This window comes from Siphateles boraxobius, unplaced genomic scaffold (genome assembly GCF_051911475.1).
Source record: "Siphateles boraxobius isolate OS27281-9 unplaced genomic scaffold, OSU_SipBor_1 119, whole genome shotgun sequence".
In the NCBI taxonomy this organism is placed as follows: Eukaryota; Metazoa; Chordata; class Actinopteri; order Cypriniformes; family Leuciscidae; genus Siphateles; species Siphateles boraxobius.
Window position 1 is genome coordinate 1,747,203 of NW_027508721.1, and position 144,179 is coordinate 1,891,381.

At 38.0% G+C, this 144,179-nt stretch overlaps 9 protein-coding genes across 26 annotated transcripts; 7 read left to right on the forward strand and 2 right to left on the reverse strand.

Annotated features, from left to right (window-relative positions):
- Positions 1-1,461: 1,461 nt before the first annotated feature.
- Positions 1,462-17,270, reverse strand: gtf2e2 (general transcription factor IIE, polypeptide 2, beta). The gene is made up of 8 exons (XM_077203912.1): positions 17,064-17,270; positions 16,063-16,223; positions 5,840-5,931; positions 4,424-4,531; positions 2,595-2,777; positions 2,199-2,292; positions 1,957-2,072; positions 1,462-1,822 (listed from the first exon to the last, which is right to left on the reverse strand). The coding sequence occupies exons 2-8, from the start codon at positions 16,220-16,222 to the stop codon at positions 1,703-1,705; spliced, it is 873 nt and encodes a 290-aa protein (XP_077060027.1). The 5' UTR covers position 16,223; positions 17,064-17,270; the 3' UTR covers positions 1,462-1,702.
- Positions 10,813-14,867, forward strand: smim18 (small integral membrane protein 18). The gene is made up of 2 exons (XM_077203924.1): positions 10,813-10,922; positions 14,003-14,867. Exon 2 carries the CDS (start codon positions 14,016-14,018, stop codon positions 14,226-14,228), a length of 213 nt encoding a protein of 70 aa, XP_077060039.1. The 5' UTR covers positions 10,813-10,922; positions 14,003-14,015; the 3' UTR covers positions 14,229-14,867.
- Positions 17,271-17,512: 242 nt separating the features above from the next.
- On the forward strand, positions 17,513-24,705 carry qdprb.1 (quinoid dihydropteridine reductase b, tandem duplicate 1). The gene is made up of 7 exons (XM_077203678.1): positions 17,513-17,663; positions 17,895-17,987; positions 20,123-20,219; positions 21,087-21,227; positions 23,988-24,096; positions 24,182-24,265; positions 24,384-24,705. Exons 1-7 carry the CDS (start codon positions 17,571-17,573, stop codon positions 24,484-24,486), a joined length of 720 nt encoding a protein of 239 aa, XP_077059793.1. The 5' UTR covers positions 17,513-17,570; the 3' UTR covers positions 24,487-24,705.
- Positions 24,706-38,190: 13,485 nt separating this feature from the next.
- On the forward strand, positions 38,191-50,871 carry ldb2b (LIM domain binding 2b). Of its 5 annotated transcripts, none has more exons than XM_077203709.1 (10): positions 38,191-38,465; positions 40,052-40,154; positions 42,032-42,204; positions 43,290-43,412; positions 45,329-45,412; positions 45,521-45,644; positions 47,204-47,257; positions 48,080-48,204; positions 49,527-49,586; positions 50,061-50,871. In XM_077203709.1, exons 1-9 carry the CDS (start codon positions 38,334-38,336, stop codon positions 49,584-49,586), a joined length of 978 nt encoding a protein of 325 aa, XP_077059824.1. In that variant the 5' UTR covers positions 38,191-38,333; the 3' UTR covers positions 50,061-50,871. The 5 variants fall into 5 exon arrangements, 3 of the variants coding, with proteins under 3 accessions (XP_077059824.1, XP_077059816.1, XP_077059806.1); XM_077203701.1 differs by having other exon boundaries at positions 49,527-49,582; XM_077203691.1 differs by lacking the exon at positions 49,527-49,586.
- An 806-nt stretch (positions 50,872-51,677) lies between these two features.
- Positions 51,678-69,793, forward strand: tapt1b (transmembrane anterior posterior transformation 1b). 2 transcript variants are annotated; one of them, XM_077203878.1, is made up of 15 exons: positions 51,678-51,923; positions 57,811-57,941; positions 59,017-59,135; positions 59,330-59,362; positions 61,615-61,777; positions 61,857-61,992; positions 62,676-62,773; positions 62,926-62,995; positions 63,076-63,156; positions 63,241-63,350; positions 65,317-65,376; positions 65,670-65,738; positions 66,037-66,113; positions 67,082-67,248; positions 67,333-69,793. In XM_077203878.1, exons 1-15 carry the CDS (start codon positions 51,734-51,736, stop codon positions 67,563-67,565), a joined length of 1,737 nt encoding a protein of 578 aa, XP_077059993.1. In that variant the 5' UTR covers positions 51,678-51,733; the 3' UTR covers positions 67,566-69,793. The 2 variants fall into 2 exon arrangements, with proteins under 2 accessions (XP_077059993.1, XP_077060003.1); XM_077203888.1 differs by lacking the exon at positions 59,330-59,362.
- A 3,199-nt stretch (positions 69,794-72,992) lies between these two features.
- On the forward strand, positions 72,993-118,497 carry prom1b (prominin 1 b). 11 transcript variants are annotated; one of them, XM_077203733.1, is made up of 29 exons: positions 72,993-73,569; positions 83,040-83,101; positions 83,293-83,319; positions 85,260-85,465; positions 98,439-98,559; positions 98,806-98,869; positions 99,494-99,583; positions 100,488-100,511; positions 100,840-101,057; positions 102,136-102,210; positions 102,308-102,371; positions 102,860-103,019; positions 105,372-105,524; positions 105,634-105,757; positions 106,835-106,938; positions 107,405-107,489; positions 107,595-107,741; positions 107,815-107,886; positions 110,164-110,256; positions 110,857-110,874; positions 111,210-111,263; positions 111,456-111,536; positions 112,029-112,097; positions 112,210-112,299; positions 114,239-114,354; positions 114,825-114,896; positions 116,022-116,152; positions 116,691-116,727; positions 116,838-118,497. In XM_077203733.1, the coding sequence occupies exons 1-27, from the start codon at positions 73,323-73,325 to the stop codon at positions 116,089-116,091; spliced, it is 2,706 nt and encodes a 901-aa protein (XP_077059848.1). In that variant the 5' UTR covers positions 72,993-73,322; the 3' UTR covers positions 116,092-116,152; positions 116,691-116,727; positions 116,838-118,497. The 11 variants fall into 11 exon arrangements, with proteins under 11 accessions (XP_077059848.1, XP_077059884.1, XP_077059859.1 ...); XM_077203769.1 differs by lacking the exon at positions 114,825-114,896 and having other exon boundaries at positions 72,994-73,569; XM_077203744.1 differs by lacking the exon at positions 110,857-110,874 and having other exon boundaries at positions 72,994-73,569.
- zmynd10 (zinc finger, MYND-type containing 10) lies at positions 116,884-128,296 on the reverse strand. 2 transcript variants are annotated; one of them, XM_077203839.1, is made up of 14 exons: positions 128,177-128,296; positions 127,272-127,377; positions 127,085-127,193; positions 126,176-126,292; positions 126,012-126,065; positions 125,731-125,883; positions 125,177-125,265; positions 124,916-125,007; positions 123,755-123,927; positions 123,347-123,472; positions 122,651-122,772; positions 119,185-119,310; positions 118,892-118,982; positions 116,884-118,855 (listed from the first exon to the last, which is right to left on the reverse strand). In XM_077203839.1, exons 2-14 carry the CDS (start codon positions 127,355-127,357, stop codon positions 118,820-118,822), a joined length of 1,374 nt encoding a protein of 457 aa, XP_077059954.1. In that variant the 5' UTR covers positions 127,358-127,377; positions 128,177-128,296; the 3' UTR covers positions 116,884-118,819. The 2 variants fall into 2 exon arrangements, with proteins under 2 accessions (XP_077059954.1, XP_077059946.1); XM_077203831.1 differs by lacking the exon at positions 128,177-128,296 and having other exon boundaries at positions 127,272-127,471.
- A 497-nt stretch (positions 128,297-128,793) lies between these two features.
- On the forward strand, positions 128,794-130,323 carry fgfbp2b (fibroblast growth factor binding protein 2b). The gene is made up of 2 exons (XM_077203039.1): positions 128,794-129,737; positions 130,074-130,323. Exon 1 carries the CDS (start codon positions 128,942-128,944, stop codon positions 129,719-129,721), a length of 780 nt encoding a protein of 259 aa, XP_077059154.1. The 5' UTR covers positions 128,794-128,941; the 3' UTR covers positions 129,722-129,737; positions 130,074-130,323.
- Positions 130,324-132,824: 2,501 nt separating this feature from the next.
- On the forward strand, positions 132,825-134,344 carry fgfbp1b (fibroblast growth factor binding protein 1b). 2 transcript variants are annotated; one of them, XM_077203053.1, is made up of 2 exons: positions 132,825-132,940; positions 133,069-134,344. In XM_077203053.1, exon 2 carries the CDS (start codon positions 133,079-133,081, stop codon positions 133,703-133,705), a length of 627 nt encoding a protein of 208 aa, XP_077059168.1. In that variant the 5' UTR covers positions 132,825-132,940; positions 133,069-133,078; the 3' UTR covers positions 133,706-134,344. The 2 variants fall into 2 exon arrangements, with proteins under 2 accessions (XP_077059168.1, XP_077059179.1); XM_077203064.1 differs by having other exon boundaries at positions 132,864-132,940; positions 133,056-134,344.
- The last annotated feature ends 9,835 nt before the right edge of the window (positions 134,345-144,179 follow it).

Below are 144,179 nucleotides of genomic sequence, written 5' to 3' on the forward strand. Positions count from 1 at the left end.
AGACCGCATCTCTCTGTAGGCAAGGGTATGGTGAGCTGGTGCCTGCTTACGTCACGCAGTACCACAACATCCAATAGGAAAACTCACCTGCAGAGTAGCCACAGTTCAACCTGAAGAGGGCAGCACTCAGACGTTTTTAAACCACACATATTGTAGAATTAAAACAATTTATACCCAAATGTCCAAAAATTTACTTGAATCAATGAACATCTTTAAAGCCACAGTCCTACAGATAATTAACTAAAAAAAGTTGTCAGAGTTTAGTTACCCTTTAAAGAGTTTGTTTAGCACAAATTTACAAAGTTTTACACATGGACAAATCCTCTCATTATAACAAACAAAGGGAAGACACAATGTAAATAAAAGATTCAATGTGAAGTTTAGTCGTATTCATTAATCAAAAAGGTATTTTTGCACTCAAAACAGTTTTGCAAAACATGTGGAAAAAAAAAACTGTTAGGAAGAGGAAATGGCTAATCAGCCAATAAGTACTCATCTACTGATCTGTGGTAATTTCATGTATTTATTTTAAAATAAATGCAGACATCCCAACCTGCAAGAAGTAATTTCAAGGAGGTATGTGTGTGTGGTACGGGGGGGGTTTGGAATGTATTCCTACACGGTTTGGAGCTCGCAAGCTCTAGATTCCGGGAGATTTTAACTAATTAGCGGGCATCAGGGAGCCGCTATCAATATGCGGGAGACTCCCGGAACTTCCGGGAGACTTGGGATGTCTGTAAATGTGCTTGTATTTCACCATGTGTTCATTTTCCTACATTGTGAAACTTTCAGTTTTACAAATTCAGACAATCTTTGAAGGATGAACAACATTTTTTTTTTTTGGTCATCACATTAAAAATAACATTTAAATGGAATAATATTCAGACTTTTGAGCTTTGAAGTGCTGTAAAAAGTTGTGTGAAGTACTTGAAAGTCCTTAAATCTTATAACAGCGGTCTATAACTGTATAATTTGCTGAGTTCAAATCATAGACTGTAAAAAAAAAATAATATAGTGTCCGTGACGTCACCCGTAGGTTTCTGAAGAGCATTTTTGAAGCCAAAAGTGGGCGGAGAAAAATACAGTAAAAACACTAATATTGTGAAATATAATTTGTGCTTAAGATACATTTCTTATTGTTATTGCACAGTTGTGTTGATTAATATATTTCTGGGAAACCACTAGATATCTTTTTCAGGATTCTAGAATTAAAAAAAAAAACATTGATATGAAATAGAAATCTGTTGATATATTAAAAATGTCTTTGCTATATTTTTTTGACCAATTTCATCTGCTGAATAAATTTGATTTCATGAAAAAAAAAAATATTACAAGGCCCCAACCTTTTGAATGGTAGTATACATTATATACACACACGCTACATTTCAAGACACTTTGTATGTGCATATATAAAGGCATTTTTAAATATGATGAAACTTTGAAAGAAAACAATAGATGTGGTTTGATTGCTCTTGTTTAATCATTAAATCTAAAAAAAAGAAGAGCTTAATAGTCATTGCTTAAAGCACTAGCAAAAAGTAAAACAAAATATTTACAGTCCGTTCACATTTGTGTCACTCAGTACAGTTCTAAAGTGTGTGTGTGTCTGCATGTCTTTATGGTTTTGGCAATAAGACGTTAGATCAGATATACAAACATCACACAGATATCATTCTTGTCTTTTCAGCTGTGTGTGTGTGTGTCACTTCTTGGAGGGAACTCCCTCAGAGTAGTCCTCCAGTACTCCATTCAGATGATCATTATGAGTCTTAAACCGTCTCTTTCTCTGTGTTCCAGGTTTCTTCCTCTTCTGAATGGGTGTCTGTAACAGCCAATCACACATCACATCAACCGTTCACTTCCACACAAATATGCATGAACCAGCCAATCTGGAGAGTTTGTGTTTGTATCTCTGTGTGTAAATGTTTATCTGTATATGTGAGAGATAGAACGTACCATTTTCTTTGGTCCTGTCTCCTGCATGGACGATATGCCCTGTTTCTTCAGATACTCTTCAATCTTTTCCTCATCTATGGAATCAACGGGAACGCTCCGCCACAGCTTTTGGAACTCTGGAGAACGAATGATACTGACGTCACGATAGATAAGCACCACCCACATCACCAGAACTCTTCTAACGGACAATTCTGGATTAGGTCAATATTAATCACTCTTTAATTATGATGAACATCACACACCTTCATCAACAACAAACTGGCAGTGTTTGTCATTGTAGAAAAGAATCTTCTTCTTATCTGGCCTGGTCACAAATATAATCTGATCTCCAAGTGCCTGAAAAAAAAAGATAGTAATAATAATAATATTTCAAATCTTTAAAAAAGTCATCTGCTGCTTTCTAAACAAAAACTACAGATTAAATACACAATGTTGGCAAGCAGATTAATTATTTCCAAATAAACATTATATCCAAATTAAGTGCTAAATCAAAAGGAGTATTTGAAAATAATAATCACAGTGTGTTTGTTCAATGATGTCCCGATACATTTTGAAGTTTCTGTGCAACTGGTTATTTAAATGTATGGTCTAGAATATTATCCAACTATTTTCTCTAAGGATTGACATTAGTGCGTTACTTTAATCGCCTTGGCAGAGTTGGGAAGACCCTCTTCAACGTCATCCAGTAACACTCCGCCTAGTCCCAGCTGATCGTGTTTGTCCAGTAGTCTTAGCAGAGCTTTCTTATCCTTCAGATGATACTTGGGTTTAAAGGCATATTTCCCTTCCCGCACATCAATTTTAGGATTACTTGATAATGCCTGGAGGGGGGGAGAGGTTAGATTTACTATTTTGGTTTGAATGTGTCTCTTGCCCTCTTGTCTTGTCTCTTGTCATTACATGGCTCTATGGAACATATGATTTTGATTGGTCAATTATGGTATTATGTGATTTTCAAAAAAAATTGTAATGCATATATTTGTAATGAAAAAGAAGTAAAAAAAGAAAAAGAAAATTCAAATAAGAAATTTTCCCACCACCCAAGCAGTTAAAGTGCAACCAAATTACAAAGCATATTTTTGTAAATTCTGCAATCAGTGCACGTCCAGCTGCTACTTCAGGGAACATACATGGATACCGCACTACAAGGCAAAAAAATTAAAATAAAATTCTGTCCATATTTGTTTACATCAGACAGACTGACAGTTTGATTGTATTACAGACTTCCCTGGACTTCAGGACAGTGAAGTGTTAAGGCCCCATTCACACCAAGGATGATAACTATAAAAAATAATGATAAAGATATAGTTCTAAAAATCATTCTCCATATTAAAGAGTAGCAGAGTTCACACCACAGCTGTAACGATAACTGCACAGAGAAATGATATCGCTGGAATCACAAAACGATTTTACCCAGTTGATGAACGATAAAAACAGACACCCAATCAGAATCCATACTGGTGTAACGAGCTCAAGCATTTAAAGTGACTGACACACGCTTAGAATAAACAGAGGGATATTTTCCGCTGGTGTGCACGCTAATAGAGTTATCTTTATAGTTATGGTTCTTGGTGTAAACGGGCCTTTATGCTTTAAAGATGTTTCGTTTATTCAATGCTTCATTCAACTGCCACAGCGATGTCATTGGATTATCTTTCTCTGCTTCCTTTTCTCGGCAAACGTGATATGTGTGACTAATTGTGATTAGCATATCATGCAATCATTTTAATTATTACAATTGATTAAAATCGATAATTTCATATATAAATAGATGGCTAAACCATATAATTGAATGTTGTCCCATGCAAATGATTTCTTACAAAACTGTTAGTTTAATCTTTACAGTCTCTTCTCACATCATGAAATAAACCTGGCAGGGTGTTCAGAAATGAATTTGATTCAAGTTGAAATTTAATGATAATGATAGGTTGACTGTACATTATCTCTTATTTTCAAGCTAATATCTATGGATATATGTATGGCTATAATAAAAACATGACCGATATATTCAAACATAATATTGACGAACAGGTTAAGCAAAAATAAAATGAATATGCAATATAGTGCTATATTTTTTAGCTGACTAACGAGTTTAAGGAAATTTAATTACTTTTCTAAGGTAAATGTAATGTTACGTGACATTGTTAACAGTTGAAACACTGATTAAGCGATTACATGAGACAGGATACATTTCAGTAAATCGTTCTATATCTTTCAACATACCTTGAATTTATTTTATGCAAATTACTAACCTTGGACATGCAGTCACTCATTTACAATACTCCAAAATTCAAAGTTAAGAACAACTTTGTGTGCATGTACACGTGTTGTGAAATATATATTTCACACGTGTTGTGAAATATATATCTATATATATAGAGAGAAGTTCTTCTGTGCATATAAATAGGAATAATCTACGCAATAATTAGTGAATGAGACCCAATGTCTTCCTCTTATGCACACACACCTCGCTCATAAGCCACTGTTTTTGCTTCATGCCAATGTCCAGCAGCTTGGTCTCATCCAGAATTTCATCTAGGCTCAGATGATAAGTATCTCCTTTCTGGTGTCTCGTCTGAAAAAGAAAGAGGGAGAAAGACAAAGAGATGCACAAAGAGTTTTAATGTGTCACAGCTACATCTACATCTGTGGATTACAGGCTGACAGCCTTCAATTACTGTCTTGTTAGAGAGTACATCATTTCACTGTGGGGAACTGCCAAGCCTGACACAAACAACAAAAAAAGACTGCTTATGATAATATGAAACAACTATAAAATTACTCTGACAATGTGTATTATGGCGCTTTTCCACTGCATGGTACGGTACGGCACGCTTTGGCGCTTTTCCACTGCATGGTACAGTACGGCTCACTTGTGGCGCTTTTCCACTGCATGGTACGGTACAGCTTGCTTCGGCTCGCTTTAAATGGTACCAGCTCTGTTGAGGTTCCAAGCGTACCGTACCGATACTAAAATGTGACGTGGAAACACTGTAGATCACTGATTGGTCAGACAGACAGAATCGTCACTAGCGTCATTGTATTTGCGAGACATCAAACTCGCTAGATTTAAATAGCCAGTAACAGCCACCGCTGTAGCACCTGTTTTAAAACTACTTGCTTGAAGAAAAAAAACTTCCAAAAAAGGAATGGCTGAATCGTGGTCAGTGGATGAGAAGTGCAGAGCGGATAAACTATAACGATCAGTCATAATCCCACCCACTTTGAAGCGGTACTAACTGCAGTGGAAAAGCAACCGAGCTAAAGCGAACCGTACTGAGCCGTGCCGCGCCGAGTCGTACCACGCAGTGGAAAAGCGAAGCGAGCCGAACCGTGTCGTGCCGAGCCGAACCGTACTGAGCTGTACCATGCAGTGGAAATGCGCCATTAGTCTTGTTAGTGTGAAATTTCACACAATGTTTATTTACGTCAGATGGAGATTCAGTTGTTAGGAGAGCAAAGGACTGTTTTTTTTTTCAAGCACACAACATGAAAACCTTCACAAATGAACAGAAGAAACCATTATAGATCACAATATTGGTACGAATACAAGACTGGCAATAGATGCGCTGAGTTTGGAAGACATTTCCCTTGGCATTTGATGGTGTTTAATGACAGTGTGGATTGCTCAGCTCAGGATAATTTCATTCCCCATGTGTCATTCTCAAGGTATTCTGAATTGCAGAAATCTCCTGAGTTAAAAGAAACCTTTTCACTCAAAAATTTTTTTTTTTAATCAGTGTCTAATGCAAGAAGAAAATGATCATAAAGAAGCAAGAAAATGACAGGTGACAGACACTGCAGTTTTTTCACTGCAAATTTCTGTTTGTTGAACTAGATTGGACTGTGGAAGTGTTAGAAAATTTGCATATCTTTGAATTACCTTCATGTAGTTGACAATTCTGGCCAAAACTCCAAATCTGTATCCAGAACTCCCAGAAAGTGCTTTAAGATTGAAGGAACCATTGCTAGGATCTGAAAGATGAAAGGAGGACAAGGAGGATAAGAAGAGATAACAGACTATAATAAGTAGTAGTAGCATAATAAATGTAGCAACTACTAGGCTATTAACGTAGAACTACTATAACCAACCCTCTCAAAAGACAACAGATAATAATAACACACGTTGTGTTCAAACACAGAGTTAGTTTCTGGCTGTTATATTCCACACCATTTACAATTCTCTCTGCTGCCAGCAGACATTTCTTCCTAAAGAGACGAAAGAAACCAAGAGTAAAATGAAAAGAGCAGGGGAAAAAAACCTGACAAAAAAGGTCTATTTTGACCAAGTGCAAAGTGAAAAAGCACTCTGGCCAGTCAGATGCCTTAACTCATTCCTTTGATATATATAATCCATTTGAAAGCACTTTCTCTAATGCAAAATAAACCTCTGATAAAAACAGATTTTATCTGCATGATGCAAAACAGCCTACAATTCACCAGACAACACACCTGTTCTAAAAGGGGCAATCAAATTATAAAAATATATAAAGTAATAGTGTGAAATAGGAATTTATAACAGTATAATGCCAATAACAGAAATAAATAATAGTAAATAAAAAAATATCAGCATCTGCTTGCTATGTGAAATATTCCAGTTATTTATGCATTCTTAATAGTCGTAAACCAATGTAAATTGGAATATATCTGGGCAGGGTCGTTGTCAGAACATATAGAATGGGTGGATATTTGGTTTTCGGGGGGGGGCAGACATTCTTATGATCTGAGAAAGACATTCACCGAAGCAATAACATCCTGCATTTATTATACCTGATATTGAAAAAGTTCTGTATTAAAACAACACAAGATAGTCATCCTACAACTAGACCAAAACACACTTCAAACATGAGTCACAAAAGCTCTTCAGTTCCACCAAGGCAAGACCACAATAATAATAAAAACAATAGATACAAAATAGCAATACAAATATATGTCTGTAGCATATTAAAGTGCATCAAAGACTTGAGTGTATTCACAATTAAAATAGGCCAGTTGAAGGCGGCAGGTCTCCGAGTGATAGTCAATTAGTCATTTATAAATATAACCATGGTTCTACCTCCGTTTTGTGTAATAACGCGTAAAATATGAATTCTCTTAACATAGGCAAGAGGGTGAGCAGACTCCAGGGTAAGGAGATGCACTTAAAAAACAAACAAATTTAAACAGATTTCCTTGAAATAGTTTCAAGTTACATGTCACTGTCCAAAATACACATCCCAGCATAAATGCTCAGGATAAATTATTTTTATCAAAATGTCTACATTCATAAACCACGTATTTTTATCAGGAAAGCAAGCATACTGTATGCGGGATTGTGCATGGAAGAAAGCACGCATAGAGTGCTTTAATCACTCATCTTATTCACCGCAATCTCAAAAAAGTTCTGTTATAATCAGTAAAGCTGACTGCACAATGAATCTCTTATTTACATAACTGTTTGTTATAATGAGAGGATTTGCTGCGAGCTAGCAGAACTCAGAATCCACTCAACACTCCAGAGTTTTTGTTCAGTGCTAACTTAAATGTCTCTGATTGGCCACTGCATTCAAGACACCAACAGATATGTTTGTGATTGGCTACACTGCTCAACGCTGCAAAAAAAAAACCTTAATAAAACCCTTTGCTGTTTTCCAGAGCGCAAACATATGCACACTGGATTGTTTGCCAAATAGGTTTCGCCAATATACTATTATAGAGAAAACTGTCCGTACGCCTGTTTCACACTGAACACATAAGCAGAGCGTAAGCAGAGCGTAAGCAGCGTAGAAGCAGAGTGTGAGTAGTACGCACCCATTTTGCTTTCACACTGGCAGCGTTTGCGCAGGTCAAACGCACAGATGAACTGTGGCTTGTGCACTGCAAATACAGACGAGTATCGTTCATTTTGCCTCCTTGTTCAGGTGTTCTCCATCGACCACTGTCTGTTACATGATTTGATTTATGCTGTCAGCATACTCTGCTGCTCTGTGAATGTGTTCCCTACTGTCCCACAATATGCAAAACATGCTGAATAAGTGAATATATGTAGTTTACGTGATAAAAGTAATCTTAAATCCCCATGTGGTGGAAATCAAGGTTTTAATATAGTTTATATATCCATGTGCTGTTTTTAAGATGCCAGAAAAACCATGGGTAAATTCATAAGTCAGCACTATTGCTGAGTATTTTCTCCTTAAAACTGCAGTGAAACAAAGACAGTTTTAAAAACGTGGTTTGAAATTGCTGGTGTTTCTGACGTCACAAACTACTTTGAACCAAACATGTCAATTTGTGATCCTCAACGAGTGGATCACTGAGCTGTTGTGAGTGGAGATGGGGCTAATTTGCATATTCATAAAAACCGCATATAGTAAATGAGGCAAGGTTGTAGAGTTACATTTAAGCTATTTTAAGGCATGAAGACATTCTTTTTAAGGAAAAAAATGCTTAAATATATCATTTTGGAGATCAAAGATGAGTTTTAAGGGATAAAATGATTGACTAGAGGGGGGGACTTCAAAGTTAAGATATAGGCTACCTCTAGTTTTAATCATTTAAACAGACATGAAAACTGGCAATGATGCGTTTTCATGTAAATTATTAGTTTTTTTTCACAGCGCTGAATGTCAAATGGTGACTGAAACACGGAACACCTCCCCTATATGATTTTATGGTAAAGTCTGTTCAAAGGTCTGTTTAAATTATTAAAACGAGGTATATCTTAACTTTAAGATTACTTTTATCATGTATACTGCATGTTATATGAGTGGGACAGTAGGAGAGGAAAACGGTCACATCGCAGTGGAGTATGCTGCCCAATCAAAGCATGTGACAGACGGTGGTCGGAGGAAAATACTGTCAAAAGGTGACAGAATGGATGATTATCGTTTGTATTTTCGTACACAAGCTGCAGTTCAGCTGCATGTGACAAACACTGAACAGTGTGAAAGCAAAATGGGTGCATACTGCTCCCGTTCTGCATATGCACAGCTTCTGCGCTGCATCCGCTCTGCTTCACGCGTCAAGTGTGAAACATGCATTTGGCTACGCCTAATTACTGTTCAAATTACGATTGTAGAGATCAGTGTTCCTGTGAGTTAAATGCTACTGAAGACGTTTCATTATGGAATATGTGAATGGTCAAATCCACAGAAATACGCTTTTTTGCTCTCAATCGTAAGAACGCTGAATTAAAATGCACATACACACAGTGATGATCCAAAACATTATGATCAGTCACAGGTGAAGCAAAGATCGTTGATCATCTCCTAAATGGGTAAGTTAGATGGTAAGCAAACAATCAATTCTTGTAATCAACGTGTTGGATGCAGGAGAAATGGGCAGGGATAAAGATTTGAGCAACTTTGACAAGGGCCAAATTGTTATGGCAAGGCGACTGAGTCAGAGTATCTCTAAAACGGCAAGCCTTGTAAGCCCAGTTAGCAGTGGTGAGAATTTACCAACAGTGGTCAGAGGAGGGATATACCACAAACCGGTGACAGGGTGTTGGGCACCCAAGGCTCAACGATGCACGAGGGCAACAAAGGACATCCTGTCTGGTCCGTGCCAAAAGAAGGTCTACTGTGGCACAAGTCCCACAAAATTTTAATGATGGTTATGGCAGGAATGTGTCAAGTCATAGTGCATCGCAATCTGCTGCGTATCGGGCTGTGTAGATGCAGTCCAAATGATGACCCCTGTCCACCATCGAAAGGCCATTCATGTGGACAAAATTTGTGCCACCAAACCTAAAAATTGTTGCTGACCAATGGTGTTCCCTGGTGGAAGTGTCCACTTTCAGCAGGATGATGCACCCTGCCACACTGCACACATTCACATTGTTCAGTAATGGTTTGAGGAACATTACCAGATACCACAGGACACATTCAGGTGTCTTGTAGAGTGCATTAATTGGCGGGCCAGCACTGTTTTGGCAGCATACAGAGGAACAGCAGCATATTAAGCAGGTGGTCATCATGTTTTGGCTCATCTGTGTATATGAACATTTTTTGATTTGATGCTTATGTGGTTATACATTTACTTAATAAAGGTTTACCTTGCCTTATTAACCAAAAGTGTTTATGTTAAAAAAGGACCAGTATTTCACAAAGACTTTTCTTCCCCTGTGTAAATAAGCCAGTAAAAATAGTGTGCTGACGCGTGTTAACACTAGACAGAAGGAGATTTACATCACCATATGGAAAGAAGCATAAATGGATGGAGAAGCATAGGTTACTGTAAAGCTATGTCTTAGTTGGTGCTTATCTTGACAAAAGCCGAGTACAAATCAGCATGAAGTTTTAACATCTACTCTCGTGTAATGGAAATCATTCAGATGGGAAAACCTTTGGTTTATTTAAAAGAGGCTGAGAAAATAAATATTGTCTGTTTTGTTCTAATCCATCATGTACAGGTATGCATTTACAGAAATATGGTTTTAAAAAAACCTGTACCCTGAATCTAATGCATAACTGGGCCATAACGGAACAATGATGTCATATTTCTCATATTTTCTTTTTGATTGCTTGTCGTTGCTCATCATATTTCCAAACTAATTTTCACCATCTCAAGCTCCTTGTAACTGGTAAAAGGAATAGTTTCCTCTGTAGCATGTAGCTCTAGCATCACATCCTCTTCCTCCTCCACACCCTGCTCAAAAACCCCTGGCAACGGGAGCACAGCCAGTCTCAGCTGCATCTTGGCATTGACTCATGAATGATTCATCGTGTGGGCGGGACCTAATGCTGAGAGCAGATGCATTATAGTAGGTTGGATGGCTGATGCTTAGAAAGACAGGACAACCAGCCAATGGCGTCAAAGCAGAGACTCAGAACAGCCAGTGCAATATACGGTTACAGATTAAGGTGGGGCAGGGAGAGAGAGAGAGAGAGAGAGAGAGAGAGAACAAGCGTGAACGGCAAGAAAGACAACACAGAGAGAAGCAAGAGGCTGCTCCATCACCCTGCATCCCAGACACTAACACCCAGGTATGTCCTGCTTTTATATCGAACAACACAATGCATCTAATACTAAAATACTACACAGACTAAAATATGTGCACAGACTGAAATAAGAATTGTTGACTGTGCAATTCTAAATCATTACACTGACAGCATCAAACTGACTGCGTACTGAATATTTAACAAGAAAAACTCATCCATTAGCTAAAAAGAGGACAAACACTGGAAAAGAGCTTGAAAGAAACGATAGCACAGTACTAAGGGATGCTTGGGGTGGGGGTCTCTGGAGGCCAGGACAACCAGAAGCCATCTGTCTGTTTCAGACAAGACTGTGCGTGTGTGTGTGTGTGTGTGTGTCTGTGTGGGAGTCTACAAAACCAGGTCTCCGAAATGAAGCTTTATAACAATAAAATAAATCCTGTGAAACATTGGTCACAAATGAACATGAAAAGAAGTTTAAATCTCTTTTGGAGATATGGGATTCTACTGAGTCATCATGGGTGAGTTGAAAGTGAAGCTGTATTCCTGCAGCGCATGTGCACAATCAGACACGCGTGAGAAATACTTTCACATGGCTCACGCTACGGTTAACACAATTACATAATTACATTCCTTACATGTACAGATCTTGCTTTGGTGATGTATGCACTACAGGTTCAGAAACAACTCTGAAAATTCATAAGATTGAACTTTTAACACCATATATGTAAATCAAATTGTCTTTGAAATGTTGTAATTGAAATCCAAAAGCGTAATTGAATGTATCATTTTTCAGCTTCCACTCTGCTTTAAACCTACACAACAAAATGACCACTCAACCAAACTAGGTCAGCTGATTCATCTCAATTCATGCCTCTAGTATGGCTCCATCCCATTTTGCATGCTATTTGTCCTACATAATATACAAGATTAGGATTAGTCCACCCCAAACCAAGGTACATAGAAAATAGTATGCTACAGCTGCCTGGATGCTATACTATACTTCCAATGGATTTTCAAAGCATGTATTTGTACATGCTTTATGGGCTGATATCTTTAAGTGTTCTACCAAAGTACACTACTAGGGCTGCACGACATATCGTTTTAGCATCGATATTGTGATGTACACATCCACGATAGTCACATTGCAGGATATGTAATTTCAAGCATCACAGAGCGAGAGTTTATCATTTGCACGTGTTTTATTTCCTGTCAGTTTAAACATTCAAGTGATTTTAAACCATTTGAGTGCAAGAATATGCAAAAGAGAACTCAACTTGGAACTTGTGGACTTTTTTCTGTGCGCGCAGACAGCACGCGAACATAGCATTTAATTTTCTTTCACATCTGTTTGTACTTGAACAGACATACACACAAAACTATGTCAAAGTGCCCATCTTGGCTGGTATCTTCTTAAACACAGTCGCTTATAGTTTACGTGAACGTAAACAATTGAAAAAGAAAACGGATGCATATTATATTGGATCTGTGCATTCAGTCTTAGTGACAGCAGCCTAATATTCCTACTGCTTTGTGTCTGTGTCATTTATATTAATCAAACAAAATACAAAGAGAAATCACTTTTGTAGCTGTAACAAAGAGTATTTATATTTAATTTATACAGTTCAGACTATACAGTATTTTACATCTGATTTTTCCATACTTAAAATAAAGCACTGTTTATTTAATTTACATCTTTGTTCTATTGCAATGGTTCTCAACTCCAGTCCTCGGGACCCGCTGCTCTGCACATTTTGTATGTCTCTCTTATCTGACACACTCAGTTCAGATCAAGGAGTCTCTCCTAACGAGCTGGTAATCTGAATCAGGTGTGTTAAATAAGGAGACATAAAAAATGTGCAGAGCAGTGGGTCCCGAGGACTGGAGTTGAGAACCACTGTTCTAATGTATTTATATATGCATATGCAATTCTTTTCAAATAGAGATATTAAAGTCATCTAATGACTTTTTTTTCCATATCACAATATATATTGCAGCAAAACAAAATATCGCAATGTCAGTTATTTCCAATATCGTGCAGCCCTATGAACTACCGTTCAAAAGTTTGGAGTCAGTAAGATTTTTAAAAAAAAAAGAAAGAAATGAATACTTTTATTCAGCAAGAGTGCATAAAATTGATCCTAATTAACAAAAGACGTTTACATTGTTACAAAAACAAAATATTTCTTACAACTAAATGCTGCTCTTTTTAACTTTCTATTCATAAAAGAATCTTTAAAAAAAATGCATCATGGTTTCCACAAACACATTAAGCAGCACAACAGCGTTCAACAGTGATTATGATAAGTGTTACTTGAGCAACAAATCAGCATATTAAAATGATTTCTGAAGGATCATGTGACACTGAAGACTGAAGTAATGATGCTGAAAATTTTGCTTTGCCGTATTTTTTTTTTTAATACTATATAAAAAACAAACAGCTATTATGGATTGTAATATTTCTTGATATTACTGTTTTTACTGTATAGCTTATCAAATAAATGCATTCTTAGTGAGCGTAAGAGTAAATGTATGAGCCTAAAAGTAACTAATACTGAACTAAAATAATAATAAATAATAATTCAATATTTTAGCAAGAACACAAGGCGTACTTAATGTCTTTCTACTTTTTGGGCAAATCTACATGTTTTTCCAAGGCGACTAATTGGTAAACAACTAGTCAACTAATCAATTCCTGATCAACAATTATGATTTTGGGTTAACCTAATCCCAATAAGATGTGTTTCTTTGGAGTAGTAAGCTAAATCTCAAATGCAGGTGTAGTAATTTAAAATTTAATTTAATTTTAATTTAAATTTAAATTTAGTGAAAACCCTACACATGCTGCAAGATACTCAAAAACAATGAGATGCAAAGCAACGACTAAAGATGCCTAACTGACAGCTATAGTACAGTATGAAAAAAACACTGTGCCTTTGAGGATGCTCTAATATATGTCCTTTTCTCATCAAAACTGAAAAATACAGTACATATAAATTTGCATGTAGAAAGTGCCATTCAAATCTGTCAATCACTCTGCCTCTAGCTGATTCTGATCACTATTTGTACCCAGGCTAATTATTCTACTCTTGCTCATCCTTCCCTTTAATAACTGACTGTATTTCTAGGTCTCTCTGCAGTATGAACATGTCCAGCAGTTCTGCTCTGATCCAGCAGATCTATCCCTTCCACGATGGCTGGAATGTTGCCTGCTTCATCATTCTCCTCCTCTTCATTCTCACCATCCTCTCCCTCGCCACACTGGCATTCCTCTATGAGCTGCTGGACTGCGGATGCTTCACCAAGACCAAAACCGTTCGTGATCTGCGCCGCCAGCACGAAGAGGTGGTTTAGTTGTAACCATGGTGACAGCGGACACGGTCTCCAAAGGAACCACAACAGTAGATCGGTGGAAAAGGCTGCAAATTCGGACAGAGCTCTTCGCCAGAATGGAGTCCTTTAAAAACACGCCCAACATGTACAGAGACAGAAGCACTCAACTCCCACTTGCTCCAACAGCAATACACAGCACAGGCATCTCGATGGCTTAAAATATTAAATGAGATTTACACCAGAAAGAAAGGAAAAATTTGCTTGTGTGTGCACGTCATTGTTTCGTTTGCATAGTCAGTGTTCCAGTACTATTGTTTAATGAGTCGACTATAAAACTGTTGAATATTCTGAGATGTGTTTACATGAATCTTTCCCTTTGTGCGGGATGACCAAATTTACATATCAGCATTGTGGAATTCATAAGCTAAATACAGTATTAATTGACTACCTAAAGCAAACTTTCACTACAGTTGGAGTAAAGGGAATGATATATGTGTACATGTTTAAATTCCCTGTTCGGTGACTTTTAAAATGTGAATAATTGTTATGTATAATAATAGTTCTACATCAAAAAGCACACTAAAGGCCAATTATTGCATCTTTGAAATGCCTTAAAATTGTGTATTTAAAATTATATAATAAAAATCATATAAGCACAAACAATGTGTGGTTCACATTAGGGTCACAGAAGATATCATCAGCTGCTGCTAAAAGTACATTAATGACTTAAATAAATGTCTAGAACAAGTCCTCATAAGAGCTTGAGATGATTTGATTGTTTTGTTTTTTTACTGATATTCACAATTTTCAACGTATTATATTATTTATTGGTTCTTTAATATCAGGTGTACTGAAAAATGCAACCTTTTGGTAGGTCATTAAAGAAAGTATATTTGCAAGTATAATTACTTATTAAATATATTGTTTGGATAATTGCTCAACTTTTAAAATAACTTATATGTAACACTGAATGCAAGGCCTAGAACAAACATTGCAAGATATTCAGATTGCAAGAACACTTAAACAAAAAAAATCAATCAAAGTGTACATGCCAGTCTATATTACTCTATGGATCTTCATATTTAGTTGTAGGACTCAATTTTCATAACTACCAACTTGGGTAACTCTCACAAAGCAAGGTTGACCAGACATCATCCGAGAGGCCCGTGATGAAGGTTTTATAACTCAAAAATTGCTTTTAGATGTTAGGCTCACTGACATAAAATTAAGAATCCTCAGTGCTATTTTAAATACTGTCACTGGTATTAAACTAAACAGCAAGAGAAGGTTGCTGTTTCTTTGCCACTGCAAGCTGATGCAGATATTTTAATTCTAGAAAGATATTTAATAAATTCAGATTGAAATGATTCATGCTAATGTTGGTTTTGAGCATTTCCCAAAACATACATTTATAATGCTTTAGATATGCCAAGGCCATTTGAATACAGATAAAATGTCAATACAATTGATTTAATATCTTAATTTGATAAAAGAGGACAACATACACTACTGTTCAAAAAATTGGGTAGGTAATGTTTTTGAAAGAAGTCTCTTATGCTCACAAATGCTGCATTTATTTAAAATTACAGTAAAAAGAGTAATGTTGCAAAATATTATTACAATTTAAAATAACTTTTATATTTTAATATATATTTTTCAGCAGCCATTCCAGTCAGAAGACGTTTATAAAAGTTGAAAACCATTGTTTTATATTTTTGTGAAAACCATAATAATATTTTTTTCCCCAAACTTTTGAACAATAGCAAGTTAATGACGTACAGCCAGAGAGTTATTGCGACTTAGTGAGGAGTGAGTCAATTCCAAAGATTACATAAATACACATGTACTTTCTGACCTGTGTTGCTTTTGGAGGATGATGTATCTTTGTCTGGTTTGCTCTTTTTCTTCTTGGAGGATCCGGAGGCCTCAGAGGTTGCTGGTCTCTTCTCAACTGCAGGATTAGATAGAGCTCTCTTTTTAAAGAGCTCTCGCTCTTTCAGCAGAGCTGGATCCATCCTACACAAATTACAACACATACAATACAGTTAATAATTCGACTGGCTGAGTGGTTATAAATGTATATAAATAATTTTGACCAATTAGATTATAAACGAGGCTGGAAATTTAATAATAATAAAATATTTAAGGCTCTACATAACTACACAAATTCTATAGCAGGTTTGGCTTGTTTGACTGGTATGGTGTTAGTCAAAACTATGAATCAGCGCACCAACAACTGAAAACAATACAAAATACAACTATAAATCAATGCACTATTAAACTATAATTTATTAACCGAACATATATCTTCGTTGTGGTTATACGTTACCAGTCAAACGTTTGGACGCTCTTATTCCTTATTATTATTATTTACACTTAAGAATAAGAACGCAAGAATAATCATAATCAGCCAGTTCGCATGTAACGTTAAATATGTTGGCTGCTTTTCATTCAGCATCTGGTCCAATTAATTTAAAAACAAACACTTTCTTTGGTGTGTCAAGAAATTGGTTGTTTATTAGTTCTATACACATAGTGGTTAATACACAAAAAACAATTTAATCTCTCATCTAACGTTAGAGATGTAGAGACGAGAGACAATCTAATGTAACGTTACATTATTCTGGTAGAAATAGGCCAGATGGAAGTTTAGCTATATCTAACATACTGAAATAAATTACAAATTTACAGCCAGCGTAACAGTAAATATCTAACACGTTTATTTCACAAGATATTTAATATAACAACAAAATACCATAATAACCACAACTAATAAATTAACCATAAACACCTTACATCACATAAAACATGCAGCTAATCATCCACAAATTAATGAAGAAGTAACTCCGAGATTACCTGAATGTTTCACTGCCCTCTCTCAAAGAGAGAAACAGTTCAGATAGAGATTAATTATTATTTGAAGCGATCATATGCTGTCAACGTAGTGTTAAAGCTAAATGAGAAGCTTGTCAAAGAATGCTAGCGACGCAACACGACTAACGTACATGAATTTCCTGCAGGAAAAGGCGACGTTCTTCTTCTTCTTCTTCTTCGTTTTAAATTGTTGTTCACAAATACGTCGTCTGCCACCTGCTGGTCAAACCGAATATTACATTTGTTGCGCTGTTCAAATTTGACATATATTAGTCTTAGTAAAATGTTTTCAAGCATTCAATTGGGGAAAAAATAATAGATTAAAAATGGATGATAAATTCATACAAACATATTAAAGTGATAGAACAACCAACTCTAGTAAAATTCTGGTTGCTCCTCTCATCTTTTCCAGTAGGGGGCACGTGTTAATTTTTATTTTTTGCATAACACGGCCTCTTATGTGTGCTTCTGAAGAAAGAAACAAACAGCATGGCTGCTACAGAAGTCCATAAAGTGATTGTTTACGGAGGAAAAGGAGCTCTGGGCTCTGCTTGTGTGCAATACTTCAGAGCTAAAAACTGGGTAAGTTGTCTCAACCCAAAAGACAGCTCACGTAATTGAAAATTAATGTCTTTTTCATTGTGCCATCAGACATGCTACATGTGTTTAAGTGATAATGGTGTTAATTATTAATTAATTTATCACAGCTACCAGTATCATGCAGTTCTTATTAAATAAACCTATACGTTGCATTTCTTGTTGCCTGTCATATGTCAATAATGTAATTACAGGTCTTTGTTTTGTAATTTACAGTGGGTTGCCTCTATAGATCTCAATGCCAATGAAGAAGCCAATGCCAATGTTACAGTTAAGATGACTGAATCCTTCACTGACCAAGCCAGCCAGGTACAAAAAGATATTTAATGTGTGACAGCTGTGAAGCACAGCGCTAGCAACATCAAGATAAAATAACTTGATAAAGACATTTATATATATATATATATATACACAGTGCCTTGCAAAAGTATTCAAACCCTATGATTCAAACCCAAAATTTTCCTTCACATTCTATGTTGCTGCCTTATGTTAAAATACTTTAAATGACTTTTTTCCCCCACATGAATCTACACTCCATACACCATAATGACAAAGCAAAAAGCAGACTTGTGACAACTTAGCAAATTTATTAAAAAGGAAAGACTGAAATAAGTACATTGCATAAGTATTCAAACCCTTACAGAGCATATTGCAGGTAAAAAAATAATAATATATATATATAACATAACCTTGTATGAAAATACCATATGAAAAGTTATTGCAGGATTTAAAATGTTTTAAAACGACATTAGGGCACCAATTTAGTAGATAAAGTGAGCTTTTCTTTGACTGCTCGTAAAAATCGTTTTTTTTTCAACATCGCATCATTTTACGTCACGAAAGGGAGTCTCAGCAGCGCAGAATAGGTTCAGAAAGAGCGGTCGTGAGTCTGTGTTTTCGGTAGTTTTTGTATTTTAATTTATCATCGTCATGGTAAATTATTGTGTTTGTCGAGGTTGCAAAAACTCCGGCCTATCAGGACATCGAGTCCACAGGTTTCCTAACAAGAAAAAGGACGGTGCTATCTTTCGTGCCTGGGTGCGGTTTGTGCAGGTGAAGAGACGGGATTTCTCTTCCGCATCGGCTTCGAAAAACGCGGTCGTGTGTAGCGTTCACTTCAGATTGAAGGATTATCATCCCGGCCATATGGAGTTCAAATGGGATGTGATGGGGGTGACATTTTCCACCAAGGCCCAGTATGCATCCACCTCCCTGCAGCACTGACTTTCCTCAGCTGTGAACATTCATTGCCTCGCATTTCCCACAAAAGCACCTAAAAACGTGTAACTTATCAGGAATAAAAATATCTCTGTCTCTCGATGAGAAACTGCTAAGTTATATCACGTAATGTTAGTCTGGACGGATATTAATGAGCATGACATACGCCTGATCAAAGCTTATTTCTGTTATTGGTAAGTTAAGTTCCAATACTCCTAACTTAGATGACCAATAATAGCATTGCTATTAACTGATGTACAATATTGTGAGCACAGTGTATATCATTAGCGAACGTGTATCTATTAGCTAACACTGGTTTCTCACCAAGACACCTGTCCTGTTCTCCACTGGTTCTCCTCACACCACAACTCAATTTGTCTCCTCTGACCGTTGTTCTGTCAGAGGAGTTTTTCCTGTCGTAATTCCTGGCCTGTCCCCGCTCTCTTGGCAGCATAGCAGGCTCATAATTGTATGGCTGTGGTCCGTCATACGAGTAAGTATGAACAATTTCCCCAACGTCCGAAATGTCATTGCGATCCATTGTTTTCCTGTTGTTTGAATCGACCGCTCTCCCGCCCGTTACGTCACGCCCATTTTCAGATGCGGAAGTAACATTTTCTCACAAAAACGACTCCAGAAGCCAATGTAGCGTATTTATAAGTATATTTGAAAGAAAATCTAGTTCCTACATTATTTTTCTATACATTGACTAGTTGGGTCCTCTAACCTGCATGCCCTTTAACTCAGTACTTAAAGCACATTGACAGCCTCAAGTCTTTTTTGGGTATGATGTGACAAGTTTTGCACATCTTCATTGGCGATTTTTCTGCCATTCTTCTCCTCGGATCTTCTCAAGCTCTGTCAAGTTGGATAGGGACTGTCGATGGACAGACATCTTCAGGTTTTTGTACCGTAGTTTAACATAAGGCATAAACATAACAAAATTTTAAAAAAATATCTATATATATATACACACACATACTGTATATAATGTGAATGTGTGTGTGCGCAGGTCACTCAACAAGCCTTTAAGATTTTGTTGCTACCATTTCTTTTAATTGACTTAATGGGCGTGATTATCGACCGGTGCTGATATTCATGTGATTCCCAAATTGCCTGAATTATTTGCCTGTCTGTATTCAAAGATCAACATACTTTTGATTTGTAATGTTGTGTGTTATATTCAAACATGTTACATCTCTGTCTTTCTTTTTTATTTTTGTTAGGTGACAGCTGATGTCAGTGAGCTGTTAGGTGAAGATAAAGTTGATGCCATCTTGTGTGTGGCTGGAGGTTGGGCAGGGGGCAGCGCCAAGGCCAAAAGTTAGTACATACTTATTAGTACAACACAGAGGCCATACAAAATCTATAGCAGAAGTTTTCAGACTTTTTGATTCAAACACAATATTAAAAGTCTATCTATCTATCTATCTATCTATCTATCTATCTATCTATCTATCTATCTATCTATCTATCTATCTATCTATCTATCTATCTATCTATCTATCTATCTATCAGTTTGTCACATCATTTAAAAAAACAGGATGTTCTTTGAAAAATGTGTAGGGGTAACCTTGGCATCCTGGCAAAATTTGCCCGTTGGTCTCTGTCCATCATCATCACCTCCTAATCATCCCCATATATACACTAATTGGTTTCATCACATTCTCCTCTCAACCAATAAGCTGGTGGGTGTTCTGGCACAGTATGGCTGCTGTCACATCATCCAGGTGGATCCTGCACATTGGTGGTGGTAGAGAAGATTTTTCCTTCCATGTAAAGCACTTTGAGTGAGGACAAAAGCACTATATAAATGTTATATATTTATATATTATTATTATCCATCTATCTATCTATCATTTTAAATCAGTCTGCGGCCCCCTTGGAAGTTTTCTGAGGTTTGCTATTGTGCCCCTGCCCCCTGGTTGAGAACAGCTGATTTATTGCACAGTAAATCTTGAGTCAAAACTTTGTCACAGAAGCCCAAAACACTCTTCACAATTGCATAGACATTCTACCTGCTATGCAAAATTAATCTTTTGTTATTGCTTTCTGAAATGTTTTGCATTCTCAGTATTGTCACAAGGGGGCTCCTTAAGTCTAATTCTATCCTAGAACTGAACATTTTCTGGTATATACCGGTAAGTATATCAGTTTATACTTCATATGAATGTATTCTATATGCCTCAGCTCTGTATAAGAATGCTGATCTGATGTGGAAGCAGAGTGTGTGGACCTCCACAATTTGCAGTCACTTAGCAACCAAACACCTGAGAGAGGGGGGGTTGCTCACACTGGCGGGGGCTAAAGCAGCACTGGGTCCAACAGCAGGTATGTATGGTTTTTATGGTTTTTTTATGGTTATGGTATTTACTCCCTGACCTTTAGATTAGCTCATAAAAAATGAATATATATATATATATATATATATATATATAAAAATACTGTTCTCATGACCAGTGTCATTAATTTTTTAACATAATATATATGATATTTCCTCACATACATACTTGTCTCTCAGCATGATAAAAAGTTCATGTTCACAGCACAAAGCAAGTTGGCTTAACAATCGTCATTAAACTGTGTGAAACTTGATGAACATACAGTACCATTTCTGAAACACAAAGCTTTTAAATAAAATTCCCTCCGCACACACGTAGATTTTTTTTTGACAGCGAAGGGTGTTCCCCCATTTATATGTGTGTATTTATATATTTATATATAAATATATATATGATACACACAGTACTGGCAAGTTAGAATTTTCACCAAAAAAAAGGTTTTGCGCCAGTTATTTATATCTTTTGCTGTAGTATGTCAGTAGGAAATATCAGTTTACATTTCCAAACATTCCATTTGCCATTATTTGTAATAATCTAGTGAGATATTATGCACAAGGAGTCTGACAACAGCCGGTATGATCCACACGGAGATCTGATCCCACATCATCGAATCCATCTGGGATGACATGAAGAAACAACTGAGACAGACTAAATGCAGAAGAACTGTGGCAATGTCTCCAAGACGCTTTAAGAAACCCATACCTGCAAAGCTACGGTACTGTGAAGAGTTTTAGACACTTGTGTAAAAATCCTGTAAAGTGAGGATGCTTTCAAAAATAATGTCAAAACGTCTGTTAAATAAGTTAAATCAATATTTGGTGTGACCACCCTTTGCGTTTAAAACAGCTTTGGTCCAGGTACACTTGCACATAGATTTTCAGGTAGCTTTGCAGGTAGGTTTCTTCAAGTGTCTTTGATACTTTGCCGCAGTTCCTCTGGATATAGTTTGTCTCAGTTTTTTCCTTTTCTTCATGTAATCCCAGATGGACTCAGAATTCGGATCAGATCTCCATGTGGAGCATACCACAATATTTTGTAAAATGCAATAAAATCAAGAATCCGTCATTTGTTAATTCTCTTAAAACCTTTGTTTAACGGACAAAGGTACAAAGAAAATATTTTCAAAGCTTTCACAACTTAATTGTATTTTGTAAATATAAACAGATTTTGATGGCTGTAATACACTTCAAAAAAGTTGGGACAGAGGCATGTTTACCACTGTCACATCAACTTTCCTTTTAATGACACTTTTTAAATGTTTGCCCTGGATCAACGTCCGATGAACCCTCAGGGCCAATAGCACAGCCAGCAACTCTAGGCAGTTGATGTGCCAATGCAGATGGGGTCCTGTCCAGGAGCCCGAAACTGCATGCCCATTGCACACGGCAAGATTAATGGCAACTTATCTTGGAGGTGTCTGTTGTGGCAATTTATTGTATTAGTATTAATAATTGTTAAATAATAATACAATAGGATAATAATTGTTGATGTTTTGCAAGTGAAATGTTTGCCCAATCTCACCTAATACGAGACATCTGCTCAACAGTCTGTGGTCATTGTTGTCTGATTCTCCTTTTCATGATTGCCCATACATTTATAATAAGAGACAGTTCTGGACTGCAGTCAGGCGCATCCACTGTATGGTGTAGAGTGTCAAAAAACAACTCTGTTTTAGTATGAGGCCTGTCATTGTCTAGCTAACTTACCAGGAAAGATGTTATGTTGATGGCAGTTTATGTCTCTGTACAATCCCAATATATGCATCCACGTCAATGATACATTCACACATACAGTATGCAAGTCACCCATACCGTTTGCACTGATGCACCCTCATACCATGACAGGTGTTTGCTTTTGCAACCGTCACTAATGAAAGTATGGATGGTCCTTTTTTCTTTGGGACTGAGAACATGGATTCATCTGACCACAACACACATTTCCACTGTCTTCTGTCATCTGAGATGCATTGAACAGATGTATAGCTTTCTCCCTGCGTAACAGAGATACAAGTTGCATTTCTTGATGCAGCGTCAGACTGTGTTCAGTGACAATGGTTTTCCAAAGTACTCCAGAGCCCATGTGGCCATATTTAATACAATAGCATGACGGTTTCTCATGCAATGCCTTCTGAGGGCTCAGAGGTCACGCACATTCAGTCTCCTGCCTTGCCCTACATGTACTGAGATTTCTCTGGATTCCCTACATTTTTTCACATTATGTATGGTAGTTGGTGGAAAAACCTAAATATTAGCAATCTTGCATTGAGATTTTTCATGTGATTTTTGAATTGTTTGACAATTCTCTTGTGAAATTTGGCACAAAGTGGTGAGCCATGATCCATCTTTGCTTGCAAAGACCGAGTCTTTAGTGGATGCTGCTGCTTTTATGCCCAAGCACGATGCCCTTACCTATTACCAGTTCACCTGCTAATTGTGGACTATTTAAAAACAGTCTGACTTAGATATTCTTTACTCTTTTTATTTTTATTTTGTTTTGTTTTTATTTTGGAGTGTGTTGCAGCTATCAAAATCAAAATGTGTTTACATTTACCAAATACAATTAGTTTGGCCAGTGAAAACATTGGAAATGTTTTATTTGTACTTTTGTCAGTTATATTAAGGTTAAAGAGAATTAACAAATCACAGAATCTTGATTTTATTACATTTTACAAAATGTCCCAACTTTTCTGGATTTGGATTTTACATGTATATTGCAGTATCAGCACAATTCTATCTCGTTGTCATTGTAGGATGCATTGGTTATGGTATGGCTAAGGCAGCAGTACATCAGTTGTGCAAAAGTCTGAGTGGGCCAAATAGTGGTCTTCCTCCAGGATCTTCTGCAGTAGCAATTCTCCCGTAAGGAACAACAAAATGCCAAGCATCTAATTTATGTCCGTGCAAATTTCTGTTTTTAAAGACGACTATTAATTACTCCTTTTAGAGTGACTTTGGATACACCCATGAATAGAAAGTTCATGCCAGATGGTGATGTCAGTTCCTGGACATCACTAGAGTACATAACGGAGTAAGTATATATTGAATACTTGGGAGCTGTATCTTCTGTATTTTTGGCGTGTGTGTGTGTGTGTGTGTTTTTTTTTTGTGTGTGTGGATAAAGCCATGATGCATTTCCTACATTCTAGGCTGTTCTATAAGTGGACTACAGGAGAGAACAGACCCCCTTCAGGTACTCTGATGCAGCTCATTACTGCAGATGGAAAAACAGAAACTACGCCGATGTTATGATCGATATGATTTATGGTAATCAAAACCCTTCAAACCAAGCCAATAACTCACCGCAGTCTCTGCATTAGTGATACTTTGTATCTTACTGCCTTTGCGTTTACATGTAAACATCAAATTACTGTAAATAAATCCTAGGTCTTAAAAATAGGATCATTGCATTTTAAATGTGAAAAATATTTTGTAAATGTGATGGCAAATGAAACTGTTTGATTCTGATGAGTTTTGTTTGTCTTTTTTTTTGTCTCTATCAAATATTCTTTGACAGTCACAGTCTGTTTCTCACCATTGGGTGGCGCTGATGATTAATTTAATTACAGGTTCCCCTTTGAGTCCATACAAAGAGGGATTATGATCAGACTAGAAAAGTGAGTCAGCATTGAAAAAATTTGCATTTAAGTTATGAAACTTGGATATTAATTTAGAGGTAGTGAAGGAGGTGCCTTATCTTAATAAAGTGGGCTTAACAAGTACAACAATAAATGTATCCTGAAATGAGCCTTTAATTTTCGGTAATTATGATAAAATGGAAATATGAAAATGGGATCCTGACCTACTTGAAAAAAGATAAACCTGATGATTAAAAACAAACAAAGAGAAGGGTAATTTGAAATCAATTCCTGATTGTTAGACCCAGAAAAGATGTTCTTTCAATTACCCATTACACTCTTAATGAGTTCATATTGCATGGAAACAGTATATTTATTTGCTTGTAAAAAAAATTGCAAAATCTGTTTATGATTTAAAAAAATGCAAAGACTTGTCAACGCATTTTCTACTGTCTATGGTTTCAAAACGACATATTAAAAGTCCCCAAGAAATCAAAATTAAAGTTCCCTTTCTGACGGTCACTTCGATGTGTGTCAAAACTGACATATGGGGTTTGCTCTTGGGAGCCCCAATCACCTCTGAAAATATCAGAAAAGGCCAATAGAATTGGCGTGCAGAATTTTCATGCCAGACCATGCCCCGTACATACAGGTATATAAGCCAGCCGGCGTACAAGTGCACTCTAGCTTTGTTCTTCGTAGCCGAACCAGTGCGTCTCGTCTGGGAACAGTGAGACGTTAAATGGCACTAAATGGCAGTGCTTTTCGCCGGGTAAAGTTCCTTGATGAGTTTGACGCTGCATTACTCTAAGTTGCATCACTGGGTGTATGCGTCATCTCATTCGGGACTCGCAGAGATGATAAGTTGTAGCTTGCAGCATCGAAGGGCGGGCCTATGCTTTCAGGCGCTGAAGTGTCAGCTGGGCTTCCTCTTTCGCGTGTGTTTTCTCAGTCTGTGTCTGGTGCTGAGTTGCCAGGAGCACTGGCCTTGAGTATGTTCCACCTCCCTTCCGTCCAAGGCGTGTAAGTTTACCTCGTCTCTGATGGTGTGGGCTTACACTGTTGCTGCCCAGGCCACCTCCACCCTCCACGCTATGGCTATCTTGCAAGTATAACAAGCCAAAGCGTTGAAAGATCTGGAAAAGGGTAATTCTGACTCAGAGTTCAGACTATGGCTCACTTTCTTGACGCCCCAGTCTCCCAAGGCAGCCTATTCGGCGACACTGTTGAGGGCTTTGCTCAACAGTGTCCTGCTTTGAAGAAACAGACGAAAGCTATTAAGCACATCCTGCCTCTCCGTCACTCTGCTCCCAGGGAAGCTAGGGCCCCAAGGCCTCAGGAACCGCCTGGTCATCATCTAGGTTGGCCTCAGCCGGGGCCGGAAGCTAGACCCCAGCGGCCTTTTAATACCAATACCAATTTTACACATTGACAAAAAGAGCAGTTTCCTCTTTACCTGGGTCATACACTCACTCACGGTGTTCATTGCTCTTGTTCTCTCGTCGGTCACAAAACCGGTACATGGCACCAGACCCCCTGGCCGTTTTTACAGCCCTTACTTCATTGGACCGAAGAAGAGTGGTGATTTGAGGAGTACTGAATTAGACTCTGCACAAGCTCTCATTCAAGATGCTCACAGTCAAACATATGCTCACATGTCAGACATCGGGGTTGGTTTGCAAAGATAGACCTGAAGGACGCATACTTTCTTTTCTCGATCCTTTCCCGACACAAACCGCTTCTTCGGTTTGCCTTCGAAGGATGTGCATACCAGTACAAGATCTTCCCTTTTGAGCTGTCCCTGTCTCCTCTCATCTTCACAAAGGTCTTGGAAGCCTTGACGACTGGCTTATTTTATCTCAGTCCCAGGAGTTGGTCTGCGAACACGGGGACTAGGTCCTTCAGCACCTAGCCCGTCTGGGTCAAGTGTCCAGGCGTGTAGTTGTCACAACAGACACCACCGAGATAGGCTGTCGTGTGCAACGGGCATGCAGTTTCGGGCTCCTGGACTGGACCCCATCTGCATTGGCACATCAACTGCCTAGAGTTGCTGGCTGTGCTATTGGCCCTGAGGGTTCATCGGACGTTGATCCAGGGCAAGCACCTGTTGGTCCGGATGGACAACACCGGGACAGTGGTGTATATAAATGCCAGGACAGGAGTCACAACTCGGCCGCCATCTCCTTCTTTGGAGTCAGCAATGACTGAAGTCACTGCGTGCCATTCATATTCCTGGCAACCTTATTCTCGCAGTCGATGCGCTCTCACAACAGGTCACGCAGTGGGAAAAATGGAGACTCCCCAGTCGGTCCAGCTGACATGGAGTCAATTCGGTGAGGCACAGGTGGACCTGTTTACCTCCCAGAAATCCTCCCATTGCACTCTGTGGTATTCCCTGTCCAAGGCCCCCTCGGCACGGATCCACAGCTGGCCCCGGGAACTGCACAAGTATGCGTTTCCCCAAGTGAGCCTCATCCCACAGACACTGTGCAAGGTCAGGGAGGATGAGAAATAAGTTCTAATAGTTGCCCATTATTGGCCCAACCAGAACCTGGCGAATCCCCCTGAGGAAGGACCTTCTTTCTCAGGGGCAGGCCAGAATCTGGCACCCAGGCCCAGATCTCTGGAACATCCACGTCTGGTCTCTGGATGGGGCGAGAAACTCTGGGGACTCACACCAGAGGTGATAGATACAATCTCTCAGGCTAGACCCTGCATTATCTCGTGACACGGTACAGTTGTTGTGGCGTTTAGTATAGGGACCCCATATGCCGGTTTCGAAAGTGACCGGCAATGACATGTGTCCTTCATGCAACAACTCTGTTCTGACCGCTGAAGTGGCCGCGATGCTTCCTCGGCTCCTCAGAACAAAACTGGAGTACACTTGCATGCCTTCCAGCTTATATACCTCTATGTAAGGGGCGTGGCCTGGTATACAAATTCTGTATGCCAATTTCATTGGCCTTATCTGATAATCCCAGAGGTGATTGGGGCTCCCAAGAGCGAACCCGATATCTCAGTGTTTTGGCTTTTAGTATGAATATGTTTTGTACTGTTATCTATAAGCTTGTGTGCTCCAAAACAGTAACAAAACTCACATTTAGAATATATAAGCATTCAAAACTTAGTCTCTCACGTTTTGATTTGATTTTGATGACATAATTTATTTTGCCCTTCAGCTTCTCATATTTTCTGTCCAATCAAATGCTCTCTAGAATCTCAAGCGTCCCGCTCCCTACATTATAAATAGACGCTGAAGCTGCGGCTTAAATCGGTCACTCTTCACAAATTTACTGTTTTCAACACAGTGCACTATATAGGGGATAGGAAATGATTCAGACAAGTGTAAATATGCTTTACATTGGGCCAAATGAAATTAGTGTCATGCGAACACAGTCTGCTCCAGTCCAGAGACACTATAGCACAGAGCGGATCATATGCGCAAGTCTGCGCATACCAGAAAACACATTGGACCCATTTGAATTATGCACAGAATGCTATATTTACTTTAAAGCGATATGGCAGAGATTAGGAGGAGAAACAGTTAGAGATTAGGCTTTACCTAGCCAGGCCTGGCGCCACAAGGGAGCAAAAGGGGGCATTGCCCCCTCAGATCTGATTTGTGCCCCCTCAGTTTAACCTTTTGAGCGGTACGGTCCGGTCCCACATATGGGATTTAGAATGTTCAGTGATGTGACATAACTGCCAGATTCAAACTGTGCTTTCGTGTGTTGGTTGGCGCTGAGCCAGAGACGGACGAGCTCAGCGCTGTCATATATTACAACTATGCAGTGTTTTCAACCTCATAATGTTTATTTTAGGTTTCAACACACACTGAAAATACACACTGATATCTGTGAAAGCAGCAATAACAATCTATTCAAATATAATTTGCCGACGTGTGTTATTCATATCAGACGAACATAGTGGAAGTAACTATAAAGTTTACTTTATTCTTCTCACAGTCCACCGGTCACTTTCTTACATGTATTTCAGGAGAAACTGTTGACTGACAGGACTCTCTGAACTGCGGCGTAAAGAAACATGGTGGCGCCCATCTCACGTTATAGATCAAAATCAAAATTATTTATAAAGGTTTTAAACGACCAAACACACTCACTTACACATTTTTGAGAATCGTAATATCAGATAGAAATATATACTTGATATAATACTTCATCATTTGTGAATATTTTTAATAAAAAAGGAAAAACTAAATAAAAGCTATAGACCCCTTTTCAGTTGGTAAACATGGTGACGTTTTTCTGTGGGCGGAGCTTAGGTGGTTGCAGAACGATCCCTCTGGCCGCTTCCCTAACGTTAGTTTGCAAGTTTTGCTAGCTTGTTTTTTAACAATGACTGGAGAAAATCCGATTTTATCTTAATGTGCAAGGTCAGTCACTGTCCAGGACCGCGATTGTTATTTGCAAAAGTTAATTTTAACAGACGGAACCAGATTGGCTGACCCGTACACGCTCAGGCAATGGATGGACGATCTGACAGGATTAACGTTAACGCTAGGCTCAGTCCTACACCTATCCGATAGAGAAACCGAGCGTAAAGACATACTGGGGTCATATAAATCTTTAGATGCCTGTAACTATGTGATGAATGGTCATGTACAAGACTTGTGTGGTACGATCTGCAGTTCTGCCTAGCCAGCGCCAAGAAGACGTCAATTTAAAGAATGACATTACGGTGCAATTTTAATGATGTGAATATTTTCTAGAAATAAAAATTCCAGATACAGCATATTCATTTTTCATTGATTCTTGCATCCAACAACACAACAAGATGACATTTAATAATGATAATAGTAATTTAAGCTCCTTATTATGTAGCCGAATCTGTGCTGGTTTGTATTGGCCGCCTGCAGTTTTCCCTTTGTTTTGCCTCCAGCTAGCGCCGTGACGTAATTGTGACGTCGGCTCGAAATTGGTCTATACACCTGTCACGTGTTATTGTGGCTGCGGTGTGTCACATGACAAATATGACTCGTTGCCATGGAAACATTAAGGGGGAACGTTCTAAAAAACTCACTCTGGGGAGTCAGTTAGAATATTTTTAACTTAAGCTCAAAGGGTTAACATGCATAATAAATGATGCTGGCTTATGTTTTCATTACTTGTGCAGTTGCATATGGAGTGTTTTAGGGTGCGCTGCATTTAAAAATCTGCCGTTCCAAAGCGAGGTGTGTATTGATTGTTCATTGATGGTAGAAAGTTAAGCCCCCTTAACAATTTCACATGCTCCCTCAGTCATTTCATTCTGCAGCCGGGCCTGTACCTAGCTCAACGGGCTGAGCTATGATATAAACAAAGTGCCATTGGCTATTTAAAAAAAGTGAGGAGCTGTTTGATCTATCCCGCCCTGTCCTTTTTCAATGGAAATTGTGAACGCATTGAATAGTGGTGCGTTTTTCAAAGCACTTCAGAGGGTCTTTAACATAACACTCACAAAATCACTATAAAACCATGACAAACTAGAACAGAGATGTATTTTCCTGTTGCCTTGGATAATGTATAGCCTAATGTCACTTCAGAATGATATTCCAGGAAAGAATATATTGTGGTTTTTGAATTTAGTGTACCTTTCTCTTTAAATCTATACTACACATCCAGATTGATCCAGAGTGTTGGAGTTCAGAAAAATCAAGACATGCCCTAATTTTTGTCCTAAATTAAAAAATTCTGTAATTTACTCTTTCATGTTGTCTCAAACCGCTGTCTTGTGTGAAACACAAAAGGAACTTTAAAAAAATATTCATACTGCTCTTTTCTATAACATTTTAACTTGTGATCTGTGGCTGATAAAGCCCTAAAAAGGACAAAAAAAGCACAAAATTACCATGAAAATGAAAAAAATAATAATGAAAAATTACCACAAAAAAACAAACAAAAATGTTTTATTCATAAATAAAAAAATTAATATTAAGAATGAAAGTAGTGAATGTGAATTACTCTATACTTCAAGCCATATTTTAGGTATGTGAAGGAAAGACTCAAATTTACTGGAAATGCCCTCATTTTATTCATGCGATTTGAATATGCACATATTCATATTTAGTGTCACAACTAGAGGCACCAGAACAAGAATGCTAGTGAAGAGCAATTAACACACTTTTTGCATAAAAAAAACTCATATTTTTTTAAATCTTTTAACTAGGAGCATTTTTAAAACATTATAGTAACATAATACATTAATTTATTATGTATTAATAATGTGTGTAAAATAACTAACAATGAATCATACCTTTATAGCATGTATTAATCTAGGTTAATTTTATTTCTGCATATATTATAAAACATAACATATTAATTTGTATAAATTAACATTGTTTAATGTATAATGAATGAATATGAATTCACATTGATCTATAGTATATTTATTAAAATACATTATCATAGATAGATAGATAAATGCTAAAAGATTCCCAGTGAGGTTTATAGTTTTTGCACCTGTTTTTTCTTTTCCAATGAATAAGCAAAAAGCCAATAGACTTTAGTCCGGTAGCACCATATTTGACAAACGAAAGCGAGGCTATATGGATAGCAGTACAGTGTGTTTAAGGGATTGTACAATAGTTTAACAACATGTCAAATGTTCGGCTGATGAAACATCTTTCGAAAACAATTACAGTAGACAAAAACACTGTAAACGAGCTGTGAAAGTGGTTTTGAAAATGTAATGCAATCTATGAGCTTTGTTCACTGCATGCTATTGTTAAAATCTATCTATATATAATAAACTAAACTATATTTGTAGACTTGTCAAGAGTCTAGACCTATATTATCTAAATCATATTCGAAGATACATGAACACAAAGAAATTGTGTGGCTTATTTTGTTTTTATAATGGTCATCTTTAGAGCTTGAAAGCCCCTTAACACCATTAAATGGAATAAAGCAGCATAAACATTCTGCCTAACATCTCTTTTAAGTTTTCTGCAACATAAATGTTGATCGGTTTTTCACTTTCATCTTTGTAAATGTAAATTAAATAACTGGTGCATAATGATACAATGTAAAATGTTACACGATTGCACCAGTGAATGTTTCTGGAGGTTTATTAATATAATGAGATTCCGCATGATGCAACAACTAAGAACCCTTTCGAAACATTCATGAGCAGGTTTGTTTGCTGCTGGATTTTGTGCACCTTCTGTAGGCCTTCAAAAAAACTTCCATTCTACCACATTCAGTCCTTCAGTCATTAAGATCTTAGGACACTGCAATGCATGTCATATGATGTCAGATGATGTTTGCTTTTGGATCTGTTGAGACTGTGCATCTGAGTGCACTCAGGCTTTGGCCATACATGGTTGTACACGTTCTGAAACAGTATTCAAATTTCGCTGGAGTTGGTATTAAGGGGTTGATTGAGGTCCAAGAAAACATTCACCACAAGCCTGAGCTGAATCCGTTGATCAGCCTGTTTTTGATCATAACAGAATATATTCCTTCTTGCCTTAAATCACACAATTTTGTTGTGGATGTGTCTGCTGAATCCATGCTATTAGCTAAATTAAAGTTACCATAAAATCAAAATTGACCATTCTTGTTTTTTAATTTATGTGCTCTCGTAATCTCTTATCAAAGTAACATCGTCCTTTTTCTGTTACATCTCTAATGACGTGTTTATTGGCGTGAGGGCAGGACAGCTTGTCAGTCACATGAGACCACCACAATAGCAACCATCCAATCAATTCCCCATTGACAAAATCAAGCCCCGTCCTAAATTTTAATTGTTCCAGAAGCCCTTCCACTCAGATATACATCACAAAAGGGAAGAAAAAAACTATCGCAAATTTTGTTTCATGCCAAGTTTCAGTGGAAACTGAAACTTGATTGAAATTGAAATGATTATTTCATAATTTCAGAAATTACAGTATGTCATCGTATTGCAGCAAAGGCAAGATAAACTAGGGGAAAATGCTCTCTCTCTTTCTCTGTGCCTGTTATCAGCCCGGGCAGCCCATAATTCTAGAGCTGAAAGAACGAGGTCACTGAGTTGAGGTTGCTATGGCAACGTCACATCTAAAGAATAGTGAATGGTAGGAGCAACCAGCAAGCGAAGCTGAAGTTGTGTTTGTGTTACTCCTGAGTTGATGAAATCCTGCCATTATTTGTTCTTTCTTTACCACGGTTTACTCTTAAATAACCTGACTTTGGCTTGTTAGAATCGTGGCTGCTAATTAGATGTGAATAACTCTCAATGATAATTGATATGTGATAATTGATAAAAGTCTGTGTATGCTTGCAATGTCCCCATTTTATATTGTAATATAAAAATGCATAAAATTGTCTGTTAGGGTTGCGTTTAGGGGTAGTGGATACAGTTTGTACATGTCTATAGATAGTCGTCATGAAACATGGAAACCCAACGTGTGTGTGTGTGTGTGTGTGTGTGTGTGTATATATATATATATATATATATATATATATATATATATATATATATATATATGTATATGTGTGTGTATGTAAAGAGACAGTGAGCTTAAAAGACGATATACAATATTGGGTTCACAAGATGATATTTAAGACATTTGTTAGAAAACTTTACATGGACAATGATGAAATACATGACTGGAAAAATATACTTTTATTTAACTGAAAGTCACAAAATGCTAAACAATGCAGGTGTATAATGCATGTTTTAACTAGTCATTTTGTAATGACTGTCACTTCAGTTCTAACTTCCGAGTATTATTCATCATACAGTAACAGACAGAACAAGATAATGCAATCACTTGAAAAGGCTTTGCCACAAACTCAATGCTGATATCATAAGATAGCTTTTCACCGCTACAAGAAATATTGTCATGCTTTAATATCGTGACATCTTGCTGCACGATATATATACACACACACACATATATATATATATATATATATATATATATATATATATATATATATGTTGAGTTATTGCTTTGCTAGTTTGTTTATGGTTACTCATTGGTTAATTGATTATGTTCACCGTTCACCTGTGTGTTGTTTGGTTCCTTATTTAGCTGTGTATTTAAGTTCTCAGTTTAGTTCTTACCTTTGTTCTGTATTGTCTTTACATGTGTGATGCTGTTATGTTGATTCTTCCCCTAGTGGACTGCCTTCTTTGTTTTGTACATTTAAAAAAAATACTGCTGCAATACAGATCCTCTGCTATTGGTCGCTTTCCTGCACTCTGACAGAATACAGGACCAAACATTGATCTTGGAGCTGCCTTCATTGCCCTCACCTGAGAAGGTCTTCCTTTGTTGGAATACTCTGCCAGAGTCTGTGAGTTGGCCCAGCGATCCTACTGTACATAGTGCCACATTAAAATACATTTTTTGGGTTGGGAGCTAAATATTATGGCCCACTGGATTTACCGGATATAGGGAATCTTACGTGGCAAGAAGCCATTCTTCTTTGGTTATAATGTGCTTACCCATCAATTGTTGATGCTTTTCCACCATTGGGCCAAGCCTTCTCATTGCTTAACCATTCCATTCCGTGCCGATCTGGCCCAGCCATTATGGATATAGTTGAATTTTCTACTGTGGTGCTGAAGGTGTCAGTTGTTTCTGTGGTGTCAGTTGTTGCCTTGGTAACACAAGACTTTACAGACTGTATGAGATGTAAAGAGGGGGGGGGGGGGGGGGGGGTATGGGGGGGGGGGTGTTTGAATCGAGATTGAGATCTTTTAAAGATTAATCCTGCAGCTCCACTGTTTTATATTCTCTCTCTGCGTTGATATCTAACGCAAAGCATATATGAGTAGCGCGAGGGCTTTTCAGTGCATTCATTACTATTTTAATATTCATGAAGTGAGACATCGCTATTAAAGGATAAGCTACCAGCACTTCGTCCACACGTTGCACCAGAACCATTTTCGGAACCGAAACTTAGGAATTTCGCACGGTTCCGGTATTTTTCAAAAAAACACTACCGGTTCTGGATAAGAACTGATTCTCGGTTCCCAACCCTACTCTTAACCCTGAAATCTATTCCTTTCTGTGTAAGCACCTGGATTCCCTGATCCCCTCCTACTTTCAATCCCTGTCTCCGCCACTGGTCCCCAAATCTCCAAAGCACTCCTTCTCAGCCTGGCTCCACCTATGGCTTTCCGGATACCAGCTCGGCTAAGGTGTAAGGATATCCTGGCTTCCGGGCCTCTGGCTATGCCACGTCTCTCCACCCCTTCGACTCCACCAGGCTCCTCCTTCCCTCAGGCTCCACCTTTGTCCTCACTTCCACCGGCTCTGCCCTGATCTGCCAAGCCCCGTCTTTATCTCGGTCCAGCAAGACTGCACTTCCACCTTGGCTCTCCATTCTATCGGTGTCACCCTGGGTCTTCGTCCCCTTGGCTCCACCTGGGTCTCCACCTCTCCTGGCTCCACTTCAGCCACTTCACTTCAGATTCCTGGCTCCACCCTGGCTTCTCCATCCATTGGTTCCACCATGGGCCTTCGTCCTAATGACTCTGCTCTGGGTGACTCCCTGGCTTCTCCCTTCATTGGCTCCACCTTAGTGTCACCCTCTGACTGGTGCTCCACTGTATTGCTGTCTATTACTCCTGGCCCACCTCTAAAAACCCCATCCTCTCTCTGCTGTTAGGCTAGTTCTGGTGCAAGGACGTGCCTTCCATGAGGGGGAGGTTGGGTATTGGTTATGATCAGTTTGTGTTTCCTTTGGTACTCATGTTTCCTGCTACAATTTAGATTCTCTGCTCCTCTTACCTTGCCTGCACCATTACATAGTTTGGCATCTGCAAAAAAAGAAAGAATGAAATCTAGGGGAAATCTGAGGGTTGATTTCCGTATAAAAAACAAACTGCCATGCAGTGGAACACAACAAAATACATTTTTATTTTTAAAATGTGTCCTATAAAGTCTTCATATGTTGTAAAGATTGTTTCTCTGGTAAAACCATCATGTTTTAAAAATGTATTTGTACTGTAAAGCAAGACAAATAAATTGATAAAGAATATGATTTTTGCAGCGGGTTGAGTGGACTGCTTCAGTATTAGTTTGAGAAAAATTGCAGTTTGTGGAGTGTCTTGGTGTGTAAGATGGGGAGAAACAGTTCGAGCTATTATGATTATGAGTTGCTCCACTAGATCCTATGTGTGCATATATTCCCTCCTATATATTGCAGTGTCTGTGGATTCTTTTTTAGAGAATCTGAGGTTGCATTAATATTTAATCAAAGGATTCAACAATAAAATCCATGAGGATCTCTCTCACTTTCTGACTCAGTCTTTCTCCATTTTTATTTTTATTTATGCATACAGACAGACAGTATTGATGCATACTGTATATGTGTTTGTTGAGTGGTAGGCATGCAGTAATTGCACAAGAAAATACACTCACACATGCTACTTAGTGGAATTGCTTGTGCAGGGTCAGAGAGCGCATGTCTACTCTAAACGATGAGCAGCATCTTTTGACATTCATTATGATCTTCATCGCACTGGATTTTACCTATATTATGTTTCTCTTTTATTGTTTTTTTTTCTTAATGAGGACCCCACATTGAACATAATTAATTTCAACCATTTGTGTTTACCACTTTGTTTTTTTCCCTTTTTTAAATTAAACCTATTATAACTCAAAATCCTGACTTTCTTGGCATTTCGTATATAAAAAATCTAGTATGGGGTTGGTTTCCGTATTTTAAAAATCTGGTATTGGAACAAGAAAATAAAATTTTAATACGATGCTCAGCACTCATAGCAAGCAGCACTCAAGCTGCATGAATTCATACAAATCCTAATGATCATGTTGTCCAGCATGATTTTAGAATCTCTCAAAGAGTGTTTTGTGTGGAAGGAAATGAAACAATCGATAGAGAAATTGTGTGGAGCCCCTTAAATATTTTGAATTAATTTTACATCATAACATTTTAATCTTAAAACATTCTGTTTATTCATTTCTGTTTATCTCTTATTTTTAATGTGGCCTCAGGCGTTTGAATCCCACTTTAAAATAAATAAATAAATAATTAATACGTGTGCTCTCCTGTTCAAGAAACAGTCCTTGGCCTTCCCAATAGTTCTGCTACTCTCAATCCTTCTGCCGTTTACTATTAACTAAAGAGAAATCAGAGAGTGACATCTTGTGGTCATCTTTGATCAAGTCGCCATAGAGATGGGAGCAAAATTGATAAACACAAAGACATGGATAGAGAGCCCTCTCATTATCCTGTTGTCTCTCTCTCTCTCTCTCTCTCTCTCTCTCTCTCTCTCTCTCTCTCTCTCTCTCTCTCTCTCTCTCTCTCTCTCTCTCCATTTATACTGCAGTGGAGTGGGTAAATTTCATTCCTTTAGACCCCCTTCTCCCTCCTCGCCTTTCCCCATGAGACACAACGCACACAAAGAGCCCAGCAACCACTCTTATTAACTGACCTGAAGGGGGAGGGGTGTGTGCGTGTGTGCGTGTGTGTGTGTGTGTGTGTGTGTGTGTGTGTGTGTGTGTGTGTGTGTGTGTGTGTGAGAGAGAGAGAGAGAGAGAGAGAGAGAGAGAGAGAGAGAGAGAGAGAGAGAGAGAACCTCATATCCTCTAGGCTACTAGTATACCTACGGTTTGCATTGTGAAGCCACATAAGCATTGATCTATCAATCACACATGCACAAAATGAAGCAACAGGCAGTGTGTATATGTGTGCATGTGTGTTTCTCTACACTCTACACACTAGGAATGAGAAAGAGGGACAGAGAGGAAAAAAGAAAGTAAAGTAAAGGAGGTGAACTTTTGGGGCCCTGCTTCCCCCCTAAAACAAGAGAGTAATAGAATCCACATGGACTCACTCTCTCTCTCTACATGTCTCTCCTATCTGTCTCTCTTTCTCTCATTTTTTTTTTGAAAATGAGTGGGACATGTAAAGAAGAGTAAATTATCTTTTTAAAAAAAATGTGTATATGTCCAAACATTGGGAGAGAGTGAGAGACAGGGAAAAATCAGAGAATGTGTGTGTCTGTATGTATGTGGGAGAGCAAGTCTCTTGTGTGAGTCATAAAGAAAGCGAGATGGAAAAATACAAGTTGCTAGAAAAGCGAGCGCGCGCGCGCACACACACTAACTGTAGTTGCAGTTCTGCATTAATATGTGATATGCTGTGCGCGGTTTATTAGCAAACTATACTCTACAATAATCTACAGTAGCACAGACTACAGTATATATTGATGACATGTATTGGGGATTTTATCAAAGCAAACAGTGATTGCATTCCATTGAATTTTGCTCTAATTGGCCAACTTGTCAGGCTGTACAGTAAGGAAAGACCCTCCAATTACAGAAGCGTAGGTCCTTTCCTCCACCCCTCCCTCGTACCCCCCCTTCCTTTCGCGAAGTCCTCCCTCCCCCTCTCCTTCGCTCCTGCTCTCCTCTCCTCTCACAGCAGAGCGCGCGTGTGATTTGACAGTCGCATCTCTCCTTGTGTCCGCGAGCGCGCGTGTGTGTGTGTGTATGTTTACGATCGTCGTGCTCCACGTGCGGCGTGTGGATGCGCTCCTCGCGCGCTGTCGGTAATAGAAACCATGACCGGCGCGCCGCGCGACCCCTTCTACTCCTCTCCGTTCGGTCCGTTTTACCGGAGACACGCGCCCTACCCGGTGCAGCCGGAGTACCGGATGCACGAGCTCAACAAACGGCTCCAGTCCCGGCCTGAGGTGAGTGATCATAATCACCAAACATAAAACAATAGATCAGAACTTTGGATTTATCAATTTTATATACGTTCTTCATAAAGTATAATACAATCACTAAACATTAATTTTAGACAAGCTGATAGATTCTAACTTTTCTGTCCACTAAGAGGATCTTAAATGTGAAAAAAAAAATCCCTTCAAAATTACTTTTGTGATAGAATGATGAAAAAGTGTTAAAATCGGAATTTCTAATATGCACTTTTCCCAAAAATGACTTAAAATCAATTCATGCATTTTTATGTATAATGTCGTAACACTCTGTTCCAAATACTGCTGTCGTTTCCATTACGTTTAAGAGAACAATTTTCAAAAAATGTTAATAATTGCATATGATAGAAATAAGAAGTGAACAGTGAAGCACATCTCTGCCAGGATAGCAGGTAGCAGAAGATCAGACTTTTAATCAATTTTAATGTTTTTTTTAATTTATTTTTTATGTCACGGCTATTCAAATGAATAGATAAATGAATAGACTACTACTTATCTCTAAAAACTGAAATATCACATACCAAAGTGCACTTAAAGGTTCCCAAAGCCATGATCAGATCTTTATCATCCGACATGTTCCACACACACACACACACGCACGTCTTTAAAATAGATGACACATAATTTCAATAAGTTTAATTTTTTAATATTTCAAGGTCCAATAATGGAATACATTTCCTAAAAATCAATTTATTCCTTTTGCGTCCCACTTTTATGTTACAAACTGATCTTATTCCATGACTTAATACTAAATGCACTATGGATTATGTGGTGTTTTTTTTTCTTCAGGAACACAAACAGCAAGTTGATGTTCTGTGATGTTTATGTAGCAGTGTGATTTATTATAGAAGTCGCTATAAGAGAACGGACAAACAGTACAATGTGACCAGTATTGCTGTACCATGTGTATGACACACTGTATAAAAAAAAGAACATAAATCTTCTCATCACTAGGTCCCAATTTAAACTGCAGTGCAAGCTGTGCTGCTTCTGATGCCGTATGTACAAAAATAATCCATAATAAATTGTACTTTTAGAATATTGCCTCTACTCAGAAAAAGGAATGCGAATAAATGGGGGAAAATAAAATGTATCAGCAGGGGTAAAATGCTCAGCACACCTGGACATAATAATTTGACGGTTAGCGCTAAGAGTAGAGAGACTGAACTATTGGAATAATTAATGACCTACAGAAACACCCATTTCTCACAGTCTAATAATTCTCTTTCACACGTTTGTAACACACAAAGACTGAAGTGCAAGAGCTGTCACAATACAGTTTATTGTGGCTTTATGGGTTGGTATAATCATGTCCAATATAATCAAGTGAATCTCAATAGCAGGCCAGCGGTAGTTGGCTGGATTTGTGGTGTAAATTGCTGCCCTTAATGGGGCGAGTCAACTTGGGTGTGTGTTTATAATAAACAGGAAGCTTTGAAATGATAATCACTGTGCCAGGCCTAATTATGGACATTTTGGGTCATTCAGGGGCCAAGTACTTCTGTGCCTCTCCTCTGTCTCACTCAGTGTTAAATGTGTGTTAATGTGTGATCCCACAGGACTGTGATATTCTGTGGTGGGATGCATTCTGCACTGAGTTCTTTGAAGAAGATGCCACGCTGACTCTCTCATTTTGCCTGGAGGAGGGACCCAAGACATACAGTAAGTGTGTGCAGAGCCATAACCGCCATAGACTGGGAACCCCCACCCTGAACACCACCACAATATTCATATCATAAATGGTAAATTTCAATGGTAGATCATTTAACTTTTGGTCCCCCTAAATATTTAACATTTGGTTGGGTCGGCGATGCTTGTTTTTTGTCTCTTTTGTATTTATTAATTTTTTAAAAATACATTAAAATGTAGTTCATACATTCAGTGACTATGGTTTTTCATTTTTTATTTAAAATAAATTTTATTGCACGAAATAAAAAAATGACATACGACTGTCCTAATATAATAATAAAGAAAAAAATTTAATTTTGTTCTTTAGCATATTCTTGTATTATTTTTCCTTGGGAAAATATTTGAACAAAACTGCTGACCTGCTTATTAATATTTGTGGTGCAAACAACACATTCATAAGACCTCTGCAGACCTTCATGATTTTGTGTCAAGGTCAGTAAGTCAGCTAGTTTGACATTTTTATGACATGCAAGATTGCAAAATGTAAAAAAAAAAAAACATTCTGCTATTTATACAAAAATACCTTTACCTTGTGAAATATATTTTAAAATGTAAAAAAAATAATGATTAAAATGTGTACATGTGTTGTAACATTTTAGTTGACATTTCTAAATGTTTTAATTTTAAATTAATTAATTAAAACTTTTCTTGAAAACGGTATAAAAGACAAAACCACTATAAATACACTGAGTATTCATGGCCAAGTAAGAACTTGACACATATGTTGGTTACACTTTATTTTAAGGAGTCGTTGTTACAGTGTAACTTTACATTTAAGTACTGAGTAATATTAACTGCATGTACTTATTGCAGTGTAGGTTTATGTTTAGGTTTAAGTTTGGTTTAGGGTTAGTTGCATGTAATTATGCATAATTTATAGTTATTATAGTAACTACATGTAACATGTGTAACAAGGACACTAAGTTACCCATACGTTTTAAACAAGCTTTTTAAGGACATTGAGCCAGTCATGCCCTTGAGTTTTTGTCTGTACATTTTGTAAACATCAAAATATTATGAAGTCATGGTGTACATATGAATTATTAATAATCAAATAAATGAGAATAAGATATGTGAGCATATTTGTGTTTGAGCGTATTACTCATAAAACTGTTTTATATATATATATATAATTGTAAAATATATATATAAAAGAAATTGTAGCCTGTAGATTCTTTTAATATATATATATATATATATATATATATATATATATAGATATATATATATATATATATAGATATATTAAATTATATATATATAGATATTAAAAGAATCTACAGGCTACAATTTCTTTTTATCTCTCTTCTTTTTACATCTGCCTGTCTCTCGTTCTCTTTCCATGGTAGAGTTTGAATTTAGATTAATTTCAGCTTGTTCAGATTTAGACTGGGACACAGTTGTCCACAGTTGGATTTCACTTATTCTCATTCATTCCTTATTCACTGTGTATGTTGTGAGATTTGATTGACAGGTCTGGGGTGTATAATAAATATGGGCCTGCAGACTTCAAACACTTCTACTGCAGTGATTGACAGCTCCAGAGCACTAACTGTTCAGTGCGCTCGCACAGCCTGCTGGACTTAATGCCTGCGGCATTCAGTTGCCTGTTTGTTTCTAACTCTTAGGGGACCACACACAGAGACACACACACATTTATGGTTTCCAGTTCAGGTGTTCGACCAGTGTGCCGCCTAACTTTGAGTCTCTTTCATCATATGGCCATAAATAAATAAATGCTTGGGCACGGAGTCCACACCATTCTTTTCCTTCCGTTCTGTAATCAGCGAATGCAACTGGAATTTTCCTCTCCACATATGTTTCTCTCACTCTCATTCCTTCTTCCCCAGCCATCGGGCGCACCCTGATCCCTCGTTACTTCAGTTCTCTGTTCGAAGGAGGAGTCTATGAGTTGTTTTTTGAGCTGAAACAAACAAAGGAGTCATTCAACAACTCAACTATTACTGTCGACTCTCATCACTGTACAATGACAACACAACATGGCAAACCTACATTCACTAAGGTACTGCACGCACAAGTCTGGCTCGGTGAGACTTTGCTTCCTCATTTTCAGCACTAATGTATTCCTCATTGTGAATTCTGGGCTGTAACTGCACAAAACAAAAAAGGAAAATATAACCCCCACTCTTTCCCTCTCTCCCTCCCGCTCCTGCTCTTTCTCGGCTTCTTCCTCACTCTCTCTCACCCTCCCTCCCTCGTACTGCCTCTCTCAAAAAAGCTTATCTTTTTTCCCCTATCATATAGGTTTATGTTTTAAAATTATATGATCTTAATAGAAAAGTCTGCTAAGTACACTATTTTGAGTCCTCTTATATATTACAATAATGTTTATAAAATGCTCTTGCCTCTATAATTTGTGTCAGATGACATAAATACTTTGTTCCCAAAAGCTGTCATGTTAATAAGACCAGTGCAACGTGTGATATCCTGAGTGTCCTATGCAATATTCATATGGTACACCACTATAGGACCCAGAATCTCTCAGTTGTCAATTAGAGAGAGAGAGAGTTTTGTCCAACTTTGCTTTTTAGTGAATGAACATTTGTGAATTAAATATTGATTTGGAAGACTGTATGTTGTAGCTAAGTTATACAGATATAGTTCCCAAATGTGTGTGTGTGTGTGTGTGTGTGTGTGTGTGTGTGTACTGGAGGCATTGATCAGAGCTTGTCTGCTGGGATTACATCCCTCCCGTTGCTATGCCAACCTCGCAGCTACCCTCCGTTCCCCCGGCAACAGAATGTTGGGGTTCAGAGTTCCACACAGAATTCTGCTTGTGCTGAAAAATACTGCTTTAATGAGAGAACCGTGTAATTTGATTTGCTTTAAATTAATGAAAAACAAAAAGTCATTAGATGTAATTCTCTCGCATGTTTTTCTCCGGTCAAGTCGGTGTTATGATTTCGAAATTCACGTTAATTGTAACAATGACTTTAAGATTATGTCTATGTTCTTGTGTGTTATCCGTCCTATTACATCCTGAAAGTAAAAAAAAAAACAAAGTTATTTGAATGTTAAGCAAACCGAATGGTGTAAGGGGACAGTCGGACAACACAGACCTGATTCTCTTTCTGCTTTTTTTCACAGGTCTGTACAGAAGGTCGTCTGATTCTTGTGTTCACTTTTGATGACCTCATGAGAATCAAAACATGGCACTTCACTATCACACACTACAGTGAGCTTATTCCCCGCAGTGTCTTGGCTGTTAATGTGAGTTCAATTAATCAATTAATCGTCCTAAATATTTCTCATTCAAGATGACTTGGATGACCATCTACATTGGCCGAAATTTGCAGCTTTTAACAGAGCACACTATTCTGCTTGATCCTATAATTGCGATGTGCTAGACTTGACCTTTGATTTCCTTTGCTGCAAATGAAGCAGAAGTAATAGCAACAACACTTTTAACAGCTTGATTATTAAAATGAAATAAAATTACATTTAAAATGTAATTGTTTTGCCAAAAGGAAGCTTTAGTCCAAAAACACATTTTTACACCAGACTTGTTTTCGAGATGATAAAGGGACACCACTCTGATTGTTAATAAGAATGAAACATAAACATCCACTACAATGTAGCATACTAATATTTAAAATATGTATCGTTTCATAATGCATTCTGTCACGTACACTACTGTTCAAAAGTTTGGGGTCGGTAAGATTTTTTATGTTTTTTGGAAGAAGTCTCTTCTGCTCAGCAAGGCTACATTATTTGATCACAGATACATTGAAAACAGTAATATTTTAAAATATTATTACAATTTCTAAAAATTGTTTTCTATTATAATACATTTAAAAATGCGATTTATACCTGTGATGGCAAAGCTGATTTTGTTCCATGCTTGTGACTTTTGATTTGATTAGACATCCAAAGGAAATATTTACTAAACTAGATTAAAAATGTAAATTTAATTATTATTTTGTTTTCAACGATAACTGGCCTCCTTTCAATGATGTAAATGTGAGGTCTTTTGGCAGCAAGCAACAATTTGAAATGTTTATTGTTGCATGCTGCACATTGTTTCACATCCTATTTTTTTTTAAAAATATGCAGTATACCGTTTTCATGGTTGTAACTCAAACTGCAACATTAAATAATCAAGTCACCTTTATTTACATAGAGCTTTATACAATACAGAGTATCAAAGCATTTACAGTTGATGCAAAACAGATTTCAATTCTGCTGTAAAGAAAATAGTATTTATTTATTATTCAGTTGAAGCATTTCAGTGTTGATTCATTTTTAGTTCAATATCTGTGTAAAGTACATCAATTATGAAATGAGTTGAATTCAGCTATAAAGCAGCTCTGCAGAAAACCGTGATGTCGTCATCCAGCTAAGTTGAGTTATCCTATAGTTTTAGTGCATTCAAATCAGTAATATTGCTGAATATTAAGTGGAGAAGCAGTAACTCAAACAGTAGAGCATGATGCTAGCAACTACAATCTCATGGGTTTGATTCCCAGGGTATATGTTAATAATTCATTTTAGATCTTGAGTACAATGTATGTCTCTTTAGATAAAAGTGTCTTTGCTAAATGTAAAAGTCAAATACTTCTACTTTTTAACTTTTTAATTTGGTGCCCTTCTCTTTGCATTAGTAATTAATGTGGCTCATACTCTCAGTCATTGTTAACATGCGTAAAACACTGTTCTTACTATTTCTGACACTGTATGTTAAATATTATTCTCACAAGTCAGTTTCTCTTTACATGAGCCACTTATTTGAGTGCAGTGTTGTTGTGCAAGCTTTTAGCTAAATGTTTAAATGTAAATAACATTTTACATATAACATTCAGAACACTACATCACTTTCATTCAAGCATAATCAAAAACTAATTAGTTGTATTCTAAATAATCCAGTTTCCTTTCATTTTATGTTCACCCTGCATTTGTCTGACATGTTAGCAAACGTTCACAGGTAGCAGTTTACGGTATAACAAAATGTATTTCAGCCCTTTTTTATCAATCAAGGTGAAAGCATCCAAACCTTTTAGCTAAGCTGTCAGGATGTTGCTATGGAAACATATCTTGTAATGAATTAGAGCTCTATCTGGATGGAGCACAAAATAAGAGAGAGAATAAATGGACTTGTGTGTTCATGTGTGCGTCTGTGTCTTTATCAGGCACAAGACCCTGGAGCTCTGGAACAACTGTCCAAAAACATCAGTCGAGTGGGACTTACCAACCTCACACTGAACTACCTCAGAGTATGTTACAATCACATATAAACACATTTAAATGCACTCACTCTCTTACGAATGGCCATTACATTGTGTTAAACAACTGAGTGAAAAGATTATTTTGTTGGTGTGCAGTTGTGTGTGATTCTAGAGCCAATGCAGGAGCTCATGTCTAGGCATAAGACGTATGGACTGAGTCCCAGAGACTGTCTGAAGACCTGCCTTTTTCACCAGTGGCAGAGGATGACAACGCCACCAGGTCACGCACGCATGCACGCGCACACACACACACACACACACACACACACACACACACACACACACACACACACACACACACACACACACACACACACACACACACACACACACACACACACACACACACACACACACACACACCCATGTAGTGTTTCCATTTTTTATGGGGACTTTCCATAGACATAATGATTTTTATACTGTACAAACTATATATTCTATTCCCTTACACTAACCCTACCCCTAAACCTACCCATCACAGAAAACTTTCTGCATTTTTACATTTTCAAAAAACATCACTTAGTATGATTTATAAGCTGTTTTCCTCATGGGGACCAAAAAATGTCCCCACACGAACAAGGATTTCAGAAATTGCCATCCTTATGGGGACATTTTGTCCCCATAAGGTAGGGTTTACCAGGCCACACACACACACACACACACACACACACACCTTGTGGTCTCACCAGTGTTATTTTAGTTATTACTATTACTACTAATTTACTATTATCATTTTTATTAATATTTTGAATTTGTTCTTATTTGTATATTTTCCATATGTACATCTTGATTTGTGTAATTTTGTGTAATTTTTCTTAGTTAATTTTTTTTTAAGTTTTAGTTTAGTACATCAAGTTAAACTAAATGAAAAATTAGAAATCGTGAGCTTAGAATTATATGGTTCTATCTCCACTTTTGGTCGAAATTAAGTTTTTGACATAATCTTGTCCATTAGGTGTTTATTAATGCCTGTGTGGTGTTAATAGTTAATAATAAAATAAAAAGGTTCCATCTCACAAAACAGCAGAGATTTAAAAACTTTGATGCTCAATATCTCAGAACTACCCTAAACGGAGATAGAACTGTATAATTCTAAGCTCACGAAATGTTGCCTTTTCAGTAACGTTTATTTTATTTCAAGTTACAAAAATCGTTTTTAGGATTTAGTTTTAGTTAAATATAGTTATAGTTAGATATAGTTAACTATATCAACCATGTCTCCAACATTCTTCATTAGTTCTCGTTTCATGGCTCCTCTTAGCTTTTTTTCTCTTTTAAATATAGTCTGTCATGAAAGATTAATACAGTAACACCAGCATTGTTTAGCTACTTTTTCCCCTCCAGCATTTAATTTCTTTTTGTTGTTCTCTTCTTTAAGAGCTACAGAATGTCATTAAATTTACAGTAGTTTGTTTCATTCATTGTAAACATATTTCATATTCCTTATTAACATTTCAAAGTACTGAGCACAGGCTGTTAAGGGTTTTGTGATCTGCAGTAATTAATGAAGACTTTGACCTTGCGTTGTTATTTATATATTATTTTACTGCTCTTTTAAAAAAATAACTACCTCCTGCTGTTCTTTGACAATAATTCCTTCACTTTGCCTGAATCTTAATGTTATTTTCAGGCAACTCTCTCTGTTTCTATGTTCCTCAATTTTTCTTCTTTAATGTTTTGCATCCTCATTATTATTTACTGAAATTTTATGATAATGTTTGTTTCTGTATAATGCTATGGTGGTGTCATTTGACTTGTTATTCATTTCTTTCATTTCAGTTGGACCCTCACCAAACTTCAAGACAGAAATATTTCCCACTAATTCCAAAAAATGTATGTATGTCTGTTATCACCTTAACATTCTAGTTAGGGTGTGTTCTAAACTCATAACTCTAAATATTAAATATATATTTTTTGTATATATATATATATATATATTTTTTTTTACTACTCTTCAGAAATGTCCTATTGATACTGCTAGAATGTTCTAATGTTCAAAATGGTACCAACAGAAATGATGTAATATTTACATACTATATTGTGATTGGTCTTCGTTCTTACATCTGTTTGTGTACTGAATTGTGATTGATCTTACAGTTCTTGCATACATTTAACTGTAAAGCCATATTTTCACTGTGCAATACACTGCACTATGGCTGAATTCAAATAACATACCATACTACTCTTAGTATTAGTAAGAGTACTATGCTAGTATGCTATTCCTAATTCAGCCTGTGTGTTGATTCCTGTGTGCAGCTGACTGGAAAATAAAATGCATACTCAGTGTCTTGAGTTTCATTTACTCAAAGCCGAAGCCTAAAATATAAAATGAACACTATTCTTATGTTACTGTTGCAAGCACTGGCATTTCCTCCACGGATTGTAAATATATTTTTTCTGTTCTCCATAAATCATAAAGAATATCATTAGAATATCATCTTAGCTTTTGCTTATTCCTTCACCACCACTCTTGTTGATTTCATTTGCAGTACTGATTAGTATTTTAAAGCAGAGATACAGTATGCTGTGTATTCACACCTGACTAACCACTCATTTTTAATCAGGTTCACTCTGTTTTCAGAACTTTTTACAAAATTCATGGAAAGCAATGTTGATACCATTTGCATTATGCTGCTTTTATGTTTTGATTGACAGCAGAGCCAGCCAAACCAGCAGCAAAGAGAAGGAGGAGGAGGAACTCAGCTGGTAGCGCGTCTAATAACAGCACAGGAAACAGCAAGAAGCGCAGCCCAGCCAATAACTTCAGCCTACCCTCACAGGTACATCACATACACACATATGCTAATTCGAAGCCTATGTTCGCAATGTATATATAGCACACTACTATACTACCCTTACAATTGTTGCAGTATATAGTATTTATATTGTGGACAGTTTGCTAATTTACTAAATAAATATATAAAATGTTCATATATATATAGATGCAATTAATTGTGTGTGTGTGTGTGTGTGTGTGTGTGTGTGTGTGTGTGTGTATATATATATATATATATATATATATATATATATATATATATATATATTAGTGTTGTCAAATCTAACAAAAGTTTGTTTATATAATATATATGTGTGTGTGTATATATATTAGAATTATATGTGTGTGTGCAAGTCTGTGTATATAGTATACATATACACAAATATATATGTATGAATATATGTGTATGTGTATATACAGTATATACACACACAGAATATATATATATATATAGTGCTGTCAAATCGATTAATTGCGCATCTAACATAAAAGTTTGTTTATATAATATATGTGTGCATAAAGTTTGTAAATATGCATATATATGTGTATAATATGTGTTTGTATACACAAACACATATTATATATTTACAAACTTTTATGTTAGATGAATACATTGAAATAAACTAATTTCTAATATTTAAATGCCGCAATACTTGGAGCAACTTTAATTGAATTACACATTAAGAGTTTAAGTGACAATTGTAGTGTCTGTTTAAAACATTTATTACTCCTCTCGCTTCACTTACTATTTTTAAAATTAAGTATATAATGAACAGTATCCGTACGTATTAAGCAAGTATTCTATTCTGAACAGTCAAATGCACACTTGCAGAGAAGCATATATATGGATATATATAATATGGATATATATAAAAATATATGGAGAGTGTGTGTGTGTGTGTGTGTGTGTGTGTGTGTGTGTGTGTGTGTGTGTGTGTGTGTGTGTGTGTGTGTGTGTGTGTGTGTGTGTGTGTGTGTGTGTGTGTGTGTGTGAAGAAATAACAAAGAATAAGCCTTATAGAAAGGGAAGGACAGAGAGAGCAGCTTAATAATTTAACCCATCTTATTTTTTTTCCATATTGTAATATTTCATGCAATGTATTATTTATTCCAACATTTATATTACAAATCAAGACCTGAATTATATTGTTTGTATTGTTTGTAAATAAGTTTAATCAGTTTCCAGTGTGCTTGTAATTTGTAATGTTAGAGTAATTTTTTGAATATATAGTCATTTGTCTATTCTGGTTCATTTGTTTGTAATTGAGACTAATTAGCCAGAAATTGATTTGATGATAATTAGTATTGTCCGTCTCTGGTCCCCAGCCTAAACGTGTCGCCGGGGAAACGAGGGGTGGCGGGTGGCTGGAGGCGGAGCTTAGGTAGGTGAGTGACACATGCAGACAGTTAACACGCAGCATGTGCTGTCTTAACGAGCTACTTAGCAATGCAAATTTGCTTAATTAGCACATATGTTGTTATTTAGGTGTTCTCCTTCTGAAAAAAAAAAAATCTAATTAAAGACCAAAGAGCTAGTGTCTGGAGACGAGTTTGTGTGCATATATGTGTGTGTATGTGTATGACTGCGTATTTAACCAAGCGTGTGTACACCACATTCTTCTATGTATGTATAAAGTACATATATACATTATCATACACATTTTTTTTTGGTAGTTGTGCACCTTTTTACTGTATGCTTGCATTAGCCCTATTGCAAGAATAAAAGCCATAAATGATTCTGCTTCTCTCTCTTTCTACACCCCCGTCATTCTCTCTCTCCCCCTCTCTCTCTCGACCCCCTGTGTCTCTGTTTACGTCAACTCTCTCTCTCTCTCTCTTTCTCTCTCTCTCTCGCTGTAGGATGTAATGTTGGTAGGGGAGCCCTCTCTAATGGGAGGGGAGTTGGGTGACGTGGACGAGCGTTTGATCACACGCCTAGAGAATGAACAATTCGACCCCGTCAACGGTCTCCATGATGACGGTCTCCATGACTTCGCCAACTCACCAACACTTGGAAACGGCAGCTCCTGGAATGGCCAGCACCCTAGCAACCAGGACAGTAAGCCTGATACCATGGCAACGCAGCAGTTGGAGTAATGTGATCTGACAGTGGGTAGCTATGGCAACGGTGCTGTCAAGGGATGGGGGTATTTTCAACTGTAAAGGAGACATTGCTGGAGAGAAGGTGTGTGTGTGTGTGTGTGTGTGTGTGTGTGTGTGTGTGTGTGTGTGTGTGTGTGTGTGTGTGTGTGTGTGTGTGTGTGTGTGTGTGTGTGTGTGTTTGCATGCTTGCGTTTATGTTACAGTGTTCCATACTTGAGACATACAGCTTCAACCATTTAGTTTATGTATTTAAAACAAAAACAAAACATTGCAAGCCTTGTAAATATACAGATATTAATTCATTTCATATCAACATTTTTCAACCCTTTTTTTAAAGCTCAGTGGATGTGTTGGCTTCATTCTGTACCACAATGGTTTGGTTTCTCTACAACAACTTGATGAAAAAAGTCCCATTGTGAACGCTATAGCATTTTCAGCCTAAACGCAGATATCTTTATTGCTCTAAAGTTTAATGCATATTGTAAAAAACATTCATATTTGTGCTGTAGTTGTGTATTTTATGTATGGTTTGCAATCATTTGCATTAATAAAATGTGTTTGGTTATGATACCAGATTCTGTGTGTCTGGTTATTGATATTAATTTTAAAAAGAGAGAGAGAGATGTTCATTGTAATAATTCAAAAAGTTACAAAGAAAGAGAATAGTAATTATATTATGCTTATACGAAGTAATCTCTAAATCTATTGCCCCCTCTAGTGGTTAAAAAAATGTGGTACATGCACAGCGTATGCTGTCATTAATTACTAACCCTCATTTAGTTCCAAACCTCTATGTTCCAAACCCATAAGACTTTCGTTCATTTTCGGAACACGCGGAACATTTTCTGTTCAGCCATTGACAGTTGCAAAACTTTTACGCTTCAAACAGTTCAAGAGATCGTAAAACTAAGCCAAATGAATTGAGCGGTTTAGTCCACATTTTCTGAAGAGACCCTTTATATGATGAACAGATTGAATTTAAGCTTTTATTCACATATAAACATCGATGTGCTGTCTTAATGAGCTACTTAGCAATGCAAATTTGCTTTAACATCCCTTTAACATTTGTGATATATTATATTATATTGACAATATTTATCATATATTGATTCTGCTCCTGCAATTTCGTTCAGCTGAGCTCGAGGAAAGAGTGTGCACGAGCATTCTGTTCATTTTTTGTGTTTTTCACATAATCTGAGTCATATGGAACTGGACCTCTGAACACATACTAATCCAAATTTTAGACTTAGAGCCTAAGAACTGTTATAACTGATTTAAGAAGAATAAAGTAATTAAAACATATTTTTGGGGGATTTGCTTGTGTGTGTATATGAATCCTATGATATGAATCAGTCCGGCGGCATTATGGGAATTGTAGTCATGTGTAGTGACGTAGGCAGTGACGCCTGAATGTTGTGTCTGTGGGGAAGATGGCGGACTCAGTAGCGGCCGGGCTTGGAGACGAAAATGAGACTGAAAATGAGGATAAGGATAAGGAGAAACGACTCTTCAGCGGCGTCAAAAAGACGGAGAAGCAAGCCGCTGCGTCAGACGTTACAGAAACTCTGGGGTTTTACGAGAGGAAGGCGAAATGCAAAGAGAGAAAGAGCAATGTGTCAGGTAAGAGTGACAGATAGCGGCTCTGGGCGCTAAACACACATTGTTTTCAACCTAGTCTGTCTACATAGACTGTATGTATCGGCATCATAAGCATGTCATAAAGATCTAGGTATGTAATGTTTGATTTAAACGTTACAACGCTCCAAAATACTGTCTATGTAACGTTAGGAAGACAGTTTTTAAACCTGCCACACACAACAGATACAATGCATTGCATCTATCTACTGTCTGCAGCACTATCAGTTAAAGTTTGTTTACCTTTAACAAGATGAGATAGTTCGACATCAATTAGTTTATTTATGGTACCGCAATTACCAGTGTAGCTCATGTGACACATTCAGCCGCTTGCATAATGAGACTAACTTAACTTTAGAAGCACAGGGATCAAGAGAGCTGATCAGGGATCAAGAGAGCTGATCAGGTGTGAAGATGTAAATACCTGATGTAATACGTCATATATGTTTACACGAGGTTGCTTAGGAACAGTAACTCTTAATATTAACATTATGTAATGCAGTAATTAGTGGAAACATGCATAATCAAAATGATCACATAGCCTAACGTTGATTCATCATTCATATTCATATATGAATGCACAAAAAATCACTGATATGTTAATGGATCATTAATTGAAGCTATTATGAAGCAAGATTTTTGCAGGAAATTTAAAAGTCCCACTTTATGTTAAGTGTCTAAGTAACTTACTTGTGTAAAAAAAAAAGTATATTGTTTTCATATTGTATTGCAGAACACTTGTGCTGCTATTGAGGTGGGATATGGGTAAGGTTAGGGACAGGTTTGGTGGTAGGGTAATGTTTAGGTGGGTTAAGGTGTAAGGGAAGGGTCAACAGTGTAATCGATGTAACTACAGAAATTAATTACAAATACATGCATGTATTTTAAAAAATATATAAATTATGTAAAAACATGTATATCTCAATAAATGCTATTGTATTATAGTAGTATATAGACAATTTAAAGTGGGTCCAAACTGTTATTTCCCTGCCTGGAAAATCCATGGAAATGAGTTCCTTAATGTTCATAAAATAAAACAGTCTTTATATAGCCTAGTTATCATTAATGCTTGGATTTTAGTGTGGATGTTTGTTAAAGCTATGTAAGAAGCAAGGATAATGCTACTAGGATTGCAGAGGCTTTTGTGTTGGTGTTTGTGACTTAATGCTAATAATGAATTATAAATAGTATAAAAAAGCAATTTAATATAATTAAATAAATAAAAATGACCAAAAATAACACACTAGCCTAATTTTATTCATTCTTAATTTTATTTGTTATCTGCTACATCAGAAAGAAACTGAACTTGTCAATGCATTGTTAAATTACTAAAAATAACTTAACTTACTTCAAGTAAATATTTTTGCAGCGATGTTTGTTTTACAAAAAAGTTTTGGGAATCCCTGAGTTGGAACAGAACGCAGGAAGCCAAAGTTAATCCAAACAAACTTATCAACATTTTAAATGGATGGAATATATGAAACCGGGGGCATCTTTTCTGTGCTTTTCTTTTAGAAAGCTTTTAGAGGTTGTGTCATGAGCTCAGATAGCAAAATGGATGACATGTGTTTGTTGGATGATAAATTTACTATTTTTATCATGTTACTTAGTTATAAGACACTTACACACAGATGAGAATTTGGTATCTCTCTGGCTCTCCCTCGATCTTTCTCTCCACTATGTTTGTTTTCCAATTCACTGTGTTCATCCTCAAGTTTATCCTTCTCTATTACCGTTAAAAATAGAAAGTACTGTGTGTGTTGGCAACCGAACACATTTGCAATGTGCGCTGTTCAACTCAGGACGCTTTCTTGCCCTTATCACAACACGTTTGGCCTTAGGTCAACATAAACATGCACTAAAAACAGTCCAGGACTTTCTGTTCCACTTAAATTGAACCTTTATGTCACTGATCTGCTCTGCTGTAGATCAAGTGTGTGTGTTAACAGAGAACCACCATCACACAGCAACTGTGTCAACAATGTTCCTGATCAAATCACTAAACCTTTACTGTGATATGAAAACATAATACAAAGAAAAGTTGCTTATTGTGGCTTGAATTGAACTTTATTGTCCAGTCTGTTTTCACAGAGCGGAAATTTTTCTTTGACACTGTAACATAAGACACATCACATATCAACAACACAAATACAAAAAATGATATAGTTATCAAATTAAAAATATTAGCAGTCACTCTATTGTTTCAATTAAAACACTGTACGATTTAAGATAATCACTGCCATAGGAAGAAACGATCTTTTGTAGAGATTTTTTCTAGCCAAGGGAATTTTTAGTCTACGTCCAGATGGGAACAATTCAAAAGCAGAGTGAAGAGGGTGAGTGTTATCTTTAAAAATTGCAATTGCCATTTTTCCCATAAAATGATCGAACAAGCTCTGTAGTGGCTGTTGTTTTTGTCCAGTAATCTTATTTGCTTGATTGATTATTTGTGAGAGTTTGTTCTTTTGTTTCAGTGTTAGATTGCTGTACCATGAAATAATGTTATATGTGAGAATACTCTCAATCATTGATCGATACAACATAGTTAGGGTCTGCTGACTAACATTGAAGCTTCTCAGTTTCCTAAGGAGACCTAGGCGTTGTCGTGCTTTTTTATGAATATACTCCACATTACTTTCAAAATTAAGCTTCTCATCTATAATTGTACCCAAATATTTGAAATTCGAGTCTTGCTCTACAGTTTTTTCTTTTATGACAACTGGTTTATATTCAGATGCAGTATCTGCTCTTCTTGATTGATTTCTCAAACATAACTCTTTTGTCTTTTCGATATTAAGATGTAAAGAACTACTCTCAAACCAACGGGTGATACTGTCGATGTACTCAAAATATGAGGTGCAGTTCATTTCTTTCTGGCATGAGACCAATGCTATGTCATCAGCATATTTTATAAGGGTAAGGTTATCGTCATTGCACTTCAGTTCATTTATGTATGCGGAAAAAAGTATTTGAGACAGTTACACATCCCTGCGGTACCCCAGTATCTAGAACCAAGCAGTCCGACATAACATTATTATTAACACAAACTCGCTGAGGGCGACCTTTTAAAAACTCCTTAATCCATAAAATCATCCAACTGCTAGCAGCTAACTCATAGAGGCGCTTTGGAAGAAGATAAGGTTGGACAGTATTAAAAGCGGATGAGAAATCCATAAAAAGTTTTCGAACATAGGAATTTGATTTGTCTAGATGATTTTGAACCTTATTTAAAAGAGTAAGAGAGGCATCCACAGTGCTCCTATTGGCCCGATAGGCAAATTGCAGGGGGTCTATGCATGTCTCAATTTGGAATAACAATTCCTTACATACAATGCGCTCCATACATTTACACAGAATAGATGTGAGTGCGAGTGTGAGTGGCTTTGTTTGAAGCTTGCTTAAATCTATTATTTAAGTCCGTGTACGATTCTGGATGAATTGAGAAACACATTTTTCTCTATTTTTGTTTAAAATAGAGATCATTATTATTCTGAATTGACAGCTTAACAAAATAACATGCAACTTACTAGATGTTCTGACAAAATGTGAAATTTAACATTCTATTAAAAAAATTCAATTAATTGATTCAAATATTTAAAAAAATTGTTTTGAATGAATGATTCACTGACTCGCTTTTTAACACTTGTTTTATTACTGGATGAATCTGCGTTTTTGAACGAATCTCTTAAAGGGTAACTAAACCCCTGGTCAGAGCCTGACTCCACCCACTGGCAATATTTGAAAAATGCTGGAAAAGTGGGCAGAGCCCAGCGGAGATAGAGGGGACGAACTGAGGGCGGGGCTGAATCCGCGTGCACCTGAAACCCGCAGTGACGGATTAATTGACAACTGCTGTCAGACTCTGAGGGGGCTTTCACACTGGCAGTTTAGTTCGGAACGGGGCACGGTTCGCATGAAAAATCACTAAAATCACACATGTGGACCCAGGTGCGCACTGGAGTATCGAACTCGAGACTACCTGGAGGAGGTGGTCTGAGTTCGGTTGCTCCCGAACCGTGCTGCTGTTCGCGTCTATGTGAAACCAACACGGACCTGGGTGCGCACTTGTTCACGAATAAAAGTATCCTGCGCATTCATTTTATCCGATTATATGATGTATTTAGTTAAATAAAACACATGTAAGGTATGATAGTGTTGATGATTTACCTTGGATACGAGCAAGAGTGATCCTGCTGTGTATTAGCGCGTAGTGTGTGCAATCAGGGCAACAAATTAATGGAAATCCACTATCTCCTTTTGCAAGCAGCGGAAAGACAGCTTATAGACAGGCACACACACACACACACACACACACACACACACACACACACACACAGTAAACCTGTGTTGTTTACTCAGCTTTGCATAATAGCACCAAATTGATAAAAAACACAATATTGACCCGCTTAGTGTTTTATGTCATGTGCTGTGCACATTTGCGATGACGTAAGATGCACACAAACGTTGTTGTAGGGAGATACCCAAGATATAGCTATGAAATATGACAAGACCAGAGTGTTAAGTCCAGTTAATTCATTAATTCATCCTGATTAGTTTTCAATACTCGCAATTCCAACTCCTGGCCTGACTCGCTCGCTATGGTGGTTTTGACGAAACAAGATGGTTTTTATACTGCCAAGGGCGTAGTAGCTCGTACCAAGGGCGTGGTGAGCTGGAACCTGCTTACGTCACCACCCACCGCTTACGTCACCTGCCACCCCAAACATCCTATAGAGTGCCGAAGTTATGACGTCACTTTGTAGGCCAAAACGCGAAAGTGAGTTAGCATTTTAGCACTTCCGGTTCCCTCGCCCTAAAGTCTATGGGTTTTTTGGATTAACTTGTAAAGATTATCTTGATAGACAAAACGTGTAAGGGTCACAACTCTTTGTTGAACACAGATCTTATTTTTTGCGATTTTCCAAAAGTCTATGGGGAAAATGCATAGCTTTTCGATCGAGGGAACCCATGCGCCGCTAACTTCCGAGTTGTCCTACAAAGTGATGTCATAACTTCGGCACTCTATAGGAAAATTCAACTGCAGTAGCCACCGTTCAACCTGAAGAGGGCAGCACTCATACGTTTTTACACCATATTTTGTAGAATTAAAACATTTTATACCCAAATGTCAAAAAAGTTACTCGAATCAATGAACAGCATTAATAAAGCCCTATTCTTACAGATCGTTAACTAAAAAAAGTTGGTTTAGTGTTTAGTTACCCTTTAAACGAATGATGCAATGACAAGTAATGACTCGTAAAGAGTAGGGGTGTAACCCCGGTGTCCTGGCCACATTCCACCCATTGGCCCCTGCCAATCATGGCCTCCTAATAATCCCCATCCACTGAATTGGCTCTATCACTCTCTCTCCTCTCCAACTATAGCTGGTGTGTGGTGAGCGCACTGGCGCCGTTGTACTGTGGCTGCCGTCGCATCATCCAAGTGGATGCTGCACACTGGTGCTGGTTGAGGAGAGAACCCCTGATATGATTGTAAAGCGCTTTGGGTGTACAGTAGTACATATGAAAGCGCTATATAAATGCCTCATTCATTTATTCATTTTTATTAGTAAATGATCTAAAATTATCTAAAATCCTAAATTGGAAAACTAAATTCTAAAATCATAATGGCATTTTCACAAGTGGACTATTTTTTTTGCTATGGTACATATTTGAGAGAGATGGAGAGAGGTTTATGCTGGTGCACTTGTGTATTCATCCTCCTTTCACACACACAGGAACATTTTGAGCTTCCATCCTCTGCTCTTCTCTGTGTACAGTATAGTGCTAAATAATGAGTAAAATGGTTTCATTGTGCTGGATGCATGTGACTACACATTCATGTGTGTGTTTATTTGTATGTCTGTGTGCAGATCTATCTCTGGTGAGGTTTATTAGTGCTGAGTTGACTAGAGGATATTTTCTGGAACACAATGAGGCCAAATACACCGAGCGGAGAGAGAAGGTTTACACCTGCCTGCGTATTCCAAAAGAACTGGAGAAGGTACCAAACACAACAGCACAAAATTACACAATCCATACTCAATGAAATAACAATTCAGTACAATATCACACTGTGCGTTGTTTTATTTATCTGCCAACCAAAAGAATTACAACCATAAAGATATATTATAATGATACAATATTATTAATGTTAAAATATGTTCCTAACACTCCCCTCATCTGAAAACAGATGTGTCCCAAACTCACGCGCTTGGTGGTTGTTGTGTCATGTTGATGGCTTCTCAGTGTTTACATTTACGCTTTTTTTATGGGTAGAAAAAAAAATGGCTTAATTAAATTAAAATTTGTTTTCAATTAATTATTTATAGTCTTATTTATAAAAATAGTTCATTATAAATATAATGTAGTTTTTTAATCGTTTATTAAAACATAATAATGTAATATATTTTATTAATTTTATAAATATATTTTTATTATAAAAAATTATGTATTTTCTAAATTTGTACATATATATATATACATAAATGGTAATACTTTACAATAGTTTCATTGGTTAACAAGTTAACTAGATGAACTAATAATGAACTGCACTTCTACAGCATTTATTAATCTTTGCTAATGTTAAGTTCAACATTTACAAATACATTATTAAAATCAAAAGTTGTATTTGTTAACATTAGTTAATGCACTGTGAACTAACATGTACAAACAATCAACAGCTGTGTTTTTATTAACTCACATTTACAAAGTTTAACAAATGTATTGCTCATGCTTAGTTAAAGTTACCAAATTAAACCTTATTGTAAAGTGTTACCAAATAAATATTTTAAACATTATTCAAGAAATAGTTTTTTCAAATGGAAGGAACGGATCAGTCATGTGACATCGTTGTCAAACCTGACATGATGCATCTAAAGGTCTGTTCTTTACACAAAACTATCAAATAGCTACAACAAGAATATTTGCAATAAGCACACAAGTTTAATCTTCTACTTTTATGAAATTGATGGTGCTTTTTTGTCATTTTGGAGTTTGACAGACTGAGCCTTTGTAGTACAGTAAGTTATACCACATCCAGGACTATCACTGATCTCTCTCTCTCTCTCTCTTTGTAGCTGATGATCTTTGGGTTTTTCCTCTGTCTGGATGTGTTTCTGTACGTGTTCACTCTGCTCCCCCTCAGAGTGCTTCTGGCCTTGATCAGACTGCTGACACTCCCCTGCTGTGGCCTCAGGTAATACACACACTGTACTCAGGATATGCTCAGAGCAATGTTCCCAAAAGTAGGACTGTGATACGATTCTGATAAACCAACAGGTTGAAACATTTGAGCTCTCTACTTTTTTTCTTTCACAAAGTTATTACAGACACACATACCTACACACACTTAAACCCAAAATGATTGTGCATATATTCTTCTGCCTGCAGAGCTAGTATATGTCCCTACTGCAAAAAGAGCAGGTATGCAGAAAAAATGACTGCAGCTGCTTAAAGCACACACACACCCGTGCTGGTATGATTGCAGCGGCTGTGTTCAAACACACATTCATACATACACACTCTCTTTCTCACACTGTCTTCCGTTGCCATAGCTGTCTAATTTTGCACCGTTGTGCTTTGATTTCACACTGGAATACTAAAATCATCTGGGATCATTCTCAGAATGGCCATGTTGTTCTTTCTGTCTTTAGGGTGTACTTGCATGATCAGTCACAGGATGGCAGTGTGATCACAGTAAACAAGCAAAGCTCTGATAAAGGAGAAACAAATGATTAATGCAGTATATTAATGTAATAAGTTATTATTAGGGTTGTAAAATGCATCTGATATTGGAAATTCAGTAAGTTGCATTCAGTGCATGTATTACGTACAATTAATTTCTTAAAATATATTTGTCCGAAGCCAATTATGTGTAAAGGAATGCAGATTCTATTTACAGTAAATGTAAATAGTTGTACATACAGTTAGAACCCCAGTGTAAATACTAACAATGTGCATTTTGTCTAGTAACAAACTTTTATAATAGTATGTATATCAATATGCATTGCCGTTTGAGGTTTTGGGGATTTTTTATTGTCCTTGAAAGATGTCTGTTATGTTCACCAACGATGCATTTATTTGATCAAAAATACAGTAATTTAAAATAACAGTTTTCTATTTGAATATATTTTAAAATGTCAGTTTTCCTGTGATGGCAAAGCTGTATTTTCAGCCGGCATTACTCTTAGTCTTTCTTACTTAGTCTTCAGTGTCACATGATTGCTGATTTGGTGCTCAAAAAACATTTCTTATTATTATCAGTGTTGTACTGATTCATACTTTTGTGAAACCACGACAATAGAAATTTTAAAAGAACAGCAATCTTTTGTAACATTATTAATTTATTTACTGCCATTTTTGTGTCCTGGTTGAATAAAATAATTAATTTGCTTAAAAAAAAAAACTGTTACTAACTCCAAACATTTGAACGATCTATGTACTATTATAAATGCTTTAATAGTAACAAAGCATTTGCATTTTTTTAAGAGCTCAGGTCATTTACACCAAAAATGCTGTACCTGCCTGGTACTTTGACATCATTAATTATTTTTTTTTTTTTGCCAATTATTGATGTGCATATACCTGTTCTATGTGCTAGTGCAGGTGCAGTTTACATCTTTAGCAAATAGTCACTTAAAATACTATTCTTGAGAATATGAAAGTAAAACTTGTGATATTGTTCTTGTCAGTAATTCACTACTGTGGATTTCTATTTCCTACCATTAGGCTTTCTAATTACATTTTATGATTTAAGCATATTTATGTAAATAATTATTATAATAATAATAATTAACAATCAGTCACGAATTCTGAAAGTTTCATATTTAAAGGGACAGTTCACCCAAAAATCTTTTAGTTCACCCAAGTCATAGTTTACTCACTCTCAATTTGTTCCATACCTGTATGAATTTCTTTCTTCAGCTGAACACAAAATAAGATATTTTGAAGAATGTCAGTAGCCAAACAGTTGATGGACCCCATTCATTTCCATAGTAGGAAAAAAAAATAGTGTTATTCCCCAACATTCTTCAAAATATTTCTTTTGTTTTCAGCAGAGGAGAGAAATTCATTCAGGTTTGGAACAACTTGAGGATGAGTAAATGATGTCAGAATTTTAATTTCTGGGGAAACTATCCCTTTAATGATGCATCGGGTCATTTAGTAAAACTCAGAATGGAATTTTTGTTAATAAATTTTGTTAATATTTAAATTCTAGTTAAATCAGCTCAGTTTAAAGTGGAAAAATACAAATTTCTATTTTATTTATTTATTTTTGGCATTTGGTATTAGGATAGGATTGAATAATGTTATTAAATGTTTTATAACAGCTTTATTTGATGTTTTTGGGTACGTTTACACTGCTGGTCTTTCCCCAGCACAAGTCATGTGTTGTAAAATCTTTAGCATGACGCATGAACCACTGAGAGTGTGACTCGTGATCACTAACCCAGTGGCTGTGTATGTGTGTGTGTGTGTGTGGAAGATCTTACCAACAGAAGAACTTCTTTGCGATTATAATCAGCTACTCTTCCATTGCATAATTCCAGATGGCTATGTAACCAATTTAACCAGAAAATGTTTTGTCTTGTCTATGCGTGTGTGTGTGTGTGTGTGTGTGTGTGGGTGTGTGTGTGTTTTTGTGTGTGTGTGTGTGTGTGTGTGTGTGCGCGCAGTGGATCTCGTATCTTACAGCCCGCTCAAGTGTGTGATGTTCTGAAGGGTTTTATCATGGTTCTGTGCTATTTCATGATGCATTATGTGGATTATTCCATGATGTACCATCTGATCCGGGGTCAGTCTGTCATAAAACTCTACATCATCTACAACATGCTGGAGGTACAGTATCACAACACTCACATTTGTTACTATTATATTAACAGTAGGTGAATGGACATGCTCTGTGTTTCTCCTCTAGGTGGCAGATCGCTTGTTTTCGTCTTTCGGTCAGGATATTTTGGATGCTTTGTACTGGACTGCCACTGAACCAAAAGAGAGAAAGAGAGCTCATATAGGAGTCATCCCACATTTCTTCATGGCTGTTCTCTACGTCTGTATCCTTCACACCAGCTTTGCTTTAAATGTCACATAGTCATATTTGGATATAATGACAATTTTATATAGATTTGAATAAATACTCAATCTCTGCTATTTAATATAGTGTGTAAAAGTCAATTTAATTGTAAAAATTAAGACAAAAATACAGAACAAGGTAGTAATTACAACTACAGTTTCAAGTTCTGTACGAAATATATTTGAAAGTCCCCCTTTGAAAATTCTTCATATAGCTTGAATGTAACTACACCCTTGCCTCATTTAGTATTCGCAATTCTATGAATATGCAAATTAGCCTCCACTCACTCACACCAGCTCAGAGATCCACTCGTTGATGATCACACCTTGACGTGATTGGTTACATGGTAGTTTGTGACGTCAGAAACACCCGCGAGTTCAAACTGCGTTTTTGAGACTGTTTTTGTTTCACTGCAGTTTTAAGGAGAAAATAGTCAGTAATGTTATTGACTTATGAATTTACACATGGTTTGTCTTAAAGCATATTAAAAACACCACAGAAGCATATAAACAACATTAAAAGCTTGATTTTCACCACAAGGTGACTTTAACTACACTGAAACTGCTCAGTTGTATTTTTATGATTTAATTTAAATCAAGTTTTGTGTGTCAGTTGTCATATTGCAATCTGTCAAGTTATAACTTTCCTTAATTAATAATGCAGTTCTACATGCCATTCTAATTATGGTTCAGGCCACCACACTGAACGTGGCTTTCAATTCGCATAACAAGTCACTGCTCACCATCATGATGTCTAATAATGTGAGTGTGTGCACAGTTAGTTTGTTAAATTAAATACACTACAAAAGACTTTAGTCTCTACATTTGTCTCTGTATATTACATTATACAGCAGCACATACTTTAACACCTTATTTTGTAGGGTTTATATTAATGTATGTTTTTCTTTATGTAGTTTGTTGAGATCAAAGGAAGTGTATTCAAGAAATTTGAGAAAAACAACCTCTTCCAGATGTCCAATAGTGGTAGGTCCATGTAAATAAAGTCTTCTCAAACTGTCACTGATGAATTGTCTCAGTGTTCCTATCTGTCCTTCTCATTACAGACATTAAAGAAAGATTTACAAACTACACACTCTTACTAATCGTCTGTCTCAGAAACATGGAGCAGTTCTCCTGGAATCCAGGTATCCAGTTAACAACTGACACATCTCAGAATTTGTGTATACGCAACAGTGATGTGTGTATTAATCATTGATTATTGCCCATAGATCACCTATGGGTGTTGTTTCCTGATGTTTGTATGGTAATCGCCTCAGAGATTGCAGTGGACGTTGTCAAACATGCCTTCATCACCAAGTTTAATGACATCACAGCAGATGTGAGTTCAAATTATTGTTGCACTGTATACCAGGCTTAAAATACTGGCAGCGCCAAAGTATTCCTTAGACGGTAATCATAAAATATTATTATATGTTCGACATATTACAAATACATATATAAACATAAAAACATATATATTAATAAAATATGCTGATGTGCTTGTTATCCTGGCAAAAGATTAAAAGGTTAATTCATTTGGCATTAGTGAAATAAACATTTTTTATATTTTTTACCAAAATAACAAATATATAATCATTTTATGTGTTATAATAGTTAATATTCAAATATAATAATAATAATAATTTTGTAATGTTACATACAAATAAATAATATAATATTTAATAACAAACCTTAAAAGCAATACATAGCACTTTCTGTCAGAGCTAAAAGATTTGCATTCATACAACATGAGTAGGTCCAGTATCATCATACTAATTTATATCATGATACTTTTGCTGGTATCATGTTGTTGTGGTTGTGATTAAAGGGATCATTTTCAATTTTGGGTAAATTCTGCCTTTAAGATTTTGAGAAGACATTAGTTTAAATATGAAACACTATAGGTAGATTATATGAACATCGGATCACCTACAAATGAACTACAGTAACTTGAAAACAGTAGTGCAAAGAGAAGGTTCTTTTGAGCGTGACCTAACGCTACTGAAATGACAATACACTAATACATGTATCTATTTAACTTTTATCTCGAATAAACTAAAAAAAAACAGAACATGAGAACTGTGACATGACCTAATTAAGTCAAAGGGTTTCCTTATGCACATATTCTAGACTGTTCCTTCTTGTCTAAAAAAACAAAAACCTCTGTCTCAGTCAAGAAGAAGCCTTTACAAAGAGATACAGGTTTCCTTTGGGGGTGTGTCTGAAAATCAGCACCGCTCTCAGTGTCTTAGGTAACCCTGACAGATCCACTGACCCAAATCTATCAGCACACACAGAGCTCAGCGTCTGTCCAGTGTAGAGCCCCTCTGCTGTTGAGATACTCATCAAATGAAGGATCAGTGACACTACAAACTAAACTGTCCCTAAACAAGTGTCTGAAAGAGGAAAAATAGAGGGAACATATGAAGAAAATAGGGGTTAAGCAGGCAAAATAGAATGTGGATGGGGGGGATATGTAATGACAGAAAGAGGAGTGTAGTTACTGGCAGGGATTAGAGACAGATCTGCTTAGTTTAGGTAGGAAGATTAGTGTCTCAGCACACACGTGCACACTTTTCTCTCTCTCCTGTACTGTATTTTTCCTAGAGGTGGACACTAGCCAAAAAAAACAAGTTGGGATAATTTCCAATCGTTATACTATATATTCAATATACATAATGCTTATGTATTTTTTATTAAATGGCTCAAATTGTTTTTTTTTTCCGCATTTCAGCAAAACTCTAATTGTTACCAATTACACACACAGTTTTTGGAGAAGTTAATACTTTTATTCAGCAAGTTCGCATTAAATTGATCAAACGTGACATTTACAATGTTACAAAAGATTTCTATTTTAAATAAATGCTGTTCTTTCTAATCAAAAATGTTTCATAATTTCCTCAAAAATATTGAGCAGCACAACTGTTTTCAATATTTTTGATAATGAGAAATGTTTCTTGAGCACCAGATCAGCACATTAGATTGAAAATTCAGCTTTGTTGTCATAGAAATAAATAACATTTTAAAACGTATTAAATGTGAATGAACCCTTTGGTTCTCGTACGTCATCAAGCATGCTTGAGCTTCTGTTTACCACAACTGGTGTGTGTGTTGATGAATGTTTATACTAACATTGGTGAACTAACCTTTTAAAGAATCCTTCAAAAGACTGTTGAACTCCTGAGTTATTTGATAGTTTACTGCCTTTTTAGTTTACTGATTTTATATTTGACTCAGAATCGCAAGTCATTCCTTGTAACTGTGTGTGTGTGTGTGTGTGTGCGTGTGTGTGTGTGTTTCTGCAGGTCTACAGTGAATACAGAGCGAGCTTGGCCTTTGATCTGGTCAGCAGCAGACAGAAAAATGTAATTGCATGTGCATTTATCATATCAGAGACTCTTTTTAAGCAAGACTGTAATCTTCTGAGCGTTTAGCCAAGTGTATGTCAAATTATGTATCATATAGCAATTGTAAGTCGCTTCGGATAAATAGCGTCAGCTAAATGAATAAATGTAAATGTATCAAAGATGATGGATTAATTTAATTGAAAGGAATGACTTAATTTTTTTCAGTGGCTTTTCTCCTCATGTTCTGATCACATTGAAGAGCATTTCGTCCAGCTTTATGAATCAGATACTGAAATATGTGTGTTTTCCAGGCATACACAGACTACAGTGACAGTGTGTCCAGGAGGATGGGCTTCATTCCTCTTCCTCTTGCTTTACTGGTAACCTGCCTCGTCTTTATTTCATCAAAATACCAAATCTATCACGCAGTACAATGTAAAAGCAAGAACATAAATCCTTACAGTGTTTGCATTCATCTACAATTTGTCATTTTGTTGCACAGCTCTTGTTAATATACCTTATTGTGTTGTTTTTATCACTTAAAGAGACTCATGTAGACTGCACTGCATTCACTTACACAAGCTGTATTTTTCAATACTTTTAAAGCCATTAACAGTGAAGGTACTGTGATGTGTAGTAACTGTTATAAGTTATACTCATGTAGTATGTGATTGACAGTTGATCCGGGTGGTGATCAGTTCTGTGAAGATCCAGGGCTCTCTGTCCATTGTATGTGTCGTGCTCTTCTACCTGGGGTATGAGTTCACATTATTTGTAATGTTCAAAAGTAGTTTTTTTAATCAATTATATTTTAATAAATGTATACATTCATTTTTAATAAATAATATTTTCTTGTTTTAACATTTTCGAAATGTATTCATTTTAATTTAATATATTTTTGGGATCAATGTTTTTTCTTTCAAAGAAATTATACTTTTATTCAGAAGGTATACTTTACGTTGATTAAAAAGAAAACTAAAGACATTTATAATGTTACAAAATATTTCTATTTCCAATAAATACTGTTCTTCATACTTTCTGTTCCTCAAAGGAAACACTATTTCCACGCTTCATTAAGCAGCACAACCATTTCCAACTGTCATAGTAATAATAAATGGTTCTTGAGCACCAAATCGGTATATTAGAAAGATTTCTGGAGGATCATGTGATGTTGAAAACTGGAGTAGTGGTGCTGAAAATTCAGCGTTTCCTTCATAGGAATAAATGACATATATTAAAATACAAGAAAAATATTTCAAAATGTAGTAATATTTGATAACACTTTATTTTACAGTGTCCTTGTTACACGTTACATGTAGTTACTGTTGTAATAATATCTTGTAACTATAAATTATGCATAATTACATGCAACTAACCCTAAACTAAACACTATAATTACACTATCACAAAAAAGTCTATAAATCACCTTTTAAATAAAGTGTAAACTAATATTTCACAATATTACTGTATTTTTGATCAAAAAATTGCTTGGGGTCCAATTCTCACTATTAAAAAACTAAAAACTACTAGCTCCTAATTATTGCTTATTATGCTAACAGTTAGTAAGGTAGTTAAGTGTAGGAAATTGGGTAAATTGAAAATTGGACCCTAAATGTTTTTGTTTGTTTTCAAAAATCGCACTGATCGATCGCACACTTTTGAACAGTAATGTATATAATCCAAATGTTGCACTGAGTCTGTGTTTCTCTGTGCGTTTATTCAGAATGATCACCCTGAAGGTGCTGAACAGTATATTGTTATTGGGGAAATCCTGTATGTATGTGAAAGAGGCAAATATGGAGGAGAAGCTGTTTCAAAATCCCCCCTCTGCAACTCCCAGCAGAGTGTCCAGCAGAGCAAACCGGACCAAACACACACGAGAACCACCAGGTAACACAAGAAACCTTGAAAACAGAGAGAATGGCTTATAAAGGTTTTGTTCTCTCTGACTAATTGTCCACACCCCCTCTGAAGGTGAACCAGCGGAGGAGGGCATGTCTGCATCAGTCACCACTCAACCCACCCAAAGGGATGAATGCCCCGCCCCTCAGCTCACCACCAGCGAATCAGATCAGTTCCTCACAACACCAGATGAATCAGAAGATAAAAGCCTTATTCAGGACGATACTGAGCTTACACACAGAGCGCCCAAAAAAGACTTGCTGGAGATTGACCGCTTTACTATCTGCGGTAACCGTATCGACTGACATTAACACACACCCTCAAGTTTGATGCCAGTTATGCACTGAAATGCCCGCCAGCTTGATTCGTTTGACATTTGAACTTGAGCTCGTTGGAATGGGACAGCGAGAAACTGCAAGATATTTATTAATAAATGATGCACCTAATTTATTTAAGACTTAAACACACTCATACACAGACAATCATATCAACACACACGCACATACACACATAGTTTTACCCATTTGGAATCAACCCAGTAAAGTTTCAAAGCTTTCAAGAGGTTCAAGATCACCTTTGGACGGTGGGGGAGATCTTTGTCCAGTGGTCACTGTGCTCTCCTTTCATAGAGGATCCCCATGAAGAAAAAGAGAGAAAGTGATGGATTATATTCTAAAATTAGATTCCATTTGGTAAGATAAAACCATGAAAATTTGATCTGCAGTGCTCCAAAACAAATGACAAAACTGGGTATAAAACTTCTTGTTCAGTTCTCTTCTTCATCCATGATTTCTGTATTTGGAAGTGTCCCCTCAAATATACAATCTTAATTTCCATCTAAAGACTTTTTAGTTTGACAAATCCACATGTTCATTGGCAGTCATTACCGAAGTGTAGTTTTGTAATTGCAGAAGTGTTATGCAGGTTTTCTTTGTGTCTTTGAGTGGAAGCAGGCTAAAATACCTTTTCACATTTTTATTTATTTATATTTTTAAGGCCGTTCTTTGAGTTTGAAGACAGGGTTTCCAAAGAAGAAAAAAAAGTTTTACATTGTTTCAAGTAAGGACCATTTAAAGGGCCATTACGAGTATGTGATACTGTGCTAAAACGCATGTTTGTGATATGCCGATTGATTTACATCGTAGAATAAGTTTGCATCTGAATGAAAGGATCATAGATTAATGAAAGATAGTCGCAAGGAAACAAAACTGAGTAGCTGGACTAACATAATGTGATTTTCCAGCTAAAATGAAGGAATGAAATATTTTCCATTTAGGGATGGAAAGTCTATCTTATTGTACCAAGAGCAGCAGATTTAATGAACATCATACATTGGTGCTGATGTTTGGAGCAGATGCTAAATAGTCAATTAACAACATTCCACAGGTCAGAATCTTGATCAAAGCAAAGTTGAATATCGAACCTTTTGCTAAAATCTTGAGAGTATTTGGAAGAAAAAAATGAGATCTATGAGCATCAGAAGCCAGTAATGTAAGCGAATAAGAATAAGTCAATTTCAATTTCTAAACCAGTGATGAGTGCCCATGATCAGAAATAATGCATGTATAGTGCTCAAATAACTTATTGGAGTGCATTATTATCACAGAGAATCATTTTAGTTAGACATTTACTTTGCATAACAGACCACACTCACACTGTCTTAAAAAAATATTTTTCATATTCTCTTTCATAATCATATCTCTTAGTAGTGCTGGAGGTCAGAATTTAAGTTGACATTTTTTTTATTGAATTTGGAATTTGTATTACTTGGATTACAGATGTGTGGCTATAATTGCTTTGCTTTGTAATATGATGACATTCAGTCTGACAATTCACACTCAAGTCAGCATGTCATCATATAAGTCATATTATGTAAGGTGCTCTGTTTCATTTAGGAAATGTATTAAGCTGAAAATATCAAATATGCCAAGGAATCATTTACTCTCCATTATCAAACCAACGCAAACACTTTTCAAATCATTTTCAGAAGCATTCACTTGACTTAAACTGCCAAAATGATGTCAAAGAGCATTTCTCAGTTGTTATTTTTTTTACATTTGAAACACTGATGTTAGGAAGTCTTTTTCTTATTTTTTAAAGAGAGACCACTATAAGCAACGTTTGGTTTTGTTGTGCTTTCAATGTAATTGCATGTGCATTCCCATGGGTTAAATCACCTTTTGAAATAAGATTGAAGTTTGACTTGATCAGTAATCAAAAAGATGGTTTTGCTTGAACCTTTGCAATACATACTCGTATCCATTTATTCGGAAATACTGAAAAAGACAACCATCCAAGTTCTTTCCACACTGCTGGACTTCACTACTGTTTTCTCGCTGATCAATAACATTTAGTTGTTTTCGGTTTGTTTATGTACCCATGTTGGCTTCAGCATAAGTTTCTTGCAAACTTTTGTTTCCAGTAGAAACTGAAGAGGAATGACGATGTCACATCCCTTGAATGGGATGTTTCAGAGACTGAATCGGGTGGAGAAATCGGAGCATTGTGTTAATTAAAGTTTTGTTGTTTTCTACCTTTGTGGTGGTTAGTCGTTTTAAAAAGTGTTTGTTTAGCATGGAGCCCTAATGGACATAAGACACTGAAATAACGCTGTAGACACTGTAACACTGATAAGGTTACAATGCTCATATATCTCATAATGTTTACATATACTGTATACATTTATATTATATATATATATATAGATACATACATACATACATGCATACATGCACTATATTAGCCAAAAGTATTGGGACACCCCTCCAAATCATTGAATTCAGGTGTTCCAATCATTCCATTGCCACAGTTGTATAAAATCGAGTACCTAGGCTTGCAGACTGGAGCGGTGCTTAAACGGTACTTGCCTGACTGCATTGTGCCAAGTGTAAAGTTTAGTGGAGGGGGCATTACGGTGTGGGGTTGTTTTTCAGTGGTTGGCCTTGGCACCTCAGTTGCAGTGAAAGGAACTCTTAATGCTTCAGCATAACAAGACATTTTGGACAATTTCATGCTCCCAACTTTGTGGGAATACTTTGGGGGTGGCCCCTTCCTGTTTCAACATGACTGCGCACCAGTGCACAAAGCAAGGTCCATAAAGACATGGATGAGCAAGTTTGGTGTGGAGGAGCTTGACTGGCCTGCACAGAGTCCTAACCTCAACCCGATATAACACCTTTGAGATGAATTAGAGTGGAGACTTTGAGCCAGGCCTTCTCGTCCAACATCAGTGTCTGACCTCACAAATGCGCTTCTAGAAGAATGGTCAAAAATTCCCATAAACACACTCCTAAACCTTCTGGAAAGCCTTACGGATTAAACCCTACTGATTAAGAATGGGATGTCATTAAAGTTCATTTGCATATAAAGGCAGACGTCCCAAAACTTTTGACAATATAGTGTATATATATTTATGTGGAAATTGAATCCCTTGCATGCTCCACAAAAACTAAATCACTCAAAGGTACATACACCTGATAATGTTCAAATTGTTTGCACCTTTTTTAATAGTGTCTATTTGCACAGCCACTCATACCAACAGACTGCTTTCTCATCAAAGCTTCAGTTATAAATCCACTGACACCTGGAGCTGTACAACCAACTTAATATTCGCTCGAACACTTTTCACTGTATGTCTACTAATAAGCAATGGCATATATATATATATATATATATATATATATATGTGTGTGTGTATATATATATTAAATATACTATTGAATATTATTCTTCTGTCAACTGAATATATTCAAAGGTTAAATTTGTGCAGCAGCCATGATCCTAAAAATCAGTAGAACTGTCCATCACATTCTGTCTTGAGTGGCCGGCAAAAGCGAGAGGTGATATAGTTTTCAAGGACTGGATTAAATCCAACCTATCCGACCCCAAGCCAAAAATAATCACCTAAAGATTATGTAACGCTAAACTGATCTGTGCTAAAACCATAGAGATCTGAACACTAAACCGATTGAGATTTTGACTTGGATTGTGTGTAAAATTAGAACACAGAATAAATGAATACCAAGTCTATTTAAAACTGGATTAGAAATCTCAAATACTTATAATCTTAAAAAATACAGTTCATCGGTTTAAATATATTTTACATTTTGTATATTTTACATAACAATGTTTCTTCAGATATTTAAAAATCACTTATTTATTCATTTTACCTGTACACCTCTTCAGCACATTCTTTCTCAACGTAACTGTTTTTATGCATTTTTATATTTTATTCTTTAATTTTGAATCATAAAATGATTTGTGTATCCAGGTTTAAATTAGATTTTGACTTGTGGACAATAAAATCGTCTCAGGGTATGATGCATAGGCCTATTAAATATTAAAATAATAAGTTAAAAAAGTTTTAAAAAGTATAAAACTTGATAAGAAATATTATAGAATGTGTGTGTGTGTGTGTGTGTGTGTGTGTGTGTGTGTGTGTGTGTGTGTGTGTGTGTGTGTGTGTGTGTGTGTGTGTGTGTGTGTGTGTGTGTGTGTGTGTGTGTGTGTGGTTATGTGGTAAATCGTTATGTTTATTGAATAAATGTCCCCATAAAACATGAAAACACAAAAAACCTGTGTGTGTGTGTCTGCTGTCTTTCTCTCACTATGTTCTGTTTGTTGGTATTCATGTCCATGCACACACAACCGCACAGGCTTTTCAGCTGTTTCAAATGTAGCTGTGGGACATTTCAGGGAAGAGGACCGTAAGCTAGTGTTTTGGCAGAGTCTGGAGTTGCTGCTTTTCAACTCATTTGACTTTCTGACTATATGTAAAGTGAGTAGGACCATGTATCTATGTGAAAATGGCTGTTAAACTTTTCACGGCTCTAAGGTTGTTATTTTAAACGATAAAAAAAGAGTCTGATAACTACAGTAGGTCTAACAAATTAAAAATTTTCTCAGTTGGTTTGTTACATGTCTCGAATTATCCTTAACATTTGCAAACCAGTAAGTTAATTTCTTTAAACAATTCGTACAAACAGAACCACACAATGGACTACCTTCAAAAGCCTGCGACTTGCTCAAAATCCTTAGCAAATCTTTCAAAAGTAAGTATTCATATCAATGAACATATCAGTGCCATCAAAATGACAGTTCTTGTGTCATTGTTCACAAACAAGAGGACAAAAAAGCCATACATAACTGTGTACTCTGTGAGTATTTTCAGATGTAAACCATGGCTAAGATTTTGATGAGAATGATTGAAAATGCATTAGACTGCACTTTTTCTAAATGGCATATCAATTTTAACAGTACAAATTGACGCATTACTGTAAATGGGAAATTGATTGCAAGAGACTGAACAGGATTCACAGTCTGTTAACAAATTACAGTACAATGTTATTGGATATAAAGTATAGGTTTCTTGTGTTTGTGTGATATAGCAGCCATATAAAGTGTATTAACTATACTGTAAAATGCATAATATACTACTAATAGTGTAAAAATGCTACTGTAATATCATGAAAGCATTAAAGCATACAGTGCATGTTGAAATAGATGAATGAATGATAGAATGCATGTTTTTTTTATTTTTAATAAAAATCACCCTCTGTGCCACATGGTTCATTTATTGACAGTAGGCTATTGTCAGTAAAGTTGTTTAGCCGTTATATGCTATGCACAATTTGAGAGAAGGCACTTTAGTTGCTACACAATACTTTGACTTGGCTTGACTCACCTAGACATGATTTCCCTCTAAAGCTAGTGCGCGTGCACAGAGGCTCCGTCGGCCATCAGACAGAAGTGGAGCGCGCAGCGGGAGGCGCAGGTCAGACAAACTCAGCTCATCCTGAGCTATCTAGACCGGATTTTTTTTTTTTACCATGATGCCATCAGAAGGAAACGGGGAATAAACGCATAAGTTGGAATATTTTTTTTCCATTATTGATTTTCTTTTTCTTTTTTATGTGTCCCGGGCTATTTTTTTCTCTAATTTTTATTTTTAATGTCGAGGAATAGAGAACATTCCAAACAAATATACTTTTCTCACACTTAATCGGTCCTTCCCTTCACTTTCCCTCCCGTTATTAATCAAAATCATTCCGCGTAAAGGACTGATGGACATGTGGTGGAAAGTAGCGGTCGTGCTGGTGATGTGCTGGGGTCTCACGAGCAGTGAAGCCCGGGAGGAGCACCATGATTCGTCTCCGCGCACCGCGATGTTCAGAGCGCCGTTGGACTTTGGCTTCGTGCCGTCGGTGGTGTACGAAACGCACGCGTATTATGAACCGGGTCCCATCGGTGTTCTTTTCCACATGGTCCACGCGTTTCTGTACGTGGTTCAACCCAACCCTTTCCCCAAAGGTGAGATGCACTTCAGCTCTGAGAACGCGCTAAAGTTTTCTACATTCTTGTGCGTGTATCAGATTCACATGGCAAACTTCCACATACTGTATACTTACAAAGTGTTATAGACTTTAGAAAGATTAATATAGCAAATGCCTGCAGTCAGTATCAGATGGAAGTCTTAGGCATCATATGGCAAGCCGTTTAACACTTATTCCTTAAACCTAACTATAGTATCTTTGGTTACACAAGCAAGTACTGAGTTATGTTAAGTAACAACGGACTTACTATAGGATTAGTTTGGTTTAGGGCTGTTTGCTTGTAATTATGCATAATGTACTGTAGTTACTACAGTAAACAGGGTAGGCCTACAACAGGGCTTAAGGCACACCTTAAGAAAAATGTGCTTTTCACTATTCTCATATGATTACATTAATTTTTTAATATTGATGTAGCAACATGTAGCCTTGCATTCACATCATTTCGTAATAAGGGCAATTACATGATTTCAACTTGTAAAAAATTTGCATATCCTCTTAAGAGTTTGTAATTACAGCTTGCAAGATGAGAATTGTTTGAGAGATCCTTCTAGACTGCTGCAGATTCATTTAGGAGGATGATAGTGGTGCCACAGAAATTCATAATTCCCAGTCCGTGGACATAAACTCTGAATATAACATCACGTGTTGTCATCTGTCTGTCTGAACCAAAGAAATAGAACTGTACCATATTGAATTGCATAGCATCATATTTTTTTTTACATTGCATCATATTGCATTGAATCGTATTGTTGAATCGAATCGAAATCGCATTGCACTGTATTGTAATGCCGCTTTCCAACTGCACACGACAAACGACAGCCGTTGGACCGGAAGTCATTTATTTCCAATGGAGTGTAGTTCGGGAGCAGCATGGAGTTCCAATCATATGCGAAATTTCGGACCCTATTTGAGCTTCGGATGCATTGAAATTTTTGAACTTCTGCGGCTTTTTTGAGACCCTATGCGATATATTAAATCAATATTTATGTTGATTAGCTCTCTAAAATCTACTATGTTTTTATTTTAGATGTATTGAGGGTCATTTGTTTTGTGTGGATATATTCATACATGCATTTCTTTCAGTAAAATTATTCAATTTACCTTGGTGAATAAGCCATGGTAACTTGCTTCACGACCAATTTCAAAGTTCCGTGCGACTGCTGCGAGGGGGCGAAATGCGACGATTATATGCGAATAACCTGTGCAGTGGAAAGGCGGCTTAACAGGTTTGAATCTTATCGTATTTCATTAGTAGCTGCTTCTTATGTATCTATAATGTATTGTATCGTCGGCTATGCATATCGCATCGGCCTCAGTTATGGAGATGCACATCCCTAGTACCTTTAGCCCCAGCAGCAGGGGCACCTCAGAATCAAATTCGCGTTGCTGTCCACGATTGCGTCAAAGATCAGCCAAATTTCGATGTGGATAATCAAATGCGGTTGTTAAAAGGGTGGTATTATGCCCTTTGCACAAGATGTAAAATAAATCTCAGATAAGATAAGTTTTAGCTCAAAATACCCCACAGATATTTTTATTTAGCATTTTAAAATGGTCACTTTTTGAGGGTGAGCAAAACCGCACTGTCTGTCCCTTTATATGCAAATGACCTGCTGGTCCAGGCACAGAGGGCGGAGCTTTAACAGCTTGTGTCCTTTTACCTCACACAGACATGCACTGAAAATGTAGAATGTAGAATGCAACAGGACATTTCTGAATGGTTAATTGATAAATGTATGTATCTTCTAGTCATTGATTAACATATTCTGTCACGATAATCTATAAATCAGGTTCCGGGGGCGGGGTTTATCTACATTTTAGGGTTAGTGATGTCACTAACCCAGGAGGAATGTCGTGTAGTCCCTAACAGCCTTTTGTTGTATTCCTTAAAATGCAATTTCTTTAAAAGAAAATATCTCTCTTTGTTTTGAACTTTGAGCGTTGTAACTTTGCAGATGTTGTTTATGCTCAAAGAGCAACATTGCAGACTAACTAAAGTTAGAAAAGTGAAATCATAATCAACCACCCCTTTAAGAAAAGTTCTGAGCTGACTTTTTGTGCCGTCTAGGGGTTTAAAAGAGAATAAAGTCAAATGCTCTTTATATCCCGCCTTTAGCCCCGTTGTACCCAATATGTGTAACAAGGACACTGCAAAGTAGTGTTATAGTGTTGCAAATTTAGTTTTACTTGCTAGAAATCTAATAATGGCTAGTATGTTTTTAAATTTCACTTGCTTTTCATTAGATACCAGAAGGCCTACTTATGAATTATGCAGTGATTATGTATTACTAGTAGCCTACTTATTTCCTTGCTACTAATCATTATCCCAGCAGTATTATTCCATTGTTCCTGGTAACAACTGACTAATAACTGATATATATTATTTATTATTTGATATTAGCATATTTGTAGATTAGATATGAGACATTGGTATCTGTACCAGTTGTTACCTGTAACATATTGTAACAGTGACTAATTGAATAGATGTTGATTGCTATTGTAATAAATACTAGTATGTATCTAATTAACGGTAAAGATGGCCACAAATACTCATGATCAAGCATGACATTATTATTTAATTCAAAATTCAGTATCAATGTTTTTTTCACTTTGTGATTGGTTACAGTGTAATGCTGAGCAGAACCTTGCAGCCATATTTATCAGACAGCATTTACACTGCAAATGATGAGGATTAGTCAGGGAAATATTTCTCAACACGTTGAAGAGCTGCACACATACACATGTAGCACGTTCTTCCTGAATGAGTCTTTAGACAGGGTCTTTAACTATTTTAAACCAGATACACAATGGCTGGTGGTGAATTCGGTCAAGCCAGTCCCAGTTAAGATAATTACAGTAATCTGTAGGAAGAGCAAAGAGACATGCAGTGAGAAAACATGATGCCTTATGTTTTGATTTTGCCAGGGCAATAAAAACTATTAATATGCAATAACAGGGAGGTGAAATTGTCTGATTTACAGACACACATATTTTTAGATGATCTGCACTACTAACATAAAAACAGATAGAAGTGAGTTTTAAGGAATAAATGTTAAAAAAGCTTGCCATAAATATATTTATTGGAAAAACCTGTTATAATTTTTCCTGTTATGCCTGGTGCGCTTAGTGATCTGCTCATGAATCATCATCATCATCATCCTTTATCTGAACCTGAAGAACCTATGGATATATTGGTTTGGTTTGGATATGATAAGATTGCACTGGTTTGTTACTGTACTATTAGTACACTGGAGAAAGGGAGTCTGACCACTATAGTGGTCATTATATATATAATAGCGGAGAGTTCATTAATATACAGATTTCCAGGTGTAATTCAAAAAGGGATGTTTTAATCAGTGAGTTAATGAGGAGTGCATAGAGATTGAAATTGTGTGCAACACACTGTACCATTGTATAACTGTTACATTACAGTGTATTGTGACACCAGGGTTAGCTGACATGTTTTTGAAAGCCTATAGACTGTTAAATGGCAGGTTTCATTGTGACAACTTACCCCATATCATGTGATAACATGCCCCACTAGTGGCTTCAATGAAGTGTCTTTTTTCTTAGTCAGTAACGCTAAGTATATATATATATATATATATATATATATATATATATATATATATATATATAAAATGAGACTTTATGGTATGTGCCTTCACAGAAATTAAATTAAAAAAATAACCTACCCTGAGATATATTTACTGGAGTAAAAAGTGTGACAAATAGCCCCAGTGTGTTTAAGGTCAGGCTGTTGGCAGGTGGATTTCATTGTGAGGTCAGCATGTTGAACACTGAGGAGCGCTTGTGTGTGTGTTTTAGAGTAGAATAGGATTGCACAGTTAAGTCCCTGCAGCCTAACTAATTAGCCAATCTGCTCTATGAGTCACCTGCCCAATCAGGTAAGCTGATAATCTGAGTGCCATATGCTCAAAAGGTACATGCAATGCAAATGCATGCTTCTTTCAAAACAAGCGAACAACCCCTCAAACAACCCCAAAATAACAATTTTGTAACATTTCTAATTTTAAACCACGACATTCTTAAAAATAGCACATTTTAAGAAATGTGATGCCATTTTTAACTTGTAAACATGTGGATGTGGATTTACAGACATAAATAGATCAAACACAAGCCACTAATAGATCCTTTGCTAAAGCATTCTTTTCAGATTTTTAACTCCTGATCTTATAGAAAGGTACTTCTGATGTAGAATTGAGACCGGATTACTGGATTAAACAGCAGGAACATTGAGCACATGGTTCAGGTTAAAGGACACTATATTTCTCCATTCCGTCTGTCTGCAAATAATTTTCCTGATAAATCACAGCTCACAGGTTTGAACACAGATGGAGCATTTTGTCTGTGAAGGAATAGGTGGATTTATGCTTAATAGACATAATACAGTTTAATCTAACTGCATTTATGCTGCTGTATCTGAGGAATGGACAGATGAAGGATATGAATATACTGTACACAGTCTGAGTCTGAGGTTTAATCCGGGGACTCCCTCCGTCTCAGACCAGATAAAGCTTAATATCACTGATCACTGGATTTAAAAATCTGCACGGTAATTGAAGGACAGGGAGATAAACACCGAGATATGACCCACTTATACTGGCATTGTCTGTGTGTGAAGCACTATTCTCTCTGTTAGTCAGTGGATTAGTTGAAGTGTATCTGTATTTGTTATCGTGTAATATAATATCATAGCTTACTGCTGTCAAAGAGGGTCACAGTACATGTCATAAACATCGCTTATGTGTTTCATCTGCTTCATTCATTTAATGTTTTTGAGTAGCTTGTTGTATTTGTGAGAAAAGGAGGGTAGGAAGTGAGAGTGCGTGATGGGGGGAGGGGGGGATTAAATAAGAGAGAAATAGGGTTTGGTAGAATAAGGGAGAAAAGGGGAAAGAAAGCATTAGAGAGGGAGAGGGACCACTTAACTGCCAAACCGCAAGACCACTGTAAGAGGATTAACCATATGCCATTATAACCAGTGATACCCTTTCTTGTTTGCCCCAGGATTTCTCTCATTCTCTCACTCTCTTTTATACAGTTTCAGATAAAGAGTTGTTATATCTCACACACACACATATCTGCCTGATATTTCTATAGTAAATAAGATTCTTAACCAACACATGGACCCCTAAAATGTAAATGCTTGATTTTCATGGTAACTCTGTGTATAATATAATATAAGAGGTAATATAATTAAAAAGCTACAGAGAACAAATTATACACATTTTAAAAAATACATTTGTAATATACTAAATATATAAAACCTGTAAATGCTGCTTTGTTCACAGAGTTATGCTTGAAATATTAAACTCTTACTGTTTTTGGATGTAAATATATTTGTTTTGTTATATGGTTAATGATATTTAATAATAATTTATTCCTGTGATGTCAAAGATGGATTTTCAGCATCATTACTCCAGTGTTCACGTTCAGTGTCATGTTATCTCTCAAAAATCATTCTAATATGCTGATTTGCTACTCAAGAAACATTTATTATTATAATCAACGTCGAAAACAATTGTGCAGCTTAATATTTGTGTGGAACATTTTTACAGATTTTTGATTAATAGAAATGGCAAAAGAACAGCTTTTATTTATATACATCTTTGTAACATTATTAATATCTGTACCGTCACTTTTGATAAATTTAATGAATCCTTGCTGAATAAAAGTATTGGTTTCCTTCCAAAAAATAAAAAAAAAATCTTAATGACCCCCAAACTTCTGAATGGTAATATTGTGTCCGCAGTCTTTTACAGAGACTGCTGGACAGTTGTTCACTACAATAAACTAGTTAGTGAGTCTCATATAGCCTATAACTTTTCAGCCAACTTTAACACAGATATTGCTTTCTTGTACATGTGCTTACATGCATAACCTAAACTATCAGGGTAGACCTAGTGGGTCAATTCAATAAATAGTGGAGTGAATTCTGTTTTGTAATGATGTTATATTGTTTTGGCTGTGACCTGTAGACCTGTAAAACAGTGCTGTTAGTGTTTTAAAGCGCAGTCTTGGCCATGAAGTTATATTTTGGATCATGTTCTGTTGATCTCCCTGCAAGGTGTCATGCCAGAAAAAAATACCTGCTAAATTTAGTACAACTGTAAAGAAGCTTATCCTTTTATGCAAAGGTGTTTTAGGGTTAAGTGTTTGTTTATGTCCGTGGATGAGAATTACAGTGGGCAGTTCACTTCTGCAGTACTTTGCAGAATCGCCACTATGGGAGGAGACATTTAATAAAGGATACTGTAACATTTACATTCACTCATTATATCATTACATTAGATACATGAATATATAGGTTCTCTTTGTGTGTGTGTGCATATACATGCTAGAAAGAGTGTTGGAAATACTGTGTATTACTCATTATATTAGTGTAAACTACAGTATGGTATTCTATATACTAGTATTCTATGGTCATAATGTTTGTTAAACTCTCTGAACCTAAACTTTATTACAGAAAACTTTTCTGCATTTTTATATTTTCATTAAGATATTATTTAGTATGTTATAATTATCAGACCATTATCCTCATTAGGACAATTGGCTTTTTTCATTTTATTTTATTCTAATTGGCTGTTTATTTATTTATTTATATAAAATGATTTGAATAAGATACTTAATGTTGCAATGAAAACATACAAATCCAGAAAGTTTTCTGGTGAGGTTCATAGAGGTATATTTAATTTTGTGTGAGTTCTCCACTTTTGCTATCAGTATCAACCTCACCTGAAAGAGGTGAGGTAAAGGCTATGTTTAGTTCAGATCAGGTATAACGTGACAGATGAGACTGTGCTGTAGTTTAAAAAAAATTATTATTTTTTTTTTACAAATATTCCATTAAAAAAATGACCATTCTCAATTTTAAATTTAATAAAATTTGTGGTGACTTTAAGTAAAATGCGTTTTTCACCAAGATCTACTTACAATACTTAAGTTTTGTGTGTGTGTGTGTGTGTGTGTGTGTGTGGGTGTGTGGGTGTGTGTGTGTGTGTGTGTGTATCTAGAAGACTAATAATAGCATTCATCTAGAGTTTAAGGGAGACCTCTTGGGAAAACGTTACGCATGTAACCATGGTTCCCTGAGAATAGGGAATGAGACGCTGTGTCCCCCTGTGGTCACTATGGGGGAATGCCTTGGACATGATTGGTGTCGAAAGTGGGACGTGCTCACTGCTGAATCAGATGCTGCGAGAGAGATCGCGTCATCATCCCGCAGCTTGCTCTTGTTAGACGCCGAGAAGCGAGAGATATTCAAACTCCTCTCAAGCTCCGTCTGCGAGCCCCACAACTTCAGTTTTACATGCCCGCTTCGGCTGCAGCAGGTCCTGAACCGTGGGGCACAGATCGCTGTCCCGATTCCCTCGAGAAAAGGAACCAACGAGAGTGAAGTTTCCTCAGAGGAAATCGACATTAAACCGGTGTCCTGGCTCTCTGTGGTCTTTAAAAGAAAGGGTTCAAATATTCTCAGAGATAACACAGTTTGACATTCAAGGGTACATAAAGCATCGCTTACGCCACACAGCAAGGCTGCCTATCGCAGCAGATATAGAGCAAAATTTTGCCAGCTGTTTAGACTTTCCTTTTGGTAGCCCTGCCAGTCTTAGTCCACTAACAACCAATTTGTGGACATGTCCCAGGCTGTCAAATATTAATGCCACAAACTTACATGCATATCCTAGGTCACTAATCTTTGCAAGGAGGGGTTGGTATTTAGTCATTTTTTCTAAAAAGGCTATGTCCATATACAAATCATAAACACAACCTATTTCAAGGACTAGCACCTCCTTTCTATCTGTATCCATGAGCACAACGTCAGGGGTGTTAGGGATGTTACAAAACAAATCACCTGAGCTGTTAAACCAGTCTGGGATTACTCGTGAATGTTTATACATAGGCATATTTTTTTGGGAAAATGTATTGAACAGCACTTGCAATGAGATCTACAATACCGTCATGGCGTGCTGTGTATAACCCTTTGTACATATTACAGCCATTTACAATATGGGCAACTGATTCAAGGTGATCAGAGTTGGAATGCATTATGCAATGTGGGTAGTAATTTTCAGGGTACCATAATGCTAGGTTGTATCTGGTTGGTAACACCTGTAGTCTGGCCTTGACAGTGAAGTAAAGAATATCCGCCCCTATTGCAGCATTTCTGTACATAGAATGAGAGGTAGAATGGTCAGCAAAGTCAAGACATGCCAGTTTTCCCTGCATTTTTAGTCCAGTCCAGTGTTGTTTTGTGTCCATCTGTTTGATGTTCATTAAAGATCTTCTTGCTGTTGTGCTCTGTAATGTGTATTGTGTCTCGTTGTGACAGACTGTGGCCTTCACAGTAACAGATGGATCTGTGACCACTGCATCAGATACCTCTAGTTGCTTTGTGTCCACTGTAGTTTAACTGCCAGTCTATTACACAAGTCGTTTAGGTCCGGCCAGTCTGAGCGAACTCCGAAACCTGTGGCTTGTGTGTCCAGTTTACTGTTGCTCTTCCTCCTGAAGCCTAGGAAGCTGTCTTGGTCACCGGTGGCCAAAGGGATTTTTCTCTTCCTAAGATCCAGGAAGAGGGAAGCTCTGGCTAGCTCTCTGACTGCAGCATCGTCATTGTTAAGCATGCAGATCAGGTGTGCTAGTCTTGTAATGGAGTAAGTCCATTCCACATTTGGGACCCCCGGACCCCCTTCCTTGAGTGTGAGGAAGATTATATCCCTGGTGGAATGTGAATTCAGTCCCAGACATTTCCCTCTCGGCTTCAACTGTTTTATTATTCATGTCCCGTAGGACATTTTGTGGAATGTGAATTTTTGCAAAGAGGTGTTGTATCTTTGCCAGAGCTACTTATCTAATGGCCTCCAGTTTCATGACTACAGGTAGGGGGGGGGGGGGGGGGGGGGGGGGGAGTCGATCAGATCGATCCTGTTCTTAAAGGGATAACTCCTGTACCTGTTCGCCCCATTTATCAGACACCTGCAGGCTTTTATGCAGGTCTGTGACATTACTCTGTGTCAACAAGTAACATTTATCTAATCTGTTGTTTTAGCATAATGGTGCATGACCCAGTATTTGTTACTACTGTGTGATTCTAATAGCACGTGTATGGCCTACTGCTATAACCCCTTTACCTAAACATTAATGCCCTTCAAACAGGCTGAACTAATAGCAACAGATCAATTAAAGAACAAATATCTACTTGTTTCTCAGAATTAAACTTTCAGCAGCAAACATTTTACTAAATCTTACTTGTTTTCTCACAAATGTTACACCTGTGAAAGTAATATGCACAGGGCAGCAGATCTTTCTTGTACTTTGAAACAATCCAACTCCATGAAAATTTGAGTTTTTGAAGGTTTCTCGAATTTCCAGTTAGTAACCATCACATCTTATTTTGTTCTGCTAAATTTGTTGTTACAGATCTCATTGTTAATATGGTCCAGCAGAACATGGGAGGAATCAAAGGGGATGATTACAAGAAGGTGTGTTTGGTTCTGCTAAATATTTACATGCTTATATAAAGGCCACACTGTATAGGCCTATAATGCAATAAAAAACATAACATATTGTATATAATAGATTATATGGGAGCACATGTTCCAATCTCAGTTCATTTTTTCTTTCTCTTTGCCATGCACACTGATGATGTATCTTCAACTCTACGGCAATGCAGCCAGAGAATGTTGTATTACTACTACAGGTACTGTTTAAAAATGACAATTCTAGTGACTTGTTCATGTCCAAGTTCATGTCAAGTTACTGATATTTATAAAGACATATATAATGTGATAAAATATTGCATTAATCAATTAACAAATAATGTGTTCCTGATCCACATATAAAATACCATTGTAGCAATTCAATGCTTTGTTATCTTCATTTTAGGGCTTTACTCAGTAAATATTAAGATTGATTGCAATTAAATGCTCTCCTCCCCACTCCTCTCCTCTCCTCTCCTCCCCTCTCATCCCCTCTCCTCCCCTCTCCTCTCATCTCCTCCTCCTCTCCTCCCCTCTCCTCTCCTCCTCCTCTCCTCTCCTCCCCTCTCCTCTCTTCCTCCTCTCCTCTCCTCTCCTCCCCTCCCCTCTCCTCTCCTCTCCTCCCCTCTCATCTCATCTCTCCTCTGCTCTCCTCCCCTCTCCTCTCTTCCTCCTCTCCTCCCCTCCCCTCTCCTCCCCTCTACTCCCCTCTCCTCTCCTCTACTCCCCTCTCCTCTTTTCTCCTCCCCTCTCCTCTCTTCCTCCTCTCCTCCCCTCTTCTCTCATCTCCTCCCTCTCTCCTCTCCTCCCCTACCCTCTCCTCTCCTCCCCTCTCCTCCTGTCTCCTCTCCTCTCCTCCCCTCTCCTCCTCCTCTCCTCTCCTCTCCTCTCCTCTCCTCCTCCTATCCTCTTCTCTCCTCTCCTCCACTCCTCCTCTCTTCTCCTCTCCTCCACTCCTCCTCTTCTCTCCTCTCCTCCTTTTCTCTCCTTTCCTTCTCCTCTCCTCCTCTCTCCTCTCATCTTCTATCCCCTCTCATCTTCTCTACTCTCCTCTCTCCTCTCTCCTCTCATCTTCTCTTCCCTCTCCTCTCTTCCTCCTATCCTCTCCTCTCCTCTCTGCTCTCATCTTCTCTCCCTCACCTCTCCTCTCCTCCTCCTCTCCTCTCTCCTCTTATCTTCTCTCGCCTCTCATCTTCTCTTCTCTCCTCTCTCCTCTCCTCTCTCCTCTCCTCTCTCCTCTCCTCTCTCCTCTTCTCTCCCCTCTCCTCTCCTCTTCTCTCCTCTCTCCTCTCCTACTCTTCTCTCCTCTCTCCTCTCCACTCCTCTCCCTTCTCTTCTTCTCGCCTCTCCTCCACTCCTCCTCTTCTCTCCTATCCTCCACTCATCCTCTTCTCTCCTCTCCACACCTCTCCTCCTCCTCTCATCTCTCCTCTCATCTTCTCTCCCCTCTCATCTTCTCTCCTCTCTCCTCTCCTCTCTCATCTTCTCTCCCCTCTCCTCTCCTCTCCTCTCCTCCTCTCTCCCCTCTTCTCTCCTCTCCTCTCCTCTCTCCTCTCATCTTCTCTCCTCTCTCCTCTCCTCTTCTCTCCTTTCCTCTCCTCTCCTCTCTCCTCTCCTCTCCTACTCTTCTCTCCTCTCTCCTCTCCACTCCTTAACCCTCTCCTCCCCTCTCCTCTCCTCCACTCCTCCTCTTCTCTCCTCTCCTCTCCACTCCTCTCCCCTCTCCTCTCCTCCACTCGTCCTCTTCTCTCCTCTCTCCTCTCCTCTCCTCTCTCCTCTCCTCCACTCATCCTCTCCACTCCTCTCTCCTCTCCTCTCCTCCACTCATCCTCTCCTCTTCTCCTCTTCTCCCCTTTCCTCTCCTCTCCTCTCCTCTCCTCTCCTACTCTTCTCTCCTCTCTCCTCTCCACTCCTTACCCCTCTCCTCCCCTCTCCTCTCCTCCTCTCCTCCTCTTCTCTCCTCTCCTCTCCACTCCTCTCCCCTCTCCTCTCCTCCACTCTCCTCCACTCGTCCTCTTCTCTCCTCTCTCCTCTCCTCTCCTCTCTCCTCTCCTCTCCTCCACTCATCCTCTCCACTCCTCTCCTCTCCTCCACTCATCCTCTCCTCTCCACTCCTCTCCTCTCCCCTCTCTCCTCTCCTCTGCTCTCCTCTCCTCTCCAGGCTATCTACTATGAGCTCGGCTTCATAGTCCTGACAGTACTGGGAGTGTTGTTTGTGCTGTTCATGCCGATAGTGGGTCTGTGTTTCTGCTTGTGCCGATGCTGTGAGAACTGTGGGGGTGAGATGCATCAGAGACAGAAGAAGAACGGCGACTGCTTACGAGGCTTCTACATGGCTACGCTCATCGCTACCTCTGTTTTCCTCGCGTGAGTCTTCCTCACCTTCAAAGAGTGTTTGTGACTCATTTTAACTATTCCACATGCTTCTAAAAGTGACTTGTTAACAGTTTATTTTGCAGTGCCATTTTTACATATGTATAACCATATGTATAAATTATGCATAGTTACATGTAAGTACCGTACATGTTATTATTACTCAGTACTTAAATGTAGAATTACAGTGTAACAAAGACACCATATAATAAAGTGTAACTGTGACTTGTTATGCATAATGTTATAATGAAAGTGTCTAGTTTTGAATTTGTACAAATTATATTTTGGTCTTTTTGAGATAATTAGCACGGTCCAATAATCAGTGCCAGTTAACAGTAGTGGTACTTTCCCTTGTGTCAGTTGGACAGCATTGTCAGTGGATAATTATGGATAATAGATTTTTGTTGGTGAATTTTGTAAAATATATAAAACAAATGTTCTCATTGAATTAATAATTAAATATTATCAAACTACCATCTTTGAAACGCCTCTCTGGTAGCTATTTCAGTCATGCAAATGCAGCTTCTATCTCTTTGAATGGGGAAACATCAAATTCTACAAAGCTGTGTACAAATCTGACAACAGCTGTCTCATAAATTTTGTTTCTAAATGCTCAAATAATTACAGAAAACAGAATTTCTGTGGCTGGACTAGCCAATGTGCATATGCAGTGATAAACTCACGTCTCAGTATTTCTATAGAACCCAGAGCTTCTAACGGCAGCTGCAGTGGTGCTATGACTAATGTGCTATGATTAATTGGGGATTGGCTTTTTTATTTAGAAGGCGGGACTTATTCCGCCATATTGCGAGTTGCACTTTCTCCTATACATAGTAATAGAAGTGTCTTTGCATATCTAAAGTCTTTGATATTATGTAAACATTGACTTCCGAGACATCTTACTCATTTGACATGTGTCTTTTTACATGCTTTGTAACAGAAAAGTACACATATTTAAATGCAGGGTTAGTCCCAAAGTGTGGAAGAAAAATGGCAGACTTCGCATACAGGGTCTTACATTAGCCAAACAATAACATTGCTGTGGAGTAACTATTATATACATATATATATATATATATATATATAATATATATATATTAGGGCTGCCCTCAACTAAAGATTTCTCTAGTCGACTAGCAGTCGTTCATTTAAGCCATTAGTCGACTAATCGCACGTTTATATTAATAAGCCATTAATCATAATTATGCATCTAATTGCCTTTATAAAATACATATAGCCTAATCAGCGCACAAATTCAAACATAAAGCTTGCCACAGCGCACCGGCAAATGTAATGATTATGAATGTGAGGTGAAAAAAAACAGAATGAGACTTGAGTCTATACATTTTAATTATTTTTTGGTAATGTTTTCTGTGTTTTCGGCTGCAGAGATTATGTCAACAATGCTGACTCGTCTCCGCAGTAGTGGACGCCCCTATATATGCACGTTACATACGGATTTCATAATCAGAGAATATTTATGTTCATTCAAATGTAAAAATCTCTAGCTTTATATAGATATATTTCTCATGTCTGTGAGGCAAGTATACGCTTTGTGTCGGTTAATTTATATGATGCACTCAAGTTCAAGACCGAATTGACAGAAAGTGCCGTTATTTTACAATAACACAAAATTTTGTGAGTTTACAAAAATAAAAGTAGACCCTTTACAGTTTGCATTACTCTTATTACTCTAGCGGGAGAAATAGGTTCCCATGTACCCGATTGACATTTTTTTGTAACCTGTTTTTTTAGGACCCTAATTGTGTCTAGTTAAGAATTTTTGATGTTGCAGAGGTCAACTAATGTCCCATGGGGTTAGTTTGGCGGCCATCTTGAAGTGATGTCAGCGCTAGGGGCGAAAAATGCAGATTTTCATATCGAACCACACAACATACAAAGACAAAATGAACCCACTTTTTCATATAATTCTGACACCTGGAATCAAATGGAAATGTCATTGACATTGTACAATCACTCTTTATTTGTGAAAAACAGGCAAATAATAGCCTGGCAAGCCAGACCTATCAAAATGTTAGGTCTGGGAACTCAAAATTGGCATACCTCAATCTGAGGGGCGGAATAAACAGTTGTCTTTCAGATTCCCTCTGCACGCAATAGGACAGTGCTAAAACCAACCAGAGCAACGGACGTCTATGGCTGAGTGAGTCACACGCGTTTTCCCACCAGCGGAGCTAGTTGATAGGCATATATTAAACTTTTGCCGTATCCGGTCGTCAAAACTCAGAACACATCTTCCTTTTTTTAAGATTAACTTAAGTGAAGTTCTCGTAACTCCAACTCCTCCAGAGTCGCGGCCAAAGCCGATTCGAAAGACCGCTGTTCGCCAGCAGCATCTTCTTTGTTTTCAAGTAGCAGATCACCTATGGAAATCACGCGGAACCGTCACAACTCTGCCGTCCTTTTGTTAAGCCCGCCCACCAACTCTATACACGATGTGATTGGCCTGACCAGAGTTTGGTTTTTCCAGCTCGGATGCCAACGGAGAGTTGCTAGACCACCCTTTGCTGCAAAATATTTTTTGCTGCCGCTAGGGTGCGTCTAGATTTCTAGGCTAGGCAAATAACACATTTTAGGCTCATAACGATGTAACTTTTGCTATTTTGTTTTTGCAATAGTTTCCTGCATCAGTCCTGTTTGTCATAGACCCATGAATGAGGTGTCAAATCGTGTGGATTATTGAGGAGAGGTATGATATATCTTTTATAAGCGATCGGGCATACAATGTTCGCCCTGCAGGCAAAAAATCCCATAGACTTAACATTGGAATGGATTTTGGCGAGTCATAGCTCTGAGCCAGGATTTTGTAGAAAACATATGGGTTACCACATTTGAAGAGGCTGGCAGGCTCTTTAAGAACATACCTCACAATGGGGTGTAAGTTGTACTCCTGGGGGGCAAGAGCTGCCCAAAATTGCCCCATAGACATACTATGGGGAAGGGACAGCCCATGAAACAGGGATTGCACATACGTGTTTATCCTACTATGTAACTTGCATAGGAATTTTGTATTGAATATAATTCTGGATCACAGTGTCACAGAGAGAGGGGTAGTCTCTCAGGATCACCATGAAGCTATCAAGCCACGCCCTAGCAACCATTTAGAGCACCCTAGCAACAAGTTCCATTGACTTCCACTGAAAGAGGTCTAAGCGATATCTTTGGATAGAAGTGTCATTGAAACATGAGGGTGGGCTCATTTGACTCGGGGCAGTAAACAACCAATCACAAATCACCTTCAACACTTTCTAGCCATGCCCCAGAAACCATTGTCAAGCACCCTAGCAACCCAAACCCGAAAAAGGATATCTTCAAGTCCGAATGTCATAGAGGTATTGCAGTTGGTTTATATCATTCATACTGACAAGCAGCCTTTGGAGTATCATCATTGGCAGATATCTCTGCACCAGAATGGACATGATGAGACATGATGGTTGGCTCCTTTGAATAATGCTAGCAAACAGGGCTTTTGAGGTCTACAGGACATTAGGACAGGAGGATATATGGAATTGCAGTTGAGGTCGGTCAGAAGTAAACCATCAACACCTGGGCGTGTACATGAAGGCTCTGTCACTTGTCTGTAAGTTCAGGCAGAAGTACAAGCACCACCTTCCACCCAGGGCAGTTCCCTACTGCCATGAACTACCTCGGCATGATCACTAACCATAAGTGCCATGGTTCAGGCTTGGTTGAGATCGTTCTTGAGGCTCAGCTGGTATACCTGTATGACCAAAAATGATGGAGTATTTTAAGTTAAATGCAAGTGATGTACTGGCGCCTGTATGTCATGCAGTAAACTCGCTCTCCACACAAATACTTAGATATGCACCTAATAATAGTGCACATTTGTCTAGGTTATAGCCTAACATTAGAGCGAGCGGACTTGTAAAGTGCTGCTACTTACATGTTTCAAGTGATAAGCCATATTTGAGGTCGTTAAATGATAGGCAAATGTTTGGATTTCCTGCCGCTAACAAGAACGTTAACGTTTTTCAAAGCCTGCGTGTAGTTTTTTTCTGCGACTAAACGACTATTAATATTTTGGTCGACTAAGCTTCTTACGGTTAGTCGACTATTAGGGGGCAGCCCATATATATATATTTATATATATATATATATATATATATAATAAAAAAAATCAGAACATATGCAAATCAGTAAATAATGTGTTACTGTGTCCTGTGGCCAGTTTGTGTGCAAAGCGAAGAGTGATTCTGGTAAAGTACATTAGACTTATTTATGTCTAGAAAAAGAATAGAGGTCACAGGTACAGTACATTGAACCACCATCATCCTATCACTGCTCTCTAATAAACACAAGCTGGGCTGCTCCACACTAGAGATGCGCGGTTGGCGGTTACAGCCGCGGACTCCGCGGATATCCGCGGATCGGGCTGATGATGTGACGAAAACAAATATTTTAATTAAATTCGGGCGGGTGGCAGGTGGTTGAACCAATCAAATGAAAAATATATGTATACATTGTTAAATATTTTTATCTGACTATACCTACATCCAAAAAAACATCGAGCACACTTTGAAATAGTAAAATCTTCATCAGGCAGCTAGTCGAGTCTATGCAGAGACTGCTTGTTATTATCAGAGATGGCAACGCCGGCGAAGGAGGTACGTGACAAACTCAAAAAAGGAGAATTAAAAACAAAGGAAATAGAAGGTCAGAAAAGTGTTGCCTGGAATAAGTTTTACAAAGTGGTAAATCAGGATGACACAAGTGCAGGCTATGTAATTTGCAAAACAAGCGAAGCAGTTTATGTTCATGACAGCCACAAGACGGGTACAATAGCAGCATGTTGAAATTATGTACCAAAATGCGTTTTCTATTAGGCTACAATGAAAATATTGTACAGTATACTATCAGATAAGGTCAGGTTTGCCGAAGTGCGTTTAATTTAGGCTATTTGTCCCTGCGCGCCGATCGGATACTGAGTTCACTGCTGATATTCTGAGAGTTCTCTTGCGAGAGGTTCTCTCGTACTGCGTAATATCTTACGCTAGGGGAAAACCTCTTTTCCACAAGATACTGAAGCCAAAAATTATCCTTAATTTTGTATTAATGTAAAATGCGTTGCAGCAGCAATGCAGACATAGGCGAGAAGGCTTGCGTGCCTATTGGCTGCCCTGCGGCAACTGCAGCAGCCTATCGAGAGAGGCCCCATGTAACGTCAGATCCACTGCGTCACGTCCCGCCGAAACGGGCGTTGTCTGGGCCTATAAATATAGCTTGGTGGCTGATACAATCTGATTTTCATCTCTTCAACGAAGCTCACGCATCGTTGGATCCAGAGTGAGAAGCCGCGCCGTCTGAGAATAAGCCTTCTGCGGGACGAGCCTTTGCATCTGAAGCCGCTGGCCTTCATCTCGCCGCCTTCAGTCACCGTACCTGCTACGCTTTCCGGCGTATATATATCCTTTTACTCTGCCGAGTGTGTGTTCGCCGCCGCGACTCACACTCTCTCTCTCTTATCTAAAAGAGCAAGCGACTTTTTAAAGATGCCTCATCCCTGTGGCTCGTGCCGAGTTGCACTCAGTGACGGGGACCGCCAGGTCATCTGTGTTTCCTGTCTGGGTGAGGATCATGCAGCTCTCACGCTTGCTGACGGCGGCTGGCATCATTGCGAGCTGTTGCCATGGCGACTCTGAGGACTCGCCTGGCATTTTTTCTCAGAGTCTGCAATTCCACCCGCTATAGTGCCGCGCCAGATAAAGCGCCGTACTCAACGGGTCCCCGAGCCTTCTCCAGCATGCGAAAGCTCGCCAGTTTGCCAGCCAGCTTCGCCAGCTTCACTCGAGTCGCTAACCGACAGACAGCGGCCGCCAACGCTATCGCCATTGGTGACGACGAGATAGCTGCATCTGTGGAGGAGACTAGCTGCTCTATCCTGGCGTCGGACAGTGAGGATTGGGCGAGCTCTGTGGACCTCTGCCCGCGAGTCGTCAGGGAAACGGGCCAGCATCGAATCCGAGCTGACACATCTGATCTCACAGATGTAGGCACCTGCACAGCCCACTCTCGCGCGCTCTCGCTCTCCCGGACGCCGTCCCCCTCCGCGTGGGCCCCGGCCGAAGATTGCCCGAGGCCTCAAAGTCTTCCTAGCCCTCCTAGGTAAGCAACGGTGTTTAAGTCTCGCCGCGGCCAGACTCGCACCGAAAATGTTCGCTCGTTCAGTTCCAGAAAATGCGACTGTTCCAGTGTATTCTGCAGTAAACAAGCCGGTACCACGCCTTGCCTGCACGCAAAAGCCGTCTTTGAGGCAACCCAGATAAATCACATGAAGAATATAATTTCTGGTATCCCGGCCACGGCCGATGGTGTTATGAGTGTAATAAAAAAATGCACCGATAAATTTTCGCTCGTTCAGTTCCAGAAAATGCGACTGTTCCAGTGTATTCTAGAGTAAACAAGCCGGTGCCACGGCCCCCTTGCCTGCACACAAAAGCCGTTTTCACGGCGACCCAGACAAATCACATGAATAGTGTATTTTCTGTACTCCGGCCACGGCCGATGGTGTTGCGAGTGTAATGAAAATGCCCACGACCCAGTGTTCATTCCTACACACAAACACAGCCCACTAAAGTACAGGGCTCGCACAAATAAAATCGACTCATGTCGATTGTGCATTACATGTAGTGAATGTGCCCACAACCCAGTGCTCACAAACACTACACTATGCATGTCCTGCGGTTTCTGTAAAAACAAAACCAACACACATTCAGTCAGCTCAGGCAGACGGTGTTTTGAGTGTAGTAAATGTGTCCGCTGTCACGCGCCCTATTCACTCACAGACATGTTAAAACCCACGGGTTTCACCCCGCTCATTTCCTCTTCGCAAACTGCCATAGAGAAATTGAGCGCGGCAAAATCACCCGCTGTGATCTAAGCGCTCCCCGCCTCAGATGCTTCAAGCACAGTGTTCACTTTACAGCACACCACTCAGTTGCGGCCAGAGCCCAGATTTCTTTTTATGCGATTCATTCATGCAAATGTGTGGGCAAAACTCCCCGGGGTGTCAGAATCGGTGCTGATTACTATAGAGAGAGGCTATTTGCTGCAGTTCGCTTGACGCCCCTGGCATTACACGGCGCGGGTCAAAACTATGGTAAAAGCGAAGTAGCTCATCTACTTCGAGCTGAGATAGCGAAACTATTGAGCAAAGGGGCCATAGAGCCTTTATCTCAAGCTCAGAGCGAAGGGGGTCAATACAGCAGATACTTTCTGGTACCGAAAAAAGACGGGGGTCTCAGACCCATTCTAGATCTGAGACAGCTGAACAAAGTGCTTGTGAAACGCTAGTTCAGAATGCTCACGACCAGGAAAATCCTCGCGCAGATTTGCCAAGGGGACTGGTTTCTGTCAATAGATCTGAAAGACGCGTATTTTCAAATACAAATAGCGTCACATCAAAGGCGATCCTTGAGATTCGCCTTCGAGGGCCAGGCATATCAATACACAATCCTGCCGTTCGGCCTGTCCCTGGCACCCCATACATTTACTTTGTGCATGGACACGGCTCTCGCGCCCCTGAAACTTCGGGGCATGCGAGTATTGAACTACTTGGACGATTGGCTGATTCTAGCTCGATCACACTCAGAGCTCATAGAACACAGGACCATATTACTCGAACACTTCGAGAATCTAGGTCTCACAGTCAATTGGGCGAAAGGTTCGCTGTCTCCCAGTCAGAGAATATCTTTTCTGGGCAAAGTGCTGGACTCGCTGTCTATGACAGCGCGCCTGTCGCCGGAGCGCAGACTGAACATTCAGCGCGCCGCGAAATCCTTCTGCTGCGGCACTATAGTCCCGCTCAAAAGGTTTCAGAAAGTGCTGGGTCTCATGGCCTAAGCATCTTCAGTACTCCAGCTGGGTCTGCTTTGCATGCGTCCACTGCAGTTGTGGCTAAAAGCGCGAGTACCGCCTCGGGTGTGGGCCTCTGGTCTGTTTCGCCTCAAGGTCGATCAGAAAAACGTCCTAGCCCTGAAAACTTGGAAAAGCAACCGACTGGTATCAGTCTGGTGTAAACCTGGGAACTCCCTCGAGTGTAAAGGTGGTGTCCACGGACGCCTCCACCTCGGGATGGGGAGCACTGCTCGAGGGCAGACCGCTCTTTGGCCAGTGGTCAGAACGAGAGAAGCTCCTACACATAAACTGTCTGGAAATGATTGCGGTGGACAACGCGCTAAAGCGTTTTTGTCCCCAGATAAAGGGTCACCATTTCTTGGTCCATTCGGACAACATGTCAGTGGTGGCCTATATAAATCGCCAGGGTGGCATCAGGTCCCGAAACCTTCACAGGCTGATGGAACGCCTCCTGATCTGTGCTCAGCACAATCTGCTCTCACTAAGAGCAGCACACGTGCCTGGTCACCTCAATCTTGGACCAGACAGACAGTCCAGAAACAATATTCCAGCAGGGGAATGGTTTCTGCATCCGCAGACGGTCATGCTGCTGTGGGAGACATTCGACAGAGTGCAGGTAGACCTGTTCGCATCCCAAGAAAACGCTCATTGTCCGAAGTTTTTCTCCAAGAACAGAGATGCGCTGGCCCCCGTCCGGCCCCGCTGCCCGCTCTATGCTTTTCCCCCCGCCTCACTCCTGCCTCAGGTGTTGGACCGAATCAGGGAAAACGGATGCTCAGTGCCGTTAACCTCCCGGAGGAAGTGTTAAACACGATCACGCAGGCTAGAGCACCGTCTACTAGGCGACTCTACTCCTCAAAATGGTCTGTGTTCTCTGGCTGGGGCGAAGCCTTTCACCCCCAAGGCCTTTCACCCCCAGACTATGGAGTTACGGAAGTACTCTCCTTCCTTCAAGAGCTACTGGATAAGGGCAGAACCCCTTCCACACTCAAGGTTTATGTGGCGGCCATAGCAGCGTTTACTAAACCAGCTACTGGCCTGTCACTGGGGAAGGATGATCTGGTCATCCGCTTCCTTTAAGGAGCTAAGAGGCTAAACCCTCCCAGACCCCCTTCAGTCCCCATGTGGGACCTTTTTACGGTGTTGGAAGCCATGAAAGGTGCCCCGTTCGAGCCAATCCATCTGTCAGATATGAAACATTTGTCGTTCAAGACAGCGTTTCTGGTGGCTCTCGCTTCAGTGAAGCGCGTAGGGGATTTATAAGTGCTCTCAGTAAGCGCAACGTGTATGGAGTTTGGGCCAAATGACTCGAAAGTCATACTTGAACCCAAGGGACTCGAAGTCCCTCAACACACCATTCAGGGCTCAGGTTATCTCCCTGTCTGCCCTGCCGGTGTACAACTAGGAAGAGGATGTGGGCTTCCTTTGCCCTGAGCTTACGTGTCCCGCTCGTCTGTTTTCAGACAGACTGAGCAGCTTTTCGTTTCATTCAGCGGATGTGCTAAAGGGCTGGCCGCTTCGAAACAGAGCCTATCCAGGTGGATAGCTGATGCCATAGCGTTGGCTTACACTTCCAAGGGCCTGCAGTGTCCTTTGGGTGTCAGAGCGCACTCCACAAGAGGCATGGCCTCGTCGTAGGCGTGGTCTAGCAGGATTACCTTGCAGGATATATTTATGGCGGCTGGCTGGGCCTCGCCGTCTACATTTATAAGGTTTTATAACCTAGAGGTTCCCGCCTTACAGGCTAAACTTTTGTCGGTCTAAAAATCTGTACTGTCTGCCCCGTTCCTTCGGCTCAGAATACTGAAACCGCTTGAGCATCGCTCGCTGATCGATAAAATTACCCCAGGGGCATTTAATAAGACCCATACTGTTACTCAGTTCAGGGAGAATAAATTTCCCCCTGACTGTGTGGAACACTGTTGATATAATTAGCTCCTTGAAGATGCTACTTGTGGAGAATGACGCTTCTAGCCTCTCTTCTCAGACTCTCTGTGAGTCCATGGTGATTAGGCACTATATGTGCCCCTGGCACCTGCCCTTGTGACTTTGGTGTGGATCCCAGCACGCACGGCCTATTACATAGTGTTCCCCTAGCGTAAGATATTACGCAGTATGAGAGAACCTCTCGTAAGAGAACGTACTCGATTACTAATGTAACCTCGGTTCTCTCTAGAAGAGGGAATGAGTACTGCGTATCTTTGCCGTGCCAGCAACATGCTGGTTCGCATCAGCGATGAAAACCAGATTGTATCAGTCATCGAGCTATATTTATAGGCCCAGACCACGCCCGTTTCGGCAGGACGTGACGCAGTGGGCACAAAGCACCCCCATTGGATCTGACGTCACATGGGGCCTCTCTCGATAGGCTGCTGCAGTTGCCGCAGGGCAGCCAATAGGCACGCAAGCTGTATCGCCTATGTCTGCATTGCTGCTGCAACGCGTTTTACATTAATTCAAAATTAAGGATAATTTTTGGCTTCAATATCTTGTGGAAAAGAGGTTTTCCCCTAGCGTAAGATATTACGCAGTACTCGTTCCCTCTTCTAGAGAGAACCGAGGTTACGTTGGTAACCGAGTACACTTTCTAGTCTCGCGGCTGTCATCAGCAGCGCCTTGTATCGCCCAATCAGCGGATGGCAGGCGGTTGCGGTTTTGAAAATTGGTCAAAAACCATGTCAAAAACGTTGGTGCGGATGGATGGCGGAAAGATGATGAGTTTTGTGATGCGGTTTGTGGATGAAATAATAGCCCATCCGCGCATCTCTACTCCTCACTAATTTAGTCAAGGATAGTTAGTGTTTTCTAATGTATTTTTTTTCTGTCCGATTTGGATCCTTAATGATTGTTAAACTGACACTGAAATTTTAGGAAATTACAGAAAATTGGGAAAATTGTCAATTTAGAGATTTATTTTACCAGTTGATTTGCACCATGTCTAGAGAGTGTAGTAAACACACGAAGTGGTCTAGATAGAATGACACACACACACACAGACACATTCACACATGTGACATTGATAGTCCTGAGTCTGTCCGGAGAGAAAGTCCCCTCTTTATTTCTGTACCCCATCCCCCTCTTTCTTTTTGCCTCTTATTTCTTTTCTTTTTTCTGTGACAGTGCTGACAGCAGTTGCATGGGTCACAATGGGCGTTTGTAAGGCATAGACTGTACTGTGAGGGTGTGTGTGTGTCTTGATGGACTTTCAATGACTTACTGAGAGGTTTGCAGTAATTGTGCTAGACAAGGCCTGGGAGCAGAGATCATGACTGTGCAAATCTGTTCTGTTTCTTTCTTCACTCTTTTCTTTTTCTCTCTCTATGGCTTCCTTTGTTGAATCACATTTCTCCTTTATTAAATCTTTTTTTTTTACTGAGAGAGACAGTGAAAGAGGAAACGAGAGATTAGGGGAACAGGGAAGAAGGTTTGTCTGGCAATAATCTGTAATCAGATGCCACAGTTTAATATGTATATATTCTGCACCACTCAATTAGTAAAGTGTTATCTTTAGTTTGTGGCTATGTATGAGCACCAGTGAATGTATGCATGTGCATTTAAAAAAATGTATTTTATATATATTTAAACAATGTATTTTAACAATGTTATTTATTTATTCATAAAACTTTTTATTACCATCCAAAGGTTTGGGGTTGGTATTTTTGTCTTTGTTTGTTTTTGAAAGAAGTCTTTTATGCTTACCAAGGCTGTTTATTCTATAAAAAATACAGTAAAACAGTAATATTGTAAAATATAATTACACTTTAAAAGATTTTTCTATTATAATATAACTGATATATTATAATATAGCTTCAGTGTCACATGATCCTTCAGAAATAATTTTAATATGATGATTTGCTGCTCAAGAAACATTTCTTCTTTTCATCAATGTTGAAACAGTACCATTTAATTTTGTATGGAAACCATGATACATTTTTTTCAGGATTCTTTGATGAACCGCATTTATTTGAAAAGTGAATCTTTACAATCACTTTTAATAAATTTAATGCAATATTCTGAATTTAAAAAATCTGAACCTGATTTTATAATTTTATAAATTATTTTATTATATTTGTAAACATTTAAACTAATATTTAATAAAACATATTTAAATTATTTGTATATAATATTTTTTATTTTGAGTGAGATACTTGCTCTACTGTCTCTACTGTACTGTTAGGAGTTCTAAAATACCTGGATCAGACTGTCTGTTAGCATTCCTATTCAGAGCAATGCTGTTGTTTGGCTAGTGTAGGACACTGTGTACAGAAATCTGGCATCTTTGTTCCAGGATGTTTTTTCTTTCTTTTTTTTAACAATCACCTGACCTGTAAATGTGTCTTGACTGACCCTGTTTTCAAATACCTTTTAGCTACTAAGTATACAAAATGTCATATGTAAAATGAGTATCTGATATCTCAGTAGTCACGATACAGTAGTCAAATAAATCGCTGCTGAGATTTGGAAGTGTGCAACCATTACTTTGCTTTCAATTAGGGTCGTGGGGGTTAAGAAGTCATCAGATTTGTAGGATCTTTTCAAACGTAATGTTGATTGGAAAATAGCTGTAGTGTAACCCCTGTAAGTCACTTAAACCCCTTGAATCACATTACTTAAACAAGGGTGCATTTCCCAAAAGAAAGCTATGGTTGCAAGTTCATGTTGTTATCAATACAAGTATTTTGTAACGGAACTTGCAACTGTAGTTGGCTAATGATGCTTTTGGTAAACACACACCAGTTTGGCTGTTCTTAGCAATACAACAGCACCACACTGAGGACGTCGGATATTACTGCATGTCACAGATAGCAATATATAGAGCATGGGGGATATTTGAATTATAAATATTTGTTAAAAAAAAAATAATAATTTTTGTATAAATAAAATATACACAAACCCCCCCCCCCCCCCCCCCATCATACATTTGACCAGACGGTCACCTTTACTATTTTATTTCTAATTTACTAATTTAATTTTACTAATCTGCAGTTTGTCATATGTTTCACCAACATAACGTGTGTCATAACAATACCCGTAAGCACATTATTTTCCAAATGTGTTGCTTTGTTTACAGAGTGGGAGTGACGATCACTTATGCAGCAAACCAGAACATCACATCTCAGATCAAGAGCACCAGACGTCTCGTCAGCACTAACATAAGAGACCTGAAATCTTTTGCCAACTACACACCAGTGGTAAGCCATTAACTGGTGGAATGGTCAAAGTGGTCAAATTTGTGAACAAAGCTGAGTATTACACTGTTATTGTTTGGTGGAAAGCTAATCAGATAAGCTAAAAATAGAAATCTGCTGATTCTGTTGGTGCAGATTCTATATGGGCCACTGGGCCTGATCAGAAGCACAGAGACAAACACAGACATATTTTCAAACACCAAGGCTAAGTCTGTTTATCATAATTTTTTTCCCTTTTTTCTTTTGTAGCAAATAGATTACCTGGCTGCACAGTACACAACAGCCAAGAACAGAGTATTATCAGACTTAGACAGTAAGTATTCTCTCTTTCTTCCTCTGTTGTGTCTCAATGTGAACATACACTAACGATCAAAATTTTGGAGTTGGAGTTGGTAAGAATTTTTTTTTTTAAATTTTCAAAGAAGTCTCTAATGCTCACCCAGGCTGCATTTATTTTATCAACAATACAATAAAGAGTAATATTGTGACATTTTATTACAATTCAAAATAACTGTTCTCTATTTTAATATATTTCAAATGTAATTTCCTCCTGTGAAGCAGCCATTACTCTAGTTATGATCCTTCAGAAATCCTTCTAAAATGCTGATTTGGTGTTCAAGACACATTTCTTATTATTAATATCAGTGTTGGCAGTTGTGCTGCTTAATATTTTTGTGTAAACCATGATACAGTACATACATTTTTTTCAGGATTCTTTGATTAATTGAAAATTAATTCAAAAAGAGAATTTATTTGAAATAGAAATCTTTTGCAACATTGTTAATGTCCCTTTTGATCAATTTAATGTGCCCTTGCTGAATAAAACTGTTCATTTCTTTTTAATCTTACTGACCCCAAACTTTTTAACTGTGGTGTACCTTATATGCTGGAGCTGCGTTCAATAATTTTTAAATGTATTATCAATGTGGTTTATCAGATATTGGGACTCTGCTGGGTGGACAGATTCATAATCAGCTGGAGAGAGAAGTAGTACCTGCTTTAGACAACGCTCTTCGCATGACAGCAGGTGCAAAAACAAACATACAGTACATACACAGAGGGGCTGAATTCACTAAACTGGACTGACATTTTAATGTGGCATTTCAATGCAAAACCATGAGTCTTATTCACTAACCATTCACTATCCAGTTTAACCACTGTAAGTGTTAAATACATTGAAGTGTCTGTCGGAAAGTAGTGTGTGCAAATAAATGACAGGCGCAATTCACATTCTCTTTTATTCTCTTCCCTTGTGAATTCAAGATCAATTACAAGAATTTCCAATTCAAGGCTGAATAAAAAAAGAATAATTGTAAGATTGTCATATTGTGAGATATAAGGTCAAGATTTTAAGTCGTAATTAAGTAAAGTAAATTGCGGGTTTTCAAGTAAAACCTCAGTCGTCAGATATAAGGTCAGAATTACTAGAAAAAAAGTCTAACTTAATTCAAAGGTAAGGCAGAAATGTATTTCCATATATTTTATATTTCCCATATATTAATTTTAAATAATTAATTACTTACAATATTTGATTTGTAGTTATAAATTGTAACTGAGCGTAATTAGTGCGTACTCTTCCATGGAGTTTTATAATTTAGTCTGATAAAAAGAAAATCAAACTGAACTACACACCTGTTTCTTTCCTGCTCACACATGTGCACATTGTAGAAGTTCTGTGTATTTAAACAAGCTGACCAAGACTTGAGATTCAGGATTAAAATCTCTTTTGCAAGAGTCACCTGGTCTAGAGGACAGCAAATGACAAACAGAAATGTCAGGCCAAAACTGAGCCAAAAATGTTCAGTTTTGATATTGCTAGTACCTTGCTCTACTGTTTAAGCTACAGGAACACCACAAAACACACTCACACTGATACTATTCTTATTAATTTGTTCCTTTCTGTTTCTGTTGCTTGTGATTTTGGATAAAAGTTAAAGTGGAAGGTGCTATTAAAGGTAAAAGTCAGAGGTTTCACCCACATGTTTTGTGAACAGAGATTGTGGTTGTTGTTGTTGTTTGTTCTGTTGTTGTTTTAAGTATTTTTGATATAAGCAGTCTTGTGTATCGTTATGTAATAGTGCAATATCTTTCGTTTCATCAAATTTATGAAATGAGAACCTAAATACTTTAGCTGCAGAAAAATCTGAATAGAGACAAATTTATAAGTGTTTTGGTTGTTCTGTGATCAGTTGTGTTTTTGCAATAGTGTAATCCCTCCGAATGGTTCATGTATTTATTTTTCTTCATGTGAGCGTGTTATAATGAAGGTGTGTGTGTGTACAGCCATGCGGGAGGCCAAAGAGTCATTAGAGAGTGTGACCACATCACTGGAGACCCTACAGGAAGGGACTGGCAGACTCCAGAACTCTCTTCAATCTGAACGTGCATCTCTCTCAAACACACTAAACGACCAGGCCTGCTCTAATGGAGACGTAACACACACCTGCAGCACCATCCGTGGAACACTCAGCCAGCTCGCTCTCAGCGCAAACTTTAATGGGGTAACACTCACACACACAGCCCACATATACATGTATGTGTATCAGGGTGTCATTGGCATAGGAATCTGTCAGTCATTATGCATAATAGTTAAAGATGAAATACATACCTTTTACGTTTTCTATCTTAAAATACTGTTCTTTCATCCCAGTTTATGTGCACAGACGACAAAAAGTAAAACATTTGTTGGAAATCAATGACTCTTTAGGTGAAATGTCCTCTGAGTGGCACTAAAAGCGAGTTTTATTTAGTTCTGTACAGATGAGGCTTCTAACTCTATAACTGAACTTTACATATAGTAATTTGTAAAATTAATATATATTCATGTTTTCCCCATGAGACTTGGTAAAGACTGTATCAGTGTATCAATTTGCTTAGTTTAGACAGGACATATTGAGGGCTCATCCATTCACCATGAAATCAAAATAGACAATTCTAATATTTTATGGAATATTGCAGTATTTATTATAAATTAGTTATACAATATTCTTTAAAAAAAAATTTGCTCTTGTCAAGTCCCATTCTTTTTTTTTCTTTTTTTTCGTTTCTTTTTTAGTTTAAGAAGTCATTTTACTCAGATATACATAATAATAGGAAAGAAAAAATGGTTCATGCTGTTTTTAAAAGCCAGTAAAATTCACAGCCACGATCCATGATTAGCTATATGCTAGTCATTTACAGGTGGTATTAATGGGAGGGGCATTGTATTTGATTGTAAAAAAATCTGTGTAGTGCAGGATTAGTCATCAGTATTTTTGTTCCATCTTCCTGGAAGAGACAGACGGTAAATAAAGGCAGCTGTGGTTTGTCAGTATTTTACCCTAAAAAATACGGTAGCAACCTTTTAGTTTTTATGGGACTTAAATTTACGGCAAAAAAATCATCAGCGGGACTTAAATTTATGGCGAAAAAAACAACAATCTTGTTTTTCATTAATTTATAAAACGTTATTATTAAATTTCTCTAAAGTACTAAAATCTGCTTTATATGTTTGTATGGAGCTAAATGGGGTCTTTAGGAACATCGTACAAAATGTTGGTCTGTGTTGTTTATTTGTGACTCCTGTGTGACTTCCAACAGTTGCCTGAGGTTGAGGGGCCTTTGGCCAATCTGGACGCTGTGCTTGAAACAGACCTCAGCAATATTGTACAGAAGGTCAGATGGGTCTATCTCTATCATACACCCACTAAATCCCCCGTAATGTATTGTGACAGTTTTCTCAGCACCTTTTCTTTTTGTTTATCTCTTTCAGGGCTACTCTTCCTTTAACGACACACCAAGGATGGTCAGGGAACAGACGAAAGGAATTGTGTCAGGTGAGGGCATTCTCTCTCTCTCTAGCGTATTAATCTATCTAGCTTTGTACCAAAACCTGGTCTGTTGACTAGCTGCCTATACATAGGGAGTATTGCATATGATGCCTTAATGCGGTGCCTTCATATAGCAAATACTCATTAGGTTTTTCAACAGAGCATCTCTCTGTACTCAACATGTTAACTTCATTTGTTCTCTGAAACTAAAGAAATCACCAAAAAACTAAATTTTATTTTGTTCTCGTATCTGTTCCTATGCATTCGGAAACGGGTCTGTCTTTTAAAAAATGAAGCTCTACCCAGTAAGTGTGCATCAAGTACTGTGTCCCTTCAACATTAATCCACACAGAGATGTTTTAGTGCTAGAGATGTTAGTCATTTTATGGAAATACTGGGGAAAAAATATGTTTCTGCCTTGTTTCTCATATTTATCACATCTCCATATTCCCAAACACATATTCGCTTCATCTTTCTGTCTCTCTCTGTTAAAGAAGTGAAAGGGCTGCTGGATAAGTCATGTGGAGAGATAATTGGTTTCACAAAGATGTTCCCAGTAGAACCAGCACTTGAGAACTTCACAAAGTTCCTGACGGAGAGCCAGAAGAACATTGAGGCGTACTACCCCCAGATCGACCAGCTGGACTTCTACAGGTACTTTCAGCAGCCATATCACCCTGTAGCCCAAGACTGGTTGCCCACTGAAGCTAAGCAGGGCTGAGCTTGGTCAGTACCTGGATGGGAGACCTCCTGAGAAAACCAGGTTGCTGCTGGAAGAGGTGTTAGTGAGGCCAGCAGGGGGTGCTCACCCTGTGGTCTGTGTGGGTCCTAACGCCCCAGTATAGTGATGGGGGCACTATACTGTCAAAGAGCACCGTCCTTCAGATGAGACGTTAAACCGAGGTCCTGACTCTCTGTGGTCACAAAAATATCCATGATGTCTTTCGGAAGTTTAGGGGTGTAACCCCGGCATCCTGGCAAATTTGCCCATTGGCCTCTGTCCATCATGGCCTCCTAATCATCCCCATATACTGATTGGCTTCATAACTCTGTCTCCTCTCCATCAATAAGCTGGTGTGTGGTGGGCGTTCTGGCACAGTATGGCTGCCGTTGCATCATCCAGGTGGATGCTGCACATTGGTGGTGGTTGAGGAGATTCCCCCTTCTATGTAAAGCGCTTTGAGTGCCGAGAAAAGCGCTATATATATGTTATGAATTTTTTTTTTTTTTATTACTTCTGTAGAGATTACTAATATAAAACTATGCTACACACATTACAGATATATTCAATTGTAACATCTTTTCTGAGATGTTATAGGGAGTGACAACCACATGATGCAACCGAATTTAGTCATAGAAAATTCATAGAAAAAATTCAAGTAGAAACAACTGCATTTACATTAAATGCACATAGTGTGTGCGGAACCAAACTGAACTAGTTGTTAATGACATATTTAGAAGTTCAAAATATTGAATTTATACACTACCACTCGTTTGAGGTCTGTAAGATTTTTTTTAAGTGTCTTATGCTCCCCCAGGCTGCATTTATTTAATCAAAAATGTAAAAATAAATAATATTAAAATAAAAAAATATTTGCAATTTATAAATTTGGGTGGGTTTTGTACATGGTTGAGTCGGTTGCCATAGTTATTCACTTGGATTACCTGTGAGTTCACCTGTGTATTTACAGGTTTTTTTTTACAGTCGCTATGACACATTTCTCAATACTAAGGTCACTTTTTCAAAACTCTTCACACTGTTCTCTTAACCAACTTTGAACTTCGCACAGCAGTTTATTTTACATTCAAAATGCACTAAAACTACCAAAACACTTCATACATGTCCCAAATCAATTCATTCTTACATAACACTTACAAAGTTAGTTAGTTTTTCACCCAATAAACACACTTTGTCACAATGACATAAAAAACACGAACAACAGTCAGCATTATACAGTTATTTATTTTGTATATATTTTTTTAGAAAACAAGAATGACACTCTCTACTGCTTATTATTCATTGCAGTATATGTTCAATAGTCTATGTTTACATAACAGTATAAAATTATTCCTAAGTTTTCCCCTTTTGTATAGATGGTAATGAAATTGAAAGATTAACACCTGGGTACATCTAATTGTTTTGATAGTATTTCTTTTCTTTTTTTATTCGTAATATATTTCAATATCGTATTACTATAGAAATGTAGCAAATTGCTGTCTTATTCACTTTTGTATTATGTTAGGTTTTGAACTTAAGTTTAACAGTTTAAAAAGAGTATGTAAGCATGTGCAAATTGGCCTGTATGAGTTTTGGCGGTTCATGTCTAAGTGAGAAATGTATTCATGTAATTTAAAAGATGTTATCATTGAATGCGTGCCAAAGCAATGGTCCACAATTTAGCCCACATAGACTGCTTTTATGATCACTGTGTGAAGAGTTTTGAAAAAGTGACCAAATTAATGAGAAATGTTTCCTTGTATTTGTAAAAAAATAAACAAATAAAAATGTAAATGTTTAGTTCATTTTTCTTTTCTCGTCGCATCTCTACTGGTTGTTCTGTTAATGTTTTTCTAGTCAAATTTTCTTGAGTATTTTGTTTAGTGTTTATAGTTAATAAATCTTCAACTGCCAGTGATTAGATCCATATCTTTATTTTCTGTGTGCTTGCAACCATGCGTGACAGTAACATATAAAAGTACGTAACTGAGAATGACGTGATTTGAGACATGAATGAAGTGTTGTGGTAGTTTGAGTGCATTTTGAATGTGAAATAAACTGCTGTGCCAAGATGAAATTTGATTAGGAGTACTGTGTGAAGAGTTTTGAAAAAGTGACCTAAGTATTGAGAAATGTGTCAATTGCAAAAAAAACTGTAATGCATTATTGCTGAATGTATTATGTATAAGGCCTGATTTATTTTTTAAAACTTAATAAAAATCTTGCAGTCACAGTCTACACTCTCATTTTAACTCAATATCTCTTTATCTCTGTATTTGTGTCTCTAGATGGATAGGGTGTGTAGTGATCTGCTGTATGGTCGTGCTGGTTCTGGCCTTTAATTTCCTGGGTTTGCTGTGTGGATCATGTGGCTATGATAAAAATGCCACACCCACCGCACGTGGATGTCTGTCCAACACTGGAGGAAACCTGCTGATGGCGTGAGTTACCATGGAAACATATGTATAATATCAAATATTATATTTTATTATAGTTAAAAGTTAGATACTAACTTCTCTTTTTCACTTTTTTGGTTCTGTTTTTGAGCAGTTCTGTAGGCTTCAGCTTTATCTTCTCTTGGGTGCTCATGGGAGTTGTAGTCACCACATTTGTTGTTGGAGGAAACATAGAGAAGCTTGTGTGTGAGCCGCTGGCTAACAGACAGATTTTTAAGGTACTGGCACAATACTCTATGGTTAACAAAAATTGAACAATTTATATTAAGTGTCTTTAACTACTATGTAGTAACATTTAAATTGATCATTTATTATGTACATACATTTTTACATTGTCCCTTACCTTACCCATATCTCACCTCAATAGCAGAAACATGAACACAATAAGTACATTGTACCTAACGTTTTTTAATGTAAGTACATAGTAGTAAAAAGACACCAAATAAAAAGTGTGACCCAATTTGATTTCCAGTTTAATAATAGATAATAGCTTATAATGTAGATGTAGAAAAACCTTCCTGTGGCAAATGTCTCCAACACGCAATACACTTGCACCGGTTCAGATCTCAGCTTCTGGTTCTTTCCGATCCTGTCCCACTCTCTCTCTGACTTCTCTTCCTGTCCACTCTTCACTATATACTACATATATAAAAAAAGGCAAAAATAGATCTTTACGAAAAACAAATCCCTTTATTTTAAGGTGTCCTTATTACAGTGTACAGTATACATTTAAGTACTGAGTAATATTTATTGACGACATGTACTTAATATAGGGTTAGGTTTAGTTGCATGTACATTTACCAATTTTACTATAGTAAGTACAAGTAACAGGTTTACCAAGGAAACTATGGTTACACTTTATTACACGTGTTACAGTGTAATTATACAAATAAGTACTGAGTAATATTAATGAACAATTAATCAATTTTTTATTAATGTACTTATATAATTAGGGTAAGGGTTAGTTCCTTATAGTTGTGCATACTTTACTGTTATTACTATAGTAAGTAATTACATAAGCTGTGTAATGGGGACATAAAATAAAATGTTACCAACACTGTAAAATAAAGTGGTGCCAAAATATCTAATTTTGTTACTCATGACAGTTTGTACGCCTTTAATATTAAATGAAAAGTTCTTCTTTTGTGTTCTACAGAATAAGGAAAATCATACAAGTTTGCAACAACACAAAGCTAAAATGAAACTGAAGATAGAATTATCATCTTAAATGTACTGATTAGCATATGGAAAATTTACTCTTTTGAATATAATTTGGATTTTTTATTGCTGTGCAGATTATTGACACACCATACTTGGTCCATCCTGCCAAAAAGAACGTCCTTCCTGGCATGCTGTTTCAAGATCCAAACATCGACCTTACTATCGGCAGTATGTACAGGTAAGTGAGCAAAGATCAATGCTAAAGATCAATGAGAAGTTTTAAATCTTTAGCTCACCCAAAACTAAAGATGATGTCATAAATAACCTTGTGTCGTTCCAAACCTATAAGACTTTCGTTTATCTTTGAAATATATTATATATATTTTCAAAGATATTTTTAATGAAACCTGAGAGATTTCTTTATCTCTAGTGAAAGTCTTTGACCCTTTAAAAAGTTCATAAAAACAAATCGAGCAGTTTGTCTTTTAAAGAGACAAAATCATTTTATATGATGAGGGATCAAAATCGCTCAGGTTTTATTCAAAAATATCTTCATTTGTGTTTCGAAAATGAGTTTGGAACAAGTCTTTGGGTGAACTATCTCTGTAATAAATAATTTATTTGACAATAGAGGCTGTTTGCTCTTTGAGAAGATTGATTTACTGTGTTGATTTACTTTTCTTTTTTGTTTCTCTTGCTCATAGAGATTGTTATGAGAATAATGGTTTATATTCAGCACTACAACTGGAGACCAAGTTCAACTTCAACAAGTTTCTCAATGCCACAGTGGTGTGTGAAAAAACCAAATGCATTTCACATGTCTTTGTGTATATCTACTGTAAATACTGAGCATGACATCAGTACTCTAACCACGTGTTTGTGATTTCTTAACAGTATAGCTTGGAAATGGCCAAGCTATTTAATAGTGTGAATGTGGATCTCCAGGGAATGCTTCTTCTGGAACAGGAGGGCAAAGATAACCTTATCGACTTCGCCAACACAGGCATTGGAGAAATCGACTATCAGGCTTATCTAACTGAGGTAACTCTCACACTCTCATAGACACTTACAGCCACAACGGTAGAACACACTTTAAGGATGATTTCATTGACAGGTGAATAAAGGAGTGACGGTTGTGGATCTTTTGTCCTACGCAAATGAACTTGAAGCTCAAGCAGACCAACTGGTGAGTCAAATACAAATGAATCACTTTCAACTGGTTGAAATGCTAGCTAGTGTCTTATTTTATAACATGTGAAGATTTGAAGATATTAGCATTTCAGTAGGTCAGATAATATTTACTGTATATATCAAAGTGAGTCATGTCAGTTAACTCTAAGTGGTCAGTCTCTGGAACATTTTGAAATTTTATATGGCAATGTCCCCTCCAGTGTAGAGGGACAAAGGCACTGCATTCATGAGGTGAAAACACACAGCTACAGGATGTGTGGAGCTGCAGTGTGTGCGTGTGCTTATGGGAATATGACTGAGGGCCTTTTACAGCACTTGGGCATAAAATGTTAGTCTGAGAATTGAGCTTATTCGTTAATAGATATTGTTTATAGTTAACAAATAAGTCAAACTATACCTGTCGTATTGCAAGTTTATACATTTTACCATAGAATTATATTTTACCCTTTGTCCCAGACATAGTCGTTAAATCTTATAATATAAATATTCATCATAAAATATTACAATTTTAAATCTATAATTGTCATGATTTGGCTGGGTGAGTTGTAAGACTGGAAAAACTGGAAGAGAGCGCAACTCTCTGAGAGAACAAAGGAAACGTCTCAGGTTACAACTGTAACCATAGATCCCTGAGAAAGGGAATGAGACAATGCGTCGATGGCGCTTTGGGAACGCTTCCAGCGAGAATGCGTCTGAAGCATCTATGTCAACTAGTCCAATGGAAGGAATGAACGTCATGGGTGGGTGGCGTCATGACCAGGAAAGGATAAGAGCGCATCCGGTGCAACCGGCATTAGCTTCGAAAATTGCAGAAGCAAGTCGATCACAGGGATGCATGAAGTATGGCAGGGCGACGCATCGTCTTGTTCCCTTTCTCAGGGAACTATGGTTACAGTCGTAACCTGAGACGTTCCCTTTCGAGGGAACTCGCGATGCGTCGATGACACTTTAGGAACAAGAATACCCAAATCGCCAAACTTTCAAATGCCTGAGTGTCAGCCTGTTGTCATCACTACACTAAGCACTAAGCACCTGAGACCTTGGCACAGCGTCCAGGTCCAGGCTATAAAATCTGATTAGTGTGAGCGGTCAGGACCTGCCCGCCGCATCACAAATGTCTTGGAGAGAACTCCAGATAATAAAGCTTAGAAGCCATGCTCCTAGTGGAATGAGCTCTGACCACCAAATGTTTGGCCAGGGGACTCACAAGCAAGAAGAATAGAATTGACTATCTATTTGCTCAATAGGTTGGATTTTCTCCACGGAGAAGTCCGATGAACATAAGTGTCCAGTGCTCGCACTGGGCCTCGGAACAAAAGCATAATAGGCCTCGGAATAATGCATTTACCTGACATAATTGTAAACATTTGATTTTATTCTTACTGACATTTTCAGTAAAGAATAGTCAAACATTCGTTCACATTTAATGATGCACAGATATCATTAAAACCTTTTCATTTATGTAGTCAGATGAAATAACGAGATAATACGTATGAAAAAATGTATTTCATTTAATCAAATTACTTTGCCACGCGGAAAGACAGTAACACGCAGAGACCTTCACGCGTTCTATCGGAAAACCTCCATTGGGCCAATTTAGACAGGCTTACGAAATGGTGCGTTCAGGAAGACTGATCAGGATTAAACAATTTATTTACAAACAAGACACGTACCAAATTGAAGACTGGAACCGACAAGGGAGAACTGAAACTAGGGAGACTATACAGTATGCACTGACAAATGAGGAGTCTAAGTGACAACAGCTGCACACAGTGAGGGATGATGTCTGTGATTAGGTTTATGTATACAGGTAACAGGTGAAACCGATAAACAATGAAACACGTGGTGAACAAACACAGAGGCAAAACAAGGCAAAACAAAGTCCAAGACAGGTGTCACAGTGACAATAATCAATAAAAGAGTGAAATAAGCATAAACCATATTTATTGAATGATAATTATTTATACCAATTTTCACAAATTACAAGTCCTGACTAACAATATCAGAATTTAATTTAATATTTAAATGTATTATTAAATTCAATTTCGTATCAATAAATTTCTAGTTCTGAAATTAGCCTTAGTAAGTTTATTGTGTTTTACATTTTATTCCAAACAGTTCATTTACAACACAAAATGATGTTAAAGATGTGGTGAAAATGTTTATTATAAACTAGTGAAAGGGTTTTTTTTTGTTGTTGTTTTTTAAAGTGTTTTGGGGTGGGACAATTCTATTCATTTTCAATGTATCTCTCTCCCACTTTCTTTCTTAGCGACGTGGGGCTCTTGAGAATGCGCTCAAGGGTCATGCCAGTAGTATCAGACAGATCCACAAAGATCAAGTGGTGCCAATGGAGCAGGCTATGGTAACACACACACACAAACACACAAACACACACACACACACACACACACACACACACACACACACACACACACACACACACACACACACACACACACACACACACACACACACACACACACACACACACACACACACACACACACCACAAACTATTTACTTACACTTTTACTGTTTTTATTTTACAGCTAGTTAATATTAATATTAAATTAAAATTAATATTAATATTAAAATTCTATAACCGACACTAACACTAACAGAGCATTTTTACAATAATTTTTTTTATTATTATTATTTTATACCTTTTTACATATGAGGATATTCTCAAAAGGAGGTTTTATCAGATTTAGCTCACTTATGATTGCAAATTTGTCCTCAAAATATTGATAAGTAAATATATACAAACAAACACACAAACTGGTATGGTTTACGGGAAACATAAGCACAGAATAAAACATTAACAATAAAACAACATCACAGAAAACGTTTGTCATTTTTTAAATTAGAATAAAAAATGTTTGAAGCCATTTGGTTTATGAGGACACAGAAAGTTTTATTCTAAGTTTTATTCTTTATTCTATTTTTTCAAATGGAACCAAAGAAATTTGTAAAAGCAAGGGTAAGCCAACAGCTGGTCTCATGTGACGTGACTAAACAAAAATAGATGTACTTTGTAAAAAATGTGTTTCAGTAATGTGAAAAACTTTAGTAGTTCAGAAGTGTTTTGTAAATGTTTGTGTTTGCTAGTCTGTTTAGGTGTCTTTTTTTAAAACATTGTGTTTGTACTGTGTGATTTCTTGTATTCCAATGACTAAAGAATTGAATTCAAAAGAACACGCTGGAGCATGACTTACTAAAAAATATTGAATAGAATAAGAATCATAGGAAAAAACAGTGACTCATGGAGGGGTTATATATTTACTTAAGTAGAATGTATGTGTTTTTTTCTTGTAGGGCACTCTAAGTCAAAGCATCAAACTGCTTCAGAAAACATCCAGAGAACTACCTGTAAGTCCATTAAATACAAACAATTATATGTACATCTTTCTATAAAATAAATGCCTCCTGATTTTAATATAGATAATGAAATGACATTTATACATGGTTAGGAGTGGATAATGTGTCCGAATAGATTTTAGGGACTATGTATAATTATTATGTGAAGAATTATGTAATATTTCTCACTTTTTTTCCCTCTAGATTAAAGTGACAAATGTCCTGAATGCCATCGAGGCAGCAGAGTATCTCATCTCCAACAATGTCTCTCACGTGGTCAAACAGGTACAAATACGTGTTTCATTTTTTACAATTTATTAATTTACTAATTGTACATTTTTATTCATAGATACATACTGCATATATCTTAATTATTACATGTTTTCCAGTAAAAATAAATGAATACATACACATCTAATCATCATTAAAACAAGATACATTTACTTGAGAAGCCAATTGTATAAGATATTGAGACTTGTTTTTAGAGACCATATCTTGAATTGGGTTATTTTTCTTGTTTTAACAATAAACCACATTAATTATTTTATTAGATGTAAGCTTAAAACACAAAACATTGTAACAAATGGTGTAATGTGGGGGAAAAATTATATTAATTGTAGATATATTCTCTAAAAACAAGTACATTTATCTTGTTTTAAAGGCATTTACTGGACAAAATACTAATGAAGAAAAAAGTATATATTTTATATACAAATGCTCTGTTACAGTATGTATATATTTTTTTAACCATTTTTTTATTGTTAAAAAATGTCACAGGAGACTGAAAAATTCATTAAGAACATTGTGGGATACTTTTCACAATATACGGCGTGGGTCAAGCACTCAGTGAGTATGCTAAGATAAGACAAAGTCCAGCATTTTCCTTAAGAGCAGCACTTTATCATGTTACACTGCAACTAAATCAGTTATGTACTAATGTGTGTCTCTGTATGTGCAGCTGGCAATGGAGGTTGCCCAGTGCAAGCCCATCAGCAACATTGTGGACTCGCTAGAGATCGTAGCCTGCAGCTTCATTGTTGACTCAGTGGTAAGATATACAAAACCGTTTTAAAACATATAGCACATGCAAGAACCCACACTTCATGAGAAATAATGGATATACCCGTGAATATGTGCAGCACATGCATCAATGTCCCCCAACACACACACACAGAGCAGAACAAGATTGTCGCTGTTCACACTCTGAGCCCCCAGATGCAGCGGAAGGGAGATGTTATTGCAGTGTGTATGCTGGTGTGTGTGTGTGTGTGTGTAAAAACATCTATGAACTTACAGAAATATACAATCCAAAGGCAAACATCCACTCACATTCACAGAGCCGTGTAATCGGGGACTTCCCAGCCTCTGATTTCTGCTGTTAAATTAAAGGGATAGTAATTGCCAGTTACTCTCTCTCAATTTGCTCCAAACCCTTATGACTTTCTTTTAAAAAAAATCAAAAACACAAGGAGATGTTAGACAGGGAGTTTAAATACTTGGAATAAGTCATATTAATCATATGGACTGCTTCTATGGTGCTTTATGTCACGTATGGAGCTTGACAGACACTGTCTGTGATGTCAATATTTTAAAGGCCAATTCACACCACACAGACAAACGGCAACAAACAGGTTTGTTGTATTTTGTCGGATCAGTGTGTTACCCCTGTCACCGTCTGTTGCCGTTGGTCGGGGTTTATTTTCACCCGACTGAATGTTCAATCAGCGTTTGTCGGTGACTGTTGGGGCAGTGTGAACACGACAGTTATTTTTCGTAAAATTCTAAATCCAACGGACAACTTGTTTGTTGGTGTTTGTTGCCGTTTGCCTGTGCGGTGTGAATTGGCCTTGAAATATGTACAGTATTGACATTTATGTGGTAACACTTTAAAATAAGGTTCCATTTGTTAGCATTAGTTAACTACATTAGTTAAACATGAACTAAAAATACTTCTAAAGCACTTATTAATCTTAGTCAATGTTAATTTCATTGTTAATGTTAATTTAATGTTGGTTATTTTTTAACCAACATTAACAAAGATAACAATGAGCAATGAATTTGTTACAGTATATATTTAAGCGGGGACACACTTAACTACTGTAAGGCCGATTATGAATGTAATGTGATACTTACGACTGATCATGCCCAAACGTGCAGAGTCAGAGACAGTTGCGTTCAGTCAGTGTTCACAGTCTGTGTTTAAAATCTGCTCCAGTCGATGGAAACAGTCTGAAAGTCTGTTCAGCTCAATCTTAGAACGTTTCAGCTAGTCATTAGGTGTGTCATTAGATATGTATGCATTAATTAACTTTAATGAATGTGACCTTATGGTAAGGTGTTGGCATTTATGTTGTACAATGTTATTGTTGTTTACTACTATACTCAGAATATCCCTGCAGACTGGGTCAATCCATTTAACAGAGAGATTTATCACACCTCGACAACAAGATGAGCATTAGATGAGGATAGAAAAAGCACTGATTAAACAGTCATTTTAATATTTTTGAAAGAAGTTCCTTATTCTCACCAAGGCTTCTTTATTTGATTAAGCATACAGTAAAAACAGTAATATTGTGAAATATTTTTACAATTTAAAATGACTGTTTTCTAATTTAATACATTTTAAAATGTAACTTATTTGTGTGATGACAAAGCTGAATTTTCATCCTAATATGCTTATTTGGTGATCAATATTTTTGATGAATAGAAAGTTCAAAAGAACAGCATTAATTTAAAATAGAAATCTTTTGTAATGTCTTTACTGTCACTTCTGATCAATTTAATGCATTCTTGACGAATATTTCTTTAAAAAAATCTTACTGACCTCAGACTTTTGAATAGTAGTGTATGTACGGTCACATATTCCTTTTTCATATTTTAAATTAAAACCTATGAGGACAATTTTATATATGTGTTTAACAAAGCATTTATATTAGCTGTTTATGGACATTTATGCTAATGTGTTCTCTTGCATTTGTGTGTTTTAGAACACATTCTGGTTTGGTCTGGGAGGATGCTGTATGTTACTCATTCCCAGCATTATCATATCGGTAAAACTTGCCAAATTCTACCGCAGGATGGACACTGAGGACGTCTATGATGAGTGAGTTTCTAATTGCTGAATTTAGGTTAATCTACCTGTCATATGTGAAGTGAAATATGGCCTTATAAAACAGATCAAGCTTTTTCTAAAAGAAACTGCAACTAAACTGAAAATCTTTTACCAAGATTCAAGAATGACTTTCACTCCACAGGTGTTTGAAACAACCTTGTTTCCTTCTTTTAAAGTCATCATATGTCTCTTCCTCAACTTCCACTCTTCAGTCTTTAACATATTCTCCTTTTGTTCACGTTCTGATAACCAAACACATCTTCTTTCTATTTTCTCATCTTTTCATCTATCTCAACTTTTCAATTTTTTTTTACTTTTCATCTTATCATTGCACCTTTGAAACCTTCAATACTATCTTTATATATTTTTTCACTCAGTGAACTTAACTTTCATTCATTCATCTCATGTTAATTTTACAAGCAGTTGATTAAAAGTTTACTTTTACATTCACTGTTTTACAGTAGTGTGGATGTTGTTGTCAGTGGTTATCATAGTGAACCTTTATATGGCATAAACAACCCAGTGATGAGCAGGTAGAGTTTATTCCACCTCTTCATCTCTATGCATGTTGAAATCATCAGTCATAGCTAAATGTCTATAGTAATCAATTGTGTGCATGGACTTTTTTTTGTTCTGTATGGACCCTTTTCACCGACTGTGATGGACTTCCATAACTATTAACATTGTATATCTTGCAAAGTTTTTTTTATATTGTATTTATATTTATAACACCATACTTTGCAGTACCATTTGTGTTAAATTACAAAAAACACAAAATAGCATAGATGTGTATAATCGTATTGTTTCATTGGCAAAAGCAAGAACAATAGATGTCGTGTAACTATCAGCATAGTTTTTATGTCGGTGGATCCCTACTTTTTGATTGATCTGTTATAATTCATTATGAAATCTTACTAAATCAATCAAAAACACATTTCATACATACAAAATTAATACATTTTTAAAAATGATTTATGAAAGCAAATATTGAACTGTGTAATAGCATGACATTCGTTCCTCAGCATGCATCTCTATCCATATATATCGGCTACGTCCGAAAACGTATTCAGCTGACTTGTTGCCTCACTGCCCTATCAGGCAACAACTTTGTTTGATTTCGGACAGACTTCTGAGGCAACGTAACCGATTAATGATCTTCTGCAAAATAGAGTGAGCTTTGGTGAAAACTAAGAAAAATATTTTATAACTACAATTGTAATTTCTCACTTGAAATGACATCTGAAGTGGAAACCGTTGGTCAAAAAAACGTTGGTCAAAAAACACATACTGACGACCAACTTTCAGATGCCATCTTTCTTTTTTAGCTCAACTGTCACAAAATGGAACACAGGATTGTGGGATATCAAAGAAAGCAAACTATACATCAATGCTGCCTTCAGAAATCGATCAGATGAAGATTTCTCAGCTAACATTGGATTCTGACATGCCTCGATGCCTTCCTCTCTTGCAATGCATCCTCTGAAATCAGCATTTATAGGTTTCGGACGCAGCCATACTCTGCATGACAGTTTCTGTGCTTTTTTGAAACTAAACTAAAGACCACTTTTTTTTTTTTTTGATCTGACCAATTTATACTGCCATTCCAAAATTTCAAAACCCAAAAAGGTTTATTCAAAACGAACCTATATTTTTTTCAGCTATCCATCCTATGACACAATGAGGTGGTATCCTCGGGCCTCTGCCCCCCCGAGACAGCCTGACTGGTGACAAATTCACACACACATACACACTTTCACTGGGGGTATGCAACCGTACATGCAGCCTACAGGTACAAAACCTTTCAACAGTTGATCTGTTCGTCCATTATGTTTTATACCTTTCCATTATATCCATACATATCCTCTATCAAACAAACACATTTGTTCATGTCAGTGTTCCTCTTGTTGATTCTGCTTCTTTTACTGCTGATGTCTGAACTGGAATTTTTTCGCACTTTGTGCTCATTCATTCCTTCTTTCCATCTTTCCACTTTTCTCTGTCGCACATTCTCTGTGAAACCATCAAGAATACACAAATGTTCCATGTTCTACAGTCGTGCGCATGATCCATAAAGTAACTTACAGACTCTGTTCTGCCACTGGTGTGAGACATTCCTGTTTCACCGAAATCATTTATGTTGTCACTGATCTTTCACATGTTCTTCCAGTAACACATCACTCTGTTTATGTAGCCTTGCATGACTTCCTGTCACTCATCCACCTTTGATACGTTTTTACCTGACTTTTCATCATTGTATAAATGAAGTAACTGGAAGTACTGTCATTTTTGTGGAGTCTTAGTGAATTTTTCTTATTTTTCTTTTACAGTGGTGCTGAGAACTGGAGCTAAATAGAGTTTAGCACGGTAAGACAATCACATTCTGTTGTTACATGTTACAGTATCTCAAGCTTTTAAGGCTTGAATGTATTTTTCCAAGTCTACATTTATATTTGTTGTTTTTTTGTTGTTGTCAGAGATTGTCTTTAAGTCAGATTGTGAGGAAGACAATGAAGACAGGAAAAAAAGGGAAAATGTTTATTCCAGTTTCTAACAATAAAACATACTCAGACCTTAACTGAAGAATCTCAAGCATATTCTACATACGATTCATCATACATGGTAAACAGCAACATGTTATTTTTTTACACTTTCATTACATTTTTGAAAGTTTTGTATGTATTTTGTTAATATCTTATTTTATAAAACACATCCTTTAGACATAATTGTGGGTACATCTAGATTTTGTACAGGTCTTTTTAACATTTAAGGCAATATAAAGGGGCAAAAAAAGGTCTGTGATATCAGTCTGTGCGCTGTGATATTGTATCAATGGTTCTTGATTATGAAACCATGAAATGGTGTTTCTGAACCAAACATCCAGAAGTACTTTATTTATCAAGTTATCTTTTCTGTTCTTTTGTGAAAGTTACTTTTTTTCTACATTTTATTGTTCAATGAATGAATCAAGTATTAGTTTCAGAATTGTTTCTTAGTTGAAGAAAAACAATTTTCTAAAAGAACGTTAAATGCACTGGAAAAGACTCAATGTCTATAAAGATGATTTATCGGAAGCCAATGTCCTAAAAGACTGATTGATCCTGTTTCTTTTAAATGTCAGTACTTTTGATACAAGACAACTACACAACTAAAAACAAAGGTAAATCTTTATTGTTGTGTCCTTGTTACACGTTGCATGTACTTATTACTGTAGTAATAATAACAGTACATTATGCATAATTACATACAGCTAACCATAAACCCAATCCTACTCTGAACCTTAACCCTAAAGTAAGTACATGTTGTTAATTATTATTACTTGGTACTTGAATAAAATATTTAAATACAGTACTAAATTACACTGTAACAAGGACACCTTAAAATAGTTTAACCAAAGCAAATGACTATATTATATATCAGTTAATCTTGAGGAAAGATTTTGTGTTTCTGTTGTATTTCTGTTTTCTTCTTTTGAGTGTCTTACATATTTTTGTGTGTCCACATCAAAATAATGAAAATAGTTTTAAATGTCCAGTGTGTTTAATTTCTTAAAATGCATGTCTCAGTACAGCATACAGTGGTCATACAATTCTTCAGAGAGCTCTATTGTACAATCCAAATATTTTTTCTTATATTCCAAAAGGGTGTGTGAATGAAATTCTAACTGCTAAGTTCCAAATCTGTTACATATATTATTGATTTTCACAAACCCTAACGTCTCTCTCATGGCCTTTGTTTTTTGGTAAAGTACAGATTTCAAAGGTCTTGTTGTCACCCATTTTTTGAGACTCACATGCACTTGTACCAAGTGTTTTGTTTTTTACAGTGTGTGACATGACAGGGTAACATGGGATCCCACTGCAACATGGAGGCTGTGTTTAAGTTACAATAAAACTATCAGCTTAAAATGGTTTGTAGTGTGCTTTGTAAAAGGTACAAATATAATAACCGATCCTGAATGTATTGTGCTTTTGCATCCATTTTAAGAAAGGACTAATGTATGCTTAAAAGCTTCAGACAACATTCATTGTAACTGCATGAAAAATAGTGGCAAGGAAATTGTTCAAAGTTTCTTCTTTTTGTGTTTGTAAAGTCCTTTACAACAAATGCAATAAAGTTGTGTCAGTAAAAAGCAAACTGATTGGATCTCAAATGTATTTTAGCAGTTAATTCAGTTCATTTAATAACAATATGTGAGAATAATGGTTATATTGTAACAGTTATCAATAAATCAATTTAACAATGTGTGCAAATAATAGTTTTATGAGCATGCATTTACAAAGAATATGTTTACATATGAAAGCTTTCATCAGGAATGATCGATTTACTCTTTTATATTCAACCCAATATACAAACATAGAACAGCTAATGGAAGAAGACTGTCAGGAACAGTTTCTTGCATCTTTTGTCCTTTTCCATTAGTGTCCATTAAATATGACAGTTCATAGTGGATGTGTTCTTATGCACTTCTGAATCCCACACCATCACTCTCACCATCCCTTTCATTTAGCGGTGCTATAGTTCAGCTGCTGATGTTCAGTTCCTCCTGCAGTCTTTGTATGGCCTCTGCCATGAGTTTGCATGCAGACTTGTGCTTGGGCCAGTGTTTCACCTGACACTCTCTACAGAGAAATACCAGACATATAGAATTATTAACAATCATATAACCCAGAATAAATAATGACAAAGCCAAAACATGAAAGAGTAATTATAATTTATCTATAATTATCTAGTTTATAAATTAAGGATATTCGTAAAGAATTGATTAGTAACATAAAGGGGTAAAATAAAATGTAGTCAGAAAACCAACATGTGTTGCTTTACCTGTTGCAATACCACTCGCCCTGACAGCGGGAGCAGCGTTTTGCACCCATTCTTCCACAGGCTCCACACTTGGGTTTGTCTGGGATTAGATTCTCCATCACATCCAGATTATATGTTTGAGACAACCTAATCAGAAGGACGCAGATAAACAGTTCTACCAAGACAACTCTCAAAAGATTTTAGCATGGTAATGGATATGACAATGTTAACGTCAGTGTCTAATGAATTGGGATCGCGCCTGAGAGCCCTATCACCTTTGAGTGTAAACAGAAATAGCCAATGGACATTGGCGAGGGAGATTTGCATCGCAAACCACGCCCCGTGCTCGAGATTTATAGGAAGTGTGCAGAGAGTCAATCACTAAGTTTTCGCTGAGGAGCCGAGCAGTGCCCGGTCGCTCAATTGTGGAGACAGGACGTAACGTCTCCGTTCCCTCTTTCAGTAGGTAACCTAGATGTTCCCATTCAGTCAGTCACTATGTGTTATGCCGGTGACTGATGAATTAGGATCCCTAAGAAAAACACCTCAATCACTGTGCCTTCCAGTGCCCCGTATAAGCCATCTGATCCCCCCGCACAACTGGGGCGGTGGAAGGATAGGGCTTTACACAGATAACTCACAGGACCTTAAATCTCAACCTGACAGCAAGGGCTTAAAGGCACTTCTCTACAGGGTCGTTAAGACCAGAGAGAGGTCCCAAGAGGGAATAAGGCGAATTTGAAGAGGGTTCAACCTCCTCGCACCTCTCAGGAACCTGATGACCAGGTCGTGCTTTCCCACAGACTTACCTTCTACTGCATTGTGCTGTGCGGCAATGCCGAAAACATACACTTTCAGGTTGGAGGGAGAAAGCCTTCGCTCCAATCCCTCTTGCAGAAAGTAAAGAATGACTCTGTTAGGCAATTTAAGGTGGTCTTCTTGGTTAAAAAAACACCATTCAAAGGACAGGTTCAACTTCCAAGCATACTTGCATAGTCCCCAGGGCCAGCTGTGTGCCGGTGCATCCGTGCCGAGGATCCCTTCGGTCGGGAATAGAACAAATGGCAGTGGAACGTGTCCGGAGCAGCAAACAGGTCTACCTGAGCTGTTCCAAAGCACCTCCAAATCAGCTGGAATGCCTGGGGTGGGGTAGGGTAGGCGAATTGCGACATGTGACGGGAGCTTAGACCACTTTGATGGTTGATGTACGCAACGGTCGATATGTTGTCTATCCGGACCAGTACATGCTTGCCCTAGCATGGTACGGTACTGTACTAGTGTACTGCTAGCAATTCGAGGCAATTGATATGTCACTGCAGTCGAGGTCCTGTCCAGTAGCCCGAGGCAGCATGTCCGTTGCACACAGCACCCCAGCCGGTGGTGGAGGCATTTGTTGAGACAACAACATGCCTGGACACTTGTTCTAGGGGAATTCCGGCCCTTAGAAAAGCAAGGTCTGATCATGGGCTGAAAGTTTGGCGGCAGGCCAGAGTGATGATCACTCAGACCGTGCCATGGTTCCAGTGCCGTCTTGGGACTCAGTCGTGTAACCAGTGCTGAAGCGGTCTCATATTAAGCAATCCCAGTGACGTGACCCCGACTGTGGATGACATATGCCCCAGGAGCCTCTGAAAGCCCCTAAAATCTTTTTAATGGCTGTCCAGCCTTTGAAAGTATTCAAGCAGTTCAGTACTGACTGAGACGAGCCTTCAGGGTGAAAGGGTGTAGGCTATCGCCTTCATCTGCTTCTGTACCGCCAAGGACTGCTGGGCAAAGCCGACAGCATGGGAGATGGGGGAGTCAAGAAGGCGAAATTTGTAGTATACTAAACGCTAACCAGCTGTTGAAATGTTGAAAAACACCAAGCTCATTGGCTGCAGATGCAACAGGAAACAATCAGAATGTGCAAACGCACATAAGTGTAGTAAACAATGTAAATGTCATCAGGTTGCATTAAACGGTTAGTTCGCCCATTTAAGACATGAAGTTGTATGCAATCATTACCAGCACTATAGTGTATACACACTGACCCACTCTGTTGTCACCCCCCTGGTCCGAGTTCTGACCGCTGGAAGTTTTTGAATGAAGTAATCCCGGCTACTTTCCGGGGCCACAAAACTGTGCGTTTTTACGTGAAAAAAAGATTTGCGTTTCAAAGCTTGATTAATTTAACACAAAAAAAACCCAGTTTTAATGCGGCACTATTTTCCTTCCGTTTCTATCAATCCGCGCTGCTGTCAATGTCAACAGTGCGCACGTGACGATCAGCTCTTCCATAGTGTTTACACAATCGATCGACAACAAGGTAAAAAATATTAAATTAACAATGGTGCGAACTTGTAAATTCCCAGGCTGTGACAAAAAGGATGTGCCGGGATCAAAGTTAAAATTTCATCGTTTTCCTGTATCAAATATGAATATGAGACAGCTTTGGCTGGTTGCCATCGGCTACTCAGCGGGAGCTAAATTATCTCGAATAAAGGATTTTCGTGTGTGTAGTGCTCACTTCAGCGAAGACGATTACATCTCCAACCAAGGAGGAAAAGGAAAAAACATGATTTTAAAGAGTTTTGCTGTACCAGTACCACGGGTAAGCTCTATTTACTAACTTTATGATCCCATGTCTAAACTGTACGGTAAACAAGATGATGTTTAGACTCCATTATAAAACACGTGAAAAGATGTGTAAAAAAAAAAAATATATATATTGTTACAATTTGCTGTGAAAAATATTTGATTGAACACACCATTTGTCATTCATCCTGCCTCTTGCTACAGCTGTGGTGGGCCCAGCATCAGATTGGACAACTTCTCTGTCCTCTCGCTCTCTCTCTCTTCCCGTTCTTTGTCCATCTGCTCAAGTTCGGCATCGGTATACTCCGGTTCATAAAGATATCCCTTTGTCGTTGAGTTAAAATTACTGTCTTCATCTGATCCGTCTGACACTGTGCTAAAATTAGTTTCATCATCTGAAGTTTCGTAGTCGGACATGTTGTCGGCGAGTCGCGCTATCAACAGCTAATCGTCACGTGCGCACTGTTGACATTGACAGCAGCGCGGATTGATAGAAACGGAAGGAAAATAGTGCCGCATTAAAACTGAGGTATGAATTTTGCCCGGCGTGTTTTTTTTGTGTTAAATTAATCAAGCTTTGAAACGCAAATCTTTTTTTCACATAAAAACGCACAGTTTTGTGGCCCCGGAAAGTAGCCGGGATTACTTCATTCAAAAACTTCCAGCGGTCAGAACTCGGACCAGGGGGGTGACAACAGAGTGGGTCAGTGTGTATACACTATAGTGCTGGTAAGGATTGCATACAACTTCATGTCTTAAATGGGCGAACTAACCCTTTAAGGACCGATCAGTTTCATGACAGAACTTGGTATTTATACAGAATATACGCATACTGTTAGACTAACATTTTATAACTGCACCTCATCTTCTTATCCCTTACAATAGAAATTTCCAGATACACATCAATTCTCACCTGCTAGCTTGTTCTCTTAATTCACATTCAGAGGGGTTAAAAACATGCGTCACTTGGAATTTAGCTATGGCTTTCCACTTGTTGCTGTTCTCCATTACAATATTATTCCATATCTCTGGCACCTAAATGAAAGAGAAAGGTGTTTTGTTTTTGTTAATTTAGTCTTATGTGACCAAATGGACATGTTACCATCTACTGTTCAAAAGTTAGGGTTGTGATATTTTTTTATGTTTTTGAAAGAAGTCTGCTATGTTCACCCAGGCTGCATTTATTTGATCAAAATAAATTAAAAACAGTAATATTGTGACATGTAATTACTATTTAAAATAGCTGGTTTTGATTATGTATTTGAAACATATTTTATTCCTTTGATGGCAAAGCTGAATATTCAGCAGCCATAACTTCAGCCTTCAGAAATTATTCTAATATGCTGATTTGGTGGTCAAGAAATATTTCTTATTGTTATCAATGTTGAACACAGCCCCGCATCTTTTTCAGGATTCTTTGAAATAGAATAGAAAGTTCAAAAGAACAGCATTTATTTGAAATACAATTCTTAACAATGTAAAAATCTGTCACTTTTGAATAATTTAATGAATCTATGCTGAATAAAAGTATTCATTTATTTAATTTAATCATTTAAATATTACTGACCCCAAACTTTTAATCTGTATGTGTGTGCATTGGCTGGAGTACCTGTTCCAGGATTAAATCATTTTTGGGGGCCACTGGATCTGTAACAGCAAGTTGACTGAGGAATTGCTTGAGATCAAGTAGGTTTGGTAACTGATCTATCACAACCTCTGTCAAAAACCCACAAAGCTGCACACAGAGGCATATAAAGAAGCATATAGATAGATTACTAGCATTAAATAAATCATATATGGTGTCAATGAACACATACATATCCAGAGACAGCATAAGAGCTTTTAGGCTCTTATGTTTAGGCTCATGAGAGCATGGAATATGTGTTTCATAAATATATATTTAAACTGGCATTGTCTCAATATGAAGGTATGTTTGTATACATCTATTTAAAACACAACAGGAACACTATAATGGCTCTGCCAGCAATGATATTTCTCCAACTATGTAAAGTCTTACCTTTAAAAGTTGTGCTTTGTTAAAGCTATTGAAATTATATTTTCTTTGGCAGTCTGGTTTGAGGATCAGGTTCAGTAAAGCCATCCACACCTGGCCATCATGTTTATTTAACTTTAGCTGATCTTCAGGCAGGACGGGCCTCCACCTCCCCTCTGTGTATTTCTCCAGAGTACCTACATGGGAGAAAAAGACTATGCAGTCAAAAAAATGTACCTACCAATACTAGCTTAAAAAAATAGTTCACCCATAAATGAACATTATTTCACCCTCAAGCCATCCTAGGGGTATATGACTTTCTTCTTTCAGTCGAACACAAACAGAGTTATATTAAATAATATCCTTCCCAGCTTTGAAATGCAATTGAATAGAGCCCTCGTATTTGAAGCTCTAAAAAGCGTATCTATTTAATGCCATTCAATGCAGGATTTTATTTAATAAAACACCAATTGTCTTTGGCTGAAAGAAGAAAGTCATACAGACCTAGGATGGCTTGAGGGTGAGTAAGTTATGGGATCATTTTCCTTTTTGGGTGAACTATTCCTTTAACAAATGTTGCTGTTGCTGTCCATCATATTATCAGACAAGTGTGGAAGCTTGTTTCCGCAATGGAATGAAAAATAAAAAAGAGAGACTTATTTACTCTCAATTGCTGTATATTAACTTGTTATTGCAAGACATAAAGTCAGAATTGCTAGATATAAACTTGCAATTGCATGAAAAAAGTTAGAATTTCAAGTTATAAACCTGGAATTGCAAGAAATTCAGAATTGCAAGTCACAATAACTTTTTTATTTTTTATTCCGTGGCGGAAATAAGGTTCCATAGAAAAGCCTTTGCTCTTTTATAATGAAAATCTATAGTGTTTGGATAGATTTAAGCAGACAGTAATTCCAGCCTATAACTGTGCATATGATTTTTCTCAATTTTGTCCCACTTTATGAGCAATTTTCCTGAAAAAAGTGCAGCTCATGAAACTATTTAATCCATTCCTATGTGATAATGTGTAAAGCATGCCTGAGTGAGCACAAAGGGGGCAGAGCTTAGTATTGGGTCAATTGCTGGTGTTCTGTAATTTGATTCCTATGTATTCTGATTGTGTGAGGTTCTTGAATGAAAAAGAAAATAAATATATGATTATACATTTGTTTAAAACACACTAACCTCTGTTCCAGGGGCAATTTTCCACCAACTGAACCAGCACACAGGGCATATTATGAGTGCACAGCATCCTCGACAGCACACTCAAACTCAAACTACGTTAGAAGGGGAAATTTCAGCATCCATTAGTAAACATATATATTTAAACTGTAAATATATTTTATAATTTATTTATTTTTAAAATGTATATTTTTTATCATTTGTTTTATGTAAATAATAATAATTTTATGTAAATTTAATAACGTCTATTTAAATAACCAATACCTCTCAATGTGATCGGTGATGTAGCACAGTACTGACAGAGCCTTGATAGAGATTTCAAACTCTAACATGTCACTTTGTCTTTGCAGATCCTGCAACAAACATTGTATAATTTCTGGTAAATCTATTGTGAATTAGGCTTTTGGTAATGCTCAGAATGTTAGATGCATGTTTTGGTAAAAACATAACAGTTACATTTAACTTTCAAGAGTAAAGGCCAGTTCACTCTAAGAACAATGACTATAACGATAACTATATTAGCTACCACACCAGCGGACGATAATGTTCTGTTTATTCTAAGCGGTCGCTCCAATTTAGTCATCCGCCACTTTAAGTGTTCAAGCTAAGCAGGATGGATTCTGATTGGCTGTCGTTGTTTTTATCATTCTTAAGCTGGAAAAAAATAGTTCTGAAAGTGATTCCAGCGATATCATTTCTCAGTGCCGTTATCGTGGTATGAACTCTGCTATTCTTTTATATTCAGAATGATTTTAGAACAATACCTTTATCTTTATAGTTATCTTCCTTGGTGTAAATGGGCCTTAAGTGTTCTTTACCTGCACAGATCCTGTGTCTAACAGCTGTGTGTGTGTAATTCGGTCCTCAGTTGGGATCTCTCCAGAGACAGAACGTCCTGCCAGAAGTGTGAGTTTGCGATGACAGTAATCGACTAAATCAAGTACACTATCATCAGCAGCTTCACTTGACTCCTGCACGTGTAACACACATCAACATTTATGCATTCTCATTTACTACCATATCATAATGTGGTCTTAAGTTTCTAGGCCATCTACTTTAGGTCCAAACAATGCAATTTTTTCAGTGAATATGTGCTTACCTTGTGGTACATAATTGTCTCCAGCAGGTTTATAGCTGTAGCTTCATGGTAAATCTGAAATTAGGAAAAAATGCAATGACCCACAGAGAGTAGAAGAAAATGTATTTAAATAAGAGCCTTGCATGGTTATGAAAACTTGGTAATTTCAAGCTGATTCCACTTACCACCATATAGAGCAGAAACGTACTCTTTGGATTAAAGTCCTGGAGTTTGCAAATTATGGGAAACACTTTATGTTTCCAGACTTCTGTAAGTATCATTGCATGTATCAGTGTGGGTATCTGAAAAAAAGACATTTACATGTTTTTTTTATCAGTGTATGCAAAAAAATCTGCTTTTTCAAAATATTTACATGGTAGTGTGATAAGATGTGCCAGTGGGAAAGTTGATCAATGATGAAGTGATGATTGAGCGCGCACACACACACACACACACACACACACACACACACACACACACACACACACACACACACACACACACACACACATATTTATTACCATTCATAATTTTGAATAGGGGCAGTAAGATTGATATTATCAAAAGAAGTCTCTTGTTCACCTGGGCTGCACTTATTTGATCAAAAATACAGTAGAAACAGTAATATGTAAAATATTATTACCATTTTTAATATAAAAAAAATAATTTTCAGCAGCCATTACTCTAGTATACAGTGTCACATGATCCATGTGGTTAACTGGTGTTCAAGAAACGTGTTGTAATATTATCATTGTTGAAAACAGTCGTACGGCTGTATAATTTGTGGAAACCAAGACATGTTTTTTCTCTTAAAACAATATAAATGTCTTTATTGTCACTTTTGATTAATTTAATGTGATCAATAAATGCATTCATTTATTTTAATACTATTTCCATTTATTAATAACTATAAAGGTATCCTTAGGAAATCAATCATTATAAATACATTTATAATTATAATACAAATATTTGAAACGTTAGTCCATTTTTATCATTTATTTGTTATTGTGCTCAGTGAGTAACTGTTACGTGAAATTGGCACATTAACCCACTTGGCTTATCTATGGCTTAGACCGATAAATAATTAACGTTACCTTTCCAAGAGAAACAAAGAGGTCTTTTATGAATTCCTCCTGATTGGCACTGGCATTCAGAATAGCTTGCATATTCAGCTTCTCAATGAATTCATGTTGGCGAAACCACCTGAACACACACAAAAGTTGTGTTAAGTTAGTTGTAAACGTTACTTTAACATTAGATATTCACATAACGTTACCTAACCTTGCGCTTCCGATATCACGCAGTGACATCTTCTCCAGACTTTGAATATATCCTTCAGCTTCTCCGTACAGAAGTACTGAGTCCATCGCTTTTTAAATGTCCTCCGCTGTCGAATATGAACAACCAAGTTTAAACTTTTTGACTAACCTCTGTACTCTACTACAACAATCAGCGAGGATAACACCTTCCGTTTCGTCACTATGGTTACAGGTACACACTGAGTGCGGAAGTGACGGAGTTTTAATGAAACATACTGGTTGATGATTATTTGAATGCCAGAATTCAAAAGAAGAATATGAAAATTGTAGACTATTTCAATACAAACATTTAGGAATTATACAAATACTTTTTCTTTATTGATAAATTGTTATTCATAGGTCCAACTGGGGGGCTCTTTATACGCGTCCATGTTTCAATGTAGCCTAATATAATATAAGTGAATTGAATGATGTGGTCTCCTCTTACTCCATTTAAGACATTCACCATCACTGATCGACATTTCATTTTTTTCTCAGATGCTGAAGTATACATGATTTCCTGTTATACAAAGAATGAATTTTTAAAGAGTTGAGCATGACTGGCTGTAGCATTTTGTCAAATATTGTTTTGTTTAGATTTAAAGTAATTCCTACAAAATGATCACTCTGGTAGACAGAAAAGACATCTGGCTTGCTTGGTTTGTTTAAAAAAATGATTTGAAGTCTAGAAAACCACACGTGCATTTAAAATGTATGATTTACGGCATGTGTGTATTGAAATATGATATGTGTGTCATGATGCAAACAAGATGTAGCCTAAGCACAAAACCTTTCCTTCGACACTCACTTTTTCTTTCTTTTTCCCTTTCCTTGTAATGTCAAATGTGGATAGCTGATCTCTGTACGTCACATAAACCAGACACTAACCGCATTGAAGGTGAAGTCGACAAAACATAAATGGGTTCCAGGTGAATTACTCTCCTTGTCTCTTCTTGTGAAACTAAAATGTCTTTCACATCAATAGTCAATAGCCCACTTATGTTAGCATGCATGATTTTATAATGAAGACCATGAAGGTTCCATGAGTCTAACCACACCCATGTCCCTCCCTCAAACCATCAACACACACTCAGAGAAGAAACCGAACCACAAAACCTTCTACACAAAACACACAAATACCTACACAGTCTCATGGCAATTCATAATTATTTTATGTTTTGTCAAATTCATTGCTAAATCGTATGATCTCATTCGTACGTTTTTCATACGGTCTGCTTACACCCGACGAGGGTTATGTGTAAAGTTGTTATCTAAAAATGTTACTTTCATATGATTCAGGTTGTAAAAAATCATATGAAATCGCCACCATGTAAAATAGTTACGTTTGTAGTGAGATCAGGTTGCAAATACTACAAGACAGTAGATCATGCATTTTTTATATTACAGGCGATATACTACACTCTTTGAAACCACTTACACACTGATCCCATATAGAGTAAATTGCTCATATACACACACACTTCTCTAAAGATTCCTACAATTAGTTCTTTCAGGCAGCACCAGACTGGAGACTGGAGGCCCCCCAGTCTTGATGGATGTGTGCACTCTGCCCTGCTCAAAGACCCCTTTGTAGGACTTGTATTTATAAAGCCAGCATTGCACCTTCTGATCAGGCCCTTTTACACTTCCATCATGAGAGCCATATGCAGCACTGCTCTCCTTCTGGTCTGCTTCATTTGGGCCATTAACGCTCAGGCTCAGAACAGCAGTAACCAGGGGAACACCATTAACCACGTCGAAAACACCCAACAGAGCCGACAGCAGCAACAGCCGCAGCCGAAAGGAAGCATCAGGGATGAGCCAATTGGTTTTAACACCAAAGCTAAAGACACCTGCATCATGGTGATCTCTGGCCAGACCAACTCAACCAAGCTGCGTGTCTCCTGCAAGAGCAAGGGCAAATCATACTGGTGCGATTTCTTGGGCAAGCCTAACCTCTGCAGAACATACAACAACAACCCTCGGCACTTTTTCACTCAGATCATGTGGGACATGAGGAAGCTCCACAACGCCTGCCAGGGACCACGGGTCTACAAGCCGCAGATGTGCCGCTCTGCTTCTGATGAGGTCCAAATGGTGTTCAATGCCTCATGGCCCAAAATCTCCGTTCCAAAACCTACCCAGGCTTCTAAGAACCAGCAAAAGCAACAGCAGCAGGTCAAGACCAGCATCACCCCAACCAAACCTCCCAGCCACAAGCAGCAGCCTAAACCACAGCAACCAGCCAAAACAGCCTCCAAACCAGTCAAGCCCATCGTTTCCAAGCCTGTTCATCCACGTAAACCTGCAAAGACCATCACAGCGAGACCCACTGTGGCAGAGGAGAGTCAAGCAACCAAGATGGCAGAGGAATACTGCTGGAAAAGTCTCCAGGGTGTCTGCACATACTTCATTAGCTGGTTTCAGAATTAATTCATCACCACCGTTGGTAAGCACATTGTTTTATTGTGCATAACTAGTCGATGCTTGTAGGATTGTATGCAGAATTGTATGATGTAACTGTAATAAACTAGCTTGAAGCAACTAGTACATCACTGATGCACAAACTGCAGGCATTTTACGTAAAACAAAGTCCTGTATCGTTAACTTTGGCTTGAGGACTGGTATTACTTTAGTTTAGAGTTATTGTACCTGGTGCCTTTCTAACCAAATTTTAACAACATATTTATGTTAAATAACCCCAATGAAATTTGTTGTAGATTTGTTTATTTTTATTAATTTGTCAATTTTCATCTTTTAATCTCACATTTTCTGCTCTCTGTAGGTTAACAGTGTCAGAGACTTTCAGATTGCGTGACCACCGGCCAAGTTTTTCGCAGGGACCTGTGTGTGTGTGTGTGTGTGTGTGTGTGTGTGTGTGTGTGCGTGTGTGTGTGTGTGTGTGTGTGTGTGTGTGTGTGTGTGTGTGTGTGTGTGTGTGTGTGTGTGTGTGTGTGTGTGTGTGTGTGTATGAAATAATGTAATTATGACTGCACTTGTGTGCTTATGTTTGTTTTTCTATGTGAGTCAATGTGCATGCTAATTGCGAACAAGAATGAAGAAAATAAATGTATGTTTAATAAAAACATATTTCTTAATTCCCTGTGTGGTGTGTCTGAACAAAATCAATGTTACTTTTTTATTTTATTTGCTTGCTTATCTGGACACAGTGTGCAATACACTCAAAGTTTATAGTGGAAAAGGGTTCTTTAGATTATTAAAATGTTCTTCCCTTAGAAAAAAATGGTTCTTTTAAGTACTGTTTACTTCCTTTATTTTTAATTTAAGAGTGAGCAGTAGACATGCAGTGATGCTCATGAGAACAATAATTGTGTTAGGATACATTTTTCACAATAAGGTCTTAAAAGTAACATGTAAATCTGAATATAAAAATGTTGAATATAGCCTCAGTAATCTCATGCAACAAATAGACAGTTTGCAACTAAATTATTTTCAGAAAAAAGTCTAATAAATAAATAGCATATTGCTAAACAAAAATGTAATATTATTTTTTTTTAAATAGAATTTTCTATAACACAAAAACAAAAACAGGAGGTGGGAAAGTTTCAAAGCAATGATTTTTGTTTCACACGACATGTCAGAGGCTGAACACATCAATAACACTAGGGGGCAATGTTACATGTCATTTAAAAATACTTACAAAACACATGGGATTAATGGTTGTTTCACGGAAGTAAAGCAATCTGTTTGCATTACCATTCATTTGACTGTCAGTTGCTCGGTCAAACAGAATATTGAAGATCATGAGAACGCTGAATGGCCAATTGCATCACAAGAACACTCACAGTCACAAACCTTTTACTGTGTGAACTGTTATCAAAAAGGCAGCAGTCTGGGGAAAATGTAACACTTTTAAAAGGCCTCCAAAAAGAACCAGGCTCTGTGAAATATCTACTGTACTATAATAAAATATTAGCAATTTATTTAACAGTTGCTTGCAAAAAATCTCTATGAACCCCTTGTGTACACATACACCTTGGGTATCACTCTTTCTTAACTCTTTAACACAGTCCATTCCCTTCCTGTCAAATGGATCATAGTAGAATAAAGGTCACGGAATCAATAAGCAGATTTTGTGATGTCATGTAAAGATGAGCTCATGAGCTTTATTGTCCACCAGACACAGTATCAGTAAAAACCATCACACTCAAGTTCATTGACACACTCAGCTTTATAAATGTGTGTGTGTGTGTGTGTGTGTGTGTGTGTGTGTGTGTGTGTGTGTGTGTGTGTGTGTGTGTGTGTGTGTGTGTGTGTGTGTGTGTGTGTGTGTGTTCAACATTACATTTACTGATATCCAACACTGATCTATAACAACAAAGAAGTAAAAAAAAATATTTTGATCCTTTGGTAAATAAGTAATGAAGATGCACAAGGAAACTGGACTTTCATGGATGACTCGTTGTTCATAACTCAAGCAACTCCAGCTTTCATATTCCAGGCAAAACTTGTGAATGTAATGACTTACACATTCAAACGTGTTCTTTTATTATAATTCATATACTGTTAGTTTTTATTAGTATTTTTTTAAATTATTTGATATTTTCCATTTCCATTTTAAATGTTAATTTAAAATAGAAATATTGCCTTGTAAACTAACTGAAATAAAAAAATTTGTAGGCTATTCTGTTAATTTCTTTTAATGTAACTAAAATATTTTAATTAATGATTTTATTTTTAGTTTACGATAATAATCTGGTGTAAACAAGTGTAAAAAAGACTAAATGTAAAGACTCAAGTCCTGCTTTTTTCATCTGTACCCATATTTCTATTCCCCTGCCCCTCAAAAGTGGCCTCCATTCATTTAACTCCAGTCAACATTCTACGAGTTCCTACAGATGCACAACACCCCAGGAAGACAAAGAGTGTCTTTGCGTTGCTGTTATTGCACGAATTTACACTAACGCCAAATGGTGTCACACTAATATGTATATTCATGTTGCATTTTCATCTTGTTTGCACACAGTTCTATATTTTATATTCTATAAAAAGTTCTATATCAAATGAAAATGCTTTACAGTGATTAACTGTATAATACATCACTGTAAAGCACTTTCATTTGATATAGAGAGGCAGAAGCATGGTGGTATGGTCATATAGGGCAGGCTACTATGTTCTGGTATGTAAACATATTTTGCTAGTGGGTCATTGTGAGTGTGCACTCATGTGATGGGGGTGAGGGGTCTCTGTGATTGTGTCTGTGGCCTAATTTTACAACTGAAATAGCACAAATATATTCATCAACCCAATATATCATGTCTAACTGTTACATGCAATTCAGGAACAGGTTAGGGTCTTGGGTGCCGTAAGTTTTACATGAGCCAGTCCATACTTTCATATTTTATATTTAAAAAAATAAAATAAAAAAACCCCGCAGGCCCGAAGACATTACAGCTATGTAATCCCTATCTTAGTTCAGCCCCCTCTACAAATGCAAAACTATGAATGACGCAAGCAATGGATCCATGCATGTGTGAAGGAACACATTTAAGGGCTCTTCTCGTGCGTGAGAGAATCTGATTGTCCTGTAGTAAGTGGGTGTGTCACTCAACATATAAATACCACGCGTAAATTCAGTTTGACGTAAACGTAGGGAATCTCATCACCCGTCTGTTCTCTGTTCTGTTATTGGTAAGATCAATGAACTTTTTGATGTCAATTTAAATCTATTTACTATAAACCTGTTGCTTCGTTTTAAATATAATAAATGTATATAATAAAACGTCATTGTATTTAATCTCATAAGTAATATTTCTTAGGTCGTGGGAAATGAAGGAAATATCTCTTCGTGGGACTCTCGCGCTCCTGCTGTTCCTCGCGTGTATTTCACAGCTCATCTTCACTGCTGATTGCATTAGGGGAGCGAAAGAGAAACGCAGGAGACAGGAGAGTCGAGGTGATGATAACATTGCAGTACTCAAAGGAAAGTTTACAACTGAGGACAAGGCGCGGTGTTCGTGGTTGGCGCGCGGAGAGGACAGCTACACCATGACTGTTACATGTAAATCTGGAAACGGGGATGGATTCAGCTGTAAATACACTGCCAAGCCTGCTACATGCACAGCATATGGATCTAATCCCGAGGGCTACTGGAAACAGATCGCCAGATCACTTAAAAAGCAGAAGAAACTTTGCGCGGATTTTCGCGCAGTGATCCGGGCGGGCATGTGTAAGCGCGCGCCACTGGATGCGCATTTCAGACTCACCGAAACGTCACCAGCAAAGCCCCCTAAGACAGAAAAGACACCGATAACCACGAACACAACGCTTACGGACAATAAGCGCCAATGCACAGAGCGCATTGACCACAGTGAGATCGCCAAAGAGAAGTGCGGAGATTCCTGGGGAAGTCTCTGTGAGTTTTTCTTTACTATGATCCAGAGCGGAGACTGTTGAGAGCGCGCGCTTTTATTGACATTGTATGTGTGTGTGTATGTATACGTTTGTTGTAATTTTTGTTATAGGCTAGGCTAGCACTGATATTCAATTTTTTTAAAGATGTAAAACATTTAGTTTTTATTGCAAACAGCTAAATGCATTATACGGTGTCAATGACCGCGACAATGGGGCATGTGGGTCAAGATGCCCCCTGCGTTAAACGGTTCCATCACTTTTAGTTTTTGTCTTGACCATATATATAGTGTAATACAGTATCTGAAATGTCGTTGCCGTTTTTAATGTTGACATTTAATCTAAACGGCTCAATAATGATGTGCGTAGGCTATTTATATTATGTTAGATATTAAACGTTTTTTTATAGGCCTATTTATTAAAAGGTCATTAATGGGGGAATTTAGGCAAAGTAAATTTGTGCGAAGAAAACTTTGTTTTTGTTTAGAAGTGAAATGTTTAAATATACTGTTGGGGCACAATGACCCCCTCAGGTAAAAGGCCCCTAGTGGAATTTTGTTTCTGGAATTAATTTCATTTTGATCATAAATCAGTTATTTTATGTTGTTCCATGAATTTACATTTTAACAAGGGGCAAGGACCCTTACATGATTTTGTGCTTTAATAAAATTAATTTGGATCATGCTTCATCACCATCTTGTTATATCCCTATGACATGCAAAATAAATATTTTATATTTATCTGTGTTGAGAGATACCAGGCTCCTATGATATGGCGAATGTTTAAGGACGATACAAGCTTGAAGGCAGAAAATATAACAAGAGATTTTTTATTTGGAAAGTTTCACATAAACATGTAGCATGTGATGAGACTAAAAAGGAGACAAACCTTATCCTAATTTTAAACTTAAGCAATGTATCTTCCTGCATTGTTGGGATTGGGAAGCCTCTGAGGATATTGTCAGATCTTAATTTTTTTTTTTCAGGCTCTCCAAAAACCCTTCTCATACGCTCATAAACTTTGATTGACCACGAAGCAGCGGAAGATATAAGGTTCCAAACCACAGATTCCAAACAGGTGTCTGTGTGCGACATCTGTTGCACTTCACAAAGTGTGTGTGTGTGTGTGTGTGCGCGCACGTGTGTGTGTGTGTGTGTGTGTGTGTGTGTGTGTGTGTGTGTGTGTGTGTGTGTGTGTGTGTGTGTGTGTGTGTGTGTGTGTGGTTCAGGTTATGTTATGAGGAGAAAATGTCCCCACAAATATGGCAATTTCTGAAATCTGATAATTTTTGGTCCCCATGAGGAAAAGAGCTTATAGATCATACTAACTGATGTTTTTTGAAAATGTAAACATTCAGAAAGTTTTCTGTGATGGGTAAGTTTAGGGTTAGGGGATAGAATATTAAGTTTGTACAGTATAAAAAAATGTTTGTCTATGGTAAGTCCCCATAACATGAAAATCCAACATGTTTCACCTGCAATCCTCTTTCATTTATTCACACTCTTCCGCAAAGACATCTTTTATTTAGTCATTGGAAATGTGCTTATGTGTTTTAAAGGCTTGGATATTGATAGGGTGATCAGATTCAGTTTAGTATTTAATATTTGACAATGTTCCTTTAGTGTTCCAAAAGCATCTATCTAAAATCAGAATTAATCAGCAAGTTAGATAAAAACCATTTTTACACTAATCCATTGCAGTTATGAGTAATAAGTATGTGATTGATTGTAAATATTTGTTCTTATATATTGTAATATATTGTTTATTGATTTCAATATTTAGTTTTTATAGTTTTCTATGGTGATATGACATCTTATGGGAATCTCCTCTGTAAGGAACACTAAAGATTATTAACCATATAGGCAGGGAATCAAATTATGAATGCACAAATATGACAGTGTTACTTTGTCTCTAAAACAAATGTACACACATTATAGACTTAAACCCTTGCCTTTTTGACCCCAAATGATGATTTGTCATCATGTGTTGATATGCTGTCATATAATTGGAATGTATTATATTTATCTCACAAATCATGGTCACATGATTATGGTCAAGGTTCCTCTTGACAGGAAAAGGGGGTTTTCAACGATATACTTCATAAACTACTCACAGATGTGAAAACTAAAATATACACTACTGTTCAAACGTTTGGGGTCTCTAAGATTCAAAAAAATATTTTTTTTATTCAGGAAGAATGACTTAACATTTTCAGAATTGGCATTAAGGATTTTTACATTGTTACTAAATATTTCTATATTAAAAAATGAGAATCCTGAAATGTATCACGTTTCCACAAAATAAAAAAGCACTGTACATTGATAATAACAAGAAATGTTTCTTGAGCACCAAATCTGCATATTAGAATGATCTCTGAAGGATCATGTGACACTGAAGACTGGAGTAATGGCTGTTCAGTTTTGCCATTAGAGGAATTTATTACATTTTAAATATATTTAATACATATATAAATATATTTAAATAGAAATTTGTTGAATGGGAGATACTAGGGGTTGCACTTGGGAGCCCCAAAAATCTCAGATACTTCAGAAAAGGCCAGTGAGAATTAATGAGTGGAATTTGCATGCCACTCCCCCATCATATGGGTATAATGGCATCATCCGGCACAGTAATGATGTACTGGCGCTCGCTGTATGGATGTAATTGCAATCAATTTTTCCCCTCGTGGCTTGCCGTAGATAGAAATGGGTCGTGCGCCCTTGGTAGGCTACTGGAGTGTCGCGGGTTTTTGGAGTTAGTGATCTGAAGAATGATGTGTGGTATAATAAAGTGGAGAAGAGTTTAAACTGCTATGTTTATTATTTATTCAAACTGCTACCTTTACACCTAGAAGGTTAAGTTCCCCTGCGGCTATTTTCTCCAACTTAAACCGATACCGTGACTATGCACAGTTGCGCACGAATTGTCTATGCACTCGCGAGGTGTCTAGATTGTGCGCATGACTTAAACGCTGGCAGACACAGCAGCAGTTGTTGGCAGGTATATTGTTAATGAAAGCTGAATTTTCTTGTCTTGAATTATTAATTAATTCATTCATATTCATTCATTCATTTATGTCACTTGTTTAAGTCATCTAAAAACAAAATAAAAATAATTTAAACTCTATTGGGGGAACCCTGGTGGCCAGGGGGCCCCAAGCAGCCGCTTAGTTCGCTTATGCCTCGGGCCGGCCCTGATCCGGCAGTTCAGAGTTGTGGCAGGGTGTGGAGGTTACATTAGTAACTGAGATGTTCCCTTTCTGTAGCTCACTTCGATGTTATGTTGGATGAGAGACATTAGGGGTCCCTATACTAAATGCCACAAGTACAGAACTGAGTCACGAGTGTTGGCGGTCGAGATGCTGGCAGGCATTCGCATGCCAAAATGATAAGTTCAGCTATGTTGTCTCCCAACCTTCCAGCACCCAGGACAACAACCTCAGCCCTAACAAGGGGACTTCCTTACCTCTTGGGCGTGGTCACTCTAGTTGTAGGGCCTCTTCTGCTTTTAAAAAAAAATAAAAAAGTGTTTTACGGCTGAGTACACCTGGGCTGCGTTAACCAAAAGCATTGAAAGCCTAAGTTCATCGTAGAACATATTGCCACAAATGGCCTTTACGATCAACTTTACGATGCTTTTGGGAAGTGCAGCCCTGGTTGTTTAAGTTTGGGAAGTGTCCTCTTTTCTCTGCTGAGAAAGGAACACTGAGGAGACCCCATCCTACCTGAAGGAGGAGGTTAGTATCTGGAAAAGACATCCTAAAGACTCATAATGGGGAGTACATAGGGAAGTGTCCCTGTTGTGGGCTCCACCTGACGAGGGAGACAGATAAGGAAACCAAACAGTAGAAGAATACATCAAATGGGGTCACCGTTAGGGAACCACTACAAATGGAGTACTAGCCAGATTACAAAGGCTCACTTTAAAGGGACATATCAGGAGTAATGGGCCTGGTAGGGAATTCCTCTGCCGAATTTGCCTGATGAGTGCTAGGGGGTAGCCTATAGGTGTCCATGGGTTCATCAAACCTGGGGAACTTCTCTGGGATGAAAAGGCACACTTTTCCACCTTGTGGGGAGAAGCTTGTGCAAGTGTCACGTGGTGACTCGAGGAAGAGGAACTACTTTCTCAGAATGTGTTTCCACGGGGGAGCGGTTCCGGTGTGACACTAGGCTGGTTCCTGTTTTCCCCATGGGTGTGATGGCCGATTAAGGCAAATGGATGAGGAGATGAGCGTCAGGTGTGATGGACGAGATGGACACCACTTACCACTGTCTGACCCGAAGAGAATTCCCAGTGTGTTTACGTCCTTCTGGCTGTTCCGAAGAAGCCCTCCTGAATGATTACGTACCTCGGACTGTCGCGAAGAGGATTCACTGTGTGAGTACCTACCATTGTTGAACCTGAAAAAGAGCTGTCGTATGACCACTTACCACCGTCTGACCTGAAGATAATTTCCAGTGTGTTTACGCCCCTTCTGGCTGTTCCGAAGAAGCCCTCCTGAATGATTACGTACCTCTGACTGTCCTGTAGAAGATTCACTGTGTGAGTACCTACCATCGTTTAACCTGAAAAGGAGTTGTTGCAAGACCACTTAGCCCTGTCTGACCCGAAGAGAATTCCAAGTGTGTCTACGCTAGGGATGGGACGGTATGAAAATTTCATATCACGATTATAGTGACAGAAATTATCGTGATTATCAATATTATCACGGTTTTGTTAAAACAAGATGAAAGTGTTAAAAAAGAACTGATGCTCACACTGAAAACATTTCAACAAGTTTTATATTTGAGAATCAACAAACAACAAATAAAACGAGCAGCTCTATGCACTTTCTAAAGCAAGATTCTATTCTGTGGCATTTCCTTCCTTATAATGACCATCGTCAATAGCAACATATTATAACACAGCGGACATCCATGTAAATCACAACGGACACACGCTCTCATTTCATTCAAATATAACTTGTCATCTTGCGTCTCCGTTTTTGATTGTATGGAAAATGAAATCAGAGATGATTTATTGTTTACAGAATTTGATAATATTGTTGTGATCATCTTGTCCGGACGAGTTTTGTACGCTGTACAAAATGGATTTAACAGGTAGGAATAGAGACATTAATCTCTATTCAATATGTCCCCGTAATTATGTGTAAAAAAAAAATCGGTGTTATAAGTGTAGGGGAGAGCGGGGTATGTTGTCACACTTTTCACACTGTCTAACATTTACTGAGCACCATGCATCACAATGGTATGAATGTCATACCAAATGAAAGAAGGAAGTCTTGGGCACATATGTTCTATTCATAACATTTTCATATCTTATCTCATTATAGAGTTGTAGACTGTAGAATAGAGAGTGTGCACTTGAGACAATTTGCCCCTTCGGCGGGTAAGTTGTCACAATAGATTATCTAAAAATAAGAACACAACTACTTCAATATGAATATTGATTTTTTTATTTTTTTTATTTATGATTTTTTTTTTAAACCAGAGCTGGAAATATAAACAATTGTGCCTGGAGAACCTAGAAAAACAATTATTTAAATCCAAACAATGCACATTTCAATCAAAAAACATTAAGTGGCAAGACCACTTTACTTTGAGCTTTAAACTCAAACGTTGTCTGGCTTGCACATCCATGATAACTGAATGGAATGCTGCAGATAACTTGTTTAATTTAACATGTTTAACCTTTGAACAAAACAGATGCCCTGTATCTGACTAATCAGACTCATCTCCAGAGTCACAATTCTGGCACACATAAAATGCCTGGCCGGAGGTGCAAGCATCATGGGCCCAATTGTTGCATTTTACACATTTTACCCAGGTCTCCTTTGGATGACTGTTTGAAAATGGCTCTACACAGACGAGGCAGAAGCACTCTTCATCATCTGATGATGACTCTTGTATGATTTTTCTTCTTTTAGCTGCCTTGTTCTTTGTTGGTCCAGATTTTGGCCCTTGCTTCCCTTTCTTTTGGAACAGCTTTTTGCTAGATTTAGCCTTATTCTTTTCTATTTCTAGTTGCTGCTTCACTGGCGTGTCAGTAAGAATTTCTGATTTGCGTCGTTTTCTTCCTTTGATGGCTGGTTTTCTGGGGCCAGCTTTTGGATATGGCCGGATGTCTTCTGGATAAGGTAGGCCGCTGTCAGCATAGCATTGCTGGGTAAGGGTGAGCTGGTGATAGCAGAAGCATAACTGGGCCTGCTAGGCAGGCCAGGGTTGGTGGTGGGGCCTGGCAGAGTAGAGTTATTACTGGGGCCTGGCAGAGCAGAGTTGGTGCTGGGGCCTAGCAGAGTAGAGTTATTACTGGGGCCTGGCAGAGCAGAGTTGGTGTTGGGGCCTGACAGGGCAGAGTTAGTGCTGGGGCCTGGCAGAGCAGAGTTGTTGCTGGGGCCTTGCAGAGCAGAGTTGGTGGTGGGGCCTGGCAGAGCAGAGTTGGTGGTGGGGCCTGGCAGAGCAGAGTTGATGCTGGGGCCTGGCAGAGCAGAGTTGGTGGTGGGGCCTGGCAGAGCAGAGTTGGTGGTGGGGCCTGGCAGAGCAGAGTTAGTGCTAGGGCCTGGCAGAGCAGAGTTATTGCTGGGGCCTGGCAGAGCAGAGTTGGTGGTGGGGCCTGGCAGAGCAGAGTTGGTGGTGGGGCCTTGCAGAGCAGAGTTGGTTGTGGGGCCTGGCAGAGCAGAGTTGGTGGTGGGGCCTGGCAGAGCAGAGTTGGTGGTGGGGCTTGGCAGAGCAGTGTTGTTGCTGGGGCCTGGCAGAGCAGAGTTGGTGGTGGGGCCTGGCAGAGCAGAGTTGGTGGTGGGGCCTGGCAGAGCAGAGTTAGTGCTAGGGCCTGGCAGAGCAGAGTTATTGCTGGGGCCTGGCAGAGCAGAGTTATTGCTGGGGCCTGGCAGAGCAGAGTTGGTGGTGGGGCCTGGCAGAGCAGAGTTGGTGGTGGGGCCTTGCAGAGCAGAGTTGGTGGTGGGGCCTGGCAGAGCAGAGTTGGTGGTGGGGCCTGGCAGAGCAGAGTTGGTGGTGGGGCCTGGCAGAGCAGAGTTGGTGGTGGGGCTTGGCAGAGCAGTGTTGTTGCTGGGGCCTGGCAGAGCAGAGTTGGTGGTGGGGCCTGGCAGAGCAGAGTTGGTGGTGGGGCCTGGCAGAGCAGAGTTAGTGCTAGGGCCTGGCAGAGCAGAGTTATTGCTGGGGCCTGGCAGAGCAGAGTTATTGCTGGGGCCTGGCAGAGCAGAGTTGGTGGTGGGGCCTGGCAGAGCAGAGTTGGTGGTGGGGCCTTGCAGAGCAGAGTTGGTGGTGGGGCCTGGCAGAGCAGAGTTGGTGGTGGGGCCTGGCAGAGCAGAGTTGGTGGTGGGGCTTGGCAGAGCAGTGTTGTTGCTGGGGCCTGGCAGAGCAGAGTTGGTGGTGGGGCCTGGCAGAGCAGAGTTGGTGGTGGGGCCTGGCAGAGCAGAGTTGGTGCTGGGGCCTGGCAGAGCAGAGTTGGTGGTGGGGCCTGGCAGAGCAGAGTTGGTGCTGGGGCCTGGCAGAGCAGAGTTGGTGGTGGGGCCTGGCAGAGCAGAGTTGGTGCTGGGGCCTGGCAGAGCAGAGTTGGTGCTGGGGCCTGGCAGAGGAGAGTTAGTGCTGGGGCCTGGCAGAGCAGAGTTGGTGTTGGGGCCTGGCAGAGCAGAGTTGGTGCTGGGGCCTGGCATGGCAGGGTTCTGAATAGGGCGATCTGTGACGTAGGATGGTGCAAACTCGGTTTCCAAAAATACATCTCTGTTGTAAGGTTGAACCCCAGCCACCCTAAAGCCAGCCTGAATGTTCAAGGGGGTTGCAGCCAGGGGATAGGCAATTGCCACAATCCCAGGAATGTCATAAATTGACATTGTCTTCCCGGGGTTGTTCCTCATCCAGGCATCACATGCACTGTTGATGTGCCTCTTTAGTGGTCCGTAGACAGCCCTGTCTAATGGTTGGAGCCGATGTGAGCAGTGCGGTGGGAATGACAGCATGGTTATGCAATTTTCTTTGGAATAATTGAGTCCATCAATGGACAGATGAGACTCGTGGTTGTCCAAAAGGAGTAAACAGGGCTTCTCCTTTGAGCACTTTGTATGTTTGAAATGTCTCAGGAAGTCAACAAAGTGCGTGTCTTTCATCCATCCAGAGGAATTTGCCCCTCCTTTGCTGCCAGGTGGCCCATTGATCAGGAAATGATCGCGGAAGTTGACACGGGGGAAAATAAAGTATGGATGTATACTATTCCCTGTGGCTGAGATGGCACAGGCCAGTGTGACAAGGGTTCCCCTTTCAGCAGAGGTCAGTGACCCTACTTGTTTGAATCCACGTCTGGCCAACACTTTGTCTGGTTTATGTACAGTGGTGACCCCAGTTTCATCAACATTCCAAATGTCTCCTGGTCCAAACTCATATCTGTGTAACACATTCTCTAAGTTGTCAAAGAAAGCATTAACATTCTCTCTGTTGAAGCTACTTGCCCTGGCAAGGCTAGTAGCCTCTGGCTTTCTCAGTGACAGCGTTGTATGTCGCTTTAAGAAGCCTGTAAACCACTCTTTGCTGGCCTTTTCTTTTTCTGCCCACAAAGGCGCAAACTTCAGCTGGTGTGCCACAGCAAACTGGTGGGCAAGCTTTCTGACCTCACTTGGCGACAGACCAAAATAAATGTCAGCTGACCTAGTAATGTACTCAACAAGCTGCTTTTCCAAAACAGGTGAAAAAATCTTCCGTGGCTTTGTATAACCAACCGTTGTTGTTGGCATGGCTGTCTGACTTTCAATGTCTTCTCTGGTAATCTTTTGACAATACCGAGTTAAGAGTACGGTAATTTATGTCAAAATCCTTCGCTGTACTTCTGATTGATTTGTTCTGCAACTTTACCTGCCTGACTGCCTTTAACATTATGTCAGGTGGTGTACTGCCATGCTCTGTCTTTCGTTGATAATTTCGAACCATCTTCCTTCCTTTCTTCCTTCCTTACTTAATTCCTGCCTTTCCTTCCTTCCTTCGAAAACCTTATTGCAATTACAAATAAACTAGCCTACAATATTACAATGTTTTTGAGCATGTTCTAAGTGTTTTTTGTACAGGGGCAAGTTGTCACACGTGACGACTTGCCCCAAAGTCAGTGAGACAACTTGCCTCAAACCGACATGTGTGTTAATGTTGGCTAAATCTCAAGGTTAGCTCAACATAGCACTTTAGCTAAAGTATCAAAAGACTCGTTACTGTCTCCTCTATTTTGTGCAAAAAAAATATTTTTAACATTCATACCTAACAAAGTTGTATTGCATAAAATGTAAAATGCACATTTTTTACTTTTTAAGCAGAAAAATAAGAAAATTGTGCTAACCTCAGATTAGAGTGATCTTGACCACATGTGAACAGGAAGTTGACTATAGAAGAAGTAGTCACACAAAGTGGCTATTTGATTTTTGAGATAGAGCCTCTAGTGTTGGAGTTATGAACAGTGTGACAACTTACCCATGTGACAACTTACCCCGCTCTCCCCCTACAATGAATATACATTATCTCTTAAATGTCACTCTTACTAGTCTTGTTTGAACTTGTTCGTTCGTCTTTGGCTCAAAGACACTTGCATTGAACGCTTCTTCGCGGAAGCTTCAAGTTTATTTCAAGTGAGTGAGAAAATATTTCAACTCGAAACAACGTTTTATGCCCAATTATTTCCCAGACGTAGTTTTAGTATTGAGATCAAAGTTAACTTGCCTTGCGTTCGCTATACAACAATGGATGATGGTCACACAGGACGACTCGGCAGATTTGAAGGGTTTACCCCTATCACTGCGGCTTTTTTTGAGCATGTTCTGCAGACAGAGTGTCCATCCTCGATTAAGTTTCCCCCAGGATTTTTGTAAATGGCAAAATATGACCACACCTCAGATTTGGTCCTCTTAAAAGGCTGAAAAATCTCCCGAACGCAGTCACCGCCTTCCGCCATTCCTTCTCGAATAAAAAAAACCCAACATTGCGCGCCTGTGGCAGACTGTTGCTGACTGGACAGGATTTATAGTGAGTTATTAAAATCGCGATAATCAAACACGGTTTTAATGATAATTGAATTTTAAACGATATTACTAACCGTCAGTACATTTTATCGTGGTTTATAGTGAAACCGGTAATCGTCCCATCCCTAGTCTACGCCCTTCTGGCTGTTCTGACGAAGCCCTCCGGAATGATTACGCACCGCTGACTGCCCTAAAGAGGATTCACTGTGTAAGTACATATCATCATCTAACCTGAAAGGGGGTCATTGTGTGACCGCTTACCATTGTATAGCCCGAAGATAATTCCTAGTGTGTTTACGCCCGTTCGGCTGTTCCGAAGAAGCCCTCCTAAACGACTACGTATCTCCGTCCGCCCCAAAGAGGATTCACCGAGCGAGTACCTACCATCGTTTAACCTGAAAAAGAAGTCGCTGAATGACCACTTCCTATCGGCTGATCCGAAGAGAATTCCCAGGGTGTTCACGTTCTTCTGGCCATTCCGAAAAGGCTCTCTCAAACAGCTACCAT

Excerpts from the sequence above, each read along its gene's own strand:
- fgfbp2b (XM_077203039.1), top strand. The coding sequence starts at position 128,942 with ATGAGAGCCATATGCAGCACTGCTCTCCTTCTGGTCTGCTTCATTTGG.
- gtf2e2 (XM_077203912.1), bottom strand. The coding sequence starts at position 16,222 with ATGGATCCAGCTCTGCTGAAAGAGCGAGAGCTCTTTAAAAAGAGAGCT. Across the intron at positions 5,932-16,062 it reads ATCCTCCAAAAGCAACACAG|ATCCTAGCAATGGTTCCTTC; the intron begins GTCAGAAAGTAC and ends TTCATCTTTCAG. Across the intron at positions 2,293-2,594 it reads ACTCTGCCAAGGCGATTAAA|GCACTTGGAGATCAGATTAT; the intron begins GTAACGCACTAA and ends TTTTTTTTTCAG.
- zmynd10 (XM_077203839.1), bottom strand. The coding sequence starts at position 127,357 with ATGGACTCAGTACTTCTGTACGGAGAAGCTGAAGGATATATTCAAAGT. Across the intron at positions 127,194-127,271 it reads CGTGATATCGGAAGCGCAAG|GTGGTTTCGCCAACATGAAT; the intron begins GTTAGGTAACGT and ends GTGTGTGTTCAG. Across the intron at positions 125,266-125,730 it reads TAGACACAGGATCTGTGCAG|GATCTGCAAAGACAAAGTGA; the intron begins GTAAAGAACACT and ends TGTTTGTTGCAG.
- ldb2b (XM_077203691.1), top strand. The coding sequence starts at position 38,334 with ATGACCGGCGCGCCGCGCGACCCCTTCTACTCCTCTCCGTTCGGTCCG. Across the intron at positions 40,155-42,031 it reads GGAGGGACCCAAGACATACA|CCATCGGGCGCACCCTGATC; the intron begins GTAAGTGTGTGC and ends CTTCTTCCCCAG. Across the intron at positions 42,205-43,289 it reads GCAAACCTACATTCACTAAG|GTCTGTACAGAAGGTCGTCT; the intron begins GTACTGCACGCA and ends TTTTTTTCACAG.
- tapt1b (XM_077203878.1), top strand. The coding sequence starts at position 51,734 with ATGGCGGACTCAGTAGCGGCCGGGCTTGGAGACGAAAATGAGACTGAA. Across the intron at positions 62,774-62,925 it reads CCATCATGATGTCTAATAAT|TTTGTTGAGATCAAAGGAAG; the intron begins GTGAGTGTGTGC and ends TTCTTTATGTAG. Across the intron at positions 63,157-63,240 it reads GCAGTTCTCCTGGAATCCAG|ATCACCTATGGGTGTTGTTT; the intron begins GTATCCAGTTAA and ends TATTGCCCATAG.
- prom1b (XM_077203733.1), top strand. The coding sequence starts at position 73,323 with ATGGACATGTGGTGGAAAGTAGCGGTCGTGCTGGTGATGTGCTGGGGT. Across the intron at positions 111,264-111,455 it reads AAACATCCAGAGAACTACCT|ATTAAAGTGACAAATGTCCT; the intron begins GTAAGTCCATTA and ends TTTTCCCTCTAG. Across the intron at positions 112,300-114,238 it reads GCTTCATTGTTGACTCAGTG|AACACATTCTGGTTTGGTCT; the intron begins GTAAGATATACA and ends TGTGTGTTTTAG.
- fgfbp1b (XM_077203053.1), top strand. The coding sequence starts at position 133,079 with ATGAAGGAAATATCTCTTCGTGGGACTCTCGCGCTCCTGCTGTTCCTC.
- qdprb.1 (XM_077203678.1), top strand. The coding sequence starts at position 17,571 with ATGGCTGCTACAGAAGTCCATAAAGTGATTGTTTACGGAGGAAAAGGA. Across the intron at positions 17,988-20,122 it reads TCACTGACCAAGCCAGCCAG|GTGACAGCTGATGTCAGTGA; the intron begins GTACAAAAAGAT and ends TATTTTTGTTAG. Across the intron at positions 20,220-21,086 it reads GGGCAGCGCCAAGGCCAAAA|CTCTGTATAAGAATGCTGAT; the intron begins GTTAGTACATAC and ends TATATGCCTCAG.
- smim18 (XM_077203924.1), top strand. The coding sequence starts at position 14,016 with ATGAACATGTCCAGCAGTTCTGCTCTGATCCAGCAGATCTATCCCTTC.